At 34.8% G+C, this 144,179-nt stretch overlaps 1 protein-coding gene across 3 annotated transcripts; it reads left to right on the top strand.

Annotated features, from left to right (window-relative positions):
- Window positions 1-39,332: 39,332 nt before the first annotated feature.
- On the top strand, window positions 39,333-139,925 carry ITGA6 (integrin subunit alpha 6). 3 transcript variants are annotated; one of them, XM_074303119.1, is made up of 26 exons: window positions 39,333-39,713; window positions 93,437-93,561; window positions 97,624-97,703; window positions 99,303-99,558; window positions 102,290-102,421; window positions 106,573-106,783; window positions 112,522-112,715; window positions 112,867-112,955; window positions 113,597-113,715; window positions 116,489-116,587; window positions 117,152-117,213; window positions 122,550-122,710; window positions 122,908-123,051; window positions 124,813-124,928; window positions 125,046-125,235; window positions 125,359-125,442; window positions 125,547-125,626; window positions 125,779-125,856; window positions 125,945-126,047; window positions 127,213-127,386; window positions 128,610-128,711; window positions 128,797-128,907; window positions 129,007-129,105; window positions 132,061-132,186; window positions 135,125-135,254; window positions 137,664-139,925. In XM_074303119.1, the coding sequence occupies exons 1-25, from the start codon at window positions 39,529-39,531 to the stop codon at window positions 135,230-135,232; spliced, it is 3,228 nt and encodes a 1,075-aa protein (XP_074159220.1). In that variant the 5' UTR covers window positions 39,333-39,528; the 3' UTR covers window positions 135,233-135,254; window positions 137,664-139,925. The 3 variants fall into 3 exon arrangements, with proteins under 3 accessions (XP_074159220.1, XP_074159219.1, XP_074159221.1); XM_074303120.1 differs by lacking the exon at window positions 135,125-135,254 and adding an exon at window positions 104,839-104,955 and having other exon boundaries at window positions 39,339-39,713; XM_074303118.1 differs by lacking the exon at window positions 135,125-135,254.
- Window positions 139,926-144,179: the final 4,254 nt, after the last annotated feature.

Here is a 144,179-nt window from a genome sequence, read left to right as displayed (position 1 = left end):
TCAATAGCTTGTCTTTTGCCTCTTTTTCTTATTCCCAGTGCTTAAGGCACAGTGCCTGGCTCATAACAAATGAATAACAAATATTAACTAACTATACAGAGTCAGAGGAAATTATATTACTAGGCTCACTGAGTACATTATATATTCATGTTGTTTCTTAAACTAGACCCTCACTGGGTCAACACAGTCCCTTTAATCCTCCCTAATTGATTTTCCTACTCCATATATTTTCTTCTTTCCTCAAGCCTCTCAAAGATCTCCCTCTCCTACCCTAAGGAGCTTGCCTATTTACTGATAATATTAAGGCTATAAAGTATGAGTATCCTGAAGGCAGGGGAAAGGAAGCAGGAAGGGAAATAAGGAAGGAAGGAAAGAAAGAAGGAAGGAAGGAAAGAAAGAAAGAAAGAAAGAAGGAAGGAAGGAAGGAAGGAAGGAAGGAAGGAAGGAAGGAAGGAAGGAAGGAAGGAAGGAAGGAAGGAAGGGAGGGAGGGAGGAAGGAAAGCAGAAGGGAGGAAGGAAATAAAAATTTTTAATGCTCAATTTTTCCAATCTTTCATCATTTATAGTGATATAAACAAATGTCAATTAATTTTTAAAAGGGGCTTTATTATGGGAGCGGGAATAAAAGCTGATGAATTAGAAAAAATATATAAGTATCTTCTTATCTTCTATTTATCTCAAATACCAGTGGGCATCATCCTGTAGATCTTTACCTTTTTCTTCTTTTCCTAGTTACAATACAATTATCTTTCTTCTTGACAATACATATGCATTTGATCTTATCCCCTTCCTTTTCCAGTAAATTTTTAAACTTCAATAATCCTCTCACTGTCTTCTCTCTATGTGTCTCCATCCCTGTCTCTGTCTCTCCCTCTCTCTGTCTCTTTCTGTCTCTCTTTCCCACCTCCATTCCTTCCTTCCTTCTTCCTCCCTCCCTCCCTTCTTTCTTTCTTTTTTGCTTTCTTCCAGTTCTTTTTCTACCTGTCTAACCCCTCCCTGTTCCTTTATTTATTTTGGTGGTTCATCATGCATATCACACCCTTAACTGTAGGTGTTCCCCAAGGCTCTATCCTAAGCTCATCCTCTTCTCTCTACATACTCTTTTGGTGATCTCATCAGCACTTAAAATTTTTTTAAATTTTTAAATAGTATTTTATTTTTCCAAATACCTGCAAAGATAGTTTTCAACATTTACCTTGCATTCCAAATTTTTTCTCTCTCTTCCTCCCTCCTCCCTCCCCAAGACAGCTCAAGCAATCTGATAGAGTTTCATCATGTAGCACTTATAGATGTAACTATCATCTCTATCCCAATGATTCGTAAATCTCTTTCTCTAGGCCCCATCAATCCTCTGATCTTCAGACCCATACCACTAGTTAGCTATCGGGCATTTAAAATTGGCTATCCCAGAAATATTTAAAACATATCCAAAACAAAACTCATTCTCTTTCGTCAAAAAAAAAAAAACAAAACTTACCCCTTTGTTTGTTGTTCAGTCATGTCCGACTCTTCATGACCTCACTTGGGGTTTTCTCGGCAGAAATACTGTTGTGGTTTACCGTTTCCTTTTCCAGTTCATTTTACAGATGAGAAAACTGAGGCAAACAGAGTTAAGTGATTGTCCAGGGTCACACATATCTGAGGCCAGATTTGAACTTAGGAAGATGAGTCATCCTGACTCCAGGCCCAGCACTTTCTCTATTGTACCACACATGGAGATCTTTTTTTTAATACTTCCCTATTTCTGTCAAAAGCACTGACTTCTTTCAGCTGACTCTTCATCCTCCTTACCCCTACAAATCCAATCATTTGCTACATCTTGCCACTTCTGCCTCCACAACATCTCTCTCACATCTTGTTTCAGGACCTCAGCATCTCTCACTGAATTACTGAAATAACCTCCTAATTTGTCTTCCAGCATAAAGTCTCTCACCATTCAAATTCTTCCTATCCTCTGATGTCAAAGCTCTTTTCTTTTTTTTAATATTAGTTGTTTTATTTTCAAAATACATGCAAAGATAGTTTTCAACATTCATCCGTGCAAAATCTTGTATTCCGTATTTTTTCTCCCTTCCCCCTACTTCTTTCCCTAGATAGTAAGTAATCCAGTATATCATATCAAAAAGGAAAAAATGAGAAAGAAAACAAAAAACAGGCAAACAATAATAACAAAAAAGTGAAAAATACTATGTTGTGATCCATATTCAGTCCTCATTTCTCTTTCTCCATCATAAGTGTAATGGAATTGCCTTGAATCACCTCATTGTTGAAAAGAGCCGTGTCCATCAGAATTGATCATCATATACTCTTCTTGTTGCTGTGTATAATGATCTGGTCCTGCTCATTTCACTCAGCATCAGTTCATGTAAGTCTCTCCAGGCCTTTCTGAAATCATTCTGTTGCTCATTTCTTACAGAACAATAATATTCCATACTATTCACATGCCATAACTTATTCAGCCATTCTCCAATTGATGGGCATCCATGTAGTTTCCAGTTCCTTGCCACCACAAAGAGGGCTGCCACAAACATTTTTGCATATGCAGGTTCCTTTCCCTTCTTTATGTTCTCTTTAGGATACAGGCCCAGGAGCACTACTGGGTATCAAAGCTTTTTTGTTTAAACACAAATCTGATTACATCACTCCTCTACTTGAAAAGGTCCAATAGTTTTCTGTTTCCTCTAGAATATACTACAAACTTATCCCTAGCTTTTAAATCCCTCCTTCTGGCTCAGCCTCTCTCACCAACCTCACTGGGCCTTACTCAGGTTCCTGCAGTCTGTCATCAGGTAGCCTTCCCTCTGTTCCTCATTCAGGATACTCCATCTACCATCTCTGCTTTTGCGCTATTGCTGCTGTTCAGTCACATCCAATTTTATTGTCCATGAAGTGAAGAGTGGTTTGCTGTTTTCTTTTCCAGTGGATTAAAGCAAACAGAGGTAAGTAACTTGCTCAGAGTCACATAGCTAGTAGGTGTATGAGGCAGGATTTGAACTCAGATCTTCCTGACTCCAGATCCAGTGCTCTATCCACTGAATCACTTTGCTGCCTTTGCATTAGTCATTTTCCATTCTGAGAAAGCAGTTCCTCCTCACTTCTGCCCCATAGAAATAATTTTTTCTTTCAAAAAATCGCTCGTCATCAATCTTCCATGTGAAGTCTTTCTTGATATCCTGATTTTTGCTTCCAAATATGTTTTTATTCTGTGTGTGTGTGTTTGTGTGTATGTGTGTATGTAGTTGTTGTTTTCTTCCTTATAATTCCTGAATATGGATTTTTTCATTCATTGCATTCCTATCCCTAGTTCTTAGAAGAGTGCCCGGCACATATGAAGTACTTGATAAATTCTTATGGATTGATAACTGAATCAAAAAGCACTTAATAAGTGTTACTGTGTGCCAGGCACTGTGTAAACAGTGAGAATAGTCTCTGCCCACAAGGAGCCTACATTCTAGTGGTGAAGATAATATATACATAAATAGATTGGGGGTGGGTAGCTTTCCCCTTCCCCTATCCCAGCATGTTCAGTCAACTTTCCCAGTTCTAGGGAACCACATGGAAACTTGGAGAATGGGGAGGATCTTATTCTGGCCACATATTACTAATTGTTAACTTTTTGCAGAAATGAGGTATTTAGGGCATAAAATATCATATACTCACAATATCACACTCAATTGATAAGACCAAGGTAGTTATTTGGGTTTGTTGAACTGATTTTTTTTTTCCTCTTTCTTTTTGAAAAAAAAAAAATTTCTTACAAGGAATGACTGTCTGGGTAGGAAAAGAATAGACTATATCTGGAAATGAAAATAATTTTAGAACTAAAAATATTGGAGTATCCAGAAATTGGGGACAGGCTGAATGAATTATGAAAGTAATGGAATATTATTTTTCCATAATAAATTGCAAATTAAGAATAGATTTAGAGAAATCTGGGAAGACATATGTTAACTGATACAGAATAAAGTGGGAAGAACCTATAGAGCAATTTTTTTTATCATAATAAGAACACTGTAAAATAAAACTCCTCTGATAGTCCTTTGGGCTCAGGGCAATGCAATCTGATAATTCCAAAGGACTGATGATGAAGCACGATAGCCATCTCCCGATAGAGAGAGGTGTGATGGACAGAAGGTACAAAATTAAACATGCATTTTTGAAAATGGTAAATGTATGAATTTGTTTTGTTTGACGATATTTAACTGTTAAAAGGATTATGTTTTTAGTTGGAAGTATGTGTGTGTGATAGGATTTTAGGGGACGTGATGGTGTTGAAAAAAGGAAATATAAGATCATTGATATCTCTTTTAAAAATGCATGGAAGGGAACAGCAAGAAGTTTAGAGAGAAATATAGATAAGCAGGACAACTTTGAAAATGACATGAATTTCTTATATACTTTAAAAAAAGCAAACTATAAATAAAACATTTTATAGCTATAATACTAAATATAAAACTATAATAATACATTATAAATAATAAATTTACATTTAACCCTCTTTTCCTATTCCACTTTATATGTAGAAAATTTGTATGTAGAAATTTTTAGACTATTCATTAAGTTCAGAATAAAATGTTTTAAAAGTCTAAAAGATATCAATAAAAATTTTAAAATAGAATATTCATAGGTATTCCAACATATATGGTGCTGTCCATATTGAAATTCATTTTAGTTCTGTCCTTTTAAATATTTGTATGGCTTAGATTAAAATATAATTGGTGTCTGATGAATATTAAAGTCCCAGGAGGCTTATGGACCCTCTTCAGGTGGAAGTCATACCAGGGAGCTTACCTCAGGATAGTATGATGACATATAAGGAAGTACTTTGGAGAGACTGGGAACATAAGTAGACATTCTGAAACTAATTCAGGATAACTAACCATGTGGTTAGAAAAGCCTTTTTTGATAGGCCATGTAACTAGAACTGTTGGCATCTCAAAAAAGCTTAATTCAACTTTCAGCTACCTCCCTTTTCATATCATTTAAAGATTCTGTTCTTTGTGTCTGGTGAGAGATAATGCTGCAAGGTAAAAAGGCCTTAGGGTCTTCTCCCCTCAGAAGTCATTTAGCCTGAGATTGGTTCTCAGACTTTTTGTTTGTTCTCAGATCTTGGGAGTTTTAGATGTTGGGAGATTGAGCCACAGGAATATAAATTTTTATAAGCCAACATTAAGTAATTACCATAATAGCACAGTTAAGTTGACAAAGAACAGTCATTATTATCTCCAATATAAAGACAGAAAATTTGAGAACAGAAAGAATTTGAATGCCCAGATTCTAATGTGGTACACAAGTGGATTTGGGGAATAGAAGTCTCCAGACTATCCTAATCGTGGACCATGCTGCCTTCTACTCTCCTTTCATCAATCAAGTAGTCATATTCTTGGACAATGTGCAATAGATTGGGAAAAATTTGACCAATTCACTTACCTTTTCAGAAATCACAGGGCTTCATTGTGGGCAGAGAGCACCAGAACAGTGTCCTAAGAATGATTGCTCTGGCCAGTACATTCCTGTCTTCCATTACCATTTGAGTTGCTCAGCAACCACCCTCCAGTAGAGTCTTGAAGAGAGCTTCGAAATCTGTTTTGGCTTAAATTGCTCTGGCCTTTGAGCTGGTGTGTTAATAAAGAGATAGGGAAGAAGGCATAGGGAGGCTGCATAGTGGACAAGAGGCTATATAGTGGATGGGAAACCAGAAAGGGAATCTAGTTCATTGTAAATGCTCCATTAGCTATCTGGATAACATTTATTAGATCACTTCCCCACTTTGACTCATTTCCCTTGCTTGCAAAAATGAAGTCATGACTTTTTCTAAGTCTCACTTAGGTTTTATATAAAGTCTAAAAAGTTCTTTAGTCATTAGTTTCTTCCTTTGTGTATCTGCATTGTTCCCTATGGACTGTGTAGACATTTCCATGAACAACCAGGATTCATTCATTTAACCACTGTAAATATAAAATTATATTGGTCAATTTTTTTAAAATGTGGTATGTCATATTTTGTGGAATAATACTACTGCAATAAACCTTTAAAAGATTCTTTGTCCTAAAACTGCCTCACAAGGCCACTTTTTTCAACTTCACACATTTATACTTTTCCTCCTTTTCTATCTTCCTCCTTATTTATGCCTTTTATTTTTCTCTCCTTATTCCCCATAATCTATCTCCAGTCTGCCAGTAGTAACTAAAAGTATTGGTGATAAACAGAGTTAAAAAAAAAAAAAAGTGCTGATTCCTAGCACAAGATCATACATGTAAGACAGATATTCTTTATTTTCTCACAGATATTGAGGGTTAAAGACCCCACTACTGTAAAGACACTATAGTCCAGTGTTTTTTCAATCATAGGTTCCTGTTCATAGCTGATTACTTTAGAATTAATTGCTGATGGATAGCTTTGTCATAAACATTATTCAAATATTTGAAAATTGTAGGAGGCAGCTAGGTGATGCAATGAATAGAGTGCTGGATTTAGAATCTGGAAGATTTTTTTTCCTGAGTTCAAATCTGACCTCAGATATTTACCAGCTATGTGAACCTGGGCAAATCACTTAATTCTATTTGCCTCAGTTTCCTTTTAAAATGAGCCAGAAAAGGAAATGACAAACTACTCTAGTATCTTTGCAAAAAAAAAAAAAAAAAAACCCAAATGGGGTCACAAAAAATCAGACATGACTAAAACGACTAAATAACAACTGGTAGCTATCAGGTATAAACTTTTTCTTTAGGCTAAACAATCCAGTTCCTTTTGGTTTTCCTACACCTAAATTTTCTATTCCTTTAATTATCATTGTTACCTTTTGAATTGCCGTCAGTTTTTTGACATCTTTTCAAAAGTATAGTAACCAAAATAATATACAACACTCTATTAAGTGTTGGACTAATTCAAAATATATCACAATACTTTTCATCACCAAGTAACCTAATCTTGTTATAATTTTGGCTTCCCTCCCCCTCTATATTATTGCACTGCTGGTTCATGTCGTCCTTCCTTTATATTTGTACCTAGCCAGTGTTCTTTTGTTCTGTACTGGTGGTCTTGAGTTTTTGTCCCAAATATACCAGTTTACATTTGCTTCAGTTGAATTTTGCCACCTTTTTCATTGACCCATTTTTCCATTTTATCAAGGGTGTTTTAAATTTATTTTTTTTCTCTCTCACAGTTTTAAGAATCTTATTAAACTTAAGACTATCTGTAATTTTCATTAGTTTATTTTCAATTTCCTTCATCTGGGATAAAAATACAGATGTTGAATAGAATAAATTTCATGGTTAATTTCTGTGGTACACCATTCAAAACAGCCATTCAAGTTGACATGAAGCAATTGATAGCTACCCTTTGAATTTGATAATAATAATAATATTTATATAATGCTTTTTAAGATTTTCAAAGCACTTTATAAATATTATGTCATTTGATCTTTCCTACAAGGATGTGTGATGATACTATGAGGTAGGTTCTCTTATTATCATCATTTGACAGATGAGGAAAAGGGGAGATAGTTGTCAAGTGACTTGATCAGGGTTATATGCCTAGTAAATATCTAATACTGATATTGAACTCAGGTCTTCTTGATTCCAGGCCCAGCATTCTATTCACTGTGTCTCTAAAATTTGACCCTGGAATCAATTATTGATTAATCACAAAACAACAATCTATTTTTTGGCAAATTTTTAATCTATTTATTTACCTCTTTTTAAAAAACTGAACTGTCAATGAGGCTATCAGGTAGACTAGAATAAAAAATCTCACTGAAATCAAGACAAACTACAGAAAAGTAATATATGTAGCATATCTGGGTTTTATTCTGCAATAGAAGAAAATTCAATTGGTCTGAAATGATTTGGTTCCTCACAGAACCATTTAAGTAGTTTCCTTCCAGATAACTTTATGATATCATACATATTTCCTATCCTGAATATTGAACTAGAAAGCAACTGCACTAATCAATTAATTGAATTTTATTTAACATATATGAATTAAAAGCTCTATCCCGTGTACAACTTTTTGCAATATCATAAATTATTTCCTTCATTCAAGTCTTATTCCTATGTCTCATCATGATATGGAGATATCCTGGCTTTTCTACACTAAAAAAGAATAAATTTCTACTTAATTGGATGGGCTTTAAGTACAGATCAAATGACAAATCATTTATCTGTTATCTGAGGATCAGCCTCACTGAGTGCTGATAGTCTCATGATGAGAAGGTTACTCACCAGAAAATGACATTTTTTTTTTTTTTGTTTTAGAAACTCTTTTTTAAAATTGGGTACATGAAGGGGTTATGACCCACTCTGATGATTTTATGGATCTTTTGAAATATATACAAAATAAATGAAAGTGGACAGACATGTAAGTAGGGCAGGGAGATAGAGGCTTTGCCCCAATTGCTACATGTGGACAAGTGGGATACTCATTCTCCTAGTGGGGGGGGGGGTTGATTTTCCGCCACCTTCCCCACCTCATTGTATCTGCCATTCTGAACCATCTCAGGGTATGACTGCATCTGAATCCACATCCACAAGGCTCTTCTCCTTGAGCCCTTATTTTCCCACATCTCCCCTAGGATGAGGGCTACATTCTCTGAATGACTATTAACCTACTTTTCTGATGCAATGGCACTTGAGTTTGGATTGTACTCTGCATCATGGTTACTCTCCCTCCTTTTTGCTCAGGTAACAAAATTCCTAGTTAGAGTTCTGAATAGCAGCACTTCATGGTGATGGATTACCAGAAATAAGTATTTTATTTCTTCTCTTGCTTTTAGGTACAAGGGTTCCAGGAATAAATGAGGTTGTTTCTTACCATAATAAAATGAAATAGTCAGATGTATGTTTCTCTAAGTAGTTAACTGTTAAAAATCTAATAAACATTAAAGTATGATGTTGTTGCTAATAAGCTCTAACCAAGCTTTAAAAAGTTTACCTAGAAATTTAATTCCATTAAGTATACAACTTGAATTCACAGCTTCTAAACATGAGACCTCTCTTAACACTATCCTAAACATTGTGATTATGAAAAATGCTACTATATCTGCTTGTTTCAAACATAAATGGTTTCTTTCTTTTTATAGATAATTTGGGATAAAGCAAAAACCATCTATCCTGTTTATCTTCATTTGTAATCTCAGCCAACTTTTAAATCCAAGTTTCCAAAAGTCAGGAAAATATCTTAAATTAATACAACATTACAACGCCACTTTCCTAATGCCAGGGACTGATGATGGCCTCCATGGTGCTATAAAGAATTAACCATTCTTCCATCTGGAAACTGAGCATATATGAGTACTTTGAAAATGGGTGTGATTTCAATTGCTATATAAACTTCACGAGCCCCTGAGATATTTTTTTACCTTTGTGAAATAGATTTCATTGAAAGGAGACATCATGGCATAATGGATAGAGAGTCTGGTCTTTATGTTAGGGTTTTGTTCACGCTCAGATCACCTGAGATGGAGGTCTCTGTGTGGGAGACAATAGGCACCTGCTTCTGGGAGAAGTCATTCTATCTTCCTTTACAATGTGCCTGTTTCTTTTGGCTGCATAGCCAGAACAGGCTGCATCTTCGAAACTACCTAATCAGGACAGTCTCTCTTTTCTAGCTATGTTTGGGGGTAAAGGTCTTGTTCATCCACGACATGGTGACCACTCAAGCTGGGGAAAAAGGAAGGTGGCCTTTTCCCTTCCCACTTAGGCCTTGGGCTTGGGATTTCAGTCTTATTTTATTCATCTTTTTTTCAATTCTAAGTAGAGGGAATGGAGTCCTAAACCCTGGGACTAAAGTCATGGTGACCTTGGAGACAATTCCAAACCAGATGTAGTTGCCTGCTCAAAAGCAAAGTCCTGAAAAAGCAGAGTTCCAGGAATCATTGGTCTAGGAATTTGGTGAAATTACGCTATATATGAAATGAACTAAACTGTGAACCCTTTATTCCCCAGAGACTAGGGATGTATAAGGGGAGATTAATCCCCTCTGATATTATAGAGAAAAGTTTATATACTTGTTCAAGCTGTATTTTTGAAGTGCTGAAGACACCTTAAATCAGGTGGGAAAAAAATCAGTGGAATATTGTTAATAGCATAGACAAAATACCTCCATACTCCCTTAAAGATATCGAGGGGAGGGGAATTTAACTCATGTGGTCTTTAGGCAGTGGGGACCAGTTTTTATTAGCAGGGATGCTTTTTGAGCAAGGGGCAGAGAAGGATATGTTGGAAAATGAAAGTAGCACAACAAAAGATAATGTTAAAATTTTGTTTTAAAAAGTTTTTCATTGATTAGATTCAGGAACTGGGTCTTGATCAGTTTTTTGTTTTGTTTTGTTTTTCTGTAGCTTTGGGACACCATCTGGGATTTTCTTGGCAAAGATACTAGACTGCTTTGCCATTTCCTTCTCTAGCTCATTTTACAAATGAGGAAACTGAGGCAGAAAAGGTTAAATGACACAACTAATAAGTCTCTGAGACCAGGAAGATGAGTCTTCCTGACTCCAGCTACTTCATCACTTAGTTGCTAGTAATAAATGAGATTGTGTCTTACTACATTGAAGTGAAATAGTCAGATGCATGTTTTTCTAAGTACAGTCAAAATTTTAATAAACATTGAAATATGATATGAATATTAATAATTGAGTCAAGTAAAAAGCACTTTATTAAGTGCCTACTATGTGTCAAACACTGTTTAATACAAGTGATTTTTTAAAAAAAGACAAAGGAGGACAGAGAAAGGCTTCTTTCAGAAGGTGAGACTCGTTGAGACTTGAACGAAGCTGGGAAAGCCAGGAGGCAGAGATGAGGGGGAGGAATTCCAAACATGGGGGATAGCTAGTGAAAATGCCCTGAGTTAGGAGATGGTGTGTTGTGTGAGAGGAACAGCAAGGAGGCTGTAGGAACTAGGGGAAAAAAAAGAAATTCTCTCTTCCTCTTCAGAACTCAGATTTCAGTGACAGTTTCCAGAAATTCCACGGAGATACGAAATACTGAGAGAATGGAAAGGAAATAGAGGGGCAAGAGATGCCTCTGAGAGGGGAAATCTCCATCTTACAAAGAAAAACCCTTTTAGTGGAGGCTAACATCCAACATTATATCCCAGGGGCTCAGAGTTTTCTCTTTGTTAGAACTGCTCTTCAGCAATTAATGGGCTTTCCATTGTGTTTCCCAACTGTTCTGCACAAGTGAACCAAACCGGGAACCCGTTGAAGTCACTGAAGCTAATACAACTCCAGCTATTGTTTCCATGGTTCCCATGAAACCTCTTTGCCAAACTGATTGGATTTATAGTTCACTCGATAAGCTTGTCTGCTTAGGACAACATAAGGCAGTGAACCTTTGCATATAGCAAAGCTGGAGCAGCAAGAGGAAAAAAAGTCTTCATAAGGAGGAGAGAAGTGAAGATCTCAATTGGGGGGTTGGGAGGGTGGGGGTGGGGAGGAGGAGGGACTTTTCAGCTTGAGTTTTGCAGAATCCTCCTTCCTTCTTAGACGCCTCATGCTACTCTATCTAGGATATTTCTATTTGGAGCAAGAATGAACACAAGTTGTATTCCAGCTCAGCTGGGAAACTGTCATTACTTTTAGAAAAATCTTTTTCTTATGCTGATGGAAATGTTAAGGCTGGGTATTAGCTGTTTGGGTTTTAAAATAAAAATGAAGTAAGTGAGTTCTATTGCAATTAGTGGAAACAGTCCCATGTGTAAAAGGCCTGGGAAACTCGTATTTTTCTATGTGTTATATCCTTGGAAACACTGAATCAAACTTAACATATTGCTTGTGCTTTAGATCCATTACTAAGGTGCTTGGAAATTTGTCCAGAGAGCCATGAAATCATTACCCCCAAAGTCCCTGAGAACCACTCTAAAACAGGCCATTATCACCCTATCTCAGAAAATCATGGGGCAGTGACGATAGCTTTGCAAGCTTTTGCTTGTCATTGTTATCATTTTCCTTTTGAAAATAATGAAAGGGTAAGTGTAGTTAACTCAAGAGACTCTAAACACCCCTAATATCTTGAAGGACTCATAATTTTGAGCTGCATTCAGAATAGAAATAGAATTTCAGTCACTTACTTGCTATGTGACAAGTCACCTAACTTCTTAACTATTTCAGTATTCTCTTCTGTAAAACAGGAGTTACAACTAGAGGGGCATAACAATAACATTAGTAATAATTAGTATTAGTTGACAGCAACAATGTGATCAAACATTAATGCTATTATTAATTTTATAATAGGATATTTATTAGTAATAGGGATAATTAATGATCACTAATATTAGCATAACAATTATGAAGTGGTTGTATCATTTTCATGTATTGCATATTTCCACTGGTATGAAATCAACGAACATAGTGCACAAAGTTATACTTTTAGTGTGATTTCCAATAGGGATTCATTCTTTGTAGTAATCAGAATCTAGCTGTATAATAACAGGACTAAATGAAATAATTTATGTAAAGCATTTCATAAGCCTTAGAGTGATGTAGAAATGTTAACAACAATAATAATTATTGTTATGACAACATCATGATATAATGGTTGAAGAGCTGCCTTCAAGGTCTGGATTCAAGTTCTGCTTCTGACACATGTAATCCTGGGTGAAATCAGACAGCTTTTCAGTATCTCAGGTAGCTAAGAGTGTAAATTGCTGAGTTGTCCATCTTTAGTAGGTGTTTCCTCATTGGGAGTATTTTATATCAGTGAAATAATAAATTCAGAAAAAAATTAATCTCTTTCTATGGTTCTATATATATTGGACACAAGATACTAAAATAAATCTATTGCATAAACTTGGGCAAGTCACTTCTTTCTGAGCTTCAGTTTCCTGGTTGTTAATAATAATAACAGTAGTTAGTATCTATATAATGTTTTAAAATTTATAAAGCACTTTGTAGGTATTACTCTGGAAGATAGTTTTTTCTAAGGTAGGGAAGGGGATAAGCATTCATATAGTGCCTACTATGTCCTAGGTTCTTTAACAAATATACCATTTGATCCTCATAAGAACCCTGGAAGGTAGGTACTATTAATCTCCCTATTTTACAAATGAGGAAACTAAGGCAAACAGAGATTAAATCATACAGCTAATAAGTATATGGGGCCAGATTTGAGCTCAGGTTTTCTTGACTCCTGGCTCAGCATTATATCAACTGTGCCACCAGCTGCCTCTAGATCAAACTAAATAACCTAAAATTCGAACTCAGATTTTTTTTTAAAGTATAACCTCTTCAGAATGATGAACAAGAGCAAAATATTTAGTTTTTTTCCTGCTCTCATTTTTTCTCACTCTCTTACATAGGAAAATATGTTGTGCATTTGACAAACAGCTCCAAAGTCTGTTCTTTATGGATGATGAATGGCTTACTTGAATTCCTATATGAGACATTTCCCATTTTATGTGGGTTTAACTCAGCATAACCTGTTTCAAACTAGAAACTGTGAGAGAACAGTCTTGTCTTGCTATATATCTACATCTTATCATAAGTAGCACTATGAGGAAACACATTTTAATAAATAATATTTTGTAATTGTGATGATAGGGGAATTTGAAAAGTATAAGATAGAATGAATGCCAAAAGAAAAAAAAACTGGCACCAAAAAAAAACCCTTATAAATTCACAAGTTATAGTCTTGATCCAAGGAGCAAAACAATATCAACAAGATATAAACATGTGGTTAATTAAATTGAACTAAGTATCTAATATCTTCAATAAAGCATGAAATGCTTCTAAGTAATATTAGAAAATACTCTTTGAACAGCAATATCACTGCTAGGTTTATATCCCAGTGATATCACAAAAGGGGTACGTTCACCAAGATGTACAAAAACATTTACAGCAGTTCTCTTTGTGGTAGTTAAAAACTGGAAATTTATGGAATACCCATCAATTGAGGAATGGCTAAACAAGCTACAGTATATGATTATAACAATATTTTTGTATTATAAGAAATAACAAGCAGAATGATTTCAGAAAAACCTGGAAAGATTTACATGAATTGATGCAAAGTGATATGAATCAGGATAATGTTAAACATAGTAACAGCAATATTGTTTAATAAAGGACTTTGAATGACTTAACTGTTCTCAGCCGTCCAATGATGCAAGAAAATCTCAACGGACTAATGATGAAATATACTATCTACCTTCAGAGAAAAAACTGATATTGTTTGAATATAGACTGAAGCATGCTATTTTTCACTTTCTTTCATTCTTTTTCTTTTATTTGAGTATCTTTGTACAAAATAACTAATATGGAAATGTTTTACATGATTGCACATGTGTAATCCATATCCATCTCAGGAAAGGGAGAGGAGAGGGAGAGACAGAATTTGGAACTCAAAATGTAAAAAAAAGTTTTAAAAATGTTTTAACATATAATTGAGGGGGAAAATAAAATATATTTAAATACATATAGAAATATAGGTATATATGCATATATCATATATATACAAATTTATATGTATCTCTATATATCTATATATACACATACATACCTGTTATTGCTGTTCAGCCATTTCAATAACGTCCCACTCTTCATAACTTCATTTGGGGATTTCTTGGCAAAGATACTGAAGTGGTTGGCCATTTCCTTCTCCAATTATTTTAAAAATGAACAAACTGAGGCAAACAAGGTTCAGTAACTTGCTCAGGATCACCTGGATAGTAAGAAAGTGTCTGAAGCCATATTTTAAGTTAGGAAATACATTGTTCTTCTGGTTCTATCCACTTCATTCTGTATCAGCTCAAACAAATCAGGTTTTCTCTGATATCATTCCTTTCATCATTTTTTACTGTACAATAGTATTTTACATTTATACAACATAATCTCTTCAGTCATTCCCCATTTAGCACCTCTTCACAGTCCCATTCTTTGCCACTTGAAAAAGAACTACTTATATTTCTGCATATCCTTAGAGTTTGTTTGCTTAAGATTAATCCCTCCCTTAATATAACCTCCATTTAATTGTCCTCTTTTTCTTCCCTCTTATTTCCCTATTGAGGGAAACATATCTATATTCATCTGAGTGTTTATTTATATCGTTGCTTCCTTTTAGTAGTTTTAAGTGAGAGTGAGATTTAAGTATTAGCTTCTTTCCCACCTCCTCTTCTGTTTGTATAAAAGTCTACTTGTGCATTTTGATTACATGTGAGATAATTTTCCTTTATCTTTCTTTCTCTTCCTTTCCTAGTACATTTTTCTTATCCCTCTCTTTCCATTCTTCTCATAAGATCAAGATATAACAGAACCACTCCTAGGTCTTGCCTATTTAGACTCATTTTATGACCTTTGATGATGAAAGACTTAATCTTCCCATATATAAGTATAAGCAGTTCACCCTTTTTTTACTCCTTTATAATTGTTCATTCCCATTTATCTTTTTAATGTTTAACTCCTGTGTTTATACTTCAAAGTGTCTTTTGTGCTTCTATTTTTTCTTTAGGAATATTTGGAAGTCCTCTAATTTATTAATCTTTTTTTCATGTGCAGTTTTGCTGGTTAAGATATTCTTGAATGTAAGCACTCTATTTTCTAAAACCCTTACTTTATCCTTTCCAGGAATCCTAGTTGAATTTGTGCCTAAATTGTATTTATCTTATTTATTAATATTTATATATTATTATTAGTCTGTCCGTTTATTTAGTTGTATAATGGTAGTTGGTATTGCTTGACCTTTCTTGAAGATGACTATCAGGGAGGTTATACGATGGTTATAAAAATGAAATAAAATAATACCCTAGAAGCTTCTTCACTTTATATTGTGTCTGGGACCCAGAACTGGATAATAGGTTCCAAAGCTGTCTCTATCATGGTGCCCTAATATAAATCTGGAGTCAGGGACTGTAGTCTGGGACTTCCTTTTGTCCAGCACATAGCTTCTCCCTGTGGCCCTGACCTAGGCTGCAAAGCCATCCTCTGTGTCCCAAGACTCCTTTGTTTGTCTCTGTATCTCCACCTGGGCTGGAAAATTGACTCACAGTGATCTTTTCTTGGATTTCTCCATCAGGATTCAATCTTTTGCATCCTATAGGTCTATTTGGAGGCATTTTGGGGTGGAGAGAGCTCACTGCGTACTTCATGCTACTCTTGGTGCTAAGTTTCAGTCCTTTGTATCAATTAAGTCCCCTTTATCCCCCAATCTTGATCCAAATTACCATGTGGAAATAGAGGAAGTCAGGTTCTGACCACAATATGTTTATAAACCTTTTTTTTTTTTTTTTTTTTCTTTTTTCTGAGGCTGGGGTTAAGTGACTTGCCCAGGGTCACACAGCTAGGAAGTGTTAAGTATCTGAAACCAGATTTGAACTCAGGTCCTCCTGAATTCAGGGCTGGTGCTCTATCCACTGCGCCACCTAGCTGCCCCCTGACCACAATATGTTAATGATTGACCCAGCAAAAAAGAACTGATAACTTCTTCCACTTCATTGAAAAATGAGAGGGAAGGAGTAAGCTAAGGGGAAGGGAATACAGAAATTGTGAGGAAAAGTGGTAAAATAAGGGGAGGAACTTTAAGGTGGGGGAGGGATCCTAAAAAGGGAGGACTGTAAAAAGCAAGTGGTGTTCACAAGTTTAATAATGGGTAGAGAGGTAAGAGGGAAGGAAAGGAGAAAAGCATAAGCAGGGGTTAACAGGATGGCAAGCAATATAGAATTAGTCATTCTAATCATAAATGTGAATGGGGTAAACTGCCTCATAAAGAGGAAGCAGTTAGCAGACTAGATTAAAAGCCAGAATCCTTCTATATGTTGTTTACAGGAAACACACCTGAAACAGGGTGATACATTCAAACTAAAAGTAAAAGGGTGGAGCAGAATCTACTATGCTTCAGGCAAAGCCAAAAAAGCAGGGGTAGCCATCCTCATCTCAGATCAAGCAAAAACAAAAATTGATCTAATTAAAAGAGATAAGGAAGGACATTATATCCTGCTAAAGGGCAGCATCAATAATGAAGCAATATCAATATTAAACATATACGCACCAAGTGGTGCAGCATCTAAATTCTTAAAAGAGAAATTAAGAGAGCTGCAAGAAGAAATAGATAGCAAAACTATAATAGTGGGAGATCTCAACCTTGTACTCTCAGAATTAGATAAATCAAACTACAAAATAAATAAGAAAGAAGTCAAAGAGGTAAATAGAATACTAGAAAAGTTTCATATGACAGATCTTTGGCGAAAGCTAAATGGAGACAGAAAGGAGTATACTTTCTTCTCAGCAGTTCATGGAACCTATACAAAAATTGATCATATACTAGGACATAAAAACCTCAAAATCAAATGCAGTAAGGCAGAAATAGTAAATGCATCCTTTCCAGACCACAATGCAATGAAAATTACATTTAATAAAAAGCCAGGTGAAAATAGACCAAAAAAATAATTGGAAACTAAATAATCTTATACTAAAGAATGATTGGGTAAAATAGCAAATCATAGACATAATTAATAACTTCACCCAAGAAAATGACAATAATGAGACATCATACCAAAATGTGTGGGATACAGCCAAAGCAGTAATAAGGGGAAGTTTTATATCTCTACAAGCCTGCTTGCATAAAATAGAGAAAGAGAGGGCTAACGAATTGGGCTTACAACTAAAATTGCTAGAAAAGGAACAAATCAAAAACCCACAGACAAACACAAAACTTGAAATTCTAAAAATAAAAGGTGAGATTAATAAAATTGAAAGTAAAAAAACTATTGAATTAATAATAAAACTAAGAGTTGGTTCTATGAAAAAACTAACAAAATGGACAAACCCTTAGTAAACCTGATTAAAAAAAGGAAAGAGAAAAAGCAAATTGTTAGTCTTGAAAATGAAAAGGGAGAACTCACCACTAATGAAGAGAAAATTAGAACAATAGTTAGGAGCTACTTTGCTCAACTTTATGCCAATCAATTCAAAAACTTAAATGAAATGGAAGAATACCTTCAAAAATATAGCTTGCCCAGATTAACAGAGGAAGAAGTAAGTAGTCTAAATAGTCCCAACTCAAAAAAAGAAATAGACCAAGCTATTAACCAACTTCCTAAGAAAAAATCCCCACGACCAGATGGATTTACATGTGAATTCTACCAAACATTTAAAGAACAACTAACTCCAATGCTATATAAACTATTTTAAAAAATAGGGATTGAAGGAGTGCTACCAAATTCCTTTTATGACACAGACATGGTACTGATACCTAAACCAGGTAGATCGAAAACTGAGAAAGAAAACTATAGACCAATTTCCTTAATGAATATGGATGCTAAAATCTTAAATAAGATATTAGCAAATAGACTTCAGAAAATCATCCCCAGGATAATACACTATGATCAAGTAGGATTTATACCAGGAATTCAGGACTGGTTTAATATTAGGAAAACTATTAGTATAATTGACCATATTAATAATCAAATTAATAAAAACCATATGATCATCTCAATAGATGCAGAAAAAGCATTTGACAAAATCCAACATCCATTCCTACTAAAAACGCTTGAGAGTATAGGAATAAATGGACTATTCCTTAAAATAATAACGAGCATTTATTTAAAACCTTCAGTAAACATCATATGTAATGGTAATAAACTAGAACCTTTCCCTGTAAGATCAGGAGTGAAACAAGGTTGCCCACTATCACCATTATTATTCAATATAGTACTAGAAACGCTAGCCTCGGCAATAAGAGCCGAGAAAGAGATTCAAGGAATTAGAGTAGGAAATGAGGAAATCAAATTATCACTTTTCGCAGATGACATGATGGTATACTTAGAGAACCCCAAAGACTCTGCTAAAAAGCTATTAGAAATAATTCAGAATTTTAGCAAAGTTGCAGGATACAAAATAAATCCACATAAATCCTCAGCATTTTTATACATTACCAACACAATCCAACAGCAAGAGATACAAAGAGAAATTTCATTCAAAATAATGGTTGATAGTATAAAATATTTGGGAATATATCTACCAAAGGAAAGTCAAGAATTATATGAGCAAAATTATGAAACACTTGCCACAAAAATAAAGTCAGATTTAAATAATTGGAAAGACATTCAGTGTTCTTGGATAGGCTGAGCGAATATAATTAAGATGACAATACTCCCTAAACTAATCTATTTATTTAGTGCTATACCAATCAGACTCCCAAGAAACTATTTTAATGACCTAGAAAAAAATAACAACAGAATTCATATGGAACAACTAAAGGTCGAGAATTTCAAGGGAAGTAATGAAAAAAAAAAATTAAATGAAGATGGTCTAGCTGTACCTGATCTAGAACTATATTATAAAGCAACAATCACCAAAACCATCTGGTATTGGCTAAGAAATAGACTAGTTGATCAGTGGAATAGATTAGGTTCACAGGGCAAGATAGTGAATAAAAATAGCAATCTAGTGTTTGACAAACCCAAAGATCCCAACTTTTGGGATAAGAATTCATTATTTGACAAAAACTGCTGGGAAAACTGGAAATTAGTATGAAACTAGGCATGGACCCACATTTAACACCACATACTAAGATAAGATCAAAATGGGTTCAAGATTTAGGCATAAAGAACGAAATCATAAATAAATTGGAGGAACATGGGATGGTTTACCTCTCAGACTTGTGGAGGAGGAAGGAGTTTGTGTCCAAGGGAGAACTAGAGACCATTATTGATCACAAAATAGAAAATTTTGATTACACCAAATTAAAAAGTTTCTGCACAAACAAAACTAATGCAAACAAGATTAGAAGGGAAGTAACAAATTGGGAAAACATTTTTACAGTTAAAGGTTCTGATAAAGACCTCATCTCCAAAATATACAGAGAATTGACTTTAATTTATAAGAAATCAAGCCATTCTCCAATTGATAAATGGTCAAAGGATATGAACAGACAATTTTCAGATGATGAAATTAAAACTATTTCCACTCATATGAAAGTGTTCCAAATCACTATTGATCAGAGAAATGCAAATTAAGACAACTCTGAAATACCACTACACACCTGTCAGATTGGCTAAGATGACAGGAACAAATAACAATGAATGTTGGAGGGGCTGTGGGAAAACTGGGACACTGATGCATTGTTGGTGGAGTTGTGAAAGAATCCAACCATTCTGGAGAGCAATCTTGAATTATGCCCAAAAAGTTATCAAAATGTGCATACCCTTTGACCCAGCAGTGCTACTACTGGGCTTATATCCCAAGGAAATACTAAAGAAGGGAAAGGGACCTGTATGTGCCAAAATGTTTGTGGCAGCCCTCTTCATAGTGGCTAGAAACTGGAAAATGAATGCATGTCCATCAATTGGAGAATGGTTGGATAAATTATGGTATATGAATGTTATGGAATATTATTGTTCTGTAAGAAATGACCAACAGGAGGAATACAGAGAGGCTTGGAGAGACTTACATCAACTGATGCTAAGTGAAACGAGCAGAACCAGGAGATCATTATACACTTCAACAATGATACTGTATGAGGATGTATTCTGATGGAAGTGGATATCTTCAACATAGAGAAGAGCTAATGCAATTCCAATTGATCAATGATGGACAGAATCAGCTACATCCAGAAAAGGAATTCTGGGAAATGAGTATAAACTGTGAGCACTGTTTTTTTTTGTTTTGTTTTGTTTTGTTTTTCTTCCCAGATTATTTTTAGCTTCCGAATACAATCCTTCCTTTGCAACAACAACAACAAAATTCAGTTCTGCACATATATATTGTACCTAGGATATACTATAAGATATTTAATATGTATGGGAATGCCTGCCATCTAGGGGAGGGGATGGAGGGAAGGAGGGGAAAAATTTGGAACAGAAGGGAGTACAAGGGATAATGTTGTAAAAAAAATTACCTATGAATATGTATTGTCAAAGAACATGTTATAATTATAAAAATTAATAAAAAATAAATAAAAAAAAGAATTTCATTTGTTCTATTTTGCCACATTTGTACCTACTCCAATGAAATCTAGCCCTGTTATCAAACTAATATCTTAGCGTGAATTTGTTTATCAGATCTTTTTTTCAGGATTGTAGAGTTCAGATCTCAGGAGGCTGAAACTGAAAGAAGTAATATGATGGGGGAAAGAATAAATAATATTAATAGTTCAAGTACTTTACATTAGAAAGGTGGATGAATCAAGATAACTTTATTTCCCAGTTTTGCTTATAGACAGTCTAATATCCAGGTAGCCAATGACAGAAATCCAACAAAGATAAAGCTATAGGTTATGAGGAAATAGTGAATTATTGTATTCTTAGAAAGAACACTGTAGGGATCTTTGACAGCATGTCAATATGTTTTGGTAAAATTCAGTTCTCCCCACTGTAATTCATTCTTTATATTATTTTCAGATTAAATTCCTCATGGATTGAATTTGATTACATCATTTTTTTTTTGCTAAAAAACAAAATGAAAAAAAAGAACTGCATTACATCCTTCCTATTACCCCCAAAGAAAGTTCAGATTCCTTCAGGGTCCTTCACAATCTGGCACTACTCTACATTTCTAGCCTTTTATCATACTATGATCCTTGATATAATCAATGTCTTAGTAAAACTAGATTGACTTTTCTCTCTCTCATCTTTCCTCCCCCCCTCCTTCTCTCCCTTCCCCCACTTTGCTTTCTCTCTCTCTCCCTCTCACACACATACATATATGTATATGTATATATAACACATGTATATATGTGTATGTACATATGTGTAGAGCTTGTTCACATTGTTTCTTATCCCATACATTCCCTCCCTCCTCCACAAAATCATCCTAATCATCAACACCATCAATTAAACATCATCTAAGGCATTATTCAAATAACAAATAATATTATTCAAATAACAAATTATAAATAAAAAATTTCTCCCAGTAATTAATAATCCTCCCACTTTGAGAACTCACATAACACTTGGCACTTCTCATTCATTTGTTAAAGATCATATTGCATTATAGTTATTTGTGCATATGTCATATTCCTAGGCTAGTGTATAAATTTCTTAAGTTTAGGGAAATTATTTTTTCTTTCTTTATTAAAGCTTTTCATTTTTTAAAACATATGCATGGATAATTTTTCAACATTAGCCCTTGCAATATCTTGTGTTCCAATCCCCCCGTTTCCCTATGCCCTCCCTTAGATGGCAAGTAGTCCAATATATGGTAAACCCAATATATGTATACATATCTATACAATTATCTTGCCACACAAGAAAAATCAAATCAAACCAGAAAAAAAGAAAAGCAAAATAAAATGCAAGCAAACAATAAAAAGATGAAAGTGCAATGCTGTGAGCCCCACTCAGTTCCTGCAATCCTCTCTCTGGGTATGGATGACTCTCTTTGTCACAAGATCATTGAAACTGGCCTCATTATTGGAAAGAGTCATGTCCATCAGAATTGATCATCATATAATCTTGTTGACATGTACAATGATCTCCTAGTTCTGCTCACTTCACATAGCATCAGTACATGTAAGTCTTTCCAGGCCTCTGTGAAATCATCCTCCTGATTGTTCTTGCAGAACGATAATATTCCATAACATTCATATACCACAATTTATTCAGCCATTCTCCAACTGATGGACATCCACTCAGTTTCCAGTTTCTTGCCACTACAAAAAGGGCTGCCACAAACATTTTTACACATGTGGGTCCCTTTTAGGGGAATTATCTTATGTTAGCTGAATATCTTCCCCAACATTTAGTAAAATTCTCTGAAATTTTCTTAAATATTACCTGAAGTTTAAATGGCACATTTAGCACAAAGAAATATAATTTGATCTATCTGATAGATATCAAGATCTATTTTACTGGCATACTTTGTCAGTTCAAAAGGATGACTTAAAGAGGAAAAAAAGTAGAACCATTCAGTGATATACATGCAAAAGTGAATTCTTATATATAAAAGAATACAAAATTGTATCCCAAATTAAGAACATAGGATACATGTATTTTGTTCCAGATCTTGTCCATTAGAATTTTTTTTTAGTCAAGTGGTCTTTTCAGTTGGTTGACCTAAGGACATATTTCCTAGATGCTAAATTAACACTTCTTGTCCAACCTTCACATTCCTGCAAAGAAACTTTTGAATCTATGAAAATAACATAAGAAACTTTCCAAATCTTACTACCTTCTCTTCCTTCATTTCCTCCCCCTTCCTCCACCCAAGTCCTCAGGATTCTAGGTGAGCTACTAATTTTCTGGTTTGAACCACATATTTGTTTCACAGCTACCAACAAAAACATATTCCCCAAACCTCTTGCTAATATAAATTGCAACAAAAGCCACATCTACTTTTATACTTCCAAACTTATTGAATCTGGCTATTGCTAATTTGAAACGCAATCTATTCTTCATTTTTTTCCAATGAGTTTGCTATAAAGTCACCTTGCTTGCTGGAGAGACCTATTATATTTCTTTACTTTTATTTAGCAGGTGCAAATGAGGGCAGAGATGGAAAGGCAGGCAGGGACTATGACACTAAGTATTAAAGAAATAAAATATCTTTTGAACTAGTCGTTCTTTAACTAAAGGATAAGATATAGCAAGGGTGTGGTAGTTATGAGCATCCAATGACTACAGATCAAAGAAAAAGATGAACTTATCTCCTACCTTTCTTAATCCAGGGGGTTTATATCCACCTTTCCTCCAGTACTGGGATGATCTTAGTAGCTTTGACCAGTCTAAGGTAACATTTCATCTCAATCTCTCTTGGTAGTCTAGTTTCTTCTTGCCTTGACTATGCTGATCTAGTTTATAGATTTATAGCTCTTCAGCTGTTATGGTTCTAACGGTGGAACAAGTGATTCAGCTTACCTTTAGGAGGATTCTAGTAGGGGCAAGGGCTGCCTAAACTTCTGACTGCAAGAATTTCAATGCCTTTGATGGGCATGTTGTGAGATTACAGAGAATGATTCAGGTGGCAGTGCAGATCTCCATATTTCTGGGCAGGACTCAAGATGGCGTATTAGGGTAAGTACAGAAAAATCCATCATACAAAACCAAAACAAACCAAGACTTCTCTAATTGGTTGTGAGTTTTGAGACTTTCAAGTGACGTTTTGCTTTTTCATTATGTGGCCAAATTTAATTTTTTATTTACTTTTGGTGACATTTTAAAGTTTTAAACTATCTCCTTCCCCACTGCACACTAGAGAAGGCCATCATTTGATACATATATATATATATATCATCCATACTCATACACACATATATATAAATATATACAATTATGTATATACATAATGTAAAATCATACTATCTATTTCTATTTATGATCTCTCAGAGTCAATAGAATTATTCCTTAAGGTCCTTTGTAGTTGCTTTGAATATTCATAATGTTCAGAATAATCTAGTTCTTTAAACAATATTGCTGTTACTATATACAATTTTCTCTTCATTCTGCTCATTTCACTTCTTGTTATTTAGTGCAAGTTTTTGTATTATTTTTTCTAAAATAAATCAACTCATCATTTCTCATAACACAGTAGTTTTCTATCACAACTTATTTAGACATTTTAGAGCTTATGAACATTCCCCAAATTTCCAGTTCTTGGACACCACAAAGGAAGGCTCTATAAATATTATAGAATATAGAGATTCTTTTCCTTTTCTTTGATTACCTTGGAAAACAGATTTAATAGTGGTATCATTGGGTTAGAGGTGGTCAAAGTATTTAAACTTCAACTTCAATATTTGACCTTCCAGTGAATAATATGAATTTCTTTAAGTGTTGACTGATTTGATCTCCTTGCTGACCAAGGGATTCTAAAGATTTTCTCTAGCAGCACAATTCAAAAGCCTAGATTCTGCAGTGCTCAGCTTTCTTTATGGTCTGATTCTCATAGCCAAACTGGAAAAACCATAGTTTTATTATACAGACTTTTGTCAGTAAGATGACATCTCTATTTTTTTATTATGCTGACCAGATTTACCATAACTTTCCTTCCAAGAAGCAAGTATCTTTTAATATCATGGCTGAAGATACTATCTGCAGTGATCCTTGAATGTAGAAGTATAAAAGTTGATACTACTTCTCCCTCTATTTGCCAGGAAGTGATGAGACCATTTGCTAAGGTCTTAGTATTTTTTTATGTTGTTTAAAGTCAGCTTTTATTCTACCTTGTTTCATCCTCATCAGAGTGGTATCATCAACATATCTCCCAGCAATCTTAAATCTGACTTTTGATTCATCTCTATCCTGACATTTCGTATGATGTACTCTGCATATAAGTAAAATAAATAAGGTGATAATACATATCCTTTTCATATTTCTTTCCCAATCTTAAGCCAATCATTTGTTACGTGTCTGGTTCTTAACTATTGCTTTCTGACCTGCATACAGGTTCTTCAGGAAACAAAATGATCTGATACACTCATCTCTTTGAAGACCTGTCACAATTTTTTGTGATTCACATAGTAAAAAGTTTTAGTATAATCAATAAACCAGAAATAGATGATTTTCTAGATAGAACTCCATTACTTTTTCTATAATTCAGCATATGTTGGCAATATGGTCTCTAGTTTCTCTGCCTCTTCAAAAACCAGCCTGATCTGTTAATTTTGGTTTACATGTTGCTGAAGCCTAGCTTAAAGAATTTTAAGCATAATCTGTTGGTTTGTGAAGTGAATACAATTATTCAGTAATTTGAACATTCTTTGGCATTATCCTTTATTGAGACTAAATTGATCTTTTCCAATCCAGTAACCCATTGTTGAGTTTTCCAAATTTTCTGGCATATTGAATGCAGCCCTTTAATAGCATTATTATTTAGAATTTTGAAATACCTCAGATGGAATTATATCACTCCACAAGTCTTGTAGTTAGCAATGCTCTCTAACATGCACTTGACTTTATTCTGCGGATGTCTGGCTTTAGATCATTAATCACATGGTTATCAGTGATGTTAAATTTTTTCTTATATAGTTCTGTGTATTATTACAAAATTTTCTTAATCTTTTACTTCTGTTAAGTCTTTACCATTTTTGTCTTTTATCATGCCCATTTTTGCATGAAATTTTTTCTTGATATCACTAATTTTCTTGAAGAGATTCATTTTCTTTCCTATTCTATTGTTTTGCTGGTTTGCTTACATTGTTCATTCAAAAAAAAAACTTCTTATCTCTCCTTATTCTCTGGAATTCTGCATTCAGTTGAGTATATCTTTCCCATTCTCTTTTATCTTTTACTTTCCTTCTTTCTTCACCTATTTGTAAATAAAGCCTCCTCAATCATTTTGCTCTTTTGCTCTTCTTTTTCTTTGGAATGTTTTTTGTTGCTGCTTCTTGCACAATATTGTAAACTTATGTCCACAGTTTTTCAGGCACTCTACTACCTCAAATCCCTTAAATCTATTCATCACTTATATTCCATATTCATAAATATGTTATTTAGATAATAACTATATATCTGGTGGTTTTCTTTACTTTCTTCAACTTAAATCTAAATTTTGCAATAAGAAGCTCATGATCTGAGCCACTATCTACTCCAGATCTTATTTCAGCTGATTATAGTTGCAAAGTATAAAATCAATCTGATTTTGATATGGACTATCTGGTGATGTAGAGTCACTTTTTGGATTGTTGAAAAAGAATGTTTGCTATAATCGTTGAGTTACCTTGACAAAACTTGAGAAGTCTCTTCCATGTCTTTGTACTATAAGGCCAAACTTGTCTGTTATTCCAATTATTTTTGATTTCCTACTTTAGCATTCCAGTTCCCTTTGATAAATGTGACATCTTTTTTCATGGTAATTTAGAAGATGTTATAGAAATAGAATAAATAAAATATAAATAAATAAATAAAGTTTTAAAAATACAATTAAGCAACTCTGGTTTCTTCAGCATCAGTGGTTGGAGCATAGACATGTATTACCATGATATTGAATGGTTTGTCATGGATTCAAACAAAAATATTCTGTCATTTTTGATATTATAAAACAAAAAACCTGTTCTGGACAGATCTAGGAAACAGGCTAAACCAAATCCTGATCAGGAAATCCAAGGGAAAAAATCATAATGAGTAATTTTTCCAGCTTTGGTAAGTAAACAGAGACAAACAGAGCTATCCAAAAGTGGAATGGGATGCCTTCCCTTGAGGTCTCCAAGTAAAGTCTAGATAACCAGCCTGGACAGATGGACATGTTATAGTATGTATTCTTTCTTCAAGTATGGGTTAGGATAAATGATTTATGTAGGTCTCTTTTAATTTTGAGATTCTATTTTTCTGTTATATTTTATATGTTAACATTTAACGTAGGACAAGCTTTTTTTTTTTTTTAAGGAAATGCTGAAAGTAGAAAACAAAATTCGAGTTTTAAAGAAAAAGTATAAAAATCCTTACCATCCCACCAAAGAAAGCCACTACATATTTAGAAATTAGAAATTATACACTATTTACTAAGTCACCTCTTCAAAAACTGTCTTTGTGAGCTATTTACCAGAATAATATATGGTGTCAGGGTCAATAAGCACTTATTAAGTGTCTATTAGGACCCAGGCACTGTGATACATACTAAAAAACAGTCCTTGTTCTGAACTCATAAGCATGTATATATGTATGTGTGGGGGTGGGGGTGGTGTGTATGTGTGTGTGTGTGTGTGTGTGTGTGTAGAACTTTGGAAGTAAAAAGAGGATAAGGAAAAAAATACTCATTTTAAAAAGTGAAACACAAAAGAATGAGTTTTCTTTTCCATTTCCCCCCTGCCTTGCATTATGCTCAAAATACTAATGGGACTATTTACAATTATAAAAGATAACATCATCCGATGATTAGCATTGACATAAAGTCCTATATAAATAGGTGTATTTTGGTTATTTACAGAGTGTACTTTAGAAACTTGTAAAAATTTGCAAAACTAAAAAAATCAAAGGCCCAACTGTCTTTCACTCTGTACCTCCTCCTTCTCTACCAATCTGGCTTTTGGCCAACCATTTCTGTAGCTCACAGCAACCAGGGAGGATTTTTATGAGGAAAGCAAACTTTGTCTGGAGCAAAGAGGAAAAGGTTTTGTTTACCAGTGGCATCCAAATCTGAACCAATTGACTCAGGGCAGAGTTTGTTAGGTCGAAGCAAAAATTTTACTGGTGAGTCTTCTGGTACTTATCCTCCTCTGAACAGAAAGAACAAGCAAACTGTGTTAATTTTGAATAGTTCAACCTAACTGCCAAAATGTTACTGCCAGCTACTTTATGCCAGAAATTAAGCTTGATCAAGATCACACTTCTTCAAATGCTACCTCTCCTTGAAGAGGCAGGAAATTTGGTCTCAATGGAATAATTCTCTGCCAATGCTAGAGAAGGGACTGAAAGTGTGTTCTTAGTATGAACTAAGAAATAAGGAAATGCTGAGTCTCAATCCAGGCATTGAGGCTCACATCCTCCATAGGTGAAAAAGGCCATCTTTGCTTCCCCATATTCTGCCTCAGGACAATAGCCTTTGCCTCATGGCTATGTGATGACTTAAAAGGAATGATGTTTCTAAAATGAATGATGTTTCTAAACAGTTGTAGAAAGGAAACTTGATATATACTATCAATGAACCCAATTCTCTCCTTTACTAGGGATACACATACATTTCCAGTAATGTAAATGAAGCTGGAATGTGTGAGCTTACATTTTGGCTTTGTGAACTGTAGTTGCAGATTTGTTGCTAGAGAAATATTTCCATTATTAACTGACTCTAGGGTTCTATGATTTTCCTCCTTCTTTTATTTGTTTCATAGCACTTTACAGATAGAAGCCTAATTATATATTTTTTTCTTTATTTCCTGAAACTTTTTGATTTGAAAAACATTCTGTGGAACAACAATTTCTTTTTAAAAATTTTTGAGTTTGCAAATTCTTTTTCTCTTCTCTGCTCCTTCTTCCCAATGAGAAGGCAAACAATTTGATACAGGTTATACATGTGCAGTTGTGCAAAACAGATTTTCATGTTAACCATTTTGCAATATACAGATAAAACAATAACAAAAAACAAATCCAAGAAAAATAAAGGAAGTTTTGAAAATTGCTTCAATTCAGATCCTATCAGTTCTTTCTCTGGAGTAGATAGTATATTTTTAAAATCGTAAGTCATTTGATATTGATTTGTTTTATTGTGTTTCTGAAAATAGCTAAGTATGTCACAGTCGATCATTGTATAATGTTGTTGTTACTGTGTACAATGTTCTCCTGATTCTGCTCACTTCATTTTGCACCAATTCATGTAAGTCTTTTTTGGTTTTTCTGAGGACATTTCACTCATCATTTTTTATAGCACAATAGTATTCCATCACAATCATATACGATAACCTGTCTAGCCATTCTCAATCGAGGGCCATCCCTCAATTTCCAATTCTTAGCTACTATAAAAAGAGTTGCTATAAATATTTTTATACAACCTTTTCTACATCAGAAGTTATTGTGTTATTCTCAAATATATTTATAACTAATTAATACAGTTGTTCAACACAGTCAAATTTTAATTATCTACATGAAATAATTTTACAAATTATTTTCAGCAATTTTAAAATTCAAGTTAGTTTCCTTCATATGGTGTATTGCCAGCTAACCACTTCCTCTAGTCACCCAGGCAATGTGTACAAAGGAATATAAACTGATTATGTTATTAGCTTAAGCAAACATTAAAAATAACCAAACCTGTTTGAGAGTTTATTGTATGAAACTGCATTTGGAGTCAGGAAGATCTGTATTTGAATCCTGTCTTGGTAATGTAATTGGACAGACTGGCTATTGAGAGCCCAGCCCTGATGAGCATTTGGGGTATTCTCAGTCTGGTGCAATCCCTTACTGGAATTTTGGAGCATGCGCAGGTATTCTGTGACTATTTCTGGTCTGCTCACCTAGTGGGGAGCTTAACTATCAGTTCCTGAGCCAGAATTGAGCATGCATACAAAAGGCCCCAATGGCTCAACCTTGTTTTGTTTCCTCCCTGACTGCCTTTGAGTAAAGGAGATGAGGATGACTATAAACTTGCTGCTGGAGAGAGTGCCAATGAATTAGTATCTTCACCCTGGCTGACATGAAGCCATCCATGCATGGCCTTGTTGCTACTTCTGTTCCTGTTGCATTTATTGCCTTGGGTAAAGACAGAACAGATTAGGATATGACATTGTCCATTCTGAAGGTCAAGAGAATACTAGCACCTGCAGTCCATTTCAGAGCTTATGCCCTACCAAGCCAGAGGAAAAATGAAGGCCAGAGCAACCTGCTTGACCATCCCAGCAGAGGATTGACATCTAGATGGGGGTTTGTGGTTTATGCATCATATTCAGAAGTGTACTTAGTGGGGCAAATGCTTTGTAGTATTCCCTTTAGGATAAACCCAGGAACCACTATGGTATAAGGGAGAATTTTCCTGTTTTGGGTAGGGTGTTTTGAACTTCTTCTTGTATATCTTATGGGTAAATATTCTTTTGTAAAAGGCAATTGATTAAACAAAGGTGGAGTGATAATCAAGGGTATTGATAATACTGAGGAGATATAACTGGCAGAAGCTAGATGATATCAATGAGATATTTGGCAATTGGGGAGATTGTGGAGAACAGTATCAGGAAGCCAGTAGCATTAGAAAAGCCTTCCTGCAGAACCAGGAGATCATTGTATATGGCAACAAGATTATACAATGATCAGTTCTGATAAACATGACTCTTTCCAATAGTGAGATGATTCAGGCCAGTTCCAATGCACTTGTGATGAAGAGAGCCATCTATACCCAGAGAAAGAACTGTGGGGAATGAGTCTGGATCACAACATAGCATTTTCACTCTTTCTGTTGTTTACTTGCATTTTGGTTTCTTTCTCATTTTTTTCTTTTTGATCTGATTTTTCTTGTGCAGCAAGATTATTGTATAAATATATATGTATATATACATATAATGGATTTAACATATATTTTAACATATTTAACATATTTTAGATTACTTGCTGTCTAGGGAAGGGGATGGAAGGAAAGAGGGGAAAATTTGGAACACAAGGTTTTTTACAGGTCAATGTTGAAAAATTATCCATGCATATGTTTTGAAAATTAAAAAAAAACTTTAGTTAAAAAAAGATACTCCCAAACCCTCAGGGATACCCCTAGAAACTTGAGGCAGAGATGTGGTATTATTCTGGGACCCCAATTTTCCAAAAGAAGGGATGAAGGAATAACTCGAGTTTGGGTAGCTGTTCTTGATTTGGAAGTTTCTTAAATTTGAGTGGGAAGTGAGATAAGGATCCCCACACTTTTCAAAGGATACACTAACTTATTACTTACTAGTGTGTGACACTGGGCAAGTCATCTAATTTCTCTGAACCTAATTTTCTTTTATCTGGAAAAATAGAGATTTTAAAAAGCACCTATCTCATAGGTATTATTGTGAAAATCAGCTGACATAGTGTATATAAAATGCTGCTTCTCTATCACGCCCATAATTGTTGTTGAGTTGTCTTTCAGTTGTATCCAGCTCTTCATGATCCTATTTGGGGTTTTCTTGGCAAAGACACTGGAGTGTTTTGACATTTCCTGCTCCTGCTCATTTTACAGATGAGGAAACTGAGGCATTAAGTGACTTGCCTAGGATCAACCAACTACTAAATGTCTGAAGCCAGATTTTAACTGAGGAAGATGAGTCTTCCTGATTCTAAGCCCAGTGCTCTACTTTGCCACTCAGATGCCCCCACAATCTAGCTGGGCTCAGAGAGCAATTTATGCAACAATATATTATAAAACACCATAAAACTTTGAAACATATAAGCACTCTGATCAATGCAATGATTCACCCTGGCTTCAGAAAAAAAAAATAATGAAACATACTCCCCACCCTTTTACTATAGAAGGAGCATAAACATACTTTTAGGGGTATTCCTAATGTGTTGCTTTGTTTTGCTTGACTGTATGTTAGAAGAGAGTGTTTTATATAGCTATATTTTAAGAATTAGGATATAGAGGGATTTTTAATAGTGATGCTTTAAAAAAAAAAAGAAAGGTAGTATTTTTTTTAAATATACTGAAATGGACAGAAATTTACAGGGAGATATAGAAAATCAGGATAGCTTTAAAATTAACCTATAAATTTTATTATATATTGGGAAAAAAGCAAGATGATTGAATATATAATAGGGCTTTGTATTTTCATATATTAAACAAACAAAAAAGCAAAATAAGACTTTAAATGGCAATTAGTTATTGCTCTGCATTAATGAAGAATTTCTACAAAGGAAATTCTATTCACCAGTGACATCATGGGCTCATATCACAAGCTATACCCATTTTAAGAATAGGCACTGGGAATAAAAAATCAAGGTTTAGATAAGATAAAATTCATGCCCTTCTAGATTGGATCTAGTAGGAGGATGTAGCACATAGATAAATAGTTTACTTTAATGCATGATAATTAGAGAGATGTAAAGAAAATGTTTTAAGAGATTGATAGGAAAAGATTGTTACTGAACAGTAAATTACAAATATTTTCTAGAAGTAGGATTTAAGTTGAGTTAAAGGATGACTATGAATCCAACATTTCCATGAGTTATTGAAGTTGTTGTTTGTTTTGGAGGGGAAAGCAATTGGGATTAAATGAGACTCTTGCAGGATCACACAATTAGTAAATACCTGAAGTCAAATTTGAACTCAGATCCTTTTAATTCCAGACTCAGTGCTCTGTCGCTGAGCCACCTAGCTGCCCCATGCCATGAGTTATTGATACATTCAATAGATTACTGGGGGAGGTGGGAAGAAGGTGAAGAGGAGGAGTTAATGTTTGGGACTAATTGAATAAGTAACACTTTTTTTTTTGTTTGTTTTTGGTGAAACTGTGGTTCTTAACAAATAGAAAAGTATGAAAAAGACCCAATCCAGTTACTCTACCAATATAGATCTGTAGATTGCCTTTTTTTTTTTAAACCAACACTATTATGTTTTTTGTAGAAAGAATATTTTTGTTTTCCTCTTGGAGAAATTAAGAAAATTTAACTTTATTTGTAGACCTTGGAGTTTGCATTTTATATGGAATGAGCAATACACAGTTCATATTCCATTAATAGAAGGGATGGAGAATTACAATATATGAAGTTAGAATCTTATTCTAACCATAAAGAGAAATTGTTTATTGTATTCATTTTTTCCAAAGATTTTTGAACTTTTTTCCCTAGCTGGTAAGAAAATAAAAAGTGGCTTATTTTCTCAGAAAACAAATAAACAATGATTTAAAAAAAAAGAATCTAATTTTAAAATATAGTATCAAATTGTTCTTCCCCAAAAAAAACAAACAAACAAACACCTTTGATGTGGAAATATTCAAATGAAATTTGCTTTTTTAAAAGTCACTTTCATCTCAAGTGTAATGAGTAAAGTTCTGGACAATCTTCTTCCCCTCACCTTCCAAAAAGAAGAGAATTTGTCATTTATGGTGCATCTAAACTGCTGAAAGGCAGTGAAACATAATGGTTAGGGAATTGACTTTGGGAGACTAGAAGACTTAGACAAATTCAGGAAGCAGTCAACAATCAAATGATTACAGTAGCATAATATTTTTAAAAACCCTAAAGATCCCAAAATTGCAAAGCATACTGACTTTGGAGGCAGACACCCTGGGGTCAAATTCCATACTATCTGAGTGACAGTAAAAAAATTCAGTCTTCTTAGGCTTCAGTATCTTTATCTGTACAATGAAGGTGTTATGTGAGATGTCCTTATAATACTAGATCTACCATCCTACCCTTGACACATGTTTGCTGTGTGATTTATGTCACCTCTCATTGTTGCAGGCAATGAGACCATGAGTTATGGACAGGGTGTCATTTTGCAACATACATGTTTTCAGACCTGTGAAATTATGGATAAGATCTCCCCACCCCACTTCCACCCCATTTTCCCCCCTTCACCACCTCCTACTGCACTCCCACTTCCCCACTATAAAAAAAAAAAGGCAGTTCTCCTATCTGTTCTTAGTTTTCCTTTTTTCTAGTTTCTTAGGGAATGACACAATCTCTTAAGATTCGTTTTTTCTTAGATTTTTCTCCCCCCACAATCTTTTAAACATAATGAAGTTTTAATAAAGGTTTTTATCACTTGTCAGAATTTAGTGGGTCACTTCTTCTGATTTATCCATTTCCACTTATTCTCCTCTCATGCTCTACAACCATCCTTTCTTTATCTTGTATCTCTAGGCCACAGCTTTCTCCCTTCCAAAGCAGACAGCTTCTTATCAAGTGTCCTCCTCCAGGCCCATTGTAATCTCCAATGCTCTATAGTGCTCCTTCTATCCTTTATCCCTTGAGACTGACGTCACGTTCAGCAAAACCTAAGATCTCTAAACTCTGCTTTGGAAAATCTTTTATCTCTTGCTTTTTTGCTTGTTGCCAAGCTCTGTCATCCCTGAGGAAGTTACTGTCAAATCACAAGCTTTGATTGTTATTGTTATTCTGTCAGGAAAAGCAGGAAATCTTCAAAAAGATTCTTATTAAAAACCGAGTCCCAGATCTTGACTCATTCTCATCCATTCTTGGCATCTGGGTTGGGGAAAGTTAGGAGGAGGACTTCATAATGTAATGAGAACTTAATAGGGAAAAGCCTAATATCAGTTTTTCCCCTTCCTCTCCCCACCTCTCTTTATCCCATATAAAATTAATTGAGCTCTGCAATGCTAAAATCTTGTTGAATCTAATCTCATTTGGAGATGCAGTGGATTTAAATAAGAATATTAGAAAAATATTCTTGGGAATTTTGTTTTATAGGTAAATACATCTTGATAGGAACATTTTGTCATGTTAAGTGTTCTGTTGATGAAGTAGCTGGAACCCCAAATTCAACTTCTCAGAAATAGTCTGTGTTTACATTTACAACTTTACAAAACATTAAGAAGAATGGAAAATGGAGTCACAGTAAAGGAGTTTAAGATCATTGGTCTAGCAAAAAAAAAACAAAAAAAAAAACTCTATCACTATCCTAATTGGACTGCCAGCTTCCAATCTCTCACCACTTCAATCCATCCTCCACCTGGCTATCAAAATAATCTTTCTAAAGTACAAGTCTGACCAAGTCACTCCCCTGCTCAGAAACCTTGAATGACTTTTTAATGTCTCTAAGAAAAAAAATCTCTTTGGCTTCATATTTAAAACACTTCATATGGTAGCTCCCAATCTGCCTTTCCTGACTTACTTCAAAATATTTATCTTAATTCACTATTTGTTGTAGCTTAATCATATCTTTGTGGTCCCCTATAGCTGGCACTTAGCTGGCACTCCATACTCTACTTGCCTTTGTGTAGACAAAGGAAGCCCTGTATGAAGAGTGCTCATGTGTAGTGAAGAAGATGCCCTTGTATGGCAGAATAGATAACTTTAGGCTCTTTTCCCTCCCTTCTCCAAGGGACACTTTAATTCCTTCCAGGGGGAAGCAGAAAGTTGGGGCCCAGCCTACTTAGCTCTTCTTACAGAAAGTAGGTCCCAGGCTAGAAGTATATCCATCTGCTCTCTTAAATATTGTTAGTCTAGGGGATATGACAGAGTTCCATTTAACTTCTGATTGCTTGTCATTCCTGGGGGAAGAGAGGCTCCAAAGTCAACATTCAAGGCTTGACCTCTTTCCTACCAAATAACAGCTTCACAATCAACACATTTAGCAAATGACAAAGAAACTAGATTTACTGAAATCATAACAAAACAGAAATCGAAAAAGGTACACTTAGGAGAATATGTACAAGAGGAAAGAGCTCTCCCTTTGGGAGAAAGAAAGTTCCATCAAGGATGTTCAATATCACTCAAAGGGAAACTCCCTCCAACCCTAGAAAGATAGATATAAAGATATGATGGAGACATGCAACTTTCTCTCATGTTGTCCTGGAGCCTTTTCTTTCAACAATCTGAAGTGAAATTAACCTCTTCCATTGTTTTTTTCTCGAAACCAGAAGCCAGAAGCCGGCTCAACACTCAACAAAGATCTGAAACTTTATCAGTCTCAAAAGGAACTGGCTCTGAAGAGTTCTTAAATGGGACTAGAGAACTAGTAGTCTCTTACTTCACAGAGCTTTCATCTGTACCAGTACAGAGAAAGTTTCATACTGATGGACTTTGGGACAGAAGTCACTTTCACATGGTAGTGGAGTATGGAATATTGCACGGTTTGTACTTCAAACTGGGAAGGTATTTCTCCTAAACCTATTCTTAAAATCCCTAGCTTCTTTCAAGGTTCAATTCATGGGCTGCTTTTTATAGGAATCCTTTCTGAAACATCCAGGCTGCAAATTCTCTCAAATTCCTGAGATTAATACATTAATTCATCTTTGATTGAGCCACACAAACACCAACTGTGCCCAACCTCACCTTTGATTCTCCATGCAGGTATATTTCACAGAAGCCAATATAAAGGTGGATGTTGCAACCTAAAGTGGGACCTGGCCATCCACAGCTATTGCAAGGAAGCTGTATCCCTGGGATGCTGGACATATGAGGTGATAATTCAGCTTGGAAAAGACCCCCTCAGAGAGCATCAGAAGAAACAGATTAGGCTGAGGTCCAGCCTGAAGTCAAGATGAGTGCTTGAATTATAAAAATAAGAACTGAACATTTGGAATCATCTCCAAACTGATGATCATCACTTTGGGCCAGTCAGTTCAGAAAATGCCCAATCTGGTGAACATCTACTATAAATTCTCTGTCCCTCACACATACCTATGATTGATTAGAATCAGAAAGGTCCCCAAACCCTAACCATGTGTATATATCCATCCTTAGAATTCCAGTTAGCTGCAAATACCTCTCCCTCCATGGAAGAATTCTTCAGTGTGACCCTACTTAATCCTGGAGTTAAATTGAGACCACTCCCTTTCAAACTCTCAGGCTCAAGCCTTCATTTCTTCTGCTTGTCCCATTCTCCTGAAGCTTCTTCTTGCTAAAAGACTGAAAAAAAATTAGCATGCTTGAAAAGTGGTCTGGTGTGTGATCCCCAGGAAAGTCATGTAAATTTTCAGCTTGTTTCCTCATTTATAAAATGAGAGTTGGGCAGGATAAGTCATCCTTTCAGCTTTAAATGTATGACCCTATATTTATTGGTTTACATTTTACTCCCTCCCAGAAAAATATAAGCTCCCTGAAGACAGGTAATATTTTTCATTCTCCTTTTTTACTACTACAAGATAACCTTTTAATGTGTCATGGATCCCTTTGGCAGTGTAATGAAGATTACAGAACTCTTTTCAGAATATAATGCTTTTAAAAGAACCCTTGCTTAATTGTCCATAATATTAGTGCTATTAGCATATATAGAGCTTGTTTATACAGACATGTTTGAATGTTATCTCCTTCATTAGGTTATGAGCTCTTTAAGAATAAGAATTATATTTTGCCTTTTTTTTTTTTTTTTTTTTTGTATTCTCAATACTTAGGACACAGTACCTGGAATACAGAAGACAATAAATTCTTGTTGATTTCCATCATAAAAAATAATAGGATTGCAAAGTTTTTACTTTTAAAATTTTACTATAACATATAATTTTATTTAATATATGAAATTTTATTACTATAATACATAATATATTAATATGAGACTTATTATAAAAGTATAAAATGAAATACAATCATCAAAATATTTCAAATATTTGTGATATAGTTACGTATCTAACTAGAGGTCTAAAATAAGCTTATGATGATCTGATAGAGATACCATATAAAGTAAATTATAAATATAATTATGATATAAATAATTCCAAAGTGGTGATGAGTGTAATATTTCAAAATATCTGTAACTGTAATGCAAAATGAAAATATCCAATTTCTTTTGGTGACAAATTCACAAGTATTGCTAATTTCACTGTCTTTACTAGCTACATTCATAATTGAAAGAAAAGTTAAATTTGTTAGGAGTTAGTGAAAATAAAGATGTGGTTTTTTTTCCCCATATAAGTTCATGGGTTCCCTGAAATGTATATAGTACACTCTGATTTAAAACTCTTGTCATAATGCTTAGCACAATGCCTTAATATATTAGGTAGCAAAATGCTTACTGGATTGCCTTAGATTTTTTGTAATACCCCTCAGTCAAGTATATGAAAAATTAGGAGGAAGACTGACTAATATTTCTTGGGTTTACAAAGACTCAATAAATTGGAAGTCATTCTGTGTAATCCCGTAAACAACTGCTTGGATTCATATGTTATGGCCCTGGTCCTGGTATGGTCCACTTTGTCCCAGATCTGGCAGTAACTACCATCCTTCCACGTCCTTCAGCACTGAGAGAAAAGGAACATCTTTTCTTATCCCCTTCCTATATGGAGCAATGCCTCTGTGCCCTATTTCAAATGCAAGTATATCATACTCCAAGGGGGCTTATTACTATTTTCTTTTGGGGAATCTTAAGATTCTTTAAAACATCAGATATCTTTGGCCTTTCCTCAGCTCTTAGTCTCTGCATCCAATCAATTTTTTTTTAATGCTATTAAACTTTGTTTCCACAATCTGCAATCCTTTCCCTTCCCAGAGTCTCATACCACTTTGCACTAGTATCTTCCCTTCTCTTATCTCTCTCGTAGGTTATCTGTAGTAGAAAAATCATGTTAAATGAGAGATGCCTGTGAGATTTGGGTCCTTTTAAGGCACAGTTGTTAGTTTTAAAGATCAGCTCTTTTCTGTTTTGGGGGGTCTCAGAGTGTAAAACACATTTTAATTGGCTGAAAGTACAATGGCTTCCCTCAAAAACATTTCTCTTCTAGCCCTCTGTATGTAGCCTTTGACAGTGAGATTAGATAAGACAGTGGCTATGGAATAGGACAACATATGGTAGAATGTAAGCAGGGGTCAGTAGAGAGTTCATTGTAATTGTTACGAACGACCAATTAAGTGCCTGCTACATACTTTGCAACATATACCAGTCCAAACTAGGGGATTTCAATTCAAATCAACCGCCATCGCCAAGTTTTAGATGTCGCTTTTAAGAGGAAATCAGGGAAAGTGACATCCTGGATAACGGGCAGTGTAGTCGTGCAAGTGTAAGGGGTACTAGATAACTTTGCAGGCCTCCTCCAGGTCCAAAGGAGTCCCCTTGGGCCACCAGAGCCATGCAGAACTCGCCCTTCTTCCACACCTGGAGCCTACGGAAACAGGTAAGCCAGGATGGCGAGCCACGTGTCGGAATGAATGAGTGGGAGAAAGAGCGACTTTCAGAGCAAAAACCTTTCCCAGGACGGGCGTTCTTGATTGGGCTGGGAGAGGGGGGGGGCTGGGGGAGACCTCCTAAAGAGCAGACTAACGCGGCTCGGGCCGGAGAAGGTGCAGGTTGGGCGGGGAGAGAGCGGGCCGGCCTGGCCCGGGGAGGAGTGAGAGTACGGAGGGGTGGGGGAGAGGCGGGGCCCGGCTTCCTTCGTCACTTGATAAAACGCCTGCTAGTCTCCAGAGAACAACGGGCTCTTTCAGCTGTTCGAGAGCGGGCTGCGAGGGGGAGAATCTGGACAGGGAGTACTGCTAGTCCCGGGGGGTGGGGCAGGGAGCTAAACCGGAGAGGGAGAAGGTGCTAGTGGCCGCGGCAGCAGCGGCGGCGGCGGGCGGCAGCAGGTCCCTTTCTCCTTCTCTGCCCCGCCGTGATTGCCGATGGCGGCTTCTGGGCAGCCGGAGCTCCTCTTCTACCTGTCGGCGTGTCTGCTGCTCGCCTTCTGCGCCGCCTTTAACTTGGACACCCGGGAAGAAAACGTGATCCGCAAGGTCGGGGAGCCCGAGAGTCTCTTTGGATTCTCCCTGGCCATGCACTGGCAGCTACAACCGCAGGACAAGAGGCTGTAAGTTCTCGGCCCGCGGTGTCCTTCCCTCCCCCAATCCCCCTCGCCCTTCACCACCATTCCAGCCCTGCCCAGCCCTGCCCGCCTCCTCCCTTCTCCTCCTCTCCCCTCCCTCCGCCTCCGCCCGTAAGTGCCCCGGAGGCGGCTCTTTTGAGGAGACTGGAGCACGTCCGCACCCCTGCGCGGCAGCCCGTCTTCTCTACGCCCCGCCCGCGGCTGAGCAGGTCCCCCCGGGCTGGTCCCTGGATGGGACCGGCGGCAGGAGAGGGGCTGCGTGGGGGGAGGCGCTAGCCCCCGGCTCGGACTCGGAGCCCCTGATGCAGCCTTCTCCGCGCGAGCCTCCTTCCCGCGGGGGCGGCGGCGGAGTCTAAGAGAAGGGAGCACCCCTACGTGATCCTCTCCGGGTAGGGGCAAGTGCCCGGCGGCGGAGGCGGCGGCAGCACTTCTCATCCCCACTTCCATCTCCTGCCTCCATCCCATCCCCGCTGCAGTCCGGAGAGAGTACTTCCCTCCGGAGATGTTTGCAAGCGCCTGTCAGAGATTCCTCTTGGCGTGTTCCATGCAGAGAAAGTTGTATTAGAGTGTGTATGTGTGTATGCGGGGGGGCGTTGTAGCAGAGACCCGAGTCCTCTCAGGCTCACCTTTGTATGTGTGCGCGCGCGCGAGGAGAGAGCTGTCTCGGAGGGCTTCGGAATCTTCTTGGAAGTCCACGTGTGTGTGTGTGTGTGTGTGTGTGTGTGTGTGTGTGTGTGTGTGTGTGTGTGTGTGTGTGTGTGTGTGTGCGTGCGCGCGCGTGCACGGGAAGAGGTGTAGCCGGGGCTCTGGGTCTCCCTCCAAGCCGATGAGCGGGGGCCGCTGGTGCAGGGCACGAGTCTGCCGTCCGTTTTTGGGTTTCCTGTGGTTTACCCTTCCGGCGTGCGCGAGTCTTGTGAGGGGTAGATGGTACTTTCCCGGGGGGGGGGGGGGGACGGGGGGAGAATGAAGTCTGTAAAAGACATTTTTTTAAAAAGGCGGAGTTAACCAACCACCTGTTAGCAGGAATAGATCTTCTGACAAAACAAGCTGTGGGACTAGGTGGGCTGTGCTCTTCTCTCTACCTCCCAGCGCGCTCCTGCTGTGGTCCCCGCCAAAGCCTCAAGCCCCCCTGCTCCGTTTCACTGGTCTCCCCGCCCCCTCCCGAGGTTAAAATAAAAGTCCCATCCGGGCTCAGGCTCTTGGAAATAAAGCGTGGAAAAGGGATGTGCCCCCCTCCCCCATCACCGTCTCGAGCCCTGCCTAGGGAAGAGTGGTGGCTAAGTTGGCCCAGTCCGTCTTCTCTTTCGTTGCAAGAAAACTTAACAAAGTGTTGCTTCCCACATGATCCGGCTTATTGGACATCTATGCGAGGCGGGCTTTTTTTTTTTTTTTAATTGCTGGAGAGAATTTAAAAACTTTTTTGGGGGGAGGGCTCGGTTGTGCTCCGCTTGTTGTTGCATTCTTGATGTGGGCTTGGAGGATGGGGGAAGAAAAAGGAAAGAAACCACAAAAGGGTGTTTCCCCGGCCCCCAAAGCTTTTAGTTGAGTAGAAGCCATTCCTGAACCAACGGACCGAAAAAAGCGTAATGATGTTTCCAGGACGGAACCTTCTCCCTGGGAGAGGTCCCTGGAATCGCAACCTTGTTAGAAAAGGAAGGAGGAACGAAAGGGCTGGCGATGAGAAGATCATAGTTTGCAAATGCTCGTTTGGGGCCGACTCATTAACGAGGCCGCTCAGAATGCCATTTTTCTGTTACACCTGTTAGTGGAGCCAAAGCATTTTAACCCAGTGGAGGTCTGAGGGATCCGGACACCGCGGCTGAGCTCCTGCAGAACTTCCTGTTAAGTTTCAAATCTGAAGAAAAAACAATACAATTTGACCTCCCTGGTTCACCTTGCAGCGCTCTGAGTCTCCAAAGGGCATGATTATGTAAAAGTGTTTGTCTGTATGTAGATTTGGAGCCTTAATGGTCCCAGCTAATCTCCTACCTGTCCGCCTCAGTAAACAAATAATGTGTGGGCGACTTTTTTCCTAACAAAATTCTTGGCAAATTTGCTGACACCTAAAAATTCCCAATCAAGACAAATTGTAGAAAACATTGGAATAAGGATTCCCTAAATTTCCTTTAATTGGTAATTAAGTCAGTTAATTATTAGTTTCGGAAATCTTCCATTTTCATCAACCTATATTTAATAAATGGCTGCCAAGGACAAGGCAATTCTGGAAATATTGTGGAAATTGAGACAAAACCAAAATCAGTTACAGCTCTCTAGGAATTTAGTCTTCCACGTGGACACATAAACGGTATGCAAAGTAGAATAAGAGCAAAGAAGAGATTGGACAAAGTACTCTAGGGAACTTTGAGGAGAGAGAAATCACTTTTCTCCGCTGGGAGTGGAAGATCAAGGAAGGTTTTTGTGATGGTTATGGTGTCTGAGCTAGGCCTCGAAAAAGTGTAATAGATGAGAAAGGGAGTTCCAAATATGGAGAGTACCTTGGGGAAATGTTGAGAATCCTCAGGGCAGGATGAAATGGGGAACTGCTACTGATAAAGAATGAGAGCCGGAACTTGGATAGTGGGAGTGTTAATTGGAGACCATTTAAAAATATTTTGAAAGTAGAAGCAACAACTTGGCAACCAATTGAGTGAGAGGGATAAAAGAGAAAAAAACAAAGAGAAAAAAAAAGTGCTTCTAGGTTTTGGACTGGAAGGATGGTAATAACATTAACAGACACGATAAAGTCAAAGAAGGGACAGATCACTTAGTGTGAGGAGTTAGTGGTACTTAGAAAATGAACAAGTTTAACAGGCAGTCACCTTTAAGAGTAGAACAAAAATGCGAGATTGGGCCTAGAAATCCAGGAATCATGTGCTTAGATTTGATAATTGAATCCACTTGGATAAGTAAAGTTGATAAGGAAGATTGTAAAGAGAAAAAAGGGTTTAGGACAGAGATTTAGGGATTAGTCATATTTGTGGAGCAGGCAGAGAGAATGATAGAAAAGATGCTAAGAAGTGGTCAGGACCAAGGGAGTGAGACTATTCTAAAGTAGGGGATGATCAACAAGGTGAAATGATTGTAGGGAAGTAAAAAAAGGATCTGAAATTCTTTGATTTATTCGGATTCTGGTTAGGGTTAAAAATATGAAGTACTTGTCTTATAATCAAGTGAGAAGCAGCTAAGTCTAAGGAATGTATTTCTTAGAAGCTGACCTGAAAGTAAGTACCAGAAGTGAGGAAGTGTCGGGTTCCTAGAGTGCCTAAAAAGGAAATAATAGGATCTGCTTATGAAAACTACTCACCTTTTTACCTTCAGAGTTGTGGATATATTAGGATTTTAAGACTTGGAAGTTAATCTATTTTATTTTTATTTAATAAAAAAATTTCATACCATTTTACAGTAGTCCTATAAACTAATCAATTACTCTTTTTTTTTTTTTTTTTTTTTTTTTTGTCAGCTGAGGCAGTTGGGGTTAAGTGACTTGTCCAGGGTCACACAGCTAGGAAGCTGATGTGTCTGAGCCCAGATTTGAACTTAGGTCCCCCTGACTTCAGGGCTGGTGCTCTATCCACTGTACCACCTAGTTGCCCCTAATCAATTACTTCTAATAGAATGGTGTGTGTGGTGGGGAGAGTTTGCTTACTAAGGGATGCAGAACCATCTTTTGGTCTTAGCAAGGCCAAGTAGCTTGGACTTATCGAGCTGCTTTTATTGTTATATTTAGTAGTAATTTTGGGGGAGCATCTTTATTTTGCAAATGATGAAGCCAAGCTATTTTTAAAGTCAACATAACAAAAAGAAATAGAGGACTAAAGGGAAGTGAAGGGGAGGAAACAGCCAAAGGAAATGCACCTGTGACATAGCAGGCCTAATTTTATAAGCTCTATTCCTTCATGAGGTGATATTTCTGAGAGGCCAACCAGTAAGATGTGAACCAGAGTGAAAATGTATTGCCTGAATTTCAAAAGCAGATAGTGATTGAATTATCATAAATTCCAAATGTTGAACAAGTGGTCATGTAAAAAGAAAAAGATCTGATTTTTAGTTAGAGCCTTAAATAGAATTATATTGGAAAATGTTCTGTCTCCATTACTGATATCACTAGTATTGAAAACAAAATCCTGATGGGGCCAGGTGCTCTCTATGGGGTCTGATTGTTGGGGATCTTTTAGATGTAATCATAAAACATGAGCTTTTCCAGATTAAGTTCCATGTTTTAAGTTCTTACTTAATCTTTTTTTATTTTTCTTGCCAGTTCCTAGACTATATGTAGGTAGAGGTATAAACTTTCTTGTTCTGAGTATTACAGTAAAAGCTTTGTTGGCAATTTTTAGATTAATGCTGCAGGATCAGTGGATTCTGTTTTGGAATTTAGATAGATTGATGGAAATTTCTATACCCTTTCTACTCCAGGCTCAGACTTAGTCTTCTTATGTAGTGCTTTTTAAAAATTGAGGACTGCAAGAATGGAAAATAAAAAGGATTTTGGTCTTTAGCTTAGTGTGGTATAAAATAAAAACTTATAGATTTTTGAATGCCTTTCTCAGTCACTTATTAGCTGTTTCTTCTTCCCTAAAAGAAGAATAATAAATAGCAACTGCTTCACAAGGTTATGGCAAGAATCAAATGAGATAATATATATAAAGGCATTTTTCAAATCATAAACCATTTTATAAATATTAACTTTTTGTTGCAAGTCAGCTCTTACCCCCCTCATTAGAGAGAAAAGGAGGAGATGAGAAAAGAAGAACATGAAAAGAGGTGTGTGACTTGGATTTAACCTTGTAGACCTGGAAGGAATTTTAAGAGATTTGCATTGATTCCTGTAATTTTACCTATGAAAACTGAGAACCAAATAAATTATTTGCTTAGTATTACCGACTTGATAATGGCAGAATTAGAACTTGAGGTTTTTGTCTTCTTTAAATTGTATTGTTTACAATTGAGTCATTGATCCAATTACTTTTTAATAATCATTCAATCTATTTATACTTAGATGGACTTGATTTTATCAGGAGAATAGGGTAAATATCCCAGTATGCCATTTCTTTGTGATTGATCTTTGTCCATTTTTCCAGAAAATCTTGGAAAATCTGCTCAATGGCTAGAGGCTTTCCTCTTGTTCTTTTATCTCGGGGTTACAGTGTACTATTTGGGATGTCTATCTGTTGTCCATCATCCTTGTTACACAATTGGACCACTTCCTTTTCCAGTCATTTCCTTGGTAATGTCTTTTGACATAATTTCTTCTACATAAGTCATTGTTGGTAACACGTTACAGCCTGCTTAGGCCTGCCAGGTGTTTTTACATTGCTCTTTGTATCATTAGTAATTTTGAGATCATAGTGTTCTTTGAGTTATAGCCATCCACCATAACTGAGATAATAGTGGTTTTAATAAGATGGGCTTTTGAAGATCAAATAAAGACCATTTGGGTCCATTGGAACCACTCTACTATCTCTCCAATGAAGCCCAGCCTGAGCTCATCAATTCTAAGAGTTAGGTATTCTGCTATATCTCACAATCTATTCAATAAAAGCTTTTCATCCAGGCTAGATAGTTAGATTAGTTTCCTTTGCATTCTTACCACAAGTAATGTGTCCTGTAATACTTTAGAGCTCTGATCAGTAATTCATCATCTACATTTATGGTATACAAAACAACTAGATTCTGGATTGTAAACTCCCTGAGGGCAGAGACTATTGCCTTAAACTTTGTAAATGTCCCATTTAGTGTCTTGCACATTGCTAGCATTCATCAAATATTTGTTGAATGAATGAAGTAATGCTTAGGCTTTTTTAGGTTTAATATTGACTTAAAAGGTTGTCTTAGTGGTTTTAAGTGGTATTAAGGTTTAATGAGCCTACCTAGTCAAAATTCCATTGCCTAACATTGAAGGTTCTCCATTAACTGGACCCACCCCATCTTACTAATTTTATTTTTTATTTATAATGTGCTATACTCTATGCACAAAATGGAATTGAGTTATTTACCGATGTGAAATAAGAATAAGTAAAGAATCCCTCCCAGATGTACATATGGATTATTTATGCCTAATCTATGGCAAAGCTTTCTGAGCTTGTATTGGTCAGATCAGCCACACTAACAGTAGAACACATTAACTGAAAGGTACATGATGATGTTATTTTGGTCCTCTTTGAGAGCAAAGGTCCAACCAACGAGCTTTATTTTTATATAACTCTTTGTCTTTATACACTCTACACCCCAGCTAAATAAAACTACTTTCTTTCCTCTCTGACCAAGCTTTTGGGATTCATTCAAATATCATTCCTCTGTCAAGCCTTCCCCATCCTGTTATTGGTAATAACCTGGAATCCCATATAGCATTTTTGTTTTGCATCTCCCTAATGCATTTATGGGTTTTTTTGGGAGGTGATTGGGGTTAAATGACTTAGCCAGGGGCACATAGCTAAGAAGTGTTAAGTGTCTGAGGTCATATTTGAACTCATGTCCTCCTGACTTAAGGGCTGGTGCTCTATCCACTGCACCACTTAGCTGCCCCCACATTTATTTTTTTGATTAAAGGTACAATTATCTGAGTATTGATGTCATTTCCCCCTGCTAAACTCCATGAGAGTAGGTAGAATTTGTTTTAAGTATTCACGTATTTCCCCGGTGAATGTTCTGCCTGATATATAAATTTATGTATTGAATTGGTTATTGTCAATAATTTACTTAGATGAATTTTCTAAGTCTTAGAACAAAATGATGATGGGCAATAATAAAGTAAAAAGTTCTGATTTAGAGTTGAGGTACTGGGTTCAGATCCAGCCTTGTTAACTTCATGCCTCTGTTATCCTAGACAAGTTCTTCCCTTTGTGATTGCTTTAGTTTCCAAATATGTAAAATTAGGTATTGGACTAGATGATCTCTTGCAGTTTGAATTCTATTATCCTATGAATAAGGGTGCATTTAAAAACAGATTTTATCAGAATAGATAATAATAGTTTAAGGGACTTGGGAGTGATCCAGCCAGTATATGTTATAGGCTAGTCTTCCTAACTCCAAGACCAGTTTTATCCACTATATCAAGGTGCCTTTTTGAAATTTGAAACCTTGATTAGGTTTGTGTTTTTGATCATGAGAACTGTGCTTGTGAGAACTTACTTATGAATACCATTAAATGCTATATTTAAGCTTTTTAAAAACAGAAGAGTGCTATATTTGAGCGCTATATTTGAGTACTATATTTGGAACTGTGTGTGCTACGTGTGCCTAATGTTTTGGGTACTGTAAAGCTGCTTTGTGACTTACTGGGTTTTTTACAAAAGAATTTCTTGTTTCTAGAGGCTTATATTTGACCATAGAATTTAAGTAAGTTGAAATAATGTCTTAAAGTCTGTAATCCTCCTTTAGTGTTTAAAGGAGTTGTCATTCCTGGAGGTAGAGGTGGATGGACTTGATGACATTGGCAAAATGCCTTCAAGCCTATGATTCATCTTTATTAGCTCTTCTGGTAAGACATGAATCTATGGCTGGAAGGCAAACTATCTAGACAGTAAAAGACATGAAAAGAGTCTCTGTACTTGGCAATTTTGGATTTCTTCGCCCTTTTGAGGGTTTGCCTTCTTTCTTTCCCACTATCACTGTTTATTTTCCAGTGTACGTGTGTGTATGTATGTATGTATATATGTATTTGGGGGGGTGTAGGGTAGGGGTCCTACATGCTACTTCTTGATTTCTGACATAATTATAATGTGTTATTTTTTTTGCCTTAGAAGTTAAAAAAAAAAAAGTGGGAGCAGGAGGATGACTTTTAGACTTGACAAAAATTTGTCAGGTTTTCTTATATTTGGTTCCCCATTTATATAGTTTGATCTATTAAATTGTACCAAAGGCCTAGTGTTTAAGGGGCCAGACACTGTCTTTGTCCAGCCTAAGGCTCACAGACTTGAGCCAAGACAGCTTTTTTCCCCATCATACACAATTTCACCTCTCAAAACCAACTGGGGATCAGATTAGTGTTCAGGAAGAGCCTGTGAATGCAGCAGATATTTTGTTGTGCTAGGGCATCTTCAAAGGGCTGGAACCCTGAAACGCTAATTGTGAAGAAGCAGGTTAATGAGGATAGAATACAATAGTGTTTTCCTAACTATTTTAACTACACTTAGCTTAAATTATTTACAGTCTAATAGAGATCAGTTCATTAGAGAATTAAAGTAGATCACCATGCTAATGAGATAGGAGAAAGTTTAGGATGATAGCCTGGAGGGGTAGAGAGGACCCCAGAGTCATGAAAATGTAATCTGTCTTAGAGGCACCTATAGTATAGATTGTAGATAATATTGTCCTCTGATCCATAATCTTTTATCATTATTGAGTGTTAAAAGCCCCATCTTTAAATACCAGAATGATCTTCATAGCAGTGATCTGAATAAATAAAAAAATACAGAAATTTCCCAAAGCTGATAAAGCCAACTACTCAGCACTAAGCATGGTGTCTTATCTGAATTACCTTTAAGTATGTGTGTAATACTGGACTAACTCAGTGGATTGTAAATTCATCTGCATGTTTGGACAATTGATTTGGACAATTCTATTTTTTATCTACTTTGTTTTTTTTCAGTGTGAGTGATGGATTTATAGTACCAATGTTTAGCACAATTCCTGGCATATAGTATAGTAGACCTTGAATAAGTGATTACTCATTTAAATAAATTAAGCCCAGAGTATCATGAGGTATACTTGATGAAATCCATGTAAGAGCATCAAACAGCTGTGGCTTGGCTATTACACTTAAACCTCAAGGATATCTGGGAGGATAAGCAGACTTGGCCACTGCATTTCCTTTGTAGCCTCCCTCAGTAGAATAATTGTCTGGATTCATTATGGTAATTCGTTGTATGCACCAAAGTCCACCTTCATAGATTAGTGTAGCTTATTATCCTTTTTCTCCTTGCTTTTTGGATTGGTCGGAGGGGAAGATAGATGTTTGAAGGGATGACATTGATGGCAATTATAAATTCAGGCCATCTATCAGTATTAATTATGTAGATAGACACAGCCATTACTCTATTCTGTTTGGGGTTTGGTCATTTTTAAAGGCCCATTTTCTCCTTTTTAAGGGCCTTTATTCTACAATCTTGACTTAAACCACTTGCAGGATCTCTGATTTTCTTTGGTGTGAGTATTATCTCCGTCAACATGTATGCCCCTTTGGAGATGGTCTTTATAGTGTGGCTAAAAATTTTGCCACTTTTCAGGGAACCTGCAAGGTGTGGCGATTTCTTTGAATTGGCCCTGCAGCATAATGGTCCATCGGAATAAGATACTCCATAGCAAATTCCATGAAAGAGGTGGAAGAAAAATGTCTGGGAGAGATAGTCATTAATAATGTGAATTAGTACCATTTGGTTAGTTTTCTGCATTGGAGACTAATTTGGAAGAAGGAAGATGAATGGACAGAGTGGTGTTGTGATGAAGTTCTTAGATTTCCCATTATTATGAAGGTGGAACTCCCATGGAGAGGAATTGTACTGTGGCCTAGCAGAATTCTTAATAAAGAATGCCAGCTGTCATTTTTCTTCCCTGGTTGCCATGCCTTCTCAGCCCCATCTCAGAAAAGTCCCTTTTCCTCCCTCTCTGGGAGGCATAAGTCATTTGGAAGCTAGTGCAGTTATTCTAGAACACTGATAAAAATTAAATTTCGCCATTTTGTTTGATTCATTATATTTTAGTTTAATGTGTATCTACTACTGAGCTCAATTTAGTCACTAAAGATATGTTGAAACTTCCTACAGTTGGGAAGATACATAGCGGTTTTGAAACACTTTTCCCAATAAGAACAAGTAACATTTATCATGAAACTGGCATTTAAAGCTAAACAATGATTGCTTGGAATTAATTAAAAGCAGCTAATTAAATTTTTTATTATAGCCTTTTATTTACAGAACATATACATGGGCTTGCAAAACCTCCTGTTTCGAATTTTCCCCTCTTCCTCCCCATCCCCTCCCCTAGATGACAGGTAGTCCAATACATGTTAAATATGTTAAAATATATTAAATCCAATATATGCATACATATTTATACAGTTACCTTGCTGCACAAGAAAAATCAGATCAAGAAGGAAGAAAAAACCTGAGAAAGAAAACAAAAATGAAAGCGAACAATAATATATATACAAAGAGTGAAAATGAAAAGCAGCTAATTATTAATCAGTCCCAAATAGGGACAAGTTAGATGGATTTCTCACAAACACAGTTCTCTTTCAGATTAGTAACTGGTCTGATTACTATCTAATTATCTTCTCCTGTTTGGCTCCTCTGTGTAGAAAAACCCTGCACAACAATTCATAGTCAGTTTACCAGGTCAGAAGGTTGACATTTGTGAGAGTAAAATGATCATCTAGAGCATGCAGCCGGCAGTCCAGTTTCTCATTTCAGTTTTAACAGATCTTCACTAAAATGTAATTTCTTTCTCAGATAAACCCTTAGATAAAAAGTAGAGAAAATATTTGTCCTGTGAGAGTGTCGAAAAATAATATCTGTGTGTGTGTTTATGTATATTTTAGAGCATCGCTAGTGAATGGTACCTTTGGAACTATTTGAGATTTTTGGCATCTGTGGCTTGTAGATACTTTATTATCATCATCATCAGGCTAAATTCCAAATACATACACAGTGATGTTCCAGAAAACTTTGTGTAGTTTTTTTTTTTTTTTTAATTTACAAAGCACATTCATGGGTAATTTTTCCAACATTGATCCTTGCAAAACCTTTTGTTGCAAATTTTCCCCTTCTTTTCCCCACCCCGCCTTCCCTAGCTGGCAGGTAGTTCAATACATGTTAAATATGTTAAAATACATGTTAGATAACTTTGTGCAGTTTTAAGTTACTTTTTAAAGCTTATATGTGTGTATGCATATATATATATATGTACATACACATACCTACATGCACACACATAGTAGCCACCCTGGATGGATTGTGTGAAAAATAATGCATCATGGTAATGTGGAATAGCCCTTAGGAATAATCTGGAGACAACACTTGTTTGAAAGCTATAATTCATATTCATGCTATTGCTTTTTTTTCTAAGTCTTGATAAGGAAGTAAATAAGCAGGAATGTTTGGAAAGAAACATGTTTGCAAAGCTAATGACATGATGAATAATAAAGTCCTTCATTAATGCTTTTGCTTTGTTTTTTAATAATAACTAATATCTGTTGTGACTACAGCCTCAGTAGTGTCTAATACCTATTCTTAGTATAAACTTCATTTCAAATGCAGGTCTTTTGCAATGTATGTCTTCCTTGTTTTCATTAAAAATAGTGTTTTAAATTTTCAAGTCTTTCAAGACTTCATTGGAAGTCCATGAAGCAAAAGTGAATACATGAAAGATAAATTTGTAAGCATTTATTAAGTACCTCCTGTGTACTAAGCACTATATTAAGCACTGGAGATAAAAAGAAACACTTCAAGGAATTTGCATTTTATCAAGAGAATCTGTATGGAGAATTCTCAGGATGGAGACTCCTCTCCTTTCCCTCCCCTTTACAGATTATAATCTGCATATCTGACTTGATGGATTAATGTGAAATAGCTAGGGTTTGGGTGATTTCTCCAGGGATTGCACTGGTGTCAGAGACAGGATTTGAATCCAGTTGTTCCTAACTTAAAGCCTGACCCTTTATCTATTTTATCACCTAGCATCTGAAATATCATGGACCACAATCTCTTGGGATCAAATCAAGAATTTGAAGACTTCCTGTCATATACATCCTTCTTAAAATGTTCCCTTTTGCTCAGTTGTAATTAGCACTTACGATAAAACAAAACATCTTGCCTTTTATTCAGAAAATCCCAATAGACTTAAGACCTAACATGGGGATGGTACAAAAAGAGGTGTAATGGACATGTCTGTGGTTTATGATAGAAAATATGGGTGTTGTGAATCTTTGGGAATTCCAGGCAATTGCCAGAAAAATGAATGGACATTTTAAAAATGTACCTAGCCTATACTGAATATTTTCTTATCTTTTGTAACTTAATCCTAATAGATTTTACTATAGAGTTAATATCTTTCTACCATTCAGTTGATAATGCAATGTTGTTGTTGTTGTTTTGATAGAATGTAAACTCCTTGAGGGCAGAGGGTTTTTTTTCCTTGTATCTTTGACTTCTAGAAAAGCATAGTACATACTTTTAAAGAATTATTTTTAATTTGTGGAATAAAAGGTGCATTTCCATAACATAGTATAATAAAAAAGATGATTGCACATGAAACTGTAAATCTACTATATACAACTTACTATTTCTTCCAAATAAATAAGATGATTATCATATAACTTTTTTTCTTTTTTTCTTCTGTATTCCCTACCCCTGCCCTAGAGATACAAATAATATCTATTTGTTTATTTATATTTGTAAACTTATTCTATACACTTATATTTTCACTTATTTCTCTGGATGCAAATAGCATCTTGATGTGTCTTTTATATTTAATCTGGATTTAATTTATAATAGTATAACTTAGTTGCTCAAAGTCGTTCTTAAAAAAGTATTGTTGTTAGTTTGGTTTTATTCCTTTCATTCTTCATTATTTCATGTGTGTCTTTTTATGTTTTTCTAAGATCATTGAGCTCATGATTTTTTTGTTGCACAGTAGTATTTTTTCACTAACATATATGCCACAGTTTGTTCAGCCGTTCTCCAATTGACAGCCAACCCTGCAATTTCCAATTCTTTGTCACCACAAAGAGAGCTTCTGTAAACATCTTAGTTCATATAGGTTCTTGCCTTTTCCCCTAATCATCTTTGGAAATAGATCTAGTAGTGGTCTCGCTGGGTCAAAGGATATATTTGGTTTAATAACTCTTTGTGTACATGGTACATACTTAATAAATGCTTATTGATGAACTGATTTGTAGTTCTTCCCTTATTCTCATAAACACTAAGGGAGCATTTTGAAAAAAAAAAAATCTTGTCTTATCCTTTTCCCTTGGTTACATGGCTTTAGCCTCCAGTTCTACCAATAACTTCTATCACAATCTTGGGGTTAAGGTTAAAATTAACTACCACAGGGTTTATGGTCATGGCCAAAAGCATGGGGTTGAGATCGCTTTCATTGTAGGAGAACTCTATAACATGATGGGAAATGGGGTAGAAGCAGGTAACTTGTAGCAATGGAAAAAGCGCCATAGTAACCCATCCTTAGCATTAAAGATAGGAAAATGAGAAAGATAAGAAACGCGTGCTTGAATTAGGGGAAGAGAAACATGACCATGGAAATAATTATATCTAAACTACCAGGAACGTAAAAGTTCTATAATTAAATTCTCTTAGTATCACTCTTTTTTCATGAAAATATGACCCAAATCTATACTGTTTGACTTGTAAACTAAAATAAATTATCACGTTTAAATGAACCCAGGAGAGATGCAATCCCCATTGTATTATATAGATTGATTGCCTTAAAGCAAGTTTATGGAATTAGGAACTAGTAGTAAGAGAAAAACCTATAGTTATTTTTTTTTCTATTTCAGCTGATTCTCTCCAATTCTGCTATTCTCTTACCACATCATGTTGATTGCTACTTTGTTTATTACTAGGAGAGTTATGTAAACCTGTTCTAAAGGGTACATGTAATCAGCTCTTTGTACATATTACACTGTATCCTATTACTTAATAAATGAGGTGACTGCTAAAAAGGTAACTTGAAAGAACTGATTAAAATGGAAGGGAAATGTCTTTGAGATTAATACAGGACCATGAGTCATAGATGAAGAAAGGTTAAGAGTCTCTGATTTAACAAAATCCCTTCATTTTACAGTTGAAGAAACCTGATAAGCTAGTGACCAAGTCAGGGCTACAGCCTGTTTCTCTTCACTCAATGTCCAATGTTCTTTCTGCTGCGTTAATATTGTTATTTTTTAAAATACATTTTATTGGACTTCCCAGGGTTCCTTTGATCAATACCATATAACTTCACACTTGATAATTAATACATTGCCTTAATCTGAAAGAATCAGAAATTTTACATCTTTATTCTCATCGTCATGTTAATAATTAACAGCAGATGGGAAGTACATTGGCAAAATGGATTAAAGTCCTGGCTTCAGGAGACAGGTTAAAATCTTGCGACTGATTCATACTGGATGTGACTGGGTTTTCTCTGCATTGATATGGTAGAACTTCTATCAGGATCATCTTACCTTGATGAAATCCTAAGTTTAGAAAAAAAATTGAGTATTTTTATTATTATTCAAATTATTTTATTCTTTAAATTATACATCTGAAGCTAATCATTCTTCAAAAAAAAAAAGGAACAAACCACATTTTTGTACTGAAATAGAAATTCTACAATATCCTTGAGAATCCAACAAATAAGTTTATGCGTGAACTGAGTATCTGCCTCCCACAGTTGTTCAGATACTGATTCATAAAAATTTAAGACCATTTTTAACATGTCAAAATATTGGATACTTTATAATATCCAAACAGTGTAGATATATAGAGAGCTTCCTAGTAGAAGAAATAAAAACCACGTGGGAACAGGATGAAGTACATGGCATTTTCATAGTCCTCTGTGCTACTGGAATCTTTCTTCTGAAGATGCTGTTTGTGAACCTACAGAATTTGAGCTTATAAAATAATAATAATAATTTAGCCTAATAGCACCTATCATGTGCTGGGCACTGTGTTAATTATATTGCATATAATATCTCATTTGATCCTCAGAACTTCCTTGGATTTGTTGTTGGTTTAAATGGAGCAACCAGCCTGGAGTCAGGAGAACCCGAGTTCAAATTCGGCTTCAGATAGTTGCTAAATGGCTCTGAGGATAGAGTGCTGGTTCTGTAGTCAGGAAGATCTGAGTTTAATTCTGACCTCAAACACTAACTAGCTGTGTGACCTTAAGCAAGTCACTTACCCCTTTTTGCCTCAGTTTCCTTATATGTAAAGTGAGCTGCAGAAGGAAATGGCAAACCATTCTAGTATCTTTGCTAAGAAAACCCCAATGGGATTGGGAAGAGCTAAACACAACTAATCCACTAAACAATAAAAACAGCCTTTGGGAGACAGATGCTATTATTAACCTCATTTTGCTGATGAGGAAACTGAGGTAGATAGTAGTTAAATGACTTGTTCAGGGTCATATAGCTAGTAAGTAGCTTTTTAAGATCGCCAGACTGCTTTAATATGTCATCGCACATAATCATCACAAATTCCCTAAAGAGGTAGGTTCTATCTTTTTACTTTATAGTTGAAGAATCTGAAGTCCAGAAAAATATAATTACTTAGGATTGTAGATTTAGAGTGCAAAAGAATTTTTGAGATATCTCTTCTACATTTTTTAGGTAAAGAAACTTGGGCTCAGAGGCATGAGTGATTTGCCTGAAATCACAGAAGTATTGAGTATTAAGTTGCAGTGCCGAAATTTGGACATAAGTCCTTGGACACCAAATCTACCACTCTTTCTTTCTCTTGCATTGGTAGTAAATAACAGTCAGGCCAGATTGAGATCTCTTTTCCTTTGCATCAAGGACTCACTCTTACTTTATTTTTTGTCATGGATTCCTTTGGCAATCTGGTGAAGCTCATGGTCCCTTTTTCACAATAATGTTTTTAAATATGCAAAATAAAGTACATAGGATTTCAAAGAAAAATCAATTATTTTGAAATACATTTACCAAAATTGGGAGGGGGGGGAAGACAAGTTCACAGTCCCCAGGTTAAGGCAAACTAAAGGCACTAATTACACTAAAGGCAAAGTGTATCCTCTACAATAGATGTAATATAACAGATAAATAGGGATAATATCTTCTGCAATAATCAGTACAATACCTTGTGTGTAGTAGGTGTTCATTAAATATTTGTTGATGAACTCATGTTGTTTTTACTAGTGTCCATCTTTTGTCTCCCTACTAAATTGTAAATTCCTAGACAGTCTAAATGCTATTGACTGCTCCTTTGACATCCCTCTTGTACTTAGTAGGCACTTATTGGAATTGTTCTAGAGTGGAAACAAAAGCCGTTCCTAAAAGCCCAACTTGATCTATCTGTTTATATATCAAAATGCCTCTGGAAATTTGCTCAATCTGCAGAGGCTCAGACTTGTTTCACTTTGCATTCCCAAGTTCTGGTGGAGGTTTTGATATACCAGGAGCATATTTACAGGTGGAAGTTCAAAAGGAAGCACATTGCACAGAGAATACCCAAATTTGGCAATAGCTAGTCCCAGTAGGTAATAACTCTCTCACTGGTATGGATGGCACATTCTTTCTTTGTTTAAATATTTTTCCCCATAGCTTCCTTCAGGGCTGTCTGTATTAGTCCATTTTATTTAATAGTTTTTTGGTTGTTCTGTTTTGCTTTCCATTCTGTGACATATTTTCATGGTTTGGCCATCCATTGCGATCCTGTGATATGAAGTTTTACATATTTGCATTACTCTCTCTACTTGTGTTTTCATTATTCCCAAATACAATATTTCTGCAATAGAATTCTTGCCTTTTCATATAGGGTTAGTGTGCCTAATTTCATATGCCAAGAATAATACTTTAACTTTTTTGCATCAGGTTTAGAAAATAATTTGCTGAACAGTGAAGCACAAGGACATACCATTTTGAGTTTTTATTTATGCAAACAAGGTACTTACTGATAGAGATGATGGTGAAAACTATACATGGAACAATGCTACTAGGCACTGCTGTTTTTGAGGCAGATAAGTGACTCACTGAAGACAGTGCTGGGCCTGTAGTCAGGAAGATCTGAGTTCAAATCCAGACTTAGACTACCCATATGACCTTGGGAAGACATTTAACTTGTTTAACTAAATCTACTGGAGAAAGAAATGGCACACCTTTGTCCAGAAAACTCCATGGATAGTATGATCCACAGTCATGAAGATTCAGAAGTAACTGAAGAACAATATTTTCTAAATTTCACAAAATCTCAGATTTAAAGTGTTAGCTACCCATTTGTTTTGCAGATGGGGAAACTGAGGTCTGAAGAAATGAATTTTGTTACCCCAGTTCACATGGGTAGCGCGTGAGTTATAGAATCAGAAATTGGCCACATCTTGTCTGAAAATGAAGAAAATTGATGATAGTAATCAACTCAACAAACGCTTATTAGCTATATATTGGGGAAAGTTCAGGTGAAAGATCTACTTGCCATTGCATAACTTAGTATGAAATGAAAATAACCCCCAGTCTTACTAAGCTGCACAAAAATATTTGACACTATTAGCTAATGGTTGCAAAGCCAGATTGATTATTTTTATTTCTTTTAAATAGATTTTATTGATTTTTTAAAAACTATCTCTGAGATTTCCCCTGTGTCCTTTCTCCTCCTTCTGGAGAGCCTTTCCTATAACATGTAATTTTTTTTTAAAGGAGAAGAGAAAAGATGTAACGTGCTCTCCTAGCAGTTACAATTACTAGTCTGCCCTAGGCCCAACAGAATACCTTTGACCACTGACCTTTGCAGTGTCAACTCTACCCGGCTCCCCTCCTCTGAGGCCTTCAAAGGTCTCTGGCCACAATCTCTTGAATTTATAGTTTAATAACCGGTAGTGCACTCGAGAACAGCCCTGTGTAATCTTAAAAGCCTTTATTATACATACTCACATAATGCCCTGACTTGTTGGTTCCCGAGTGAACACCTGGTCAGAAGACTCACGTGTTCACTACCAAAATCCTTACCTCTTTTGGTTTCCCATCTTGGCTTGGCCACCCAGGCTAGGGAGCCAGTGTGAAGAGCGCCAGGTTAAAGAGAGCAACTGCTGCCTGCAGTGGGCTTATAAAGAGCCTGTGAGGTCACACACACAGCCAATCAGCAACAGAAGTCACCCATTACGAAGCTATCTCAATGTGGCCAAGATCCCACCTACAGGGAAGTCCTAATATCCACAGAGAATACTTCTGGACCACTCAATCTCCTGATGCGCTGTGGCGCCGCCCATTTAAAGGGCCCTTACAATTCTCTTCTCTTGTTTTGAGGGAACCGCATCCTTACAAAAAGATGTCAACAAAACCGATCAACTTATTAAAAAGATCTGATTTTATATGCAATGGTTCGCATCTCTGGATCCCACTTCAGAAAAGCACATGTTTGAGTTGGAATCATCATCAGATTCCTCTTCTTTGAACCCACACTTGTTCTTTATAATTTCATGACTTCATTTTTCATTGTTATGTGGTGTTTGTTCTTTGGGTTTAAATTTTTGTAGTCATTGTACACTTTGCATCGATTCATGTAAGTCCTTGTATGGTTCTCTATACCATATTCATTATTTCTAAAAGCATGATAATATATTCCATTATAACCATAAACCACAATCTGTGGAACCATTTCCCGATCAATGAGCATTTACTTTGTTTCCAGTTATTTGCTACCACAAAATGTGTTGCTGTAAATATTTTGGTGACTATGAAGCCTTTCTTTTTGTCAGTGATCTTCCAGTAGTAGAATCTCTGGGGTCAGAGAGTTTGGACATTTTAACCACATTATTAGCATGATTCCTAATTGTTTTCCAGAATGGAGATGCAAATTCACAACTACACTAGTAAGGCATGTGAGAGTGTTTATTTCTATAACTTTTTCCTACCTTTTGTTATCTTTGCCAAATTTCTGGGTATGAGATAAAATGAGTTGTTTTGATTTGAATTCTTATTCATACTGATTTGGAGCTTTGGAAGATTGATTAATAATGCTCTTAATAATAATAACTGATTTTATTCTGATTTCATTGATTTCATCAGTATAGGGAACTCTCAGATGGTGAAACTTCCTTTACCAATTGCAAGTGAGTGCCTTTTTTGCAATTCAGTCTTAGAGTTGCCCAGAGTTTAAGTGATTTGCTTAAGAGTCATGCAGCCATGAATGAAATGATCTGCCCAAATTCACTCTATCAAATGAAGCATCTGAGGCAGAATTTAAATTTTCTTCCTGACTCCCACATCCAACTCAGCTCATTATTGCTTTTGGCCTTTCCCCAGTATTTCACCTAAATTCTAGAAGGGTTTATTGGGCCTATTGAATATATTTCCACATCCATTCTGAATATTTTTCTCACTGAAGAAGCAGCAGAATTCTTAGCTAGAGTGCTCTATTGACTTATCATCCTCATCAATACTCCTGATTGAATAGGCTGTCCATGCAAGGCCTTCTTGTGTTGGCTTTGGCTATATCCCAGGCTTCAAACCAACACCTGAACCACTTGTCCTTCTTGGACAGTTACTGAGCAAGAGGGGCTCACTCCTTCTTCCTACCATCTCATTGTCTTATGCAGAAACCAAGACCTTTTTAAACTTCCTTTTCTCTCTGTTATCCCAGCAGTGACTCAGTGTATGATCCAGGGAATGAGAAGAATCAAGCTTTCTTTTGGAAAGTGGTTGCTGTAGACTACTTAGCCATCTGATGATATTTTAAAATGTTTTGACAGGAGAATTACTTATAAATGAGTGCTTAATTTTTTTTTAAAGCTTTGAATCTCATGCTGATTTTAAATGGGAATGATTCATTCCCTTCTAAAGAGAATGCAAGGGGGATGTCTTTTAGGCTCTAGCCTACGTTGAGAGTTGCCTTTTAAGTTCCCAGATACAGTTCAATTTAACAAATGCTTATTGAAAACCTGTTGAGTAGAGATGCCATGCTTGCTGCTGGGGAACAAAACTGAGGTAGAGAGAGAATGAGGGGGAGAAATACAGTTATTTCTTGTGTTAGGGAGTTTATATTGAGGGACTGTAATTCAAGGTAGAATGTGATATACATAAGAGAGGTAATTTATTGTTTAGTTGTTTTTCATTCATGTCTGACTCTCCATGACCCGTTTGGGTTTTCTTGGCAAAGTTATTAGAGTGGTTGCCATTTCCTTTTCCAGCTCGTTTTTCAGATGAGGAAACTGACTTGCCCATAGTCACACAACCTAATAAGTAAGTATCTGAGGCTGGAGTTGAGCTAAAGAAGAAAAATTTTCCCGACTTCCAGGTCTGGCCATCTGGCTGCTCTAAGGAGAGGTCATAGAATCATAGAATTTAGAACTACAAATGCTCTTAGAGATATGAAATTTAGTCTCCTTGTTTGACACATGAGGAAACTAAGGTTCATAGTGGGAAAGAAACTTAGTTCAAGATTGGATGTGAAACATGTCATCTCATTCCAGTTTAAGAGCTCTTAGGCTGTTATACTGTTTACTTACAGCACACATGCAACAATTGAATAAGGAGGGATTATTTCTCATTGGCAATCTGGACAAAGTCTTCATGAAATTTAGGACTTGAACTGGGAAGAGAAGGAAGGAAAGAAAGAGAAAATATGAATTTAAATATGTGTATATATATATGTTTTTATTTATTTTGTTAAATATTTCCCAGTTAAAAGTTTTTTAAGCATTCATTTTAAAATTTTTGAGTTCCAAATTCTCTCCTTCCTGCCTCCTTGAGAAAGCAGTATATGTCAATTGGATAAGTGAAATCATACAAAACATTTCCATATTTATCAGAAACACTTTCTATGTTCCAGGTACTAAGTATATATATATCTCAAATAATCTTTTCAAAATCTCTGGAAAGTGAGTGCTATTATTATTATTATTCCTATTTTATAGAAGAGGAAATGAAGTAGCTAAGAGGTATCGTGACTTGGATAAAGTCACAACAGTGCCTGAGGCTGTATTTGAATGCTAGATTCCCTGACTCTCAGTCTGTGCTCTATTCCCTATTTGCCATCCCTGGTGCCCTTCCCCCTTAGAAAATCAACATCTGGTACCATACATTCTTTGAGATGCTTGGGTGTATCAAGATAATCTTTGTAAATTCAGGGTTACCTGTGCACCATGTTCAAACGTGACTATTAAGGGTTTCTATTAATAGAATAAAACCTATCTAGGGGGTGGAACTAGAGAAAGAAGACAGGGTGCAGTCACTTCCCACTTTTATATTACATTCTTCTTTTTATGAGGGGATAAAGAATTGCCTCCAGGAGACCACCCAAGAAAATAAGTAGGCATTACCTTGTAAAGCAGGAAGATTAACTCATTTGTCAAAATTAATCAGATTTTATTGATCTATCACTTAGAAAAATCAAAGTCTCAGGAAATAGGACATAAAATTTTTGATTAAGAAGTGATGTGTTGTCTAAGGTGTATAACTTGCCTTCATTCTTAAAAGAATCTATATAATAGAATTGTTTCCTCCCTCAGCACCTTAATTTTGAACTTATTGTGCTAAAATATAGCAAAATCCTTAGAACTCTTAGGACTGTTTGTATTTACTAAGAGAAAGAGAGAGATTATGCTTCAGTTTTTATTCAGGCAATCATACCAGAATTGAACTTGCAGTTTATATATAGTTCTAATATTGTCAGTTTGGCAGCTTGCACTTTCATAATCTAGGTGTGTCTCTGATTAAGGACAAAGTAATTCATATAATTACTACACCCAAAGACTACACCCAAAGTATGTACAATATATGTATATTGTTTTTGTTAGAAACTCACTAAATCTTTATGAAGGTTTCTTCTAGGAACTTCCTTCCAGGAAAAAAAAGTAGCAGTAAAATCATTCATTGATTTTAAACAAGGCTCAAAGCCACAGTTTAAATGGAAAGCTGCTAAGAGCTGTTAGATCAGCAGATTGAGAGTAAGGAATCTTGCTTCTATTCCTATCATTGATTTTTCAATGGGGACTCTTGTTTCTCTTCTTATAAAGAGAAAATTATCAATACTTGTGGCCCATCTCTTCCCTAAACTGTTCAAGGGAGTCTTCATATTAGTGTATGAAAAGCTCTCTAGACTTTATACAAGAAAATCAAAACCATAATCGTCATTAGTGAGTATTTATGGAGTACAGGACTAGTAAGTCTCTGAATGATTTATCTTACTGGCTTTGCTTTCTCATTCAGTATAAATCCTTTCTGCTCTAATAATTTTGTAAAAGACAGTTACTTTTTAAAACCCACAAATTGTTTTTTCTTTTGGGATTTGAGGGATGGGGATTAGGGGAGAAGTAGGGGAGGGAGTAATAATAAGTTCTTTTTAATTGAACAAAATATTTAAGAAATTTAAAAGCCCAGAAACCATCAGCTTTCCAATAAAGAAACTGAAGGAAAAAATGAGTTCCTGGTTCTGAAAAGTGTCCTGAAGAAATGGATGTTATTTCAGTCACCCCTACCAGCTGCCAAAGCTTCTCAAATGCTGCCAATTTTCTAAAAGAAAATTTAATGGGTATCTAGCATTTAATCATTTCCTGCTTCTGAACTCTAAGGATTAGATACCTGATTTTCTAGTTGCCAAGTTTTTCTTTGACCGTCTTGAAAGTGTGTTTGCTAATAAACTTGTCTTTTAAATAAGCCGCTAAATAATGGCCTTACAATAGAGCAAAATAATAAGATTGAAACCCATTTCTTCTTAGAAGATAAAAGGTGCTTATTGCTTTTAAAATAATCTTTCAACTTGACTATTTTTCAGAAATATAAAAAGTCATTAAGTTCTTTTGATTACAGTTTGTTTAAAAGATATGAGAATAAGTAGGAAGAGAGAATGGTTTTATGGAAAATTCATATTTAGTAGAAGATTAGTGAATTTGGAGTTAGAACTTACTAGCTGTGAGTTCTGGAGAGTCACCTGACCTTAGAGTTCCAGTTTTATAGATGTCTCTGTGTAGATAGAGAAAAAAAAAAAAAAAAAAGAAACCAGAGGACAGATAAGCATTTGCATTGTTTACCTTTACATTTGATTTTATGATGCAAAAAAGGATTCCAAGTCACAGCACTAAGTGCACCTTCCAGAGAGATTTTTGCTTAGAACTCTACTTTCAGATTTTAGAGAACATGAATTGTCCCTGACAGCTTGAAAGAAGTTGCCTGGGAATGACTCATTGTTCTTTTACAGAATCAATCTAGCATTACTGACAGTATCTCAGAGAAGGAACCTGCATTGTAACAAATAGACTCTGAAGTCAGAACTGTCATTGGTGACATCAGTAACATCACTGTTAAGTGACTTGTCAGATAAATCTCTTGACCCTGAGATTCTTGATCCCTGAACAAGACATAAAATTTATTTCTAAAGGGTTCTGTACAGTTTTAGGTTAAATAAGCAAAGGTATGGTAGACACAAGTATAAAAGTCTACAAAGCAATTGAGCTCCTTAAGGATATGTCACCTTTGTTACCAGCAATAGTCCACCATTATCTATGTGAGCCTCTGATGTCAGAGAATGGAGTATATAGCCTCTGGTAACTTGGGACAGCCACTCAAAGATAAAGTTATCTTTAATGCTGCCAGCACAAATTTGGGCTGGGCAGCATAATAAATGAAGGGTGGACCTTTGGAAGCCTGGAAGCTTTAACTTTTGCAATTGTATTCAGTAGCTCCCATCTCTAGCTTCTCTGTGGAAAGAGCTGCCTTAAAAGAGCTACACACTAGCTTTTTATACAGGCAATTCCAGTGATATTAAAATGGCCTTTTAAAAAAATCCTAGAATAGCAGTTATCCACACCAGTAAGCATTCTCTGAGTCTTTACTGTGTAAGAGTACCTTACTTGGTAAGTGTAACACAGATCCTGCCCTCAAGAAGCTTATAATCTAAGGAGGGAGGGGTACAACATGTAGAAACTTAAACAATTCAGGGTATGTCAGAGTCAGTGTATATTTAATTGCCAAACAAGTGTATTATTAGACAATGGCCGTATTTTCAGAATCAAAAGTCAAGATAATTTCTTTCCTTGAAACTGGGGATATAATGGAAAATTTATAAAGTAGAGTGTAGATAAAGTCAATTAATGCTATGAGCCTAGTCAGTCAATAAATATGTGCCAAGTGCTGGATAGATATCTTACTAGAAAAACTATAGCTTTCGCTACAAAGGTCCAGAAACTATAAGCACACGAAATTAAATCAGGCAGTGAAGCTATAGCTTCCTTGGATGTCTGCACAAGTCTACCCAAGAAATAACAGAGGCAGTGTGCTTTGGTGCAAGGAGCACTTAGGAGATTTGAAGTCAAAGACTTAATTTAGAATTTTAGATCTGGCCTTTATTAATGAGAGAGACGGGAACTAGATTTCCTACGTCTTTGATGTAGAGAACTCTTGGATGATGAAACCCTCCACCAATGCAGATTGGCAGCTCATCTGTAACTTATATTCTTAAGAGAGTTAACCTAAGGCAGTAATTTCCAAACTTTTTTGACTGGATGTCTTCATCAGTAAAAAAGTTTGAACATTTAACCCCTATACTATATATACTCACATATTTGTAAATCATATAGATGTGCTACTATATGAATAATTATGTTATAAAACATAAAGCAGAAATTTTAAGATGAATTAATATTTGATCCTAGTGTCAATAGAGACCAACTGGAATTTATTCAGACCTGTGCTTTAGGAAAATCACTTTGACAGCTATGTGGAGGTTTGATTAGAAAAGAAAGATATTTGAGATAGGGGAGTTAAACTACTGCCTAGAGGGTGGTACAATGGATAGAATACTGGGCCTAAAGTTCAAATTTATTAAAATTATAAAATGTGACAATACCATTAATAAATCTTGTTATAAGATAAATATAATAAATAACAATATTAATACTCTACTAAGGGATAGAAGGATTGTGTTCTCTATCAATAGAGGCAGTACCCATGTGGATGATATAAAAGCTGCTTAATAATACTTAGCCTTTGTATAACATTTTAAGGTTTGCAAAAACATTTTATAAATGTTATCTTTCCAATTATTATCCTCACGATATACATAAGAAGTATTTTATTGTTATTATTTTATTATTCCCATTTTATAGATAGAGGAAACAGAGGCAGACAGGTTAAGTGCCTTGACACATAGCCAGTAAGTTTCTAGGTTGAATTTGAACTCTGGTCTTCCTGACTTCAGGTTCAGTGCTCTAACTGTTTAAAGCCCTGAAGTATAAGTGTGGACCTATACATACAGTGGTAAACCATAGGTGCTAGCCTGCAAACTTAACAAAAGTCACCCATTCCTTGGATATGAATCAGGGCAAGGCTGTAGGGCTAGGGCTGAGCCAAATGTGGAAGCCTGAGGATGTGACGATGAACTTCAATTGTTATGGTCTTGCATTTTTAGGAAGATCCTTGAATATAACTCACTTTGAGCAGTTAAGTAGAGTAGTGGATAGACCTCTAGGCCTGGAGTTAACAAGACCTTAGGGGAGGAGAAAAGAGGAAGAATAGTATTAGTAATGGCAGTAATATCTCAAATGAGATATTTTTATTTGGATTTATTACAGTAGTATGTTAAATGAGATATTATTGGGAAAGTGCTTATTTAACACAGTTCCGGGCGCATTGTAGATGTTATGTAAATGTTAACAATAATGATAATAATAGTAATATTATGATTTGTTACTAGTATGCTAACTAAAAAAGGAAGTAAGTGAATTGTAAAATTTCTTTTAAAAATGACAGATCTATAGCTAGAAAACTTTGGTTTCCAAAACACATCATTCCTGAGGGTCCTTAGAGAGTTTATGGTTTTATTGACATGAATTCTTAAAATTTCATTAATTTCAAATTTTTTCATTTCAGAAAGTAAAAATAGGCAGTGTGCTAATATAGAAAATAATTTACTTTGACTTACTCTTTTAATCATGATAAATCAGGATTAAAGGTTTTGAACATCTGTAAAATGGAAGGTAATATGTGCTCCAGTTGTTAGTCAACTAAGATGTTATTTATCGAATGACTTTTATCTCTATACCATCATGCTATGAGATATCTATCAGGAACACTAAAAAAAAAAAAAAGTAAGGTACTATATTCATACTCAAATGGATATGAAACAATTAAAGAACAATTAAATGATTTTTAATTCAATTTAATTTAATTCAATTAAATCATTTTCATGATTGAAAATGCCCTGGGAAATGAGAAAAAAAGATCAGCATGGACTGCATTATTGAGGGAGAGATTCTTGGAGGAAATTGGAAGCTTGAGGGATTCCAGGATGGGGAAAAGAAGTTGGTGAGAGATTTGGGGGGGAAGGCAGAGAAGAATCTGGATTAAAGGGATGATGTGTGGGAGAAAGCAAGGAGATCAGCTTAGTATGAAGGTAGTATTGAGGAAGTATGGGAAATTAGGTGAAGTGGCTACCATGTGGCCGCATCATATAAGATCTGGGAAATGAAATAGATGACTTTGAACTTAGATAATAGGAATAGGAAGTCATTATAACTTCTCTAGGAGGGAAGTAACATAATAAAAATGTGGTCTAGAAAGATTCATCTGGCATTAACATAAATAATTAATTATGGGAAGTAACCTGTATCAGAAACATGATTGCTAGGAGGTTGTCCCAGTTATCTAGGTATAACACAAGGTGATACAGACCTAAAGTGATAAAAAAGAAAAGGTGACTTCATACACTATTTTGTATAAAGAATACTTAGATATCAATTAGCTATATTCATCAAAAGAGATGGAAAATTTGAAGATGTTCAAATTTTCTTGGTTAATAAAGTTATTTAAGATAATGAGGTAATTAGGAAAAGGAGCCAGTTTGTGGAACTTAGGGTTGATAGTCAAGTGGAGGTGTTTAGTTGAGGCATAGGCTTTGAGGAGGTGTTAAGCTTTAATAATATGAAGTACTATATTAATTTCTCAAAGAAGTTTGCATTATGTGTGATCGGTTTTCAAAATACTTAAAGGTGGATATTTCTAATATGATGGGCATGAAACTGTGATGATACATGCAAGTGGTTGAAACTGATATATTGAATTTGAAAAGAAAACAGACAAGTTAAATGGAAATGTTCAAAAGCTATTGGAAATATAGAATCCTATTAACTGTTAAGAAGTTAATAAGTAAGGTAGGATTAATTACTTAATATTTTGGTCACATAGAATTTTACCTAAAACCTATACTCTCCCTCCCCATATTAGGAAGCCCTTATTTAATTCTTTTTTGGAAAACTAGTATCAGCTTCTCTCCCTCTCCACCAGAGCAGCAGTGTAGAGCAAGCTGATTCTGAAGGAAAGATTGGGCAATTAGGTGTGTCTTTCCCGGAGAGGGCATTGATTTATGATCTTATAAACTAGGTAGGAAGGTATTCTCTGTGCAGAAACATATGGCAAAGTTTTGGTATAGATATTTTTATTGATCTTATAAAAATAAAAATGGTTATGGGTGTGGAATTTTCAAAAAGAAAACTGGGAAACAGTATTTGGAGAGCACATTAAAGTCAACTAGAATATAAACAGGTTGATGAGGCAAAGCAGGTTACTGGGATTTTCCAGGTGAAGAAGCTTTAGAGATATGGGAGGGTTGGGGGAATAACACACCTGTAATCTCTTCCTGGAGAGACTGACAGAACTCTTGAACTGGTTCTAAACTTTTATGGACTTAGTCAATCAGTTGTCTATATCAAGTTTAACATTAATAAAGGTGACTTCTCTGCCCCACTCGATCTAATGAAAGGTCAACCTGCTCAAATCAGAAATAGAATAGGTCAAAGTTCTTGTGGCTATTGGAGAGGAGCAGGAGCAAAGGAGCAAGTAGCCCCTAAATCTCTAGTGGGGGGGAGATAGAGAGACCCTAACTTAAAAAAAATAACTCATGGGAAAGCTCCCATGCAATAGCACACCCCATCCTGGCTTGGACTTTGGTTGTTAATTCTAAACCAATATTTTCATTTTTTACATATTTAAAAAAATGAAGTTAAGTGATTAGTCCTGGCCCACATAAGCTATAGTGGTAGAGCCAGGATTTAACCCCAAGTTATATATATCTCTACTCTTATCTTGGTCTCTACCAAGCAATGTATCAAGTCTGATTTTTTTGTTGTTGTTAACATTCCTAGAAAAGGAGATTCAAAAAGCCATCCTTGACAGATTGTTTTTATGCCTAGCAGCTCTTGAGTAAGGTACATGTTGGGAAATGCTGACTCTTAAATGCTTTGAAGCCCTTAAATCTAAAGGGATGCTGGGAAAATAACAAACACTATTATTTCTCAGCAGATGTTTAGACCTAATACAATCCACAGGGAATATACCTTATATCTGTATGTTACGTTCTGTTTGGAGAAGTACTGTGTATGAATTCTTACTCTTCTGCTTTAAAAATAAGTGCCTAAATGTTAAGCTTTATATCTTGCAAGAAAGTTTTCTCACAGAATATAGAAAAAAAACTGCTTGAGACTTATTTTCACTTTGAATGTCTTTACAAATGTTTCCTTGCTTATCTTTACTTTAAATTCCTTCTTTATAAAGACAAAATTCTTTTTTTCCCCCATTTTTTAAAGGCAGGGAACCACCCAAAATAGGTTTCTTTAGGTTTTTATTTCCAAGATCTCATATCCTAGCTTCCTTCAAATGTCAACTAACTTCTCACCTTCTTCAAGATGACTTTTATAAATGTTCAGTAGACATTTCATAGACAACACTTTTCCTTAGAGATGATCTAAAGCCTAGCCTGTTTAGATTTTGTTTGTACATATTTGATAATTCTCTCTTAAACTGTATACTTCTTGAGGGCAGGGATATTCCTTTGCTTTTCTTTATATTCCCAGCACTTAAACCATAATACCTGGAATATAGAAAATGCTTTATAAATGTTTGTTGACTAATTGTTGACCATGAAAATGGTCAAGGAAGTGAAAAAAAACAATGCTGATTGGACTTGGTTAGATGATAATTTTCAGAGGTCTGAAATTGAGTTTTCTAGGGTTTGCTTGATACTATAGTTCACAACATCCATTTTTGTAAATTTTTTTTGTGTGTGTGTGTGTGTGTGTTCCAAATTTTTCTCCCTCCCTCCCTTGCCTCTCTCCTCTCTAAGAAAAGCAAGCAATTTGATATAGGTTAAATATGTGAAAAGCTTTAAAATAATATTATAGTTCACTAGGTTGTTGGTAGATTAAACATGGATCAGCCTGCCTATTAGGTTCTCCAATTGTTTAATTCTGAACATAACTTTTGCTGGAGAAACAGACCAAAATGACCATTTTAATTTACAGGGAGTTGCCTTAGTTTTCTGATAGGAGTGCAAGGCTGTTGGGAGAACTTGGGTTGCCTAGGCAGGAGACTTAGAAGGAAGAATGTTTATTAAATTATGGATTTGTCATATCTCCCAATAAAATTTTTGCCTTTCAGAGATAGTTGATAGAGAATTTCTAGATAGTAGGGATTTAGATTGCACATATCTGGACTTTATGCTAATTCTTAGTGTATGTTTTTTCTTTGATAAACTATCTATAGATAGTTTGCGACATTCACCCTTGCAAAACTTTGTGTTCCTTTTTTTTTCTCCCTCCCTTCCCCCCAACTTCTTCTCAGCAAGTAATAATATGTTAAACGTGCAGTTCTTCTATACATATTTCCATAATTATGCTGCACAAGAAAAGTCAGATCAAAGACAGAAAAAGAAAATGAGAAAGAAAACAAAACGGAAGGAGACAACAACAACAAAGTGAAAATACTATGTTGTGATCCATACTTAGTCCCCACAGTCTCTCTCTGGGTACAAATGGTTCTCTCCATTATAAGAGCATTGGAACTGGACTGAATCATGAAAAGAGCCACGTTCATCAGAATTGATATCGTGTTATTTGTTGCAGTGTACAATATTCTCTTGGTTCTATTCTTAGTGTATGTTTTAAATGGATTATAAAAAATGATGAACATGCTGATTTTAGAAAGACTTGGAATGGTTTACATGAACTGATGCTAAGAGAAACAAGCAGAACCAGGAATACACTGCACACATAACAGCAAGAATGTGTGATGCTCAGCCATGAAAGACTTGGTTCTTTTTGGTGGTTCAGTGATCCAAAGCAATCTCAATAGACTTTGGACAGAAAATGCCATCTGTAGTCAGAAACAAAACAAAACAAAACCCAAAATTAAGGAGACTGAATGTAAAATAATACATTCTATTTTCACTTTTTTTAAAAAATCTCTCCAAGGTTTTTTCCTTTTGCTCTGATTTTTCTCTCCCAATATGATTCATAAAACAATATATGTTAAAAATAAAGAAAAATAAAAGACAGTCTTACTTCATGTAAGAATGATAGCTTTGTGTAGTATTTGACTCATTAAGTAACATTTGTTAAAAGATGAACAAAGGATTTTTGGAAATTAAATAGCTACTTCATTTTGATAATTTTTACATGTCCATATGAAGCCCCACATTCACTGATTTCACTAGGAAAACCAGTTAGTAGGAATGAGAGGATTACATAGCATTAATCTTATGCCTGGTACCTCCTCTCTCTGATTGTAGGACTTGGGGCCAGACACTTAAACTCTCAGAATCCTCAGGCAACTTTCCAAGATTATAAATTACAGAGGAATTGTGGGTCTGTGTTCCTCAGTGAAAGGTATTTTAACACCCATGAAATCTCAGGTTTGGGTTTGAAAAAAAAAAATCTTGAGTTTTAGGATTGCTAATTCTGATTAAAATTCAAGCACTTCAATTTTTACCTTCCCAATATCTCCAAACATATATAAAGAAAATTGCATTTCATCATTATTAAAAAAAAGAATCTATAAAACTCAAATGTTCTTTTTCCTTTCTCCTGATTGTATTAGTTAGTGCTCATTGATAGTTATTTGTATGATAGATTAAATTCTGATATTTTGCTCTAACTTAACTAACCCAGTTCAGAATTTAACAAGATTCAAGAGTATCTTACTTGGATATGGTGGAATATGTTTAAATTAAGAAGAATATCAGATCATTTTGGGCAAGTAGGTAGTGTAGTGGAGAGAATACTGTTTAGAGTCAAGAAAGCTCATCTTGTGAATTCAAATCAGGCCTCACACACTAGCTGTGTGACCTTGGGCAAGTCTCTTAACTCCATTTGCCTCCATTTCCTCAGCTATAAAATGAGCTAGAGAAGGAAATGAAAAACCACTTAAATATCTTTGCTAAGAAAACTCGAGATAGAGTCATGGAGAGTCGGACATGCCTGAACAGTAACAGATTCCCTTATTTGTTTACTTATTTTTAACGGGACGAAGCTAGTTAGACAGTGAGCACATGTGTTGTAATGGCAGGGGTACTGATTTTAGAGCTGTTCTATCAGGGCTCAACTTCTGCTATTTATCTCCTGTCTGACCTTAGAAAAATCACTTCAGTTCCCCTCTCTAGATTTCTGCTTCTTCCACTATATAAAACAAGATGGCGTTGAACTAGATGTCCCATCCTTTAGGTTCCCTTCAGTTCTGGAGCCTGTAATTACTCCGTTTGGGGTCTCATAGTATCTTGGCCCATGGGAAAAATCAAAACACCATAGCTGGTATGTGCTGGACTTCAATGGTCTTAACCTGAATGAGAAGCTGACACTTGAGAGGAAAACAATTGGAAAATGTCTTTTTTGTCATGGTAATAACGAGGGATTCAAGATATTCGTTAAATATGCCATTAAGAGTCCCGAGATAGGGCCTCTTAACCTTGTTTGTGCCATGAACTCCTTTATCAGTTTAATGAAAATAGACCTTTTCTCAAGATATTTTTTAAGTGCATAAGATAAAATATATAGGATTTCAAAGGAAAAAAAATATATTGAAATATAGTCTGTAGACAGGAAGAATGCAATCAGGTGCAATTCAGGATTAGTTCTAATAACTAGTAATCCCTAAGTGTAGTGCTGAGTATAAGTGATATTTTGAGATATCTGCAACCATTATAATTTGATAAGAAAACAATTGTGGTTTATATTGGTGACAAATTCACAGGTATTGCTATTCCTACTGTGGTTTGTCCCCCCACATTTATAACTGAAGGAAATATTATGGATTTCAGTTAAAGGTTAGTAAAAATAAAGATGAAATTGTTTTCTTATCCAAGTTCACAGGCCCTCTGAAATCTTTTGACTAAACCCAAATTAAGAATTTTTGTTTTGATGGGAAATATGATTTTATAGTCATTCTCATTTCTAACCTAATTGGAAATAGCTTCCAGATGGAGGGCCAATTTATTTGATTTTATTTAAAAAACAAATTAATGATACATTTTGTTTTGATACAACAGAAAATCTTAACAAACACCATGACAAATCCCTTTGTGAAATTCATGTTCTACTAAACTCCCCCACAGTTATTTTATTAATCAATCATAAAAGAAGATAAGGCCTTTCATTTTTTTTAAATTCATTTTTCCAAATTATCCCCTTCCTCCCTCCCCTCCCTCCCTCCCCCCCATGACAGGCAATCCCATACATTTTACATGTGTTACAATATAACCTAGATACAATATATGTGTGTAAATACCATTTTCTTGTTGCACATTAATTATTAGCTTCCAAAGGTATAAGTAACCTGGGTAGATAGACAGTAGTGCTAACAATTTACATTCACTTCCCAGTGTTCCTTCTCTGGGTGTAGTTATTTCTGTCCATCATTGATCAAGTGGAAGTGAGTTGGATCTTCTTTATGTTGAAGGTTTCCACTTCCATCAGAATACATCCTCATACATTATTGTTGTTGAAGTGTATAGTGATCTTCTGGTTCTGCTCATTTCACTCAGCATCAGTTGATTTAAGTCTCTCCAAGCCTCTCTGTATTCCTCCTGCTGGTCATTTCTTACAGAGCAATAATATTCCATAACCTTCATATACCACAATTTACCCAACCATTCTCCAATTGATGGACATCCATTCAACTTCCAGTTTCTAGCTACAACAAAAAGAGCTGTAAGGCCTTTCATTTTGATCATATGTGGTAATAAAATCGGCCATTGTAGGTGACCAGAGTTTTCTTGCCTCTCCTTGTTGACTTTATTTTACTCTTTCATTTTATACAAATAATCTGATGCTTTTCTAAATCCACAGTGTTCCTAAATGTGCAGTGATATTCATTTATATTTATATACCAAATTGTATTCATTTCTGTTTCTCATGTTTTGTCTCATAAATATGTGCTTTTTGTTATCACAATTAAAGCTACTATAAACACTGATGTACAGATGCTTCTTTGCTTGTTGCCTAACAGCAGTGAAATCTCTGTATCAAACAGCTAGAACAGTTTAGCAATTTTTGCTTTATTCAAAATTGTTTTTCCTCACAATTGAACCAAGTCACAGCTTTACCAATAAATAGTTGGGTGGCACAATGAATAAAAGTACAGAATTTCGAATCAGAAAGACCTGATTTCAAATTCTGGTTTAGATTCTAGCCATGTAAACCTGCATACATTTCTAAATAAAGCAATTGGGTTTAATGTTATATAAGGTCAATTCTTAATCTCTGATAATATAAACTATAAACTCACATTCCTATCTTCCAAAACTTCTCCAATGATGAACTTTCTCATCTTTGCCATTGGTAATACTATAGCTTGAAATGTATATAGTGATTTGAAGTTTGCAGAATGTGTTAAACATGTCAAATTTGATCTTCTCAACCACCCTGGGAGGTGTAGGTGATTTTATAATGCTTATTTTATGGACAAGGAAATTTTGAGAGTGAGTGACTAACCCATGATATACTACTAAGTGTCAGAGGAGGGCTCTTTCCCAGCTACTTTTTATTATATCACACTGACTGGCTTTTGAGGGATGTGATGCAGAAATATTTTGGTAAATGTTTAACAGCTGTCTTTAAAACTGACCAATTTTTAAGTTTAATCTTATTATTAAGATTTTTTTTCTATCACTTTTTTAACTCTAGAAATCAACAAGATAATAAATCAAGTCTTAATTTAAAGCATTTGAAGATTTCTAAGATTAAAAATACACTGAAAATTTTAAAGCCAGCTCTGGCTGGTTCTAGCAACACCTGTCTCCACAAAGTGATACTGAGATTCAATTTAAAATTTTTGGTTCTTAAAGATTGATTTTATATCTCTATGTCCCTGCCTACAATGACAGATACATGATTTAAGGAGAGTTGAGACTCCATTAGTCATAGGAGGTTGGAATTTGCCATTCTAGTGTCTACTTTTAGAGGGTGGTATTCACAGATTCCTTAGATATTTTGTATGATGCTAACTTATTGACTTTTTGAGCCAGGTCATATAGATTTCTTTTATATTGAAAATAGTCACATGAATTGTATCGAGAATAAATTTGTGATGTTTTTACAAAAATGTTTAATGCCAAACATTTTAGTTTGTTTAGATGTTAGATTTAGTTTATTTAGATTATTTAAAGTAGATGTCTGATTCTAAGGTAGTATAAGAGCCTGAAATTTAGTTGAGTGTTGAACTCTGCAAGACCTTTCCTCATCTCTAAAATGAAAGGGTTATGGTTGGTAGTCTTTTTGAAAAAATTTTTTTTAATTTATTTCATTAAATATTTTCCAATTACATGTAAAAATATTTTAAAGCAATCATTTAAAAATATTTTTGGTACAAATTCTCTCTCCCATTCTTTTTTTAGAAGGCAATGCATTTGATATTGATTATATATAATAAAGTCATGCAAGGCATATTTCCATATTTGCCATGTTGCAAAAGAAGACACAAAATAAAAAATAAAAATATTTTTTAAAAAAATATGTTTTACTTTGCATTCCAAGCATTTTTCATCATAAGTCCATTGGGATTGTCTTGAATCATTGTCTTGTTCAAAGTAGTTAAGTCTTTCAGTTGTTTATCCTTATGATATGATTTACTATATACAATGTTCTTCTGGTTCTTCTCATTTCATTTTGAATCTTCATATGTCGTCTCAGGTTTTTCTGAAAGCATCCTGCTCATCATTTCTTACAGGACGATAGCATTCTATCACAGTCACATACTGCAACTTGTTCAGCCATTCCCCAATTAATAGGCATTTTCTTCATTTCCAATTCTTTGCCAATACAAAAAATTCCTATAAGTATTTTTGTACAAATAAGATTGTTTCTCTTTTTCTTTGATCTCTTTGGGATATAGACTTAGTTGTGGTATTGCTAGAACAAAGTATCCACAGTTCCAAATTTGCTCTTCATATCCTTGGACCATTCATCAATAGGAATTCTCCTCTTGAGCCATTTGGCTCTTTTTTATATTTTTTTTTTTTTACAAATTTGATTCAGTTCTCTATATATTTGAGAAATGAGGCCTATATCAGGAAAATATGCTGCATTTCCTCCCTCATTTCCTATTTCCCTTCTAGTTTTGTTTGTCTTGGTTTTGTTTGTGCAAAAGCTTTTTAACTTAATGCAATCAAAATTATCAATTTTACATTTCATGATCCTTTCTCTTGTTGGTCATAATCTTTTCTATTAGCCATAATTTTTCTGTTCTTCCCTAATTTACTTATGGCATCATGTTTTATGTCTAAATAATTTATCCATTTGGACCTTTTTTGGTATACAGGGTAGGATTTTGAAATATGCATAGTTTCTACTAAACTGTTTTCAAGTTTCCCCAGCAATTTTTTTTGGTCAGATATTGAGTTCTTACCCCAAAAGTCTGAATTATTGGGTTTATCAAACTCTAGGTTATTATAATCATTTGTATTGTATTGTATATCTAATCTATTGTACTGGTCTATCACTATGTTTTTTTTTTTCTTTTTTGGTTATTTTTATTTTTGTTGGTTTTGTTAATTTGTCAATTATGCTGATAGTTTTTCTAATATTGAAAAACTCTATTCCTTGTATAAATCCCACTTAATTTATGATGTATTGCTGCAATCTCCTTGCCAGTATTTCATTTAAATTTTTTGCACCAATATTCATTAAGGAAATTGGTCTATAATGTACCAGTACCAGATTGTTTTGATGATTACTAGTTTGTAATGTATTTTGAAATATGGAATGGCAAGGTTGCCTTCCTTAACATTTTCCCCCATTGATTCCATTGATATTCTTATGACCTTTTGTTTTTAGAGATAAAATTTGTCTCTATTTTTTCTAGCTCTAAAAAACAATTCTTTGATAGTTTGGTATGGCACTAAATAGATAAATTAAGATGGGTAAGATAGTCATTTTTATTATATTGGTTTGATCTACCTATGATCAATTAATATTTATCCAATTGTTTAGATCTATCTTTATTTGCACAAAAAGTTTTGGTAATTGTGTCCATATTATCCCTAGATTTGTGTTGGCAAGTACAGTACCAAATATATTAAATTGTCTGTAGTTATTTTAATGATTGGTAGTAGGTAAAAATAATGATGATTTTATGTGGGCTTATTTTATATCATACAACTTTGCTAAAGTTGCTATTTATTTGAATGAGTTTTTTTAGCTAATTCTCAGGAGTTCCCTAAGCATATCTGCAAAAAAGTTTAGTTCTGTTTTCTCATTGTCTATTTTTTTCCTTCATTATCTTTTTTTTTTAAATGTTATTGCTATAGTTGGTATTTCTAGCACAATATTGAGAAATAGGGTTGACGTACTTGCTTCACTTCTGATCTTATTGGGAAGGCTTCAAGCTTATGCCCAATATATATAGATAATTCTTGCTCTTGGTTGTAGAGGACTTCTACTTATCATTTTAAGAAAGGCTTTATTGAGTCCTGTGCTTTCTAATTTTTTAATAGGAATTGATGTTGTATTTTGTCACAGCTTTTCCTATATCTGTTGATATTATCATATGATTTTTGTTGGTTTTGTTAATTTGTCAACTATGCTGATAGTTCTAGAATATTGCACAAGCTCTGCATTCCTATTATAAATCCCACTTAGTCTTGGTCAATGATCTTTATGACATATTGCTGTAATTTCCTTGCCAGTATTTTGTTTTAAATTTTTGCACCAATATTCACTAAGGAAATCAGTCTATAATTCTCTTTCTCTGTTTTTGTTTATCTTGTATTAGATGTTAAAACCGTATGAGTAGCATAAAAGGAGTTTGATCCTTCTTTACCATCTTCTTCCTTGCTGTCCTTCCTCCCCTCTCTTTTTCCCTCTCTCCCTTCACTTCCCTATCTCTACAACCCAGAAAATTTACGTAGTTATTTGAAATTTTGATAGAATTCATTTGTAAATCTATTTGGTTCTGGAGATTTTTTCTCGGGGAGCTCATTGGTGGTTTGTGTAATTCTCCCCCCTTCCCATCTCTGCTTTTTTTTTTTTTTTTTAAACCTCAACTGAAGCATAATAGATTCTGCTCCAGGTAATTTATTAAATTACTTTTGTGAGTGCCTCTCTGTTCCAAATATGTTTTTTTGTAAACAGTATATTGTTGGATTCTGGTGTCTAATCCATTCTGCTATCTGCTTTTCTTTTATGGGATGAATTCATCCTGTTCACATTCAGTATGACTACTAAGGCGGGTGTATATATATATTCTTCTCTGAACAATTTATATATGAGTGCAGTTCAAATGTTGCCCTCCTTCCCCACTATTTTCCCCTCTACTCTAAAAACTCTTCCCTGAATTCCTTTTGAATGTGAGATAATTTTCTCAATCTTCCTCTCCCTTCCCCCTTTCCACAGGACTTCCCTCTTTTAAAATATCATCCCATCATAATTAACTCATTTCCATACTCACTAAATGACCTAATAATGATAAATCTCCTAGGAAGTACATATATTCACTTTCCATATAAAAAGGTATAAACAGGTTAATTTTGCTGATTCCTTTCTCATTCATGTTTGCTTTTTTTATGTATCTCTTGAGTCTTGTATTTGAAAGTTATTTTTCCCTCTTTGAAGGATTATACTCAGTTTTGCTAGGTAAAATATTCTTAGTTGTAATTCCCAGCTCTTTAGTCTTTGGGGATATTTACTCCTTTAAATGTGATTGCTGCTGAAGTCATTATGATTGCTGAAGTCATGTGGGATCCCAATTACTGATGTATGGTATTTGAATGTTATCTTTCTGCTTGCCCTGGGAGCTCTGCAATTTGGTTATAATATTTCTTGGAATTTTCATTTTGGGATCTCGTTTAAGTGATGAACTATGGATTCTTTCATTTTTTGTTTTACTCACTGGTTCTAGGATGTTGATGCTTTTCCCTTGATAATTCTTGAAAGATGATGATAATGTCTAGACTCTTTTTTCTGGTAGTACAACATTTTTTATAATGAGATATTTCACATTTTCTTCTATTTTTTAAAAAAATTCTTTTGATTTTGTTTTATTGTTTCTTGATCTTATGGAATCATTCTACTTGCCTAATTCTAAATTTTACAAGAGTTATTTTTATTGAGAGTTATTTTGTATCTCTTTCCATTTGGCCAACTTTTTTTTTTTTAAGTAGTTATCTTTTTTTTTTTTTAAGCATTTCTTTATGCCTTTTTTGGGGGGGGAGGCTGTTAATTGTCTCTTTTATAGTTTTCTTCCATTTGTTTTCTTTACTTAATCCTAATTTTGGTGATCTTTAAGGTTTTTTTCTAGCTATAAATCTATGTCTTGTGATTAAAATTCACATTTTTAAAAAAGAAAGGTCTAATCTATTAAGGGCATAATCTTTATTTAAGTACTTGGACAGTAGGAACCATGCTATTTTTCTTTTATACTCTAGCAATACTCCAACACCATTCTAGTGTGCTGGTTCACTGAATCAGAGTTGAAAGGTAAGACCTAAACATCAAACCCTAAGGTTTGCCCACAAATCAGTGACACAAAAATTTTACAAAGCTTTAGTTCGAAAATGTAAAAATTACTTAATAGATGAATAGGAGACCATGTTACATAATAGCTGAAAACTAGCATTTACATATAGCATTAAGTTTTACAAAGCACTTTATAAATATTAATTCATTTTATCCTCTCAACAATCCTGATGCACTTATTGTTCTCATTCTACAAATGATGAAGCTGAAACAGACAGAATTTAAATACCTTGTCCAGGATCACATATCTAGAAAGTTTGAGGTTGGATTTCAACTTGGGTATTTTTGCTACAGGTCTAGCATTTTCTCTATTGATTTCATTCATGCACATACCTGTTTCTATGTACATATGACATATATATAACACAAATGTAAGGGTGAAGTAACTGTACATATATTGCCAAGAAAATTTTGATAGGTACAAATTTTTTTCCACAACTTCTTGTGAAACTTTATACACATAATGTACCTGTTAGCATATATATGACATACATGTAAACATTAATACATTACAAAAATTGATGTAAGCAAATTTTTTCATCAAAACTACTTGTGAAACTATGCATATACATATACAATGTACAAATTTGCATTTATATACATACACCATACATGGAACACACATGTGAACATATAAAGATGTACATATTTACCAAAAAATGGTTTTATTTGTACAAAGTTTTTTTATATCACTACTTGCAAAACTTTGTAAAATTTTCTTCCCAGAAGAAATTGACATTAATATTCTGTTTAGAACTTAAAATTCTTCACAATCTGTTCTTTAAGGTACTCTTGGATCATGAATTTATCATTCTAAGCTGGTATTTAATTCCTTCCCCCCACTCATGCTGTATTTTGGTCCAACACACCTCTGTTCTCTTCCTCCCACATGATGGATGCTTCATCTTACCTCCTTCCCCATGTCTTTGCACCAATTTACTCCACACTTTGAGTGCCCTCCCTTCTCACTTCTGTCTCTTGAAATTCCAAGGTTACTTCTGAGATCAGCCTAAGTTCTACCTCCTTCTTGGGGCCTTTGTCCTCCCCTTGTCCCCTGCCCCAATTACTTAGTGATTTTCCTTCCCTTTGATATTACTTTGTTTTTGTCTATTGAAATATATCTTTATTTCTTCCTAGTACTGATAAGTCTTTTGAAGTCAAGGAATGATCCATTTTTGTCATTCCTGGAGGGCAGCAGAAGCAGGGATTAATAATTTAGGGGAAAAGCCCTCCATTTGTGTTTGGCTTAAGATAAATTTTCTTGCCTCTTAAATCCTTCAATCTTATTCCTTCCTTCTTTCAAACAAGATTTATAATGTCCTTCTTTGCTTTGTAGCAAGAGAAGTGGTTAAGTATCTGGTTTCAGAGGGATTCTTTGCATGCAAAATTAATAGAGGGAATCTAGATGTTAACAAAGTGGTAATGAAGGAGAAGAGATACCGTCAATAAACTTGAAAGCAAAATTTGCAGGGGATAAATCTGCAGGCAGCTAATTGACAGTTGCCTTATTGAAATGGACTTGTACTGTAACAAGCTTGCTTCTCTGGTATGCTTCTAGTGAAAGGGTGACTCTTGTTGGGTTGGTGTCCAATGGGAAAGATCAGATGACGTCCTGAAGGCTGCTAACAATTGTGTTTGGTTAACAAGATCCTTGGCCTTAAGATTCATGATACGATTTTATTTATCCCTGTTAGGAGAGGCTTAAAGTGAAATAATTGATTGGATCCACTTGTAGTGTAGCTTTGTGAGCTTGAGTCAGTCATTTCCTCCTCATATCATTTACTTGTGACTCCAAAGTGATAACCTATATACGGCACTTCACAAACCTTAACACCCTTTATATATGTTTTAATCTTTACAGTTAGCTATTTCCCATGCCTAGAATACATTCTCTCCTCACCTCTGCCTCTTCGTATCCCTTTTTTCCTTCACAAATTAAACACTGCCTTCTATAGGACATCTTTCCTAGCTCCTACTATCCTTCTCCCTCAAAGAAATGAGCCTTGCTTGCCTTTATTTTATAAATATTTCATATGCAGATTTATGTATATATTGTCTATACTGAAAGAAATTAAGCTCTTTTAAGACCAATATATGAGCAGCACAAAGTCTTAGAAATAGCAGGAGAAAGGGGTAGAGAAGCCTGAGGGAAACTAATCACCTGGAGTAAGCACCTGGAGTCTTGCCAAAAACCTGCTACTTATCTTCAGGGACAAGGTGATCTTATGGGGCTTTCAGGCTTATGACAAAGTAATCAGGAGACTGAGACACAGGAATTTTTGTAGGTCAAATCTTAGGACCAACTATATCCAATAGTAAGTAGGATCTGTCTCCATGATCCATAAGTAGAGAAGAAAACAGAATTTTACCCAGACACAAGTGTTATTCCAGAAATTGAGACTGGAGATAAACAGAAAAAAAAAGCCAAATACAATAAAGAAATATTATGGATTGAGTGATGGCCAAGAGATAAATCTAGAAGACTTTTGTAACAAGTCCATGTAGAATATCAAAGAAAAGATTGCTCTGAATCCAAAGACTACAAAGAGTACCTGGAATAAATGAAGCAATAAATAAGAAATCTAATGTTAAATGACAGCTGGAGAGGCATGCTGCTAATCCCTTAGAAAAGATGCTTACCCAATAGCTGACTCTCATGAAATGGGCCACATAGAAAATAATGAGCCCATGAGATAACAATATTAATAAAATCAAAGGATTTTTTAAAATTAAAATATAAGTACATTAAAAATAACTGACTGGAATTAGATTACTTGAAAATTATAACAACAACAAAAAAGCTTGTGCACCATTCTTTAAAAAATCTAAAATGAAACCTTCCCACCTCTATTAAACCAGATGGAAATGTTGAAATAAAAAGAATCCAGAGAAAAGCCCAAATGAAAATTTCCAAGAGTGCCCCACCCCAAATCCAGAGCTTCCAGATCAAATGAAAACTAATATAAGGAACAAAAAATAGAATTCAAGTACTAAGAAACCCAGTCAGGATTATAAAAAACTAAGCAACTTCTAGTTCAAAAAGATAGGAAAGCTCAGAATATATTACAAAAGGCAAACAATAAAGACTTAAAACCAAGAATAGTTTACCTGACAGAACAGGGAGAAAAAAAAAATTAATGAAGTAGAAGACTCAAACATTCCTGATTTTTATTTTTACTTATTTATTTAATTATTTTTTGCTGAGGCAATTGGAATTAAATGACCTGCCCAGAGTCACAGAACTAGGAAGAGTTAAGTATCTGAGGCCAGATTTGAATTTAGGCCCTCCTGACTTCAGGGCTGGTACTCTATCCACTGTACCACCTAGCTGTCTCACATTCCTGGTTTTTTTTTAATTGAGTAGAAACTTTGAAATGTAAACAAAAGAATCAGGAGAAACCTAGAAAGGTGAGTATGTTTGATTAATTACTATGTGCAGCAAACTAAAAATTTATTCAAATGTGGGAAAAGAAACAAATGTCTTCTCACTTAGGCTTCAATAATTAAGTGAAAGTTAAATAAAAACACAGGTTCCAGAGCTATTTCCTTATAAAAAGCTTTTTTTGTTTGTTTTTTTGTTTTTTTTTTTAATAGTGTCAGGAAAAGAAGGAAATAGAAAGGAATATAAAACTAAACAAGAAAGGAGGAAGAGGATATGAGACCTAAATATCAAATAAATGGCAATGCATGAGATGGACTTACAACAGATAGAGGAGGAGGTAGGGGAAATAGATATCTTATGAACCTCTCTTTCATTTGATCTGGACAAAGTACATGCATTGAAAACATACATACCCATGCTTATGCAGGTGTGTGCATACAGAGAGTTTTATGTACAAATGAATTAAACTCAACAGGGAAATGGGAAGAGATAAGAACGGAGACCTCCCGTTATGGTTTCTTGTTATGGGTATAGTGAAAGGCCAAAAAAATTCCAATGTTAGAAGAAAGTTTTGGTGAAGGATTTAAAAGGAAAGAAAAAGTAAAATCACATATTTGAGGAATAAGGTAAGGTGAAGAATCAAAACAATAGAAATGTATAACTTCCATTCTAGATTGCTAGTATAGACAAATTTCTTCTTTTTCTCCACAATCTTTTAAGGGAAGAAAGGAAAGATGATTAGAAAAAGTACAAGAACACTGATAAAGGGAAATGCATACTTAATCTTAACCATAAATACAAGTGGAATGAAATCACCCATGAGATGGAAGATAACAGCATAGAATTAGAATTGCACATTCCAAGAAGTACATCATTTGTAGGAAACATAAAGGTTGATTATATAGTTATAAATGGAGAGATAGAACAAACTATATTATATTTCAGATAAACTCAGAAACAGGGAGTAGTAATCATGATTTTAGACAAGGTAACAGTGGCTAAAAATTTGTGCTGCCCAGTGGATTCCCATAAGCTGAGAAACTAACGTTGAAGATGAAATTAAGGAAACTATCAAACTATTTGCCTTTTAGATGAAACGTTTGAATATTCATAATATGAAAACCATATTGTACTACAAATACAATACCAAAAAAAGAAGATACCCATATCAGTAGAATAGATCATTTATATAGTCTAATACCAGAAAAAGAAATCAAATTCTAACTGAAATTCCCCCCCCAAAATAAAGACTACATACATTTACAGAGGACTTCTTTTAAATATTTAAAGTACAATTAATTCTAGTATTATAGAAACTGTTTGCAAAAATAAGGTGGGAAGAGAACCTTTCAAACCCTTTCTATATGATAATTATGGTCTAAACCAAGGAATTGACGAAGCAGAGAAACAGAATTATAGACCTGTATTCCTATTGACATAAGAATATTAAGTAATGTAGTTAGGTTGTGTAATGGATAGAACCCTGGAATTGGAATGAGGAAAATCTATATTCAAATTCTGCCTCAGGTAATATGTGACCTTGACCAAGTCACTTAACACCTGCCTTATCATCTGAAGAATGAGAATAACACCTACCTCACAGGATTGTTGGGAAGATAAAGTTTATTTTTTAACAAACAGTAAATATAGTAAAACAGTAAAAAGAAACATTATAAATGGGTTGAATTTATGTGAGGATCGCAAGACTGGTTTAAGGAACATTAGAAGCATAATAGACTATATTTATGATATAAATATTTTTAAAATTACTTTGTCATATCAGTAGACACTGGAGGAGAAAAAAACTTTTGAGAAATCCAAAATCCTCTTTTAATAAAGTCTATTGTAGAAAAACAGTTAAGTAAAACTAATAATACGACCTCATCTGAAAACATATGCAATATTTTACATTTATAATACCTTTCCACATATCTCAATAATTTTTTTAAAAAATTTAATAGAAATATTCTCTTTTTCTCTCACCTTTCCACCTTGCCAGTAGGATCAGTAATGAAGCAAGGATATTAACAATGATCACTAATTTTTGATATAGTTCTAAAAATGGTAGCTATAGTAACGTAAATAAAAGACATTGAGAAAATAAGTTCAGACAAAGAGGAAACAGCCACTTTTTATAACTGATATGGATAGTCTATCCAGAAAACTCATACAGTAAAGTAAAAGTTAATTGAAACAATAACAGCTTCAGTAAATGTACAGGATATTTAAAAAATCCATATAAATAATCAGCATTTGTATATGTTAACCACAAAACCCAGCAGGAAGAGATAGATAGAAATTCCATCCAAAATAACTACAGGATGTATAAAATATTTGAAAATTATCTGTTAACACACTCATGCAAGAACTATATGAATGTAACTACAAAACACTCTTTATAGAAATGGACAGGCCTAAATAATTTGAGAAATATTAATTGCTTGTGGTTAGACCATGCCAACATAATTAAAATGACAATACTATCTAAATTGTTTTTTTTTTATTCAGTGCCACTTAAACAGCTAAAGAATTTCTTTATAGAACATGTAGAATTAACAATGGAATTCAAAAATTTCAATAGATATAATGAAAAAAATCGGAATAGACAGAGGTTTAACAATATTAGATTTCAAACTAAATTACAAAGCAGTAATATCCAAAATCTCCTGGTACTTAAATATAAATATAAATTTTGGAAAATTAAAATATGGAAAAGTTAAATCAATAGAACAGATTATGTATACAAAATATAGAAGCAAGTGAACCTATTAGCCTACTCTATATGTGGAAGGCAGCCAGACGACGAGTATCAGGCCTGAAATCAGGAAGATTTACCTGAAATCAGATAGTTACAAGCCGTGTGACTCTGGACAAGTCACTTAAACTTTTATTTGCCTCAGTTTCTTCATCTGTAAAATGAGCCTGAGGAGGAAATGACAAATGACTCTAGTATGGTTTGCCAAGAAAACCCTAGTAGGGTCACAGAGTTAAACATGATTGAAAAATGTAAGTTCTAATTTTGTTTGGTAAATTCAGAAAAAAACAAGTAAAATTCTATAAATAATAAAACAGGGAGTGGACATGAATTGTAACACAAAGATGATGAGGATACACATGTAGGGAAAATTTGTGACAAAGGAGAAACTCACAATTCATGGTTACTTCAAAGCCATTTTTTTTTCCTTCAGAGCATGAAATTCTCTTAGGTGTAGCTGCCTCCTGAGCCCCCAGGTTGGTTTCTTTGTGACATCTCTAACTATCACTTCTCTCTTTATCAATGGGTTATTCTTCCTGAAGCTGCTTTTCTTCCAGTGACTGTAATCTCCAGCAATAGATACATTGTGTCCTACTGGTCCAGTCTTTTTGATCTCAGCGGGATGCACTGACTGCTTACTAGACTAGTTTCATTGATGACAAGATTATTAAATAAGGGCAGAGGGAGACAGAAAAATTATCTTATCTCCCCTCATTCCCTATTTTAATCTTCTCAGCACCTTGGCTTAAACTCTCAAATGGGAATTATCTAACCTGGAACTCTTTCATCACTATCCTGGTTCATTGCTTGATTGCCCAATTCCTTAATGGCTTTCTTTTTTTAATATATGTATGATTCAAGAGGTGTGACATGGTCTTCTTAAGTAATTAAAAGATATGGTAAATAAAAACTATAATTAAATTTTTTAAAAAGTAATTAAAAGATAGTTCCTATATGGCATCAGCCTTATATCCTTTCACTGGCCAAAACTGTAAATCTCTCAAATTGATTAAAGATTTATTCCTATGTAGTTGAAACATATGATTCATTCAATCCAAATATCTGTACCATATTTGATTATATTAATTAGCCTAGAGTGGCGCTCCACTCTTGCACTTGGTTAATTATCTCTAACTCAAAGATTAAAAAAACAACAACAAAAAATCAAAATGTGATGTTTTGCATATAGTCTGTGGTATTACTGATAAAGGAAAGTGGAGACAGTAGAAAATTAGATAGGCAGGAATCAAAAACCAGTCTTCAAAAATGATTGTTTTGATACTGTTTTGCCATACAAGTAGTTATTATATTATCTACTAGTTTTCATAAATTTTAATTCAGAAATACTAAAACTCAAGTTTTTCTGCTTCTTTGGATGGGTTGTTCAGCTGAATTAAGACATAATTGGGAATCTCCAAGGACCATGAAGCAAAGCTCTCCTTTTCCTCACAAATAATGGTTTTAAAATGCTGCAGATGGATTTGAAATTTGAATGTTAGTGATGGCAGGTAGGATACGTGGAGAGAATGGATGGTGGTCAGAAGAGTGGACTGTGTAAAGCATTTTGAAATAAGCCTGACTTACTGGCCTCAGACTGGGTCATATTGTTCCATCAGTTCAAATGATGTCATATAATTTCAGTTTTTCTTCTTATCCTTTTACAGGAAGCAGTGTGGTTTTATGGTTTTTTAAATATCTTTTGTTTTTAAGGTTAAAGTTTTTGAAGAGTGTTAATAAGCATGCTATGGTTAGGAGAGGGGAAGAGGAGGAAGGAGTTTAGCTTTGGAGAATAACCAGAGTCTAAAACATTTTAGCATTTTAGGAGCATTCTGTGTTTTTACTGATCTTTCTTTTCTCCCTGACCCTCTAGCTCTTCTTTGCAGGAAACCTGCCTCTTCTGACAGTTTCTTCCATATAACCTAAATGCCATCAATGCCAAGTCTGCAGTCATTCAAATTTCAAATCCATTCTCCTGTAGTATTACAAAATCATTAATTCTAGGGAAAAGGAGAGCTTTGCTTTCATGGTCTTGGCAATGATTTAGGTGCTTGGAGATGCCCAGTTATGTCTTAAATACTGAGACAGACAAAATCTCTGTGGAGATGATCATCTGATGATCCTATAAAAGATGTATTGAAAATAGTTGTGGGTTTCTTTTTGCCTGTGTGTGCATAATAAGTATAAGCCAAGAAACTTGTTCTTTTTTTTTAATATATATGTAAATTTCCACATTTATCATGCTGCACATGAAAAATCAGATAAAAAAGAAAGAAAATGAGAAAAATAAAAAACAAGCAAACAACAAGAAAAACAGTTTAAAAAAATTAAGTTCTGATTCACATTCAGTTTCCATTGTCCTCTCTCTGGGTGTAGATGGCTTTCTCCATCCCAAGTCTATTGGAACAGGTCTGAATCATCTCATTGTTGAAAAGAACCACGTCCATCAGAATTGATCATCATATAATCTTGTTGTTGCTGTGCACAATGTTCTCTTGGTTCTACTCACTTAGCATCAGGTCTTCTAAGTCTCTCCAGGCTATTCTGAAATCATCCTGCCAAATTTTTTCTTATAGAACAATAATATTCAATAACATTCATAAACAGTAACTTATTCAGCCATTCTCCAACTGATGGGCATTTACTCAGTTTCCAGGTCCTTACAGCTACAAAAAGGGCTGCTACAAACATTTTTGCACATGTGGTTCCTTTTCCCTTTTTTATGATCTCTTTGGGATACAGCTTGCTCTTTTTCCAACCATGATAATTAATTTTTCTCTCAATTTGATTTGTTATAATAGGCCAGGCAGTCTCCCATTTTTGAAATGTATACACCTAAAGCACTGTCATTGTGGATTTAAGATTGTTTCCACCTATATGCCTTTTATTAACATAAGATAGATCAGTATTGAGAGGGTTGCTTTGGAAAAGAGTAAAGAAAAAATGAAATTGTTTGACTTTTCACTTCAGTAAATGAAATTTGCCGGTTGGGTTCCAAGGGTTCCCTTAGGGAGTCTGACCCTTTGATACAGTGGGTCCTGGACTGAAATTGGTCTCTCCTGAATAAATCAGAAAACCCCCAGGGGAAGTGAGTTAGGAGAGGGGAAGAGGAGGAAGGAGTTTAGCTTTGGAGAATAACCAGAGTCTAAAACATTTTAGCATTTTGGGAGCATTCTGTGTTTTTACTGATCTTTCTTTTCTCCCTGACCCTCTAGCTCTTCTTTGCAGGAAACCTGCCTCTTCTGACAGTTTCTTCCATATAACCTAAATGTCATCAATGCCAAGTCCGCAGTCATTCAAATTTCAAATCCATTCTCCTGTAGTATTACAAAATCATTAATTCTAGGGAAAAGGAGAGCTTTGCTTTCATGGTCTTGGCAATGATTTAGGTGCTTGGAGATGCCCAGTTATGTCTTAAAGAAGAGGAAATTTTGTTTTATCATACAGAGCTGAGTTTTAGTATTTTGAATTGACATGAAAAATAGTAGTACATTCCTCTTCAAAATTTCCTCATTTCTTTTTTATGTTTTATGTGTGCTTATTATATGTACATGTTGACTCGATATGAAAATATTGATAATCAGTATTCATTAAGTTCCTCTTGTATGCCAGCACTGTGCTAAATGCTGGTGATACAAAGGGATCCTGCCCTCATGGAGCTCTTAATTTTTTTGTATCCCTACCACCTATCCTTGTTCTTGACACATAATAGACAACTTTAAAATGCCTGTTGATTGTTTCTAGAATGCAGTAATTTTAGGCTGCATTCACACCAGTATGATGATCTGCTAAAAAGAATAAGAGTTTTGCTGCACTAATCTGACCACATCTGAAATAGTAGATCTGGAAGGTTAGATCTATTTAAGACATTTGAGGAAAGACATTGATTGACAAGACAGAGGATAGCCACAATGATGAGTGAGGGGACTTGAAACCATGTTGCCAGAAAAGTCAGTTGAAGAAAATGGTCTATTTATTCTAGAAGAGAGAAGACTTAAGAAGGACGTGATTATTGCTTTGAAGGGTTACCCTGTGGGAGGCTTACTTTGGCTCCTGAATAGGTAGCAGTGAGGAGAAGTCAGAGATGTAGACTTCAACTCAATATAAAGAAAAACTTCTGACCATTAGTTGCAGTTGTGATCCCATTTGGCCTTTTCTTGGCAGAGATCCTGGACTGGTTTGCTATTCCCTTCTCCATCTCGTTTTACAGATGAGGAAACTGAGACAGACAAGGTTAAGTGACTAGTCCAGGATCACACAGTTAGTAAGAAGAACCTGAGGCTGGATTTGAGCTCATGAGGATGAGTTTTTCTGATTCCAAGCTCAATCCCCTGACATGGATGTTTTAGCATCTCCTGAGCTGATTCCTGGCAACCTCTGCCTTTTGTAGGCAAGGCAGCTCTTCTCTTTAATTCATTTATTTAAACTCAGATCTTCCTCCATTGAGCCGCTTCCCTGAGAGTTGTTCTGAGCAGAACTGAAAGCATCTGGAGCCCAAATTTACTTCTTAAATTGGCTTATAATCTTTTCTTTAGCTACTAAACTTAGAGGTGATTGTGGACTTTGAATGTGGATAACTGTTTGCCTCAGTTTCCTCAAGTATAAAATGAACTGAAGAAGGAAATGGCAAAATCATTTCAGTATCTTTGCCAAGAAAACCCCAAATGGTATCATGAAAAGTCAGGCATGACTGAAAAACAACTGAACAACAGTCTTGGAAAATTAAGAAGTTCTTACATGAGTGAGAGCAAGGGGCCCTCTGCTGTCTGGTTTTTGTTTTTTCTTCTGTGATCCTTATTTTTTCTTCCCCTGGAATGATAAAGACAGTGGCTTTTCCTGGTTAAAGGAGAAAAAGATCTGCTAGAGAGGCTTAGTAAGAGGTGCGAGGAAGGCAGGAGCATTTCAAAGATATTTGAGTATAGAGACTTGTCACTATTTAAAGGGGAGGCAGAAATGAGGGCAAATAATTTTGAAGGAATTTGACAGTATAATACTTCATTTTTTCCCCTTTTGGCTTTTTTTAAAAACAAATTTCATTTTCTCTATTTTGAAAACTTCACATCATTATGTAGATACATGCAATGTTTATTGTATACTAGCTTATAAGTATAAAAAAAATCAGCTTGATATTTTAATATACATGAGCCATGTGCATTACTTATTCCTCTGATCAATCGACCTCTGATGAAAGAGTAATCTTTTTCCTTACCAAAGTCAGCCTCTGTGCATGTGCTGTTGATCCTATTCCTTCTCATCTTCCCAGCATATATTATCCTAATGTTTCTCTCTGTCTGTCTGTATATCTATCTCTGTCTCAGTCTCCCCCTCCTCCTCCCTTTCTCTCTTTTTCTTTTTGTTTCTATCTCCTTATCTTTCTGTTTCCCTCTCTCTCTCTGTTTTTCTCTGTCTCCTCTCTGTTTCTCTCTCTCTCCCCCTCATCTGTCTCTCTCTAAACCATGATTTTCTCCCTTATCCTTCTCTCTGTTCCCTTTATCTTTCTGCTCCCCTAGTCTCTCTCTCCTCCCTTGTTTCCCCCATCTTTTATGGGCTCCTTTCCCTCTCTCCTCGTCAATCAACTCTTATCTTTGATTTCCTATTTTCCATCTCTCCCTATTTACTGGTTCCTTTTCTGCTACCTATAACCACATCCAATTCCTCCACCATCCTCGCCTTCAGTTATTTCCTCTCACTCCCTTCTAAACCTTCTGCCATCTGGCTTCTAGTCTCATTACTCCTTCCAAATCTCTCCCTCCAAGTCAACAGTGATCTCTTAATTTCTAAACATATTGTCCATTTCTCAATCTTTGTTCTTTCTACCCTTCTGTGGCATCTGATACTAAGGACCATTTTCTCCTAGCAGGGCCCTCTCTCCTTGAATTTCCCTGACATTTTACTCTCGTGGTTCATATCTTACCTGCCTGTCCATTTCTTCTCCTTTGTTGGATCAGCATCTGTGCCCCCTCACCTAATATATGCATACTCTGCCGAAGCCCTCTTCTCTTTTCTTCTACACTGTCCCCTTGGAGATCATATTAGCTCTCATCTCACAAAAACTTGGCTCATAGTAAGTATAATGTTTTTCTATCTCATTGCAAAATCCTACTTCTTTTCCAAATTTCTCTGGAGGGCATCACTTTTTTTTTAATCTCCCAGGTTCCCAGTGTAGGTAATATTTTCATAGAATTATACTTGAGAGCAGGGACTACTTTACTTTTTTTTTTTTTAGCACAATATTTTGTATATAGTAAGTGCTTAATAAATGCTTCCAAAAATGCTTCATTCATTCAGTCGTCCTTGACTGATTACTTTCTTTACCCTATATATTTGATTTATCTTCTTGTCTCTCCTCTCTACAGAATCTCTTGCATTGTCCCCTCTTGTCCACTCACACTACTACTATTCACCTAATCCAGGCCCTTTTCACTGCTCACTCTTACCTCTCAGCTGGTCTTCCTAATTGTTCTTCCTACTCATCTCCTTACAGCTGGCAAAATGGTTTCCTTTGTGCTGACTATGTCACCCCAACACACACCCCTCCCCCTCTCTCCCCCCTTTCGCTCTCCCCCCCATCTTTTTGTCTCTCTCTGTTCTCTGTCCCTCTGTCTGTCTATGTCTCAGTAAATTCTAGGTACTATTACCTTGAGTCAAATATAAACTCTTCCTTGGCAAAACAGCCTCTTACAAACAGCCCAATCTCTCTGCAGTCTTAATAGACTTATTTATTGTTCTCAATCACACTCCATGGCATTTCTTGCCTCCAAGATTTTGCATAAATCTAGAATGCACTTCTTGGCTCACCTCTGCCTCTTAGAATTTCTTCTTTGCTTCAAAACTCACCTGGCTGTTTTTTTTTTCTTTCCTTCTCTCTCCCCATCACCCTTTCTTCTCTCTGTCTTTCTGTCTCCCTCCTTCATCTTCCTTCTCCAACCCCTTTTCTTCCTTACCCTCTTCTTTTCCCTCTTCCTTTCAATGGGATTGAGAAGAAAAATAGATTTTTATTAATTAATCAAACTAAAAAGAAACTGGAAACCTGGTCCAATTTCCTGCTGCTGGCACAGTATTCAACAAGAGCTGTAGAAAATTATATCTGCCAGATCTTTCCTCTAAACGCAACCATCGATCAGAACAGCAGTCAGTCAGGTGACAACATGAATTGAATGCCTGCTATTTGTAGAACACTATCTAAACTAGATGTTCCTGAGACATGGCAAAGAACATCCCTTTACCTTGATTAGCTTGCTGCCTAAAAAAAATTATAGTACAGTACAGACATATTAGAAACAGTTTATATTCTCACCTTTCATTTGTGCAGTCTTACCTTTTCCCTTCATCCCTTTAAAAAGCAATTCCCCCACTCATGAACCCCTATTGTTAACACTTTTATTTTTATTCTCTTGGTACTCTACCTTAAAGACTTTTTATTTTGTTTTTGTTTTTGTATCTCTAGTGCTTTGTGCATAGTTAGTAGTTAATAAATGCTTATTGAATTTAATTAAATTATAGGGATCTGTAAAATCTTAATATTATGTGTATGCAGGTTTATCTCTTTAGCTAGATTTGTGAGCTTCTTAAGGTTAGGGAACTGCTTTTCATTTCTTCTATGTTCTAACTCTAGTGTCCCTACTCAAGTCTCCAAAATGCCCGATGGATATATAATGGTTGGATATATAGGAGGTAGTGTTAACTGGTTACCTTTATTAAGGAGTCTTGGCTAATCCCCATCAAATCCTGTCACAAGGCAGGGTTCACAAAGACTGTGTGTTGATCATTTGTGCCCCTTTTCTGTTTACCTTTTGCCCCTCACATGCTGGTCCTCCTCATATGGCAGATATTTAATAGCTATTTGTTGAACTGGTGACAAAACTATGCAATGTTATAATTAGACCTAAAAATTGGACAGACTTAGGTAGATCTTAGCAGTTTCTTCCACACTCTTCTCCCTTCATCTCCCTTCTATCTTGAAAAATCCTAGCCACCTGGGAATGTGAGTGTGCCCTGGGATGGAGGGAGTGGTGGTTGAAGTAGTAATTTTTCATTTTCTCCTTTTTGATTCTCTTCTACCGCTCTCCCTTCCTCTCTTTCATACCTTCAGTCTCCACTCAGTTATTTCCATTCTAACTATTCCTGATTGTTCCATAATAGCCCTGAGTTATCTATGAAAAACAGATACCAAAAATAACCCAACTTTACTAGACTTAAAGATTGTTGATCTTTCTCCTAACTCAAAAATTCTTTGATTCCAAAGATGGCCAATTTTACTTTGATTGTCCAAACCTAGAGGGTTTGAGTTACCACAAGAACATTAATTAGGAGAAAGGAAAACCATCTGCCTCCATAATATTACAAAATAAGTCCTTTATAATGGATGGGGTTGATAAGATATCACTGGAAGTCGAAAACCAAGTTTAGAACAGAGGAGCTTAACCTGGTGTCTATGAATTTTAAAAAAAAAGTTTTGATAATTATTTCAATATAATTGGTTTCCTCTCTGCCAATCAGTAACCATTTATTAAGGTAGTGTGCCAATTATTTTGCTAAGTGTTGAAGATGCAAGAGAAAGAGTGTTCTTAAGAGGGCTCACATTCTAATGAGGGAGATAATATGCAAATAACTATGTCCACATTTATCTGTACCTTTGGTAGATAACTAAAGATATGAAATAGATATATACAAAATGTACTAGAGGTATGGAGATCTAGATATATCCCTCTAGTACATTATGTTTTACTTTGTGCATTCAAAAATATTCTGAAGAAGTGGGCTGCCAAACAGGTCCATGACATAAAACAGATCTGTTATCCATTCACATTTAATTCAGTAAATATTTATTAAGCACCTATTATGTGTCTGTCAGACACTGTGCTAAGCACTGGGGATATGGAGAGGAAAAAGACAGTTCCTTTCCTCAAAAACTGATGATCCAGTGTGGACAGAGCAATGAGATAAGCAATAGGAGATGAGAAGAGAGTGCCATGTCTCAAGGAATGAACAGATTCTGAGAGGTCAGCTACCTCACATCTGTAGTCTTTGCCAGTGTCTATGACCAGCCCTCATAAATGTCATCTTATTCTGGCTAATCTTAGAGATGCTAATTTTTCCAGGTGCTCAAATCTTGTATTTTCTTCATCTGGCCTGCAGGTTGTTGGTGGGAGCCCCTCGAGCCAAAGCTTTTCCGTTACAGAAAGCCAACCGGACAGGAGGCCTGTACAGCTGCGACATCACATCCCAGGCACCTTGCCAACGCATTGAATTTGATAACGATGGTAAATTCTTCCTGACTTCATTTTAGACAAATATCATTTCTGGAGGTCTTTTAGTGAGGAATTGTGTTAGACTTTATTGTGAATTTCTCACTCTTCTTTCTTTAACTTTTTGCAAAATGGATTATTGGAGTATAAGTGGAAAAAAATCTGTTTTTGGAGTTAGAGGATCCGAGTTCAAATTTTACTTCTGCTATTCACAGTGTGGACTTGGATGAATCACCCAATATTTTTAGACATCTGTTTCCTCATCTATAAATAGAGATATTTGGACTAGGTGATTTCATTAAGTGCTTTCCAGCTCTTCAGGAGGAGGGGAAGGGAAGAGTGGGAATAATACTAATACATCTTTGTTTAGAAATGGCATTAACAGTTCTACATGTTGATAGTTTGTATTTAAAGCTTTTTCTTTCACGAAGTAAGGGGCTCCTAAATCTCAGCTTGGAGTTTAAAAAGTGCTACTTTTATTGTTTAGATCCTTACAAGAATTGTGGATTAATTTAAAAAAAAAAAAAAAAAAATTTTTTTTCCTTTTCACTAATAAAGTGTACTGATGTTGCCACCTATTGGCAAAATGAAGTACTGCATAAAGCCATTGTTTTAAGATTGAATTCACAGCAATGAGAAAAATGGAGTTTGCCTTTTATTTAAACCCAGCAATTAAATCTTTGCATTTGATATGAAAAATATTTGAAAAGTAAAAGATGATTTTAAACTCCAGATCTTTCCAAAGGTAAAAGTTGAAAACATGGTTAAAATTCTAGATGCTGTTAGAAACTTATCTTGTGAGAAATAGTAAAAAAAAATCCCCCATTCATGTAGTATTTAAAGGCTTGCAAAACATATTATCCCATTTGGAACTTGCAGCAGCCTTGGAGGCTAATAATATGGGTTATTAGTCTCATTTTACAAATGAGGAAACATGACCTGTCACACAATTAATAAGGATCACACAGTTAATAAGTATCTGTCAAAATTTCAAATGCAGGTTTTTCTAATCCCCAAAGCCAGCATTCTCTTCATTATCTCATACTGTCTTTTTATCTGGAGTCATAGAGAGTGGGATATTGCTCACTATTCTACTATTCTCTAAAACCTGATTTACTGTTTACTATAGTTCTTGTGTCATTGAGATAGCAGAATAAATGGAGTGTGTGGGGCCTGGAGTCAGGAAGATTCATCTTTCTGAGTTTACATATAGCCTCAGACATTGACTAGCTGTGTCGCTCTGGGCAAGTCATGTTGTCCTGTTTGCCTCAGTTTCCACATCTGTAAAATGAGCCAGAGAAGGAAATGACAAACCCCTCCAGTGTCTTTGCCACAAAAAAGATGTCATGAATAGTCGGACATGACTGAAAACAATCATACAACAAAAAAAAATTTTAGTGGTTCTCTGTCAGGAACCTTTTGGACATTTATCCTTGAAGTATTTAGCGACCCTCCTCATTTACAGTTAATAGACTATTAACTACAATTATATCTTTGCACACTTTTTACAATGTGAAAGAAGGACATAGGTTCTTTCGCTTGCCTCTGTTTTAAATTTTCCAGTGACCAGTCCTAGATTGCAAAACTGTCATCTTTTTATTTTCAAAATATGGAGTTTTCAACATTTAACCTTGCAAAACTTTGTGCTCCAAAGTTTTCCCTCCCTGTACCTTCCTTCCTCCCCTAGTTAGCAAGTAATGCAATATATGTTAACATATACAGTTCTTCTATACATATTTATACAATTATGCTACACAAGAAAAATCAGATCAAAAAGGGGGAAAATGAGAAAGAAAATAAAATGCAAGCAAACAACAACAAAAAAGGTAAAAATTCTATGTTGTGATCCACATTCAGTCTCCATGGTCCTCTCTCTCTGGGTGCAGATGGCTCTCTCCATCACAAGACCATTGGAACTGGCCTGAATTACTCTGTTGTTGAAAAGAGTCACGTCCATCAGAATTGATCATTACATAATTTTCTTGTTGCTTTGTATGATGTTCTCTTGGTTCTGTTCACTTCTTTTAGCTGGAAGTCTTTCCAGCACTTTCTGAAATCATCCTGCTGATCCTTCCTTATAGAACATTAATATTCCATAATATCCTTATACCATAACGTATTCAGCCATTCCCCAACTGATGGGCATCCGCTCAGTTTCCAAAAACATCATCTTTACATCTTGGTGATAAGACTTAATACTATCGTCTTACTGGGGAGAAATACTAAAACCAGTGGGAGGACTTGTATAAAACTCCATGGTGGGTTACACTTAGAAATGGAATTAGAACTTAATAGTTACTTAAATGTTGTTTTTCACTTAACTTTTGTATTTCGCTCGAATAGAGCTTAGATTTCAGGTCCCTGATTAGCTTAAATAATGAATATTGCTTATGTCAGTATGTCAAGGTCTGGTGATTTGTGAGTTGATGTGGAAACTTCCACCATCTTGTGATAGCCTCAGAGTATTGCCTGAGGTTTAGACAGATTGAGTGACTTGCCGGTGGTCATAACAGCAGCTGTCATGTATCAGAGGCAGAAATTGAATAGATATCTTTCTGATCCCAAATTCAGAAGTCTCAGCTACTTGCCTCGAAGGAAGATGATTTAGGAGTTAAAAGTAACATAGAAATAAATAAGAAGATCATTCTAGATTGGTAAGGGTAATCCGTATCACTGGCACTTTGGGGACATAGAAAGGAAGCTTAAATTGCCAAATAAGCAAACATTCATTAAGTGCCTGCTGTATACCATGCATCATGCTAAGTACTCTGTATACAAAAAAAGGCAAATTCTTACCCACAGAAAGTTCACTTCATGATGCAATGGGGAAGACAACTCAAAAAACATTATTAGAAAAAGAAGTGAAATTGAGGTCTTTTCTACTCACTTATTTCAAGTGAAGACTGCTATTACTCATTATTATATAGTCTTATTGGTGTTCCTTGATTGGATATATTAGGTTGAAAAATAATAAATTTTAGATGTCTTGGCTTCAAGATGGAATTTAAGAAATACTTCTATGCTTTTAAGTGTAGGAACGAGTGACAGTAATGGAAAGATGCCATCTTCAAGGAATACTTGTTGACAAGCCTGGTACAGATGGGTACTGGGTTGGTCTTTTTGTTTACCTTGACTTTAGAGTGGTATTAATATCTTTTGGTATTTTATTTGTATTGTTAAGAGGGCCAAAGGGTAGGAGAAAGAGTTAAAAGGCATTGATATAGTGATGTATATTTCAATGGTATATGGAGCAGCTAGGTTGCCCAGTGGTTAGAGTCCTGGCCCTGAATTCAAATGCAACCCGAGACACTTTCTAGTTGTGTGATTCTGGGCAAGTCACTTAACCCTGTTTGCCTCTTCCTCCTCTCTCTCCCTTGCAAAAAAAAAGAAAGGAAAAAAAGAACAGCAGGAGTTCTTAACTTTTAACAAGAAATGATGAGCTTGTTGATTTTAGAAAAGTGTGGATAGCTTTGTGAGAAAATTAAGAGCAAAGTAAAATGAATCAAGAGAACATTGTATACAGTAACAGCAATGTTGTTTTAAGAATAGCTTTGAGCAACTAAGTCATTTTGACTATTATAAATACCCAAGTTGATTAAAGAACACATAATAGAAGACACTATCTGTTATCTAGAGAAAGAATTGATAGAAGTATGTATAGAATGATTTTATATGTGTGTATATGTATATATAAACATATATGTACATATACATGTTTATATTTAATGGTTGCCATCTTGAGGGGGAGAAAAAATTTACATTATAATTTTATTATATATTTAAAAGGAATAGCAAGATGTACATAATGGATTTGCAGTTTTATGAAGAATCATTTTATTTTTATGTTATGAATATGCTTATTTTATTTCACAAATTAAAAATAAATACATGGAATATTGTTAAACATCCTTATGAATAAGTATCAATTTGTCCAAGGTTTGTAATAATTTCTATGTATCTCTTGGTAATATCTTTTTTAAAAAAAACTTTTTTAAAGAAGCAAACATATTTTTGTTTATATTCTCAAAGAACTCCAAAATGCTAAATATATATATGTAATTTCTTTTAATATCATAGTTGACCTTTATGCTGAGAGTAAGGAAGACCAGTGGATGGGTGTCACTGTCCAGAGTCAGGGGCCAGGGGGAAAGGTGGTGGTAAGTACTAAAAACTTAAGCTGGCTTAAAGGACCAGCTATTTTAGACTTTGCTACTAATGACTATCTGTGGAAATGTTTATTTTTTTATATATTTTTAAATAGGTTTGTCTTGCCTTTTAAAAATTAGAAGGTTCAGTGGATTGAGTCAGAAGGACCTGAGTTCAAATGTGTCTTCAGATACTTACTAACTGTGTGACTCTGGGCAAGTCACTTAACTCTGATTATCTCCAAAACAAATTGCATCAACATATAAATATTTAGAATAAATTTATTGACTATAAATTTATAAATTATAAATATAGATTTATTAATTATAAATTCAAACATGCTAAATATAGAAGATATTTAAAAGCCATAGGAGTTGATAATTACACACTAAATTTGTAGTTCATATAAGTTGAAATATTAAGGGTAACATATTATATAGAAGGTAGTCTTGGAATCAGTAAGGTCTGCATTCTGATAGCTGACTTTAGCAAAGTCACTTAAATTCAGGATTACAGGAGATTTTCTAAGACTCCTTACCTAAAGTAAACTTCACTGATATAACATGAAACTGGATTTTTTAAAATTGTTATAAGAAATATAAGATCTATAAAAAGTTAGTGTGAATTCTTATGGATTGAGTCATTATTATATTTGCATGAATTTATATTTTGTGCAAAAAGGAATAAAGGGCATTTTAAGAAACAAAGGACTCTGTTATTTTATGGTAGGTTTTTTGGGGGTAGGTTTTTTTTTTTTTTTAAGAAAAGAATGAAAAAGAATTTAGTTATTGAAATTTATGAGCATTTTCATTGATTTTCAATATATGTCTCATGGAACCCTGGAGGATTGTTATGGATTTTATTATAAAAGGTTGAAAAATATAGAGTATTACCTTTTTTAGATTATATATACTTTTTTTTTTTAAAGCAACACATATAGTAAATGACAGGTAGTGTGTTATATAGTGAGTAGGAAGCTGGCCTTAGCATCAGGAATCATTCTTAACTACATGATTCTGGGCAAATCACTTAATCTGTGAGTGCAAGTTGTAAAAGAATTGCTTATCTTCTGGTAGAGAGGCATTCTCCTCCCTAGAAGTACTGTATACCAACATTATCTCTATAATAATTATAATATACTTATACATGTACATATGCATGTGTGTAGGCAATACATATGTAAGTAAATATACACATGTATGTGTAGACACATGTGAAACTTCTAGTTATTACTTTGTTAGTATTGAGTTGACTAAAAATGAAGGGAATAAAAAACTCTTTAGATATATTCTATATTTGATATATATTTATAGTTAATAATTTAGTTTTTATAAATTTTTATAATAAATTGAAATTTGCTGTTTCTTCTTTGCTCTTTAGGAATTAGCATCTAATAATTGCACTTGTAACATCCCCTTGGGTGAGAACTAGAAAATGTTGTCTAATTGTCATCTCACCAAACAACTAGAGGATGCTTTTTGATCAGATCCTAAAATGATGAGTGAATTATTGTAATTCATAGAATTGCTCATGCTTTTATTTCTCCAAAGCTTTGAATTATGAATTATTTTTACAGACTTAATTGTCCTTTTATCTCCTACATCTCACAGACATGTGCCCATCGGTATGAGAGAAGGCAACATGTTAACACCAAACAGGAGTCTCGAGACATAATTGGGAGATGCTATGTGTTGAGTCAGTCTCTTACCATTGAAGATGACATGGATGGAGGAGATTGGAGTTTTTGTGATGGCCGTTTGAGAGGTCATGAGAAATTTGGTTCCTGTCAGCAAGGTGTATCTGCAACTTTTACTAAAGATTTCCATTATATAGTTTTTGGAGCCCCAGGCACTTATAATTGGAAAGGTAAGAGAACCTGTTTCTTTACAAACAAAAATTATTTTTCTCCTGAGAGCCATGGGAGAAATTGTGGGTGGCTAGAACTTGTGTATTCTTTTTTGTGAAATGAACAGTTATCTATAAAAAAAAAGAAAGAAAGAAAAAAAGAACTTCTTTTAATCAGCATTGAATTGAAAATAAATGATTAGACAGATTAAGTAGAATAAGGAAGAGGTAGGAAACCATGTGTCTGTGTGTTTGTGTGTGTCTGTGTGTGTGTCCCTTATACACACAAAAAGTGAAGGTTTTTACTTTTGTCAAAGAATTTTTACTTTCTTAGGTTTAATTTTGGGTACAAAACACCAAGTCTTGAAGCTGGAATGGTCATTGTCTATAAAGCTAATTTTGAGGATTCAAAGTATTTTAACTGCTACCATGACTCACTCTAATAGTGAGGATTAAGTTTCTCTAAAGGAGTACTTTATTACTAGATAACAAATGGAGAAAATTTTTAAAATAGTGCTAAGAATGATCTGTAGGATCTTTATTTTGGAAGAAAACAATGTAAAAAAATCTCTAAGTTTTAAGCACCTAATAAAGAACACATTTTAATATAGCTATAGGAAAGGAGAAGCCCAAACAGGGGAACAGTTTTATTTATGCAAATGCAAGAGACAGATGAAATAAAGAAGTAAAAATATTGATATACTATTTTAAAACTACACTATTTTAAAAAATTAATCCCTTAAATGTCTAAACTAGACTTTAAAAGAATAAGCAATACCTGGTCCCTGAAGAGTGTAGCATAGAAGAAGCAAGTGTGGGTTAAAAAAAATATATCCTGATTTTTTTCCTACCTTTAAATTATATAACTTAAAGGGAAATGTTTATAATGCCATATTTACATTCTTCATCAAAGTCATATTTTTTTAGTTCATCCTTATTTCTTTAATTTGCTGTTTTTAATATGCATCATATTTAGGTAACTACATGATACATGGAAAATATAATTTTCTTTTTGGTGTGATTACAATGGGTTACTAGTATCAAGTTTGATATCTGATACACATCTTAAAGAAGTGAATTTTTTTCCCTCAAATCATTATCTATAAGTATCAAGAAAAGTTAAGGAATGAAAAGTGAATGCATAAAAACTCAGCATCTTTTCCTAGGATGTCATATGCCTGCAATAAGGTAGTTAAGTTGATACCAGTTGAATTAAGAGATGCTGAGATAGTCAGTTTAGGGAAAAGCTATGATTTGGGGAGACGGGAAGGCAGACAAGTTGAAGGCTGGCTGAATTACCGATAATGAAGTAGACATTGTCCAGTTATTAATTGAGAGTAATGTTAAAAAATTTTATTGGTATAATACAAATAATTTTATCAGACATCCAAAGTGTTGGAAAACAGATGAACAGCTGGACTTCTAATTCTGGTAAAAAAAATTTCCCTGATTAAAAAAAATAATAAGAATTTTATTTATTTTCCCTAGAGAAAAAAAGCTTTTAAAGTTTTCTTCTTAATTATGGGGTCTTTTAAAAAAAACCGTTTTGATTCTTATTAAAAATGATTCTTATAAATATGGCCATCTGATAAATTTCATAATTACATTTTTACTTAATCTATTAAGCCCATGTGACTCTTGAACAAAATGTGTAATCTCTCACATGCCTCCTGTGCCTTGCCACAGGTATTTAGGGATTTTAGATGATTTCTTTTGAACAAGAAGGAATTATTGTTAATTCTGCAAAAAGATAGTTCTTCCACTTTTGATGGAAAAGTATCTCATAGCAGGGTTGTTTTAGAAGGAGCAGTAGATTTGAAGGCAGCAGCCTTGTGCCCCAACTCTGCCACACTTCTTTCCAGGTAACCCTGAACAAATCACTTAATTTCTTTGACCTAATTTTCTTCAGCTGCAAAATAATCATACTAAAACTGTCCTTCCTGTTTCATAGGAGTAGGCCATAAAGAACTGTGTAACTGTCAGCTCTTGTTAATAATACAAGGCTCTGACATAAGAGGAGATAGAATGAGCTTGAAGTTAGGTTTTATTTCTGTTTTTTGTTTTATTTGCAGGAGCAGCACGACAAGTGAAAAATATTAAATTTTATTTTTAAAATTATATGTCTATATATTGTAACACATGTAAAATGTATGGGATTGCCTGTCAAAGGGGGGAGGGAATAGAGGGAGGGGGGGATAATTTGGAAAAATGAATACAAGGGATAATATTATAAAAATATATATATATATATATATAATAAAAAATTATTAATTAAAAAAAATAAATTAAATTATATGTCTAAAGTTTTAGAAAGTTATAACTTGATCATACCTATCTCTTAGGGGGTTAAAAAACAAATTTTGACTTTTAACATCACAGTAAAGAAGCTAAATTGATTTTGGTTTGTTTATAGAGGAAGTTTTTGTCAGTTTCTCATACATACATACATGTTCTATAGTTTTTTATAGCAAATATCATGTTTTATCTGTTTTGTGACATATTTTTTAAAACTATTAAAATCTCAATTTTCTTGCAAAATTAGAATTCTTTAGAATTTGCATGGGTGACAGTAATATTCTTTTCACCCTAGTTGTTATGAATCCACTTCATCATTATTCTCTCTCACTTCTTACTCTCCTTTCAACTCTGTTGATTTCTCTTCATTGATCACATAGAAAATGTTTTAGGAATCATTTGTTTTCTTTCATTTTTATCTTCATTCCCATTTGTTTTTGCCATTTCATTTCTTCAGGAATTGTTCGTGCAGAGCAAAAGAATAACACTTTTTTTGACATGAATATCTTTGAAGATGGGCCTTATGAAGTTGGTGGTGAGACTGATCATGATGAAAGTCTAGTTCCTGTTCCAGCTAACAGTTATTTAGGTAGGAATAAGTGAAGATGGCAAACATTTCAGGCCAGTTTATTGCTATGTGACAACCTCGTGTCCCTCTCTCTAAAGCATTATTCCCCATAACTTGAATATCTCAGAACTCCAGAGTTCCTTTGATTTCTGCCTAATAAAAGTCGAAGTGAAGGGTACCTGTCTATACCTGTTTTTATTTAGCAATGGAATTCTGCTTCATTTGGAATATCTTAAAAAGAATAATCTTTTCCCCAAATTAGTGGCCTCCCAGAAATTCCTGGCTTTGGGAGGTAATGGCCTTTTGCTTTGTACATAGAAAGAAGGGATTATACTCACTGGTGACATTTAACCATGAACCATCCTGAAATGGGGGGAAAAAAAGAGAAAAGATAACCAGATATGAATTTTCACATGGAATGCTAAGCCTCTTTACCAGACTTCTTTATGAATGTATTTGTAAGAGTTTCATTATGTTTGGAATAACTACACGGAATGGTAAAGATCTTATATTTCTTATTTTGTGATTTAGATCATTCTCTGAAAGGTAAGTATGACAGAAAGGCCCAGGCCAGCTGGCTCCTGGCTTGTAACATTTAGTTTCTAGCTTTAGCTATACTGCTAGAGCTATGATGAAGACTTGTAAAATGGTGATTAAGTGTCAATCTTTTAATGCCTAAGACTTTTTGATATTACTAATGGCTGTTGTAAATTATTCAAGTGTACTATGGTAATTATAAATAAACTTTAGAATTGTATAATTCTTGGTGTCAGTTGACTTGAAGAACAATTACTGTGGTTTTCATGGCAAAAAGATAAGGAAAAAAAAATAACCAATCCAAATTAAGCTGAGGAATTTGCCTTAAACAAAGAGGAGAAAGTACCTGGATAGAACTGATAAAGAGTCCTTGATACAATAGAACTAACACTGGATTTGGCAGGAGAAGATCTGAGAATGAATCTTGGCTTTACTTCTTGGTTGGCGTGACCGTGGGAAACTCCTGTTACCACCTTCGGCTTTTGATGTCTTACTTATAAAATGAAGCAATTGGATCTGATGATACTTGAAGTCCTACCAACTCAAGTCCTGTGGTCCTAGCAAATAAGGAAGCTGGAAAGAGAAAATTATGGCCTATTAAGACCACCTTCTATAAAAATATTTTGCTTTAACTTTATAGACAAATGGCAGATTCAATAAGGAATTACCAATTGGAAGGGAAAAATAAAGCCCCTGTCCTGAAGATACTATTTATTTACACTTAAAAGGCTGAGTTAAAGAGCAAGAAAAAACAGAAGAAAATAAGATGGAAGCCATTCAAAGACAGTACTGATGAAGATGGAGTGAAAATGCCTCAAAAGTTGGAATTGAGGGAGCATCAACTCATGTCATGATTTAAGACTGAAATGTATGAGTCAATACATGTGCATTTTCTGGCAGTGAGCCAGGAAAGGAAGGCTGTCCTTCCCATTATGATTTTATCCACACTCGTTATACTTTTCAAGTTAAACATTGATGTCAGAATACAAGCTTGGTATGTGAATGTGTACTAAGAGACTACCCCCATCTTTTATTTTTCAAGTCAGTTTTATTTGGAAATACTGAGTGTGTTAGCCAAAATTAATCTTTGCTTTAGCTATTAATTCAGTAAAACAGCAAATGTTTATTAATCAGGCAATCATGTCAATCCAATATTAAGGATTTATTTTATGCCAACATTGTGCTAAATAATAGAGATACAAAGGAAAAAGTAAAAGGAAAAAAAAACCCTGCCCTTAAGGAGCTTATGTTCCCCTGAATGTTTTAACTGGAGGTTTGCTGTATTTTTAAATATTTGCAACTCTCTCTCATACTGCCTTTGCCTCCTTTTGAATGAATAATCATTATATAGAATGGAGCACTCTGCTGAAAGTCAAATCCTGCCCTGTTGTGCATACATAAGTTTGCATGTATTATGAATGGCTCTCATTATAGCATAGCTTATAATCCAAGTGTTACACTCATTCCAGTGCCATCCTGAAAATGAGCCTGCAGTTATAAGCTGAATGAATGCTTTATGATTCAAGCTATATAAATGTTAAATAGAAAGATATTTTTCTTTTGAAGTCTTTAATATCTCTAGAAATTAGGATATAGTGATAGTTCTTATCACTTATTTTTTTTCTCTTGTTAGGGCTCAATGATAGAACAAAAAAGCAAACCCATCACTGGTTATATTTTTTAGCTGTCTGTAGATTTATTGTTTGATAACCAAATTCTTGGCTATTATTTCTTGTGAATAAAGGGAGAAGTATCTGAGGTCTGAGGAGGTAACTCCACAACTTGGAGTCCATTGGCTGCTGTCATATCTTTGGTTATCTGAAGAGAGATATAACAGTTGTCATTCTGTTTACCAAGTGTAATTACTTTTTCTTTGATTTCTTCCCCGTGTGTGTATACAGGCCTTCTCTTTTTGACCAGTGTTTCCTATACAGATCCTGATCAGTTTGTTTACAAAACACAGCCCCCCAATGTAAGGGTCGACAAATCTCCTGATGTGATGATGAATAGCTACCTAGGTCTGTGACTCTGGAGATGATGACAAGTAAATTGTCTTTGTCATTTTTTTTTTAATTAATCCACCTTGATTTTACATGTCAGCATTTTTTTAAGTCTCCATTTTAATCCAAACCACAATATAAACCATTTGATAGCAAGAATTCAGTCCTTGAACATTTCTCAGTGAGAGCTTGATAATGGAACATTTGGGGCAAAACCTCCTGTTCTTATATATCATATTATATAAAGCTCTCATTTTGAGAATTCTGACAGTAGTGGTGAATGTTACTATTGGTTAGGGAAAACAAAGTGGCTAAGCTAAGCTTACTTTTCTGCATTTGCTATGCTTTTGTTTAGGATTCATTTCTCAATTTGAATGTCTAAGTTTTGGCATTTATGCCTCAAGACCTGACCATGTCAATACCCCTACTCTACAACCTTCCTCCCATACATAAGCATATATGTATATATATACATCTACACGTATACCGTGTATATAAACATAGATGTTTTAGTACTTGTATTCCACTAATAGTTTCTAGCAAATCATCTGAGTTAATTAGATGCAGTTCCTATAAGGTGTGTTCCCTAAAAATTTCGATGAGAAAATCGTAACTTTTGTTGTTACCAACTACTCATTTTTTAAATATTACAATTTTTTGGTAAATAATTTTTATGTTTCCAATTACATGTAAACATAGTTTTCAATGTTCCGTTTTATAAGATTTTGAATTCCAAATTTTTCTCCCTTTCTCTCCCCTCTCCAAGACAATAAGCAATCTGAAGTAGATTATATTTGTGCAATCATGTTAAACATATTTCCACATTAGTCATATTGTGAGATAAGAATCAGAACAATAGGGGAAAAAAAACCATGAGAATGGAATAAAAAAGTGAAAATAGTATGCTTTGATCTGCATCCGGACTCCATAATTCTTTCTTTGAATATAGATAGCATTTTTCCATCATGCATCTTCTCAAATATTACATAACATCATCAGCATTACATCTTGCCTTTTTTTTTTTTGCATGTCCATGACCAAGACCAAATCTCTTCGAAACATTTATGTGCTATCTATTGTGTATTAAAGATTTCTCTTTTGATTGGTTACAGAATAGATTGAATAAAGAAGATTTATCAACAGATCAAAACCTAATTGTTGTATTGTACAATGTGGAATGGTAGAATACAACTTGCTGCATGGATTCAGCTCTGCTGAAAGTCAAATCATGTCTTCTGTGTATACACAAATATGTACTGTATTACATTTAGCTCTCATTATATAGCATATTTTATAACCTAAGTGTTGCACTTAGCCCAATTACCATCATTAAAATGAAGTTACAGTTACATTTATAAACTGTATAAATGCTTCATGCAATGTAAATGCTAACCAGAGTAGATATTTTCTTTTTGAAGTCTTTAATATGCCTAGAAAGCACTGATCGTTCTTATCATTTGTTTTTTCTTTTACTTGAATGCCAAAGCTCTTGGCTCTGTATTCCATTTGCCAGAAAAGGCAGATGGGGTTTGGGTTGGGGCAGGGAGGTGATAGTAATGGAAACACCAGTGACATCATCTTTTCCTGTAATAGAAATTTGTTGTGATGTTGTGTGTCTTGGTCTTGCTTTCCTAGGTTTTTCACTGGATTCAGGAAAAAGTATTGTCTCTAAAGATGAGATCACTTTTGTGTCTGGTGCACCAAGAGCCAACCATAGTGGAGCTGTGGTTCTCCTAAAGAGAGACATGAAATCTGCACATCTTTTTACTGAACATCTGTTTGAAGGAGAAGGGCTGGCGTCTTCATTTGGCTACGATGTGGCAGTAGTGGACCTCAACAAAGATGGGTAAGGGTTTCTTAATAGAATTAACTGTTATTTCTATTTTTATATTTAAAATATTATATTCATTACTTACTGGGTCTTACTTATTACTAAGCCACCATGTTTTCTTCATTATTTCTGTTATGTAGAAGAAATGCACATAACTGTGAACATTGTCACAGTTGTCTGTTTTACAATATAATTTTTATATTTTAAATATTGACTGACCTTATATGTTTTAGGCCTGCCTAATTTTCTAGTGACCTTGAGATATTAGACTGATGCTTGAATTTAAAAAAAAAAAAAAGATAAATAATAAAACTGCAAAACAACAAAACTACTCAGCATGTCATCTTTTGCGGATATTTTGTGATACTGTTTTGGTTGTTCATAAACAGTGGCTGGAATATCCAAAAATACCTTGGAGAAAGGAGGGTTGGGAATGGAGAAAGAGAAGTAAAGTGTACAGACAGCACTCACGCCACCTTAGATTTGGACTCATGTGCATTGAGAACAATTGCCTTGAACTTGCTTTTGACCAAAATTAATCCTAGTAATATCTATGGTCTATGTTAGTGCGTGGTATCTAGGATTACTATTTATCTTAATGCTACTGAATGTCTTCATCAGAGTATACATTTGCACCCCAAAATAGAATTCATTATTTACCAAAAACCTGTCCATGGCTCTATCACCCTCTCCTATTTTTGTATTGCTACCATTCTATCTGGCATCCAGCTTCATCCTTGAACCTTCTTTACTCCACATGTCTAGTCATTTGCCAAATTCTGTTAGTCCTATCACGTATTTCACATGTGTTGCATCCATCTTCTTCTCTCCATTTAACAAATCTACCACTCTCTTTCAGGCCTCTCTCACGTTGTACCCATACTATGATAATAATTTCCTAATCGATATCCTTGCCTTTAAGTCTCTTTCCTCTTAGATTACTCTTCAGACAATTCAAAAATAAACTTCTTAAGGCACAATTCTGACTACAATACTCCCCTGTTTAAAAGTTTTAAATGACTCTAGAATTCAGCATAAATTCCTCAGGCTGGCATAACATATAGCCATGCTTTGAAAAACCTTATTTCGTATTACTTTTCCACCCTAGCCACAGTTGATCGACAAGCATTTTATTATAGTTCAGTCATTTCAGTCTTCATGCCCCCATTTGGGATGTTTTGGGCAAAGAGGCTAGAATGGTTGGTCCTTTCCTTCTCCAGCTCATTTTATAGATGAGGAAACTGAGGCAACAGGATTAAGTGACTTGCTTGGAGTCATACTAAAGTAAGTGTCTGAAGCCAAATTTAAACTCAATATCTGATTAAGTTTCTTCTACCTGGTGTTGTTTCAAGCACTGAGGGTACAATAAATGTTTAAAAAAGAAAGAAAAGAGCTCCCATTCTAATTGGATGGGGGTGGGGGGTGGGGAAGGGAATGACAACATGCTAATAATCAGATAGATACAAGATAGGGAATGCTTTGAGGGTAAAGTATAAGAAGGCCTTAAATATTAAATATTAAAGAGAGGATTTGGTAGTTTGATTCTGGTAGTAATAGGGAACAATTGGGAGTCTGTTAAATTGGGAATGGGGTGAGGTGATCAAACCCGTGCTTTAAGAAAATCACGTCAGCTGAGTGGAGGATGGACTTGTTTTATGAACATTCTATTCCATCTTTGCTTCTGAGCCTTAATCCAATGCGGTCCCCACAAGAAGTCTTGTATCTTCTTCCCTTTTGTTAGAAACTCTCTCCCTTCAAGACCCAGCTTAGATGCTATCTCCTGCAGGAAACCAATCCCTAAGAATTTAAAATGCTCTCACCCACCTCAAACTACTTCTTATTACTAGCATAGCCCTTCCATAGAATGTAATCAGTTATTAAAAATCAGCAAGTATTTTATGAATGCCTGCCATGGGCCTGGCACAGGGAATATGAGCATTACAGAGAATAAAACATTACCTCCTTGCAGTAAACATACAAACTTAGAGTATGTAAGCATATGATGACATATGTAAGTACATGCAGAATAAATATAAAGAGAAGGAACACTAGTTAAATGCAAGGCAGTTTGGGAAAGGAGAGAACCTTGCAGTTTGGGGGATGGGTATCATGGAGGTTAAGGCTACAGCCCCCTTCTGATCTGGAAAATCCATGTAAGTATTTTTGGCCCTCCCTTTGTACCAGAGAAGAAGACTGAATTTTTATTTTATTTTATGGGGCATCCATATTACACAATACTACACATTGTTTTATGCATTTATGAGTTTCCGAATTTTTTTCTTTGTCATCTGCTGGACTTTGTATATTGTATGCTATTTCCACAAAACTCCCCTAAAATTTCTTATGTGAACCCACGATATGTCAAAACCACAGTGGGGAAAGTTGTGATGTGAAAAGGATAATTGTATTTTGGCAGTAGTTTATAGAATGGATTGGAGTTGTGGGAAACTTGAGACGGGCAAACCAGTTAGGAGATGATAACCCAGGTGATGGGTGATGAGAGTCTGAATTGAAATGTAACTACGTGAGTGGAGAGAAAGAATCAGATACAAGAAGTTTGTGAAGATAGAAATGACAACACTGGCAATTAATTGGATGTGTGGGATGAGGGAGAGTGAGGTGTTGAGGATAATGCTAACGTTATGAACCTGGGAGTCTGGCAGGATGGTGGTGCCTTTGACAGAAACTGAGGGCTTGGGAGAAAGATAATAAGTTCAGTTTCAAGGCATCTTAGTTCCTTAAAGGACAAAGGTATTTTGATTTTTGTCTTTATATTCTCAGTATCTTGTATAGTGCCATGTACATTATTTATCCAAGACAATTCCAAAGGACTCATGATGGAAAGTGCTATCTACCTTCAGAGAAGGAACTGTGGAGATTGAATGTAGATCGAAACGTACTATTTTCATTTTGTGTGTGTGTGTGTGTGTGTGTGTGTGTCTTTTCCCTTTTGTTCTATTTTTTCTTAAACAACATGGCTAATGTAGAAAAATGTTTACATGATTGTACATGTATAATCCATATCAGATTGCTTTCCCTCTTGGAGAAAAAAAATTGGAACTCAAAATGTTATAAAAAATGAATGTTGAAGAGAAAATTCTTTCTGTTTTCCAAATTTCCTCCATAAAAAAAGAACATCACCTCAGAGCAGCAGAAATAAACTTGGGGTAAAGCAGTTGTCCTTCTAAGACAGTTTGAGAAGACCCTGGAAAGACCTGACCTCCAAGAGCTGAGAGGTTTGGGAGAGCTGGAGAGGAGGAACTACCACATGCCTGCTGAATGCAATGGCAGGAAGGCAGGGAAGCTGGCTGTGGGCACTTGCAAAAGAGTGGAGTGCCTGGTTTCAGTCCTAGGGCAGAGAGGAAAGCTATAATTTACGCCTCCCTGAAGGATTACAGGGAACAAGATCATTTGCAAAAAACAGTGTGGCTGGGGCTGTTCTTGGGGCTTAGGAGTAGAGAGCAGAGTTCAAGGTTGGGCCCCTAAGATAGACCTCAGAAAATAATAGCAATAAGGACCTGAGGCTTGGAGTGTCATTCCCCGTGCCTCAGGATTACAACTTGATTACACTAATAGCTGCTAAAAACAAAATTTTAAAAAAATTTTTTAATGAGCAAGCAAAAGAGAAAGAACCTAATCATAGATTGTTACTATGGGTATAGAGAAAATCTGATTTCATATTCACAAGAAGATAATGGAAACACTTCTTTTTCAATGAGAAATGTCAAATGGTCCTAAGCACAAAGAAAGTTCTTGGAAAACTTAAAAAGGACCTTAAAAATCAAAAAAGAGAGATTGAGGAAAAATTAAGTTAAAAAAAGAGCAGTTCAAAACAACTAAAAAAAGAATAGCTAGCTAGACTTATAGAATGGTTGTCCAGTTATACTTGAGTTTGAAAAAAGCTATCGTTTAAGAATTTATTCTAAAATGAACTACTGCAGGGACTCGTGATCCCTATCAAACAAGTGTACAAGGGTTTTAATTTAGACAACAAACATGACAAGGACCTTTTATGTTAACAGAGTTGTCAAAGGCAGATGTTGGTTTTAGCATATTCCCTGGGAAATGAATACATTCATAGGACTCTCTGAGAATTGTGATAATCATGTAAAATTTTCTCCAATAAAATTTAAATTGTTAAAAAAAAAAAAGAAAATTATGTAAAGAAAATCAATCAACTAGAAACAATCAAAAACTTAAGGAAGAAAAGAATTTCTTGCAAACTAGAATTGGGCATGAGGAAGCTATTGACATTCTAACACACTAAGAAATCATAAAACAAAATTAGAAGTATGAAATAATAGAAGAGGAAATGAAAAATCTTATCAGAAAAACAACTAATCTGGAGAATAGATTGAGGAGAAATGATATATTCAGATTGCCTCTAAATTATTGTTTAAAAAAAGAAAAAGAATAGATAAAATACTACAAAAAATTATCAAGGAAAATTGTCCTGAAATTCTAGAACAAAAAGGCAAAGTAGAAATCGAAATAGGGGGGAAAAAATCTACTAGTTACAATCTGAAGGAGATTTCCAGGAGGAAAACTTATAGCTGAGTTTCTAATCTAGAAGAAAAATATTGGAAGCCATGAGAAAATAAAACAATTTAAATATAGACTTACAATAAGGATTACTAAAGACCTAAAAATGGCCTTTAGTAGATATGAAAATTTGAATTCAATATTTTGTTATCAGGAAACAAAAATAAGATATATATATATACACACAAAGATAAAATAAAGGGCAGGAGTAGAATTTAGTATTATATTTTTAAAAAAGCAAGGGTAATAATGAGCTCAGAAGAAGTTAAAGTTAAAATAGATTCAATCAAAAGTGAAAAAATAGAGTAACTATACTATGTGTCAGCACTATTACTGCTTTAGACTGTTTAAAATATTTGGCATAAAATACCTGTGCATATACCTGCCAAAATAGGCACAGGAATAATATGAACATAAATATAAAATATTTTCATACAAATAAACTCAGTTCTAAAAACTGATGTAATTTTTATTTTTCATGGGTAGGTTGAGTCGATTTAATTTTTTTTATTTAATTTTTTTTCATTATAGCTTTTTATTTGACAGAACATATGCATGGGTAATTTTTGCAACATTGTCCCTTGCACTCACTTCTATTCCAACTTTTCTCTTCCTTCCCTCTACCCCCTCCCCTAAATGGCAGTCTCATACATGTTAACATGTTAAAGTATATCTTAGATACAATATATGTGTGCAGTTCCATACAGTTTTCTTATTGCACAAGAAAATTTTAATTCAGAAGGTAAAAATAACCTGGGAAGAAAAACAAAAATGCAAGCAGTCCATATTTATTTCCCAGTGTTCCTTCTCTGGGTGTAGCTGATTCTGTCCATCATTGATCAATTGGAACTGACCAATTTAAGTCTTTAAAGGAACTCAGTGTGAGATTTAACTCGGGACCAAAATTTCCAGTCCTATACAAAAACCACTTTTTCAAATGTCTTCAAGAACTGGACCAGATTCTTAGAGATGGGCGAAAATGTAGGATGACTCTTCAGCTTTTGTTGAATCAAGAGTACTTATTTGACACACTATTTTTTCTAGATAAAGTTTTGAGTACTTAATTTGATGTCGAATTACTTTGAACTCATCTCTGAGCTGATGGTAAGTCAACTATGCACCTCAGTAATATAGATAGGAGCCTTGTACTCCCAAACTTTCAAGCATTATGATCTAATTGTATATAATTCTTCCCCTTATTATATTTGAAGCTGGCAAGATATAGTTGTTGGAGCACCACAGTATTTTGATAGAGATGGAGAAGTTGGGGGTGCTGTATACATCTACATTAATCAGCAAGGCAAATGGAATAATGTCAAGCCAATTCGCCTTAATGGAACCAAAGATTCTATGTTTGGCATTGCAGTCGAAAACATCGGTGATATTAATCAAGATGGATACCCAGGTCAGACAATGGATGATGAAATTAATGGTTTATTAAATTAATGAAATCAATGGTTAATGGTCTGAATGTTAGCCTATCTAAGATTTTATAAAAATGCTTGTTTATGGTTTTTTTGAAATGTAAATGTCTGTCAAACTGTTATCATCAACAGATATTGCAGTTGGAGCACCTTATGATGATTTGGGGAAAGTTTTTATCTATCATGGCTCTCCAAGTGGAATAAATACCAATCCGACCCAGGTGATTTAATATCATTGACCACTTATTTCAATTTTGTTTTGTGCCACAATGTAAAATTCTTGGGTCTAATTGAATTTTTTTTAATTTTTTGCACTGGGAAACATTTGGGAAATTTGCCTCTGGAGAAAAACTCCATGCCCTATTTATTTTAATTTTAAAATATTATAAATAAACAGCTAATCCCAAATGAGGAATCGTTTTGGCTATATGGTTTTTCTGTATTTTACAATGAAAGCCTCTGAACTAGGATTTCTTTCTACTGCCATGCTAAATGCAGATTGTGACTTGTATCTACCAAGGTGGAATGAAGTGGAGAATTATTGCAATTACCTGGATGATTCAAGCCCTCAAAACTGCTATTAAGGAAAATGAGAGCTTTTTAAAAAAATTGAATTATCCAGCTTAGCTTTGTACATGGAACAAGCTAATCAGATAATTATACACTTCTCCTGTGTAGACGCAACATAAATTGGGAGCCTTGGATGAACTAAAATACTTGAACTTTGGGAGTATAAATTGGGGGTGCTTGTTGATGAACTTCAAAAGAACATGTGCCAAAAGAAATTATGTATTTCTTTTTCAAAGCATGGCTAAAAAGTTCATTTGAATAATCTAATATTCTGTTCACTTTATCATTTTAGGTTCTTGAGGGTAAATCTCGATACTTTGGTTACTCGATTGCTGGAAATATGGACCTTGACAGAAATTCCTATCCTGATGTTGCTGTTGGTTCACTTTCAGATTCAGTGTCCATTTTCAGGTACATATATGTCTTTAGTTAATCATACAAATCGACATTTTTAATGATCTATTTAAAAATGATCATTTAGACTGAAATTTCAAAAGCTTAGTGGCTGTACTGCAAAGGGAAAATTTTTTTAAATGAATTTTGAAGATATTCTTTGGCTTGGGGAATTATTTAGGTTTTTAAAGGAAAACCAGAAATCAGTTTTCTACTACAGTGTTACAATACTTCAGCAATCTGGGGAAGCTAAGTGATGCAGTGGTTAGAGTACCAGCCCTGAAGGACCTGAGTTCAAATCTAGACTCAGACACTTAACACTTCCTGGCTGTGTGACCTTGGGCAAGTCAATTAATCTTAATTGCTTCAGTCCAAAAAACAAAAAACAAAACAAAATAAAAAACCCAACAACGAAACTTAAGCATTCTGCTGTCACACTCTGTGGATGAGCTTTCAGCACATTTGTAAATTATTAGAACAGACCCCTTTTCAGATTAATGTATTTTAATAATTGAAGAAAATGCTAAATGTCAGAGGTGGAGTAGGTAGTGCTAGGCCTAGAGTCATCTTCCTGGGTTCAAATCTGGCTTATGTGGTCTTGGGCAAGTGGCTTAACCCTGTTTGCCTCAGTTTCCTTATCAATAAAATGAGATGGGGGAAAAAAAGCAAACCATTTAGTTTTTGCCAAGAAAAGCCCCCAAATTGGACGCGACTCAATAACCACTAAACAACAACCACAAAATCAAAATAAAGATACCTTTTCTCCCTTCTCATCCCCCTCATTCAAGTTCATTGATCTCCTGAAATCAATTTATAGACCCCTAGGTTAAGAAATCCTGTGGAAAATGGTCATAGAAAGATACTGTGGCCAGATCTAATAAGTGAGCCTAGGCTGATCATTAGAGAAGAAACAGTCAATAAACTCCAGTGGCTCCTTCTTATCATTATGATCAAACATAAAATTCAATGTTTGACTTTTAAATTCCTTCCTAACCTGACCTCTTCTTACTTTTCCAGGCTTTTTAATGCTTTTATTTCCTTTCCCCTTCCTCCATACATTATATTCTAGCACTATTGGCCTTCTGTCCCACACAGCTTTCTGTCTCCTGACTCTTAACATCTTCTTACTGGCTACCCCCATGTTGAATGTTCTGTCCCATTGCCTCTGCCCTTGGGTTTCCCTAATTTACTAAAAAAAACTCAGCTCAGTGTCCATTTTATATGAAACACTTTCCCCAGTACTATTTCTGTCCTTTTCCTCTTCCATTTCTCCCTTGATTGCTGGTGTCTTCCCTCTGAGAGAACGTCCCATTTGCACTGTTGCTACCTTCTAAGTCTGTATTTATTTTGCAGGGTATTTTTTATGGTATTTAATGGTTTACCTCAGAACGTGAGCTCCTTGAGGGGGCCTTTCTTTGTCTCCCCAGAACTTAACCTAGTGCTGGCATATAGTAGGCACTTTGACACTGCTTGTTGTTGGAGTGTTAACATTGCCTCTATTTGGAGCATGGTAGAATGGGCTCTGTTTACCTACCCTTTGAGAAGAAGGCTGGCTCCTTAGTATGTTCAAGTGTCAGAATAATGCTTTATAGTATATATTAGTATGTGTGTGTGTATGTGTATGTATACATACACACACATATATGTATATAATATATATTAGTAAATAAAATCTGAGTCATTTTAGATTAATTGGGGAAAGAACGCTTTTTTAAAAATACACTTTCTGAAATAAAGAATATATTTAAAGAAATGTAGTGGAATTTCTTGTCTGTTCAGAGAACTGTTTCCAGAATGGTTCTAGCCCTAGAAGTGGACACACACACACATACACACACACACACACACACACACACACACACACACACACACAGCCTAATTATTTTACCAGTGAAGAAGCAGCCCATCCCCGAGCACTTGGCAGATAGGAAATACATCTGGAGAAGAGGGAGAGAAGACAAAAAGGAGAAGAAGAATGGAGGGAGGAGGGGCGGGATGGTGTGGCCAGGATTAGAAGTGGTCACGGGGGTGGTGAGTGGCAGGCACCAGCAGGGATAAAGAGAAAGAATAGTTCTGTAGTCTGGGAGAGCAAGCAGCCACCCACACCTCAGGACGTCCTCTTCAGGCTGGTGTGCTCGGCTGTCACAGAAAAAGCACCTGTTCCCTTCTCGTCTCCGGGGCTCAGCTGTGTTGTCTTCCCTGCTGTGCTAATCGCAGGCCCCTTCTTGTGACATGGATTCCAGTCTTCCTTTAGAGGAATAGAAAGGGCAGAGGAATAAAAATTGTGCTAATCACAAAAGAGAAAAATGTAGACGTCTGTTTATGTCTTGAAAAGTGTGAAAATGGGAAAATATTGATAGATCAATACTGAGTGGGCATCCACCCTGTGTGATATCAGAGCTCAAAGAGAACAAAAAAGTGATTCACCAAAGAATTTAGTTTTTTTTCCTTTTTCAAGAATCAAATCCTTGAAGCTAAAATCCCCATTATCAGTTACTTTCAACACATTGTTGATTCATCAGACAGAGCAAGGCAACTTGGAAGAAATCAGGGAACCATTAGAACTTGGATAATTCAATGTAATGCCACTTAACCTGCATGGCACTCAGTATCCTCACCTGTAAAATGTGAGAATTGGGTTTGATGACCTCTAAGATCTTTTCAGATTCTAAGTCCTGGGATTTCTCTGTTCTGTGGTGTATACTTGACCTTGGCATGGCAAGGCAGTTTGAGAAGGAAATTCAAGGTGAAGAATTCTAAATGTGTTCTTTTATTTCTTGCCTCCTTACAGATCTCGACCTGTGATTAACATCCAGAAAACAATCACAGTAACACCTAACAGAATTGATCTGAGACACAAAATGGCCTGTGATGCACCAAGTGGAATATGGTGAGATCCATAGTTATGTGCTGTGGGCTTGTTTCTATCTACTTCTTCCACAGATTGGAAACAATCTGTCAGACTGATTTTGTTTATGTGGGCGTTCTATGTTGTGTTTTCCTGTAAATTTTAATTCTCTTTATTGACATACTTGGATAGTGTAATGACAGTATTCCTCAAAGTTTCACAAGCAAGATGTTCTGGAGCGTGGAAATAAGAAACCTTTGGTTATCCTTAGGTGGGGCAGGTAGGATAGACCTCTGGACTTGGGGCCAGAGTTCAGATCCTGCCTCAGACACTTATTAGCTGTGGGACCCTGAGCAAGTCACTTAATCTCTGTCTGACTCGGTTTCCTCAGCTGGAAAATAAGGATAATAATAGCTTCTGTCCTTTAGAGTTATTGTAAGGATAAAATGAAGTGTTTTGTAAATGTCAAACTATTATTATTATTGTCCTAAACAGTTTTAATCATTTAAAAAATGATTTGGGGATATGTGGAAATGAAAGTTTTTAATTGATTTATCCTACTGTGATAAAGCCCTATTTAAGAAATATTTCTTTGATTTTATACAGCCTGAAGGTTAAAGCCTGTTTTGAATACACTGCCAAGCCCAGTAGTTACAGTCCTGCAATATGTAAGTATCTAAGACTGTCTATATTCCTCAAATATATATTTTAAAGAAATTTCATCAAGTTGAAAGGACTTTAGAAATTCTAGAAAAAAACCTAGAATTGTGACTAACAAAATAAATTTCAGGAGTAAAGTGCTGTTTATTAGATAGAGTAAAATGGTTTAGTGTGAGGACTTTGGCGTCAGGAAAATTTGAGTTCACTTCTTGCCTCAGATATTTAGCTACCTTAGGAAAGTGAAATTTTAGGCCTCAATTTCTTCATCCATAAAATGGAAATAATAGCACCCACCTCCCAGGGTTATAGTTGATACATGGTATATGATTTTAGAAATTTTTAAAGCACTACATAAATATGATGATGATGATGATGATAACATTACTTCACCTAGTTCCCCCTCCTTTAAAATTATAACAGCACATAATAGAGAATATCTTCATTGTGGATTCTCCAAAGAGAATCTGTTTACATCAGCATACTTTGAAGAATAACTATTCCTACAATCAAGCTCCCATTTTCATTGCAACCTACTGAAGACTTTTCAGTGAAAACTAGTGTGTGGAAAAAGTGGCTTTGGGGTTTTTGCTTTTAAAAAAAGATGTTTATAGAGCTGGCTAAAGTATGGTTGTTTCACTAAGTCTATCCTCCTTCTGGCTCCACCTCTTCTGACACTGGCACCTCCCCTCACACTGCACTCATGGCATGAAGGACACAAACAGCATTGATTGTTTTTCCTTGCTCTTCCATTAAAAGATCAGATATTTTACCTTCTTGAAACCTAAGTTGACTTCTTCCACAATTGGAAGAAGTTTGATAGTCTTAATGGTAAATTTTTGCTCATAGAATGTTAGAAGAATTTATGATTGGATGAAAGTTTCCTTTTTAGTGATACGTTTGGTTACTGAATTCAGTATGTTTATACACCTCTTTTATTTGACCTATGTTAGAAAAAGACAAGTCCTTCTGGTATCATGATATCTGTTATGAGACTTCTAGCGAGTGACCTCATTGGTTGACTCTAGTTGTTTATTAAATGGTGAATAAGAACATAAGAATTATATTATTCTAATACTTAAGTCCAATTTAAAATTTCTCCGGTATAATCCTCTGTATTTTGAAAGAGGTACTAGGGACGTGATTCTTTTCTTATACAGAGCTTCTTAAAATTTTTCTGTTTGCAACCCCTTTTCACTCAAGAAAATTTTATGCAAATCCTGCCATCTGGATATATAAAACAGATGCACAAATCAAACATTTACTGGTAATATGTCATAGTTTTGCAACTCCCACATTTATTTATATCACCCCATATGGGGTCAGAATCTACAGTTTAAGAATCTTTGCTCTAATATATCACTCAAAAGGTTGGATATATACCTATATATCCTAGTTTTCATGAACAAATCCTATTTTGTATCTGCCCTCCATTAATTACATTTTCTAGCTTGTACTACTTTTGGGCCATTGTGTAAAACAGTATCTTTCTTCTCCCCACTTTTTTCCTCAAATGTGCCCCTCACTAGTTTCAATGAATATTCTTTGCTACATTTTAGATTTTTGTCTAAATTTAAATAGTCCCAGATTGCATACATTGATCATATGTTCCCTTTTAGCCTCTAGCCACACTAATGAATTAATGAGTTGATCAGCAAGCACTTATAAAGTATCTATACTATGTGCTAGGCACAGTGATGAGTGCTGGGGCTACAAAGATAAAAATGAAACAGTCCCTGCTCTTAAGAGATTTGCATGCTATGAGAGAAGACAACATGTAAAGATATTAGGCATTTTAAGTGCCTTTGTCCATTTCCTTTGAGTTTTTCCCTAGTTACCTGGAAAAACAGCTGTCTTTCTTTGGATTATCTCCAGTTCCAGTAGGTCTTTCTCATTATCCTTTGAGTCTTGCATTTGGTAGTACAAGTGCAGGTACTCTGTGACTTTGTGCAAAGGGAGTGTACTAAGTTGATTTTAAATCTTATTTGTAATATTCTCCTTAATACTGCTCAATGTTCTCTCAGCCTGTTTGCCAGAATGTAACCTCACATACACAAGGAACACATACACAATCTGCAATATATCCAAGTATAGTTGGGATTTTTTTTAACCTACATATAATACTTTGTACTTCTTTATTTGAAAAAATCATGGATCCTCTACTATTCTTTAGGGGCGAATTAGACATGGCACTCAAAACAAACTAATCCATAACTAGTAGTATGAGACAGAAAGAAATAGTGGAAAGAACACTTGGTGGGTTTTTTTAATCTCATAATTTTTTTTTATTTTTTTTTCTAATTACATGTAAAGATAGTTTTCAACATTCATTTTTGTAAGATTTTGAATTCCAATTTTTTTCTTCCTTCCCTCTCTTATTTCCCCAAGACAGCAAACAATTTGGTATAGTTTATCCACACACAATCATTTTATTTATTTTTTTAATCTGTGATCATTTTAAACATTTATATATTAGTCATGTTGTGAAAGGAAAATCAGAACAAAAGAGAAAAACCACAAGAGAGAGGGGGGAAAGCAAAGAAACAACACCACCACCACAGGTAAAAAATAGTGTGCTTCCAATCTGCATCCAGTCTCCCATAGTTTCTCTCCCAGGTCTCTTGAATTGTCTGGGATCTCTGAATTTCTGAGAAGATCTAAGTATATAATCGTCACATAATCCTGCTGTTACTATGTACAATATTCTAGTTCTGCTCACTTCACTCAGCATCAGTTCATGTAAGACTTTCAAGGCTTAAGGATACTTGATTTGGGATCCAGGGATTAGATTTTGAATCCCAGCTCTATCACTTACTTTATTGTGTGATCTTGGACAAGAGACATTTCCTCATCATCTATAAGAGGTTTCGGATCAGATAATTTCAAATATCCATTCTTGTTCTAAACTAATGATGCTGTGAGGAGAAATCTTACTAATTTTTTTTAAAATTATAGTGAAAAATTTTCAGATCCCATTTTGTGTATAAAAAGGATTTATTCTTCAAAGCATCTATTACCTCCTTGGAAATAAACTATTTTTATCTTTGGAAAAATAAAATATGATAGGCTTTTCATTACATTTTATGAATTATGTACAGAGCCTTGAATTTGTCTGATTAGTCTCTAAATAAAATATTTATTGAATGTTGGCAATAGAGGGATTTGTTTTTATCTGTGTGTATTTGGAAATATTTGCATATAGTAATCTTTTTTCAGGGAATAGTCAGAGATTATTTGGTATTCATGGCAATCCCATAGTATTAAAAGAAATTGCAAGTCAATTAGAGAAATGTTTGCAAAAAGTATAAAAGCCAATATATTTAATTGTCCCTTCCTGTATTTAAAAAAAAAAAAAAAGTGTGTGTGTGTGTGGTAGGACAGTTTTTATTGCACAGGCTTTAAATGTAGTAATCCACTTATATAGATACTCATTATTTAGTTTTAATGAATCTTCTATTTGGCTCGCTCTCCAAAGGTCAGTTGAGAGGCAGCCTGGAAATATTTTATGATGATGTGAACTGTCTGGAGGGTTAGAAAGGGTTAAAGTAGAATTTGATACATAAATGGTTTTAATGCACCCAAACCCTTCCTGACTTTTTCCTCTGAGGACACTCAGCATGTAAGCCTTCATCTAGTTCATTTTAATGTTTGCAGGTCACTGATAAATGGATAATGTCAAGATTGTGGAGGGGCTTAAAATGGGGAGCATTCCATTTGGCAGTTCTGACATTTAGGATTTCTTCAGATGGACACAGAAATGCCTACTGTTGAAATAATATGTCAGTGTCTCTAAATTTTGATCTTGCTTGTCTGTATAGAAATAGAATCAGTTACAAGGAAAGAGCCATGTAGCTAGGAGGTGGGGTGTATGTGTATGTTCATGTGTGTGTTTTAATACATAGAACTAGTATTTAACACATAAAACTAGTTATCTTTATTGTTTTTAACACATGATATGGCAAGAGTGCTGGCTGAGGTCAGTGGACCTAGGTTTAAAATCCCACCCCTGTGATACTTACTACCTCCCTGATCTTGGACAATTATTTACCCTTTCTGGCCCTCATCTGTAAAATCAGGGGTTTAGAATAAATAGCTTCTGAAACCGATTCCAATTTAAAACTTGTAATTTTATGATCCTGTAAGAACAATTGGGTCGAAAGGTGGTTCCTCTTCCCCTTCTATTCTGGGCAAATTTCCCAGGTCTTAGTTTCTCCAAATGAAGTGAATTTGCATTATCACTACCAATAACAACAATAATAATGATATCAATATTATTAAACCTAGCTTTTCTCTTAGCTGTTCCTTTTTCTGGTCAGTTACCATGAATTCAGTTAATTCAAGTTAATTTATAGTAGTCAAAGAAACATAATAGACCAGATATGCTATTTGGGGGAAAGGTGGGTGGGAAATGCATCCTAAAGTCATAGATAAGTGATATTTCAACTATCCAGGTCATCTAAATAGACAGTCTGAGTTCAGATCATGCCTGATGCTTGCTATGTATATATGACCTTGGACATGACACAGTTTTAAAATTGGACTGCAGCTTTATCAGCTGTAAAATGAGACTAGATGAACACTAAGGTTTCTTCTAGCTTTAGCTTTATGATTCCTTATTTTAGAGGCTACATAAACAGATGATCGATCAAATATTGATTTGTAACATTTATATCTAGCTCAGAATTACTGTATATAGGTAATAGTGACCTTTCATTGTTACATGAATGTTACATTGACAAATAGCAGCCAACTTTTAATTCTTTTTAGAAGTTAATTCTATCATCAAAATACTACTGTATACCTATAAGTCTTTGTAAGAAAATGCAGCCTGCATCACAGAATAGGCTTCATAGATTTTCAATCGTAGTAGTTTTGTTTTGTTTTGAATTTTTTTTAAGACAGGTACCTACTTTATAGCTTTAGATATTTGCCTGCCTAATAGGATATTTTTTTTGAAGAGAACTTTTGACAATCCCATTTAGCCCTAGAATTCTATGATTTATATAATAAAGTCATCCTAAAACTAACAGAAAATACAGTGCTGTGGAATTTTGGATTGTTCTTGGGCTCCCTCAGGTGGCTTGAGTTGAAACTAATTTATAAATCATTGGATTTTGAATGAATAAATAAATTACAAGTAAGAAATATGAACAGGAGGGAAAATCATGTTTCCACATTAAAAGGTTAAGCTACAAGATTTTCATCTTAGCAAATGGAGTAAAAATGTTTTTCCACTAAAGTTCAAAAAAGAGGATTTTAAAAGAATTCAAAATACACTCATAAAAGGAATATACTTTGTCACTAAAACCATGTTTCATGGTATCTGTTTACTTGACTTTTTATTTAGCAATTGTGGGCACACTTGAAGCTGAAAGTCAGAGAAGGGAATCTGGCTTATCATCAAGAGTTCATTTTCCAAATCAAGCTTCTGAACCTAAGTCTTCCCATGAACTGACTCTGAAAGGTCAGAAACAAAAAATGTGCATGGAAAGAGTACTTTGGCTACAGGTAAGGAATGAAGATATTACAGAGGGAAGGGTTCAGACATTACATGAGTATTATTTTTGTTTAATTTAAGAAGGGTTTTTATGGTGGTATATACAGATTTTTTAAAGTAGTATGTTTAAATTCAAACTAAAATATTTCTCAGAAGTGTGTCATAATGTTACTGTTGCTATATACTAAGTATCCTTATTATTTTCCAGGACAACATCAGAGATAAACTACGTCCCATTCCCATAACAGCATCAGTAGAAATTAAAGAACCAAATTCACGGAGGCGAGTGAATTCACTTCCAGAACTTCTTCCCATTCTGAATTCAAATGAACCCAAAACAGTGACTTCAGAGGTAAGGTTGCCTGCCTTCCCATCATGAATTTACCCAAACATTTTAAATGTTAAATTTCCCATTTTTTTTCCTTATAGTATTAAATAATCTAGTAACAATGTCTTCCTATGAGGATAATTAGAACATGTGCTTAGATTGAAAGGCTTTTCCTTGCATAAACTTGTAACATATGCATGTGTTACATGTTCAATATACATTATATATTAAACATAGCCAATTATAATCTAAGGAAATAATGATAGGAAAAATAATCTCTGTTTATACAGTGCAAATAATTGCCAGCATTTCTTAGTAATTTGGAAAAATCACCATCTCACTGATCTCTCACTGAACAAGCTATATGAATGTATATTTTAATATATGTTCATGTTACATATATACCCTTAATCTAGCAGCTGACATGTTTACTATTTGCTCTGATCTCTACTAATCTAGAGAATAACAGGGATTTACATATATGTATGTATAAACATGCTATGTACATAAATGTGTCCATACATACATATAAATGTATGTATGTACTCATGTATATGTAAATCTATTATATATCTCCATGCATATATTCGTTTGAAATCAATGAAATGAAAATTTCTTTCCTCCTCCCCTCCAAATTGGGAAGTAGTTTATAGGCTGAAATTTTTTTTCTATTACAATTTTTTCTTATTATGACCAGCTGATTTTAGTATTGCTATCCAATATATCTTATATTTCTGTCACAATGTTCTCATATAAAAGACCTTTTCTACCTTTGAAAAGTTATGGGACTGCTCTTGGTTGGTCTGGTTCTTAAAAGCAAGGGACAAGTCTTACTCAGAAAGGAAACCTGTGATCAGCAAGATGAAATGGGCAATATTAGACATTCAGTTATGTTCTGTTAAAATTGGAGAAAGCAGAGATCACAGGAGCGGGGAAAGGTTAGGAATAGTGAGCAGATTTAGAGAGGAAAAGGTTCATTTATCTGTGACTATGTTCCCCTCTTGCTATCAGTGGATCAGCTTAAGTTCACATGGTACACAGTCCCCTGTGATCTCTGCTGATCTTAGTGGATTATTGGAGGTCAGTCTTTCAGAGTGAAGAGTAAAGATATAAAGTCTTTTGAAATTGGAGACCAATTAAATCTAAATTTTATAAAATACCATAGTGTATAACACTGCCTCATAAACTCTTTAGTTGTTATTGAAGTGGATATTTTTGTCATTTTTATAATCATTTCCTAGAACATTCTGCCTTCAGTGTAGAATGATGAAACAAGGAGGAAGAAATCTTTTTTTGGCTATTCAGTTACGTCCTACTTTTCTGACCCCTTTTGGGCTTTTCTCAGCATAGACACTGGAGAATGGTTTGCCATTTCCTTTTCCAGCTCATTTTATAGATGAGAAAACTGAGACAAACAGAGTGAAGAGAATTTGTTCAGGGTCACATAGCTAGTAAGTTCCTGAGGCCAGATTTGAACTCAGGAAAATGAATCTTTCTGGCTCCAAGCCCAGTACTCTGTTCTTTGCACCATCAGACAACTTTAACCATGATTTTTTTCTTATGTAATTGGGGAAAAGTTTTTAAAATGCTATTTAGTTTTTCCTTTCAGACCCAAATGGAAATTGGATATGTTACAAAAGGCTTGTATGCCTGTGGTCTCTTCAGAGGGAACAGTTCTCATACCAGAATATGGGCATTATGGAAGAAGCCATTCATTTACTTAGCCTTTTGTCATTGTTTTTCTGAGTGATGTTAACTTAAACTCCCTTCTGTTTTTTCTTCTAGGTCCAGTTCTTAAAAGAGGGATGTGGAGATGACAACATCTGTAATAGCAACCTGAAATTAGAATACAGATTTTGTACACGAGATGGCAACCAAGACAAATTTTCTTATTTACCAATGTAAGAATAATTTTTGTAGCATTAGCATAAACAGTTATCATTTGGTAAGGGCTGTTTGATGAGAAAGGTTCTTGAGTGTCTTGAGAATGATATTGTTGTCTCTCTTTTTTTTCATAGTCACAATGGCATTCCAGAGCTTGTTCTCAAAGATCAGAAGGATATTGCTTTAGAAATAACAGTGACAAATAGTCCATCAAATCCCAGGGACCCTACAAAAGATGGGGATGATGCTCATGAAGCCAAACTCATTGCAACTTTTCCTGATACCTTAACTTATTCTGCATACAGAGAACTGAGGGCTTATCCTGTGAGTGTCTTAAGGACAAAAAGGGAGAAAGAAAATTGGTTGTGTGTATTTTATATGCATGCATAAATCTTGCACTTGATATTTTGACCTAACTTTTTTTTTTTTTTTTTTTTACTTTCATAGGAAAAACAGTTGAGTTGTGCAGCTAATGTAAATGGTTCCCAGGTAGACTGTGAACTTGGAAATCCCTTTAAGAGAAATTCCAGTGTGGGTGCTAATTTTTTTTTCATTTTATTATTTTAAAATGTCATTAAGATTTAGATAGATTGCATTCATGTTAATTGGCATACATGTATGTTTCTCTTTTTTAGGTTACTTTTTATTTGATTTTAAGTACCACAGAAGTCACCTTTGATACCACAGACCTGGATGTGAATTTGAAGTTGGAAACGTAAGCGTTCTTTTTCCTCAGTCTCTTCATTTAGTCTTGTACCATAAATGTGTAGGCTTCTATGAATTGCCTCTGATCTGACTCATGAAAGAAATGTAATTATAATGAAAAAACTGTTAAAATAAAACCTCATTGTTTCCTTTTCACTTCAGAACAAGCAATCAAGATAATTTGGCTTCAATTACAGCTAAAGCTAAAGTGGTTATTGAACTGCTTTTGTCGGTCTCTGGGTAAGTGTTTGTATTTAGCATAACAAATCAATGTTTGAAAGAACCATTTACAATCTTTACTGAAACCTAGTGTTTTTTAATTTAACAGAGTTGCTAAACCTTCCCAGGTGTACTTTGGAGGTACTGTTGTTGGTGAGCGAGCTATGAAATCTGAAGATGATATTGGAAACTTAATAGAATATGAATTCAGGGTGAGTTAGAGCAGATGTACAGAAGATATGGTGTTCATATAAATAAATTCATTTTTTCTTACTAATCTTCTTATTTCTACCAAATCAATTCCAGCCTTCTTAATTTGGCATTTGAGGAGTCCCACAGCTTGATCTTTCCATCGTTATTTTACATTGAACTTGTCTACACACCCAGGGAGGTGCAATGCTGGAATTGGACTTAGGAAAACCTGAGTTCAAATGTAGCCTCTAACATTTCATATTCTCTGTTTGCCTCAGTTTCCTCAATTGCAAAATAAGAGTAATAATAATATACCTCCCAGAGTAGATATAAGTATCAAATGAGATAATATTTATAAAGCACTTAGCACAGTGGCACTATATATGCACTGTTGGCACTATATAAATTTATTGTTCAGTGTTTCATTGTGTGTCTTAACACTTCTTAACCTCATTTGGGGTTTTCTTGGCAAAGATACTGAAGTGGTTTGACATTTCCTTCTCCACCTCATTTTACGTTGAAAAATTGAGGCAGTTTGGCAATTTGTTATTATTTGTACTAATGAAAATTTAAATATATATGTGTGTATTTATATAAATTTAGTTTTGGAAGTTAATATCTATTTCTCTCAACAGGTTTAACTTTTATATTTTTGTTTTATTTGAAGAATATGAAACTTGGCTTATATTTTGCAAAATATAGGTTTGGGGATATATTGAATAAGAACAATGAAGTGATGAAAAATTTCCTGGGGGCTAACTGCACAGCAGATGATTAAACTGTCTGATTATCTGTTTGACTTTATCCATATGACATATTTCCCTTGCCTGTGACTAAAAATCCTGAGCTCAGAAATATAGCAATTACATATAGTAAAAACCACTATGCCTTGTCATGTCATAGAGGTGTCATTCCTGACCCATGATAGCAGCAACACGAGAAGATTCCAAGGGTATCTTTACATTTGAAGTTAATGGTTGATGACCGGATTATATAGAACCGCATCAGAAGACCAGTGTGCTTTGCCCTGGAATTTGTGCTTCTAACATCTCTCTGCTCTCATTCAATTTTTTTATCAAATATTCTTGACATTTTTCCAACTGCTTATGAGTGGAAGCTGTTGCTATAAATTTGCATTAAGAGAATTTACTTTGAGATAACATATGCATTTTTATTTCCCAATAGGTAATTAATTTAGGTAAACCTCTTAAAAATCTTGGCACAGCATCTCTAAACATTCAGTGGCCCAAAGAAATTAGCAATGGCAAATGGCTGCTTTATTTGATGAAAATAGAATCCAAAGGACTGGAACAAATAAACTGTGAGCCACAAGATGAAATTAACTCTCTGGGACTAAAGGTATATTAATAGGTTTATTTTCAGTTTATAACATATCTAATATAATTATGTCAGTGAATGGAAGAGGATTGCTTTTGATGCATTCACTAAACTTTCCTGAGGAAATCGACAGAATAGTAATCTTGCCTTTCTTCCTCCCTCATGAGAGTGGGAAATTTTCAGATTAAATATCTTCCTTTCAAAGGCTAGAACTGCCTTTACTCATTTCAGGAAATGAAATATCTGAAATTTAAGGGCCAATAATAAGATCAAATCCACTGAGAACTGAGATGAGTTGGGAGGAATAATACGATGGTTGGGTGTGCTATTTATGGAACAATAAAAATAGTGCTGATCTTATAGTGAGGACACTAGGTTCTAATTGGCCATGTAACCAGGAGTATGTCACTTTTCTCTCAAGCCTCAGTTTCTTCATCTATAACATGGGATAATATTATTGTTAATCTTCACCCTACAGGGTTGTTATGAAGATCAAATGAGATAATGTACTAAAAGCCCTTTGTGATCTTAAATGTGTTACAGGAATGTCAGTAATTATAGTGAATAATCCTTTAGTCACACTAGAGACTTGGACAGGCAGTTTCGCTTTGCTTTAACTGTATCAGCCAGAGATATTTTGTAGGACATTTATTGGCCATTGAAAATGGCCTTTAAAATACAACATAGGTATAAGAGCTTTTCATTGTTGTTCTGGACCTGTGAGAAGGTAGTGTAGTGTGATAGATAACTGGCGTTATTGTCTAGTACACCTGGATTCTAATGCTGCCTTAGAAATGTACTCTATGTAACCAATAACATCTCAGTGCCTCTGGGCACTACATTAGTAGAATAAATTTTCCTCCCTGGGAATTCCCAAAAGCATTTTATGGTGACAGGGGTTATTTAAGTCCTAGCTAATTCTTTGGAGAGCTTGTTCTCTCCTTCAGCATGTATTTATGTAGGCCAAGGACAATCTGCCTGGTATTAAAATCATCATATATCAAAAAGTTTAAATGATGAAAACTTTTTGCTGATTTTGTACATAAATTGTTACTTATGTTTTAGTCCCTTGAGGAGGAGAAAGAATCTTATGTGTGACTATTATTAAAATGTGGATTGCTTCAAATCCATCTTTGAAAGGGATAATAAGTAAAAAGTCCAGATTGTGGGGGAGGTGGAGCAAAGACAGAATTACTTGACTACTTGAGATCTTCTTGGTGATATTTCTTCTCTTTCTTCTTTAGGAATCTCCTCACAACTCACGAAAGAAAAGAGATATTGCAGAGAAACAGACAGATGATGGCAGAAAATTTTCTTTATTTGCAGAAAGAAAATATCAGACACTAGTAAGCATTCTCCAGGAGATTTGGCAGATTATTAGCATTCGTTGGTACAATACATTTCACCTTTTTAATTTTAATTTCTTTCTAGAACTGTAGCACAAATGCTAACTGTGTGAACATAAAATGTCCTCTACATGGTTTGGACAGCAAAGCTTCTGTTATATTACGGTCAAGGCTGTGGAACGGTACATTCCTAGAGGTATGACTTCATTCTGGGACACTTGTTTAGAGAGATATTTGCTCTCCCATAAGAATTGATTGTTTCTTTGACACATATACTGTGTTTTTTCTAAAACAGGAATATTCCAAGCTGAACTACTTAGATATTCTTCTTCAGGCTACCATTAATGTTACTGCTAATGCAGAGAATATTAAGGTTCCAAATGCAGGCACTCAAGTGAGTAGTTTCAAAATCATTTTGATCTTTTTTTTTCTGGGTTACTTGGCAAAACTGAAGTTGTCGGTGTATTTTGTTTGTACTTTCTTACCTCATCATTCCTTTTTCCATTCCTTCTTAAACATCTACCCACTCCCTTATTTGTATTTTGATAAAATCTTAGGGTCAGAATGAAACTGAGAAACCATCTAACCTTGCATATATTAAATTATCAAAAATATTTGTAAAATGAGTTATAGAATAATTGAATTTTAGTTTGGAGGAATTGCCAGGACTGTCTAGATGAAGGAATCTTAACTTTTTGGGGGAGCCATGAACTCCTTCTCATAATAAAGATTTTAAATAAATCAAACTCAGAATTACAGAAATTACAAAAGAAACTAATTATTTTGAAATACCATTGTACCAAGTTCATAGATTTCAGGTTAAATACTCCTGATCTAGGGACTCCTCTCATTTTTTTGAAAATGACATGCATAATTTCAATAAATGTGGGTATTGCCTCTTAGTAAATTTTGTAAAAACATCTTTTCTTTCTCATCTTATGTGATTCATGTTCATTTTCTTCTATGGAACCTCCAAAAATCTTCAAATCTACTCAATCTCTAGAGGTTTTCTCTGGGTCTTTTAATATTGTTATGATACAGATTTAATAGACTGTCCTTCTGTTAATCTTTCTAATCTATTCATAACTGGTTTAATTCCTTTTCCACTTAAACAGGTATTTAATGACCTCTCTCTCTCTCTCTCTCTCTCTCTCTCTCTCTGTCTCTCTCTTTTTTTTTTTTTTTTTTTTTTTGGTGCTGAGGCAATTGGGGTTAAATGACTTGCCCAGGGTCATACAGCCAAGAAGTATTAAATGTCTGAGAGCAGATTTGTACTCGGGTCCTCCTGAGTTCAGGGCTGGTGCTCTATCCATTGTACCACCTAACTGCTCCTAGATCTCTTTTAAGCCAAAATAAAACCAGCTTTTGATCTTGAGTAAAAATTGTTGTTGTACTCTATAGCTTAATATCTTAGTATAGCTGATTATACTAATGTTATACTACTATATACTATTATAATACTACAATAATATGCTATATTATTATATTAATAATAGCTTAGTATAGCTTAATATCTGTAACTCACGTAGAGCCATCATATCTTTCTTTTGCCATCTTGATAATCAAAGGGAGCATTTTGAGTTCATTCATAAGGCTGCACAATTGCTCAAATGATGTATAGTCTTTTGCCCTACAGCTATTCAATTTTAAGCCCCTCTCCTTATCTATCTGCCATGTTTGTTTAAGGAACTTGTATTGATTGACTAATTCAGTGGGCTGCCAAAGCAATTGTGTATTCTAATCTGGATAGTAAACATATTTATTCTTCATTTATTTGGCTTTACCTGTGTGATTTTTGAATGTTTTCCTTTGAGAAGCCAAGTTTTTCACTGAAGAGGACCTAGAGCATTTGAGAAATCAATACAAACAGCACAATTTTAAACATGAACATTGGGAGAAACTCAATATCTCTAAGTAATCCCTCTTCCAATTTGATTCCACATGGGACATTATCCCAAACTGTGGCCAACCTTTGGCAAGCATCTCTCTCTCTCTTTGTCTCAGTATTGTCTGTCTCAATATTGACTATTAGAGTCATTGATTAAAGTTTTAACTCTAATTCCATTTGTCAGGAAAGTCTTGCATAATAAAAACTTTGGAAAAGAATTAAGAGCTACATTTTGCTGTGTAGAACCAAATACTTTCTCATGATCAATTTACAATAAATGCAAAAGCATCATGTCTTCACAAAACAGGTGATTCACATGCAACTGGGACAATGTGTTTGCTATAAAAAATTGAATTTGAATGCCTCTAGTGATTGAGGAGCTTACTTTCTCATAACAAATCCTATTCCATTATTGAAAAGCTTTAATTAATATGAAATTCTTCCTTGTCTTGAGCTAAGTTGGTCTCTTTGTAACTCCTAACTCCCATCATTGAGGAAATCTCAGATTTGCTCAAGAAAATTGTCCAAATGTGAAGTTTCCAAGGTAATTCAGTTCAATAAACATTCATTTAAAATTTACTATGTATGGATCATTAGGACATTATCATAAGAGAAGAATACAAACCTACCCAATAATGTACCAATACCTTAGAGAAGGTATCAAAATGTCATGTAACGCATAAAAGAGAAGGTCATCCTGATTTGGGGGAAGTGGGAGTTTATGAATAAGATAATATTTGGTTTGGGTTTTAAAGGATGGTCAGGAGTTTACCAGGCAAGCAGTTTGCTAGTATAGGGAACAATATTGAATAAGCAAAGGAAGAGTACAGGTCAATTTTCTTGACCAGATTTAAGATTTCCTGGGGAGGAACTTCTTTGACCAGAGCAGATCACAACTTAAATTTTTAGTTTTGTGGACCGTTGAGAAGTAAAATGAAATGTTCAATCACACAGCCAATATGTGCACTTGAATATAGAGAGATCTTCTTGATCCCCTCTGCCATGCTACTTCCACCCACAGAAAAATATTTATGCATGTCCACATCCCTTTCTGACTTCCTTGCCCTCCATTAGCCTTAGTGGCATTCTCTGAAAACTCTAAAATGTTTTGGAATGCTTATTGTTCATAAATATTCTTTCTACCTAATTTAGCAGTTCTTTCTCATACTGAACTTTTTAATGGGGGAGAGGGAGGAGCTTTATCAATGTAGGCTTATAGTCCTTTTAAGTCTGCCTGGAGTGAAGAAAGCAGAATTGGAGAAGGAAACAAGTGTTAAATGTATTACACAGTTTTATAAGGAAAAAAAATTCATTTAAAATTAAATATACTTTATAGATAACCTTGTCAAAATTACTTTTGAAGGCAAAATCTGAGCCAGAATTGTTCTTTCAAACTCTTAACACTTTGCATTCATTCACACAGAGTACATTGATCCTCACATGATTTCTTCTGCTTCACAGGTCCGTGTTACAGTATTTCCTTCAAAGACAGTTGCACAGTATTCTGGAGTGCCTTGGTGGATCATCCTTGTGGCTATCCTTGCTGGAATTTTGATGCTTGCTCTATTAGTATTTTTACTATGGAAGGTAGGTTTTGAGTAGCATTTTTATGTGTATTTTATTTCATGTTTTAAAAATTATTGGTTTTCAAAATAGGGAGGCCAGCATATTGTAATTATCTGGATATAATGGAAAGTTTTGATGTGTAAAGTTCAACCACCTTAATGTACAACCATAGACCAGGTAACTAAATATGTTTTAGCAGTAGTAGATTCATTTTTTTGTTGCTTGAGACTGGCCTACTCTTCATTTGGGATCAAGTCTTGTCAAGTTTTATCTGTGTCCTTCCCTCCTGAACTGTACAGCTCCTTCCCCTCCTCCCAACCCCTGCAACATGAAATGACCATATGATGTGACAAAACTTGGAATCAATATGAAAAAAACTACCATCAATGCTTTCTGTTCTAAACATAATAGAAACCCATGTAGAAACTTTTCATTTCTTTTTAATTGTAAAAACATCATTCCCTCTCCCTCTTCTGAAACCATTTTAAAAAACAATCTTCCACATGGTTTTTACTTGTCATTATATGAGTTTTTATATATATAATATATACATATAATATGAGAATTTATGTTATATATGCATATCATATATCTTATATGAGGATTATATTTATATGTGTACATTATTTTCTATTTGTATTTTTTATGAGGATTCTGCCTGTATGCATACTATTGTTTTTAGATGTTATACCTTTAGACACTATTTTGCAGTCCAGGTTTTTAGTACTATTGGTAATGTATAATTCTCTCACTTCATATTACATTTTTTTATTGTTGTTTAGTTGTTTTCAGTCATGTTCAATTTTTCATAACCCTTGGGTGTTTTGTTTTTTTTGGCAAAGATTCTAAAGTAGTTTACCATTTCCTTCTTCAGCTCATTTTGTAGATGAGGAAACTGAGGCAAATAAGGTTAAGTGACTTACCCAGGGTCACACAGCTAGTACATGTCTAAGGCCAAATTTGAACTTCGTTCTTTTTTACTTCAGTACTCTAGCTACTGTGCCACCCAGCTACCCTCATTACAAATTTCAATAAATCACAAATAGAGTTTAGCTATGGGCTACACAGAATGCTATTTTTCCTATCTGTTTTAACAAATAGTTATGCTTCCTCCAGTTACGGCCAGACTTAAGTTGTTTCCACCAAAGTGAAGCCATTCTTTAGACTTCTCCCATAGAATGCATTTGGAATTCTTGTTATCAGAAAATCCCAAGAGTTTTTGATTTACTGTAAATCTTAGAATCTGATCTTTCTTACCTTGATGTGGATCTTTATTGTGCAAGCAGCAGGTTCATGCAATTATATTTTTCATATTCTAACCAGCCTGTGCCAAAATAAAATCAAGAAAAATGAAGTCAAGAAAAAAAGTGTTTTGGTCTTAGGGGAGTGCCTCTAAGGATAGCCTTCCAAATAGGTTAATAGCTTTTCATCTAAAAAGTTGGTGTCTCAAGCCCCAGCACTGCCATCACCTAGCTGTGTTGCTTTGGCTAAATCACATAATGTCTCTTTGCCTCGGTTTTCTTACTTGAAATATGATAGTGAAATGAAATAGATGTGCCATTCTGTAGCTCTGTTTTCTTTTAAGTTTTTGTATAAAGTAGTTTGGCTCTCAGAATTTACATGTAGATAAGACTCATTATTTTATGGTTACTCCCATAATACTGAAGCCTTGATTTCCCTTCTTAGGAGGACCCAGACCTGTAAATTCTTGGTGTGGGGAACATGCAAGCCATATTAACTTATAGTTATTAGAGAATTCTCTGGGACATCAGAAGGTTAAGTGATGATCATAGAAATAGTTAGTATATGTGATGATTGGGACTTCCTGACTCCACAGTACAGTCTATCTAAACTAGTGATGTCAAACTCAAATAGAAAAGGATTGGATCTGCATAATGACTACTTAGAAAAATCACAAATCATCATCTGCTACATTGTATTTTTATTTATTTTGTTAAGCATTTCCCAGTTATATCTTAATCTGGTTGGGGCTTCACTCTCAAGAGTTTGACTTTTCTGTCTTAGGTCACACTGCCCCATGATTAGCATGGATAATTGAGAGATCACTAGGTGGTTTTACAAACAATATTTCCTAAAATCAACTAGGTATATCTTTGTCAGCACAAGAAGTTGAATTCACTAAAGGTCACGGACTTATCAGGAATAGCTACATTTCTGAGTATAATTCCAAGGCCTTATGAACCAAGTATAAGTAAATAGAACCAAGTCTCCCGTTATACAAAGGAAATTACAGTAGAAAGTGGGATAATGCTTTTATACTCATTTAGAGTGACCTAATCTAATTCACTTAAGTTTCTACCATTTGAGGGTTTCATCTTCATCCAGAATTTGTGAAAATGATAGCAATCATTCTTTCGCTGTTCTGTCTTCAGATTTGTATTGTAATTTGCTTCACAAATCTCTAGGCCCCAAAGAGATGGTATTTGTTCGGCAGAATTTATTGTGAAAGAAAGAAAGAAAAAAAAAAAAAAAACTTCTCAGCAGCTCTTTTCCTAGTATTTGTGCAACGTCTCACTTCAGAGAATTCATTTCCTAACTACCGTCTGAACAAACAGCACAGGTCAGCCTTCTGACCTTCTGCAGAGGGGCACAAAGCACTTTCAAGATGAAACCAAAGCCATAGCCTTCCATGTGGGGAAATGCACGCCTTGACACTCTTCTTCAGAATAAATGAAATCAATTCCCCTCTAATATGTTACCCATATTGGTTCCTTAGTTGTTGGGGTAGTAAAAGAAAAGTCAGCAAAAGAGGCAATATGTCCTGGAGGGTCTGGGTTGACTGTTATCCTAAATATTTAGTGCTGTCTTGCTCCTGGCAGCCGAAATTGGTATCTTTATAAATAGGCTATAAATGTAATGGATCAAGTTCTGAGGTTTTTTTGGTTTGGCTATTATACATCAACTTATGAAATTGACTAAGTGCCTTGCTTCCTTATAGTGTGGTTTCTTCAAGAGAAATAAGAAAGATCATTATGATGCCACATATCACAAGGCTGAGATCCATGCTCAGCCATCTGATAAAGAGAGGCTTACTTCTGATGCATAGTATTGAGCTACTTCTGTAATTGGTAATTGATCAATGTTTTTCATTGCTAGCTGTGGGCCCTGCTGTGGTTGTGGTGGCTAATGTTAAGGGAAAGAGCTTGCTGCATTCGTTTCATTAACAGATGAGTTTCCATGTGTCTTCATGTGCTTGCTTGCTTTTATTTTCATTATTTGCATTTGAATGCTCACATACTTTTTGTTTTTTATTAAGTTTTTAAAAAAGCCTTCAACCACAAGTGTGATTGCCCTCCTTCCTCCCCATTCCAGTACAACCTAAAACAGTAGCAAAAAATGTGTATTCTTATAATACTTTTAAACAAATACCCCAAATCTCTATAATCACTTAGAGCTTACTACATAATGTATGTGTATCTATGTGTATGTACATGTATGCACATATATACATATATACTCACTACTGGATAATGAGCAAAATTGAAGATGTTAAATACATAAGGAATTGCTACTGATTTTTTTTTTGGTTATGGAATTGCTTATAATTAGAGGCGATGTTGGCTGCTTTATTAATTATTAACCTTTGTTGCATGCTGAAAACATGTTATTTCTCTTGATGGAAAGGGTTTTTCATCACTTTAATTTTACCTTTTTTTTCTTATTATCATTTTAATTACTTACACTAAATGGAGGGGGGAATTGATAATTTGAAATAATTTTGTTGTTGTTCAGAAATATTGTGCTGCTAAGATCAAGAGATGTAGCCTTGCTTTGCTGCAACATAAGACAGACCAAAAACCATTTCAGCACATTATTACCAGAATTTCTGTAATTAAGATTTCTATACATTACTGGTGTAATAGTAAATAGTAAAGAAATTTCAATTCAACAAAATAATTTAGACAGTCCATCAAGTTTATTGTGATGGACTTTGACCTCTATGTTCCCTTTTTAAAATTTTTGGATCTCCTTATACTTTTCTTATTTGTGGACCCATGGGAATACTTGAGTGTTTTCCTTTCTTTTGTTTATTTATTTAGTTAGTTATTTGTGACATCTTGGTAAACAAGGAAAGGACATTTTGCCAACTTCCTGTTCCTTTCCATGGCTCAGTTTGGCAACCCACTCAGATTCCAATGGGTACTTCTCTCATGCCATTGAATGTTCATTAAGTTATTGCATTATTTAAATGGGATAACAGCTGTGTTTTATGGTAGATAGATACTACTGTGACCTGATCTGGGATAATAAATCATTTTTTAAAATATGGTCACCATTAAAGTATCCTTAAGATGAAAGCTCTCATGTATTTTTTTTCCTATTGCCATATTAATACTTATACAATTTTTTACTATGGTATTTTAATAATACTGTAATACCATTCAACATAAGCATTCTGCTCCTGTAGGTAATTGCATAATAAGCAGTCTAATCTTTCATTCTAAATATCCTCATCATCCATCATCTCACTGCATTTCTTAAATTTGAAGACTCTTCCTTTACTACCACACTGCATTCCAAACAGTTCTTGATTCTGAAATAGCTCAGAAATTTTCCATTCAGATTGCATAGTCTTCCAAAAGAGCAGAGTAGAAACTGCTAAAGTACTTAATTCACATAACTCTTGTAATGGAAAAAGCATATTGCTTTTTCAAAGAAAAAAAAAAAGGAGCCATTCCAATGTCTTGTGAGGCCCACAGTAGCTCAAACAAAATAAGAGGTTTAGGCAGTGTATCATTTAGCTTAGTGCTAGCACATAATTACTTCATTATTTGTAAAGAAAAGAGATTAACTTGTAGACAGGTCAACATGTCCCATACAACTAAAATGATATAGAGCTCCCAGAAGATATGATATGAGCAATGAAGCTTTAAACAGGAAGCATAAGTAAAGTTTTTAAATATGCCAGTTCCACCACATTGGTATATTCAGATACTGTCTTACAAAATGTTTGTGACTTAACATCAATTTATTTTAGCAAAAAAACCTTTTCTCTTTTATTTTCAGGCTTTATTTAACTCCTAAATCTATTTCCAAAATGCCCTTTTTGCTGAAATGATTCCTTTAGTGGGATTTTTAGAATTTTATAATTCCAAATAAAATATTGTAATTATATGTTCAGTTGTAGAAACATTTTCCCAGTGACTCCTAACTTATTAGAATAGAGATGGGCTTCATATTTAAAAAAATTTTTTTAAATATAAAGTCAATAGTTGAAAATATACTTGCCCAGCCTCCAATTACATAGATCTTCTACTCTCTTCTCACTCTATTACTCTCCATTTTTTCAACCTCTGCCATTTTTCTTTAGAGATATATTGTGTTTCTTTCTTAAGGAAAATTATTTCTTTTTTCCCAAATGTGGGAATTACTTTAGAAGGAAAAAAAAAAAAAGCTTAGCTGTTCCTACTTTAGTACATTTTGTTTTGCATTTTATAACTGAATATTTTTGTTCCCCTTTTCTGCCTCTTCTCTAGTGTGGATTCTTTAAGCGCTCCAGGTACGATGACAGTGTTCCCCGATACCATGCTGTAAGAATCCGGAAAGAGGAACGGCAGATCAAAGATGAGAAATATAATGATGGCCTGGAAAAAAAACAGTGGATCACAAAATGGAATGAAGATGAAAGCTACTCCTAGGGGGAAAAACAGCACACTTTCCAGACTATTCTCTTGTTTTCCAACTCAGAAATTTAAATGGATTTAAAAGTTCCTTCGGTAACTGAGGATTGGTTTCAGACTTACTACAGACAGTATGGACCTACAGTTCTTAACTGTGGATATTGTTACATATCCCAAGGCTTTTATTTTGCACAGCTAAATTTAAGACAGATGGAACTGATTTTTTTTTAAGCTGCCTTAATTTAAATTTCTAGATTGCCTTTTATTTTGGTGTGGCTGACCTCTGATGAGAAAAGGTATGCTGAGTTGTACCTCGTGTGAAATCTTCTCATTAGTATATTAGAAAGAAAGCCACTATCATCAGTCATGCTGATATCTACATACTGATATCTAAGCTTTATAATTCTTGCATTGCCTTTCCAAATATTTCTTCCACTAAAATCAGAGAACTTTAAATCAACAACGATTTAACCTAAAGTACTGTCTTTAAGTAAATGTGCAATAGAAGGTGATGCTGCCATCCCACCATCTTGTTTTTAACCTCAGATTTGTGTGAATATACTCACACCAAAATATACAGGTTATCATTTCTTCTGACTAACACACACACACACACACACACACACACACACACACACACAACAGGCTTGAATATTAGTTACATTGTTTTGTATATATTTTAGCCCTGGTATTTATTTTTCTCATAAATCATTTTGCCTTTGACTAACACATAGGCCAAAGACTATCCAATTTATCTTTCTTTGATTGGTTTAGGTGATCAGGATTAGTGCAGAAGTGGTTAGTGGTTTTGACCTAAATCTTTCACTGCAAAAAGAAAATAATAATTCTTTATAAATATGCCAGAGATATTTTTTTAATAACTTAAAACTTAACTATATATTATAGCATCTTCCCCATTATCTCTTCCACTTTCATTCTTCCTAAACTCCATCTAGATCTGGGTTTGGTTAAGAGGTAGGATTTAACTCTAAGATAGGATTAACTCTAAGAACAGTCAGGGTCCCCCCCCCCCCTTTTTTTTTTTTTTTTTGGTATGGGAATGTTTTGTTTGCCCTCCAGCTATTATTTTCAGAACATCATATATATGCTTTAAGGAAGTCTTAGAGGAAAAGGACTTGTTTGTCCCCATCCTTCACTCCTCCAGATGCTCTCTATTAATAGCACTTGGAAACAAGCTAGGTGAATATGGTGGATCTGAACTGATCCAATTTGAGACTACTGAATGAATGCTCTGATGTCAAAATAGTGATTTTATTTTTTAAACATGATAGCTGACTTTTAATTTTTTTGTTACTATTAAAGCCATCAAAAGAACGCATTGATGTTTTTTTTTCAACCTATGTTCTATGAATGACTTTGTGAATATGAAAATAAGAACTTTAAATGCCTTTAAATTGCATATTGCATTCAGTTGACATAATATATAGGCAATTTCTGTGCTATATACATTGATTATATCTTGAATAGAAATGGGTATCATAAAACAGGCTACTTAACTGTCATGTTCCAAAATGTTAAGTTATGGGAGGAAGGAAAGCAGAAAGGTGCTAATTAGTTTGAAACTAAGTATAAGAAAATATAAAATACAAAATACTATTATGTGTGCTTTCATTGGTTTGGACTGGTTTTTTTCCTTTTCAGGAATTTTATGCCCTTAAAATTCTTAAGCATTTCAAAAGTCTTCATTCATTTATACAATGACATTTACACAAATTGTATTTTGTTTACAATTTTAGTTTCAAAACCAAGGTAGCATCAGTGTTTAACAATTCAGTTTCTTGCCTGGATAACTCAAGATCCCAATGTACTGACTTTATAAACTGCTAAGAGGCTGCTTGTGCTGGCAGTGTTCATAGGCCTTTGTGATTAAAAAATGAATGTTCTGAAGTCGGTGTAGTTTTCAACAACACAAAAAGCAAGAATGTTGTTGCAGTGTTAAATTTAGAATTGTTAAAAATGTCATCTCAAGTCAAGTCACTGGTCTGTTTGCATTTGATAAATTTTTATACTAACTAACGTTGTAAAATCATTCCATGATGAGAACGTACCTGTGGATATTTGTATAAAAGTGTGAAATAAATTTTTTTTATGAAAGTACTTACTGCTTAGTCATTATCATGAGGCTAGCTTTGGTATTGGAACATAGCAAATATCTGTGAGAAAGTCTTTATTGCCAGATTTCTCTTTGTGAAACTATTTATTTTTATGGTTTATGAAGTAGTATATTATTTAATTTTAATACACAAAATCATCCCAAAGTTGTCATATGATTTTGATTAATGTTTGATATAAATGAGTAAACAAATATCCAAAGAAAAGGCAATATAAAATCTGTAATAAGAAAATTTGGATAGTTTAAAAAACTTTTTAAAAATTTATAATAGCATATTTATTTTCTTATGTAAGTCTATGCTATGCAATGAAGGAGACAATTCTTTTTTCCCCCCAGTTTACATTATTTACCAGGTCCTCAGTATATAATGATATGAGAATGTTAGATTAGAAAGCCTCAAAGATCATTCAGCTTTTGGATCTAGGATTCTGTGTCCAGATTAATTTGGACAATGATGAGATAGTGTCTTTACCAGTTGTAAAAAGTGAGGTTATTTGAAGTGATCGAGTAAGTATTTTTCTTTTGGCTGTGACATACTTTAAAATCTGCAGAATAAATATTATTATATATTAGAAAAAAAGACTGAATTTAGAGTCAGAACACCTGGATTATGGTTCTACTGCTATTATATTATTGTCATTTAACCTGAGTTTCAATTTGTCCATCTTTAAAATAAGGCAACTAGGTGATGCAGGGGATGGAGCACTGGGCTTGGAGTCAAGATGACTTGAGTTGAAATTTAGGCTTGGATACTTTACTACCTTTGTGATCCCAGGCAAGTCACTTAACTCTGTTTGTCTCAGTTTCCTCATTTGTAAAATAAGTCGAAGAAGGAAATGGCAAATCACTCCAATATCTTTGCAAGACAACCCCAAATGGGGTCATGAAGAGTCAGGCACAACTGAACAACAAAAACAAAATGGGAACAATGATAGAAAATTTACTTACCTCACTCATTGTTACTAGACACATCAACAGATTCATTGGAAGACAGTCAAAATTCATGAAATCATAGGTATAAATCATATTCTAAATTAACTTATGTTGCTCTCTACATTTCTGGAGGGAGTACCTAAATCCATGAGGTCATAGATTCACCAAGAATTGAAATGGTCTGTACCCAGCTTCTTAAACTGGGTTGTGATCCATATGGGGTCAATGTGGGGGTTATAAAGTTATGATTTATTATCGGTAAATGTTCGATTTGTATACCCATTTTAATATATCTGTATCCTTGGGGTCACATTTCTCCAGTGAAAAGGAGTTAAGAGTGGAAAAAGTTTAAGAATCCTTGGTCAATACTAGAGTATCTGAGAACCCCAATCTAGTATTTGGATAGTATTGTAGGCCTTTGATATTTTAGAAAAAGCAAATAACCTCAGCCAAAAATAAGCAAGAATGACATTACAATATTTACTTTAGATTTGTTTAAAATGTCCTATCAAGTCAGATTATAAGAATCTAATGAGATACTGTATGTTAAAAAGCACTTTGTAGGCTGTAGAATTTCAAACACATGTACAGTAAACATCTTCATCATTCTCAACATGAGAATTGTAGGGGAAATGGTGCCCCTATCCAGAGGAATTGGTCATTCCAGTGAGGCTAAAGGGTATTTAGCTCTACTGATTTCCTACCACCACTGCACTAAAAGAAATACATTTCTACTCCTGCCTAACCTGTTTACTTGCCTCCAAAGGAAATTGTGGCTTCAGATCACTACTTGACAAATCTATAATCACTTTGATTTAATCCTCATTCTAGCAGTTTTATTAAACTGCTCTGGTAAGATTCATTTCAAGTCAAACATTTATTAAACAAATGAACTACATGCAAGACACTGTACTAGACATAAAGACAAAACTGAAAAAGCACCTGCTCTCAGTGAGTTTGCTACAGGACAGATAAAACTCGCACAAGTATACTGTAAAGTAGGAAATGTAGAAGAGGTGGTAAAGGAGAGATCACAAAGAGTGTTCAGGGACTGTGCCAAGTGTGATCAAAGTGTTCTGAGACTATTTGAGGAGGGAGAGATAGATGAGAGAAGTAAGAAAGTTTCACCTGATGTAGGGCCTTTAAAAAATATTGATTTAAAAATCCAAGAAGAAAAGATAATGAAGGAATGTTTTACAGATAAAGGGAATGACTTTTACAAATGTAAAGAGGCAGGAAATGAATGGTTTGTCAAGTCTTTAGTAATAAATAATAGCTAGTGGGTCCATTTGTCTGGAATGATAGTCATGATGAATTACCAAATAATTTAACAAAATGAAAAAAAGTTACATATTAGAAGCACCAAGTTGTTTACCTGTTCTTAATAATTACCTTTATTATTTTTACTTGGCATTTGAAAGATAGATTATACTATACTTTCTTGGTTCATCTTTGAAGAGTAGAGCAATCTTGCTACTGACAAGAACCTGTGCATTGCCTGTCAGAATGCTAATGGATTCTAGAGTGTTTAGTAAGATGGAGAAAATGTAAAAATTTACTTTCTAGTTTATTTATAGGTTATATGCTCCAAAAGGAGGAAAAAAAAGAGAAAGCAAACACAGTATCTTGTTTTGAGGACTTCACCTTATTCCTAGGGGACATTGTCTGATCAGCTTTGGTGATAATTAAAGATTTTTTAATACTAAAATCAAGGGGCCTGCTTCTGGTAGTTCTTAATGGGGAAACCCTCAGGAAACTTTGGAGCTCCCTTTAGTTGTGACCTCAAGAGAGTTTATATAAATAAATGGATTTTTCCTTTGGTCCCTGATTATGGTCAAATAGAAAATCAGCATTACTACTTCTATCATACCTTAAAATAAATATAGGTTTTTTAGATCTGCAAGTTGTTTGATCCAGCTGTTATAATTTGGGAGTATTATTGAAGTGCTGACTGAGACCATCTCTGGAGTAGCTGTATGCTACTTGTTCCCATCTCTGAGGAAAGTAATAAAAGGATTAACAGTTGTCTATCTATGGGGAAGTAAGTTGCAAATGATCAAATCTTAGCAGGAAAACTGGCCTAGCCCAGGGTAAAGGTGGGCCAGGCACCATATTGGGGAAAATGGAGCAGATAAATACTTGATTATTACAGTGAAGTGAGCAATGTCAAGTGCCATTTTTTTATAACAGCAAAGCTAAGTGTCAGGGTAAGAAAATCTTCTCTGGTCTAACTCTGCTTGTCAGTTAAAATATCTACAGACATATTTGGAAATAGAAGCTGGGGAGACTGAAAGTGAGGGAAAGATTGATGAAGTTTTTTTTTTCACATTGTAGTCACATTTATTCATATTTGGATGAGAGGATCTCAAGGATTTACCATGTTCAACTAATAATAACAATAACTAGTATTTATATATATATATATTATACAAAATTTGCAAAGCACTTTTCATGTGTTATCTTAGCTGATCCTTACAATGATTGTGGGAGGAAGATACAGGGTAGCTAGATGATACAATGGATTAGAGTTCAGAGTTGGAGTCAGAAAGATTTACCTTCCCAAGTTCAAATCTGACCATTGACACTTATTAGCTGGGTCATCCTGGACAAATCACTTAGCTCCATTTGCTTCAGTTTTCTCCTGTGTAAAATGAGAAGAAGAAGGAAATGGCAAATTAATATCTTTCTAAAGAAAAACCCCAAAGGAATTCATGAATAGTCGGTCATCATTGAAACAGCTGAACAACAGGTACTGTTCTCATTTAACAGATAAGAAAAGCTGAGGCTGAGTTAAATGGTTTTCTCAGATTCACAAAGATAATAAGTGTCTTAAACTGGATTCCAACTCAGATTTTCCTAACTCCCAAGACCAGCAATCTAATCACTTAACTGTCCATTTGTTATATAGTCCATAGCAGTCTCATTTCATTCTAATTCTGACTTGGCAATACCAGACAAACCCCAAATCAGCCCAGCCTACCATAATAGCATTAACAAATAGGTCTTGCAATACTTTGTAAGTTTATTTAGCCACTGAAGGTAAAAAACATTCAAAAAGAAAAAAACTAACTGTAAAAATCTATTATGGTGAAAGGAAGGATCAAGACACAAACTCAGACAACGATGTCAAAACAGTTACAAGTAAAACCCAAATAAAAATGCAAATTGAACACAAACCCAACAAGAATTCCTGGAAGGACTTTAATGTTTTAAAACAAATGAGATTAGTGGGAAAAAATTGATTAGATAAATGAGAAAGTTATGAAGAAACAAAAGCTTGGTAAAGGAAGCATAAAAATGCTGAA

Source organism: Sminthopsis crassicaudata, chromosome 3, assembly GCF_048593235.1.
Source record: "Sminthopsis crassicaudata isolate SCR6 chromosome 3, ASM4859323v1, whole genome shotgun sequence".
Lineage (NCBI taxonomy): Eukaryota > Metazoa > Chordata > Mammalia > Dasyuromorphia > Dasyuridae > Sminthopsis > Sminthopsis crassicaudata.
The sequence above is the reverse complement of the archived record's forward strand: the minus strand, read 5'-3'. Positions and strand labels throughout refer to the sequence as shown.

Excerpts from the sequence above, each read along its gene's own strand:
- ITGA6 (XM_074303120.1), top strand. The coding sequence starts at position 39,529 with ATGGCGGCTTCTGGGCAGCCGGAGCTCCTCTTCTACCTGTCGGCGTGT. Across the intron at positions 116,588-117,151 it reads GATGCACCAAGTGGAATATG|CCTGAAGGTTAAAGCCTGTT; the intron begins GTGAGATCCATA and ends GATTTTATACAG. Across the intron at positions 117,214-122,549 it reads TAGTTACAGTCCTGCAATAT|CAATTGTGGGCACACTTGAA; the intron begins GTAAGTATCTAA and ends CTTTTTATTTAG.